The following is a 144,179-nucleotide window of genomic DNA, read 5'->3' on the forward strand; positions in this document are numbered from 1 at the left end:
GTAGACGCCTTACTAGACTCCGGGGCAACAGGCAACTACATCGACCAGACATTTGCTTTCCAGATAGGAGTGGACAGGGAAAAGAAAGATGCACCCGAACATGTGCTGGCGGTCGATGGCACCGCCCTGTCTTCAGGCCCCGTGCAGTACCGCACCATACCTCTCTTGATGACGTGCGGCCAGGATCCTCGTGAGTACATTCAATTCGATATCATCGACGCGCCCCAACTCCGGCTCATTTTAGGCATGCCGTGGTTGACGCTACATGATCCGGTGGTTTGTTGGGCAGCATGCACAGTCGCCTTGAGTTCGTCGTATTGCAGGACGTATTGCACGCAGACGGAGGGTCCGCGAACAAATCAAGAACCAACTGTGGCAGTACTCCTGGCGTCCGCTTGCAGTCAACCTCTGCAAGACAAAGCCACCACCTTACCGGAGATCTATAACGAATATCACGCTTTGTTCAATAAACAAAAGGCAACCCAGTTACCACCTCATAGGGTGTATGATTGCTGCATTGAACTGGTACCAGGAGCCACTGTTCCTTGTAGTAGGGTCTATGCATTGACGGAGCCAGAAACACGTTATCTGAAGAACTACCTCGACGAAAATCTTGCTTCAGGGTTCATTACTCATTCCTCGTCCCCTGCCTCGTCTCCTCTTTTCTTCATTCCGAAGAAAGACTGTGACGATCTCCGCACATGCATCGATTACCGTGCTCTGAACAGAATTACCGTAAAAAATCGGTATCCGTTGCCCCTCATTCCGGTGCTCCTGGACCAATTGAAAGGAGCTCGGTACTTCACCAAACTTGATCTCAGAGGGGCCTACCATCTGGTACGGGTAAAAAAGGGGGACGAGTGGAAGACCGCATTCCGGACGAAGTTCGGTCTTTTTGAGTACAGGGTGATGCCCTTTGGACTATGCAACGCCCCTGCTGCCTTCCAATATTTTATGGATGAGGTGTTGCGGGGCTACCTGGACCGCTTTTGTATCGTCTACATAGACGATATTTTAATTTACTCACCAACGTTCCAGGAACATGTGGAGCATGTAAAGGCCATCCTGGACCGCCTGACACATCATTCGTTGTACGCCAAGCTGGAGAAATGTCTCTTTCATGCTCGAGAAGTGACCTTTTTGGGATATGTCATCAACGCCCAGGGGTTTCAAATGGACACCAGTAAAGTCGAAGCCATTACCAATTGGGAAACCCCGCGGAACGTGAAATCAGTACAGAGTTTCCTTGGTTTCGCCAATTACTATCGGCGGTTCATTCCCTCCTTCTCGAAGATCATTCATCCCATTTCCAGCCTACTCCGAAAAAACACTCCTTTCTTATGGGGTCCAGAGGCAGCTCAGGCCTTCCAGCTTTTGAAAAACAAATTCACTCAGGCGCCGATTCTGCGTCATCCAGACCCACAGCTCCCATATATTCTGGAAGCCGACGCATCATCGTATGCCGTGGGAGGAGTGCTGTCTCAACGTCATCCAGAGACAGGGCAGGTACACCCGATCGCATACTACTCAAAGAAACTTACTCCCTGTGAAGTCAACTACACCATAACCGACAAGGAATTGTTAGCCATCAAGAGAGCCTGCGAAGAGTGGCGACATTACCTATTAGGGGCGCTTCATACAGTGGAAATTTACACTGACCATCGGAATTTGTTGTTTCTAAAGACGGCCAAGGCCTTGACCCCCCGGCAACTACGTTGGACATTGTTCTTCTCCGATTATGATTTCATAATAAAATACAGACCTGGATCACAGAACGGAAAGGCGGATGCCTTGTCACGCAGAGAAGAACCAGAGAACCCACCAACAGAAGAAGAAGCGGAGCCGCCTTTCATCTTGTCGGAAGCAATATTCCGGGAACCAACCATTGCCCTAATCACCTCTCAAGATTTTCTTGAAGACCTGCGCGTAGCAGTAGCCGAGGAAGACGTCCAAGCCTGGCTAACTGAGGAACCAGAACACCGATCACTCGTCGGAGATTTGGCGTACCATTACCATGCACTGTACGTTCCGGACACACAGCTACAACAACGAGTACTAGCCTGGGAACATGACTCCACACTGGGGGGACATGCCGGTATCTATAAGACCATAGCAGGAGTGGAAAGATCTTTTTGGTGGCCTTCACTGAGAAAAGACGTAAAAACCTATGTAGGCTCATGTGCAACATGTGCGCAGGGAAAGGCCAGTCACACCAAACCCCCAGGTTTGCTACAAAACCTCCCTATCCCTCCACGACCCTGGCATACCATTTCAATGGATTTTATAGTGGACATGCCCCCCTGTGAGGGGAACACCGTAGTGCTAGTCATCGTTGATCACCTAACGAAAATGGGGCATTTTATAGCACTGGCTCATCTACCTACCTCAGCTGAATTAGCCAGAGTGTTCCTCCAACATGTCGTGAGGGCTCACGGCATACCCAGCGCATTAATCACAGACAGAGGAACGCAATTTACGTCCCGTTTTTGGAAGGCCCTCTGCAAGACACTGACCATCGAGGCCCGGCTTTCCTCCAGTTACCACCCTCAGACGGACGGGAAGACGGAGCGCCTAAATCAGACCCTGGAGCAATATCTGCGCTGTTTTACCTTACAGAACACCCTGAACTGGTCTACCTTGTTATGGATGGCCGAATTTGCCTACAACAACGCTACGCATACAACACTGGGATGTTCTCCTTTCTTCTGTAGTTATGGCTATCATCCGAACATGCTCCCTTTTGAATGGCCCACCACCTCGCGACTGCCCAGCATCCAGGAACACCATGCCCATCTGCGGGCGGTATTGATTGAAGCCAAAGTACAACTGAAAGCGGCACAAGCCGCTCAAAAACGTAACGCAGACAACAGACGTATGCCTGAACCCCAGTATCAAGTGGGGGATAAAGTGTGGTTGTCCACAAAATACTTGCATCTGAAGGGCATAACCAGGTTAAAACCCAAGTACGTGGGGCCGTATTCGATCGAACAAATCATCAATCCAGTTGCCATGAGACTATCGTTGCCCACGTCATGGCACATTCACCCTGTATTCCATGTGTCCCTGCTTCGCCCATGCCCCTTAACAATGAGACTCCCCGAAAAACCACTCCCTGTAGAGATAGAGGGGCCGGAGGAGTACGAGGTGAGGGAGCTCCTGGACTCCAGATTGGTCAGAGGGAGGGTGCAATACTTGGTGGATTGGAAAGGGTTCGGGGTGGAGGACAGAACATGGGAACCCATCAGCAACCTCCATTGTCCCGAATTGTTGGAACAGTTTCATGCTGCTCATCCGGGCAAACCAGGACGCCCGCCGAGTCGGCGGTCCTTGAGAGGGGGTACTGTAGCGATCACTCGGAGGGCCACAGTTAGACAGGCACGAGTTATATACCCTTCAGGCAGCCGGTGGAGGAAGAGTCCGGGACACTACATGTCCCAGCATGCCCGGGACCGCCTCCAAAGGAAGCAGGGAACACCCTATATAAGCACCTCCTCCTCCAGAGGAAAGTGCTTGACAATCGAGGACCGAGAGGAGTTGGCGGAAGGTGTTCCCCGCCGGATTCCAGCGAGAAGAATTTGCTGCGTCGTTCCTGTCGTCGAAGCCAGCCGAGTCTGAGGAACCGCGGAGCGAAGTCAAGACCGAGGTAATTGAGGGACGGACTGAGAGCGCGCTGCTTGCTCTGTTTCCCGGCTAATCTTCCGATAGCTGTGCCTGCCGTCTCTCTCCAGAACGCTCCGAATAAGCGTCCTCAAGCTGAGTTCCGTTCTTGGAACCCTCCGATACCCTTGCCGATACCGGGACCGAATTCAAGGGCGAAATAGCAGAGAAGCGGTGACTGTAACCGCTTCGTTGATTCCTGACGCCTGGTTCCTTCCTATGCCTAGCGAGCCTTAAAGGGACCATTACCCGTTTAATAGGAAACCTTCCTTGGTGTTTGTTACGAGACTTTCTGCAGGAGTTTCCCGACCCGGAGGGCTACTGCAGACATCGTTCATTTTCCTTTTTGTTACGAGACACTTACAGGTGTTATCAGACCACGGCCTCCTAGGCGCTTGTCTTAGAACCTAGGCCTTGTATCCGGGGTGCAGGGGAATTCCGGTGAGTGGGGTGAACCACTTAGGGTGAGAGCATAAGGGGGCATTAGCGTTCAGAACAGTAGGAGAATTAGTAATCCTTGTTGTTTTGTTCCCACTCCAGAGAACTCCATTCACGGGAAATCAGGTCCTTGCGACAGCTCAGGGGGACGCTTCACCTGTCAGAACTACCCTTGTTGTTTTTCCCTTATTTTCCCCTTCTCCCCTGGGGGTCTCCTCATGCAGTCGAGTGTAATGTCGCTGTGAGTGGGGGCGCCTTTTGGGAGAAGGGGAGCACACGACTGCCTTCGTTCCTGCTGAGTTCCGCAATCAAGGTTAGTGCCTGTAATTCCTTCAGGTCGCTGACCTTGTACCTGACAGTAGGAAGCCCTGGGTCCGTTTGGGATCGCGAGGCTAAGGCTGCCGTCTGGGTAGGAAGTCCTGGGTCCGTTTGGGACCGCGAGGCTAAGGCTGCCGTCTGGGTAGGAAGTCCTGAGTCCGTTTGGGACCGCGAGGCTAAGGCTGCCGTCTGGGTAGGAAGTCCTGGGTCCGTTTGGGGCCGCGAGGCTAAGGCTGCCGTCTGGGTAGGAAGTCCTGGGTCCGTTTGGGACCGCGAGGCTAAGGCTGCCGTCTGGGTAGGAAGTCCTGGGTCCGTTTGGGACCGCGAGGCTAAGGCTGCCGTCTGGGTAGGAAGCCCTGGGTCCGTCTGGGACCGCGAGGCTAAGGCTGCCGTCTGGGTAGGAAGTCCTGGGTCCGTCTGGGATCGCGAGGCCGCCACTTGTATTATAAGAGGTCTAGATATATATATATGTATGTATATATATATATATATGGATATATATATATATATATATATATATAATAGGAATTCCCTGTCCTTAGGTGGTATGTACATGTGGTTACTTGTTGTGAATAGGCCCTAGGGAGGGAGTAACGTTCTGGCTGGGTTAGAGAGGCTCTGGTGAGCGGGTTCCATCTGATCCGAAAACCCAAGCAGAACATTTGGCGTCACGAACCGTTTTCGAAACCTGTGTGCGTCGTGTTGTCTCGTGTTTGCTTTCGGCGTGTGCGTGGTTTTGTTTGTATATTATTTGTGGTATAATTGTGTGTATAGTTTTTCTTCTTCTTTCTTTTCTTCTTTCTTTTTCACGATGTTTTCTAGAAAATCTAAATCTACTTTTAAGTTGCCCGTTGATATTCCCGGATGGGATTCAACGCCTTATGAAGCCTTAGCCCGTGAGTGGGCTGATTCTACTGGTTTGAGTGAGAATTGGAATTCTTCTTTGGAGCTGGCGGAGCCGGCTAATGTGATTACTTGTTTACAGAAGGCACCCGTATCGAAGGGTGAGGAGATTCCCATTTTGGGGCGCAGAGGGTGGATTGTTCTGTCTGCGTACAGGATTCTACATGAGAGATTGCTGAAGTTACAGATATCTCTTAAGGATGTGGAAGCGCACTTTGTTGAGGTTCAGAATTCTCATACTTTGTTGAGGTGTCAAAATAAGTTGCTTGCTGACAAACTTGAGACTTACCAGACTATTGCCGAGAGGGCGGCTGTGCGAATTGCTCGTTATAAATACAAGAATCGGCGTGGTCGGGTTTCGACGCGAAAGGTGCGTCTGGTCGTGGCGAAAGCCGGACTAGATTGGAATCCTGATGAATGGGATGGTAATATCTGGAACTCGAGTGATTCTTGTTCCTCGGGTGAGGACTCTGCCAAGCGCGAGTCCTCTCGCTCCCGCCATGATTGTAAGTCTGCTTCTCGCTCCTCTGATCATGCACCCCGTGTTTGCGCTCGCTCTTCGAGTGGGGTCGATGCCTCGTACACTGATTGTCCCTCTACGAGTACTGATCGAGCTCCTTGTGCTACTCGTCCCGCGGTCTCGGCGCACCCGGTTTTTCGACGGAAGCTGCAGCATGGTCCCAATGCTCCGAATGGTATTTCTTTAGACTCTTTGGAGGATTTTACTCAACAGGAAATTAGTGATATTTTGCAGCGCTTTCGGCAGCGTGCTGGTGAGACCTTGCTCACATGGATGGTGCGCCTTTATGAACTGGGCGCTGCTGGCATTATGTTGGATAATGGCGATTGTTTGAAGTTTTGTTCCTTGAGTTCGGATTCTACTGTACAGGATCATTTTCGTAACTATAATGGTGGTGGTCAGATTTCTTTGCTTCAGTTAGCGACTGAGGGTTGTAATCAAAAGTATCCTACTGAGTCTGACTGGCCTGTGACTGATAAACCATGGTATACTCTGCGCGACGCTGCACAACGTCTCAAAGAGGAGGTGATGAAAACGGCGATTTTTCTGGGTACTGCTGACAGGTTGCTTGATGGTTCGTTGACTTCTTCTGTGCGGAATCGTATTATTCGTTCTTCTCCTGTTGCCTACAAGCAGGTCATGATGACTTTATTGATTAATCAGACTGGTAACGTGTTATCTACGGTTCTGGAGTCGGTGCGCCAACTCGGTGAGTTGGGTGAGTGGTTTAAACCTGAACGTCAGTCCCGGCCTGACACTCGTACCCCTGGTGACAATAAACTTACTAGACGTGATATCTTTTCTGCTCTTCTGGCCGATGGTGTGCGGAGGGAGGACATTGACGGTGAGACTACTGCTCGTTTGTGGGAGTTGTTTCGCAAACGTGGCTTGGATCGGAAGGAGGGTGCCCGCCGTGTTCGGACGACTGAGTGTGATCGTGGTGGTTCTGACGGTAGCGGTGATGACGACCGCCGTGGGCGCTCTCTTCGTCGTGATGATCGACGTTATGTGCGTGAGATGTCCCCCCGTCGTGAGAGAGACAGAGAGAGAGAGGAGGACCGAGACAGGGGGAGAAATGATTATGTTCACAGCAGACGTAGAGATGATAGGGATCAATCCCCTGAGTTGAGGAGGAGAGAGGATCGTCACAGTTTGGCCGATCGAAACCCGCAGTACAATGCTGAAGACTCGAATCCGTTCCGTACTGGGAATGGATATGAACAGGAGGTACCGATACCTAAGAAACGTGAGAGTCTTTATCCTGATTTATCCTGGTACACGGAATGCAGTAAGAATGACTAGGAAATAGGTCAAGCTCCGGTACACAGATGGGCTCACAGAGATAATAGACCCTATGTAGATATTGATATTTATTGGAGACATCGTAATATCCAAAGGGCCCGAGCATTGGTAGATACAGGAGCGGAGGCCACTCTTATTCATGGAAAATCAAAGAAGTTTACAGGTCAGCCTTTTACAATTACCGGATTAGGTGGGAAAGAAACTCCTGCAGTTCAAACTTTGCTTGAAATGAGAATAGGTAGAATCCCTAGAAAAGAATACTCTGTACTAGTGGTGCCACTCTTAGAATTCATAATTGGAATTGATATTTTGAAAGGAATGACTTTGCATTTAGCTGATGGATGTTACCAATTTGGAACTACGCATTATATATCGTCCAGGCCTATACGGGTTGGTCGTTTAAGAATGCCCCCCATAAAAGTTCCCCAGGCGACAAAAGTGGTTTGTCAGAAGCAGTATCGTATTCCAGGTGGTCATGAAGAGATTAGTACCACTATTCAGGAGTTGGTGGATGCAGGTGTTATAACCCCAGTTACTTCTGCTTGGAATAATCCTGTTTGGCCTGTACGTAAGAGTGATAATTCTTGGCGCATGACTGTTGATTATCGAGAATTGAACAAACACACACCCTCTTTGACTGTTGCAGTACCGGATGTTATTACTCTAATTGAAAGAATCCAAAAACATCCAGGTACATGGTATGCATCCATTGATATTGCTAATGCTTTCTTTTCGATTCCGATTGCCCCTGAGTGTCAGGAACAATTCAGTTTTACGTGGAACGGGCGTCAGATGACGTTTAGAAGTCTTCCCCAGGGCTATGTGCATAGTCCTACGATATGTCACCGGCTGGTGGCAGAGCATTTGGCTGAGGTACCGATTCATCCCCAAATTCAGATGTGTCATTATATTGATGATGTTTTGATCCAAGGTGAAACACAAGAGGAAGTTCAGACCCAATTGGACAGGGTCATTGAGTGCCTGCGTGAGAAAGGTTGGGAAGACAACCCGGATAAATTACAAGGTCCGTCCCAGGCTGTAAAATTTTTGGGTATTAATTGGCATGAAGGGCACCGTGAAGTGATCCCTCAGGTTAAACAGAAGATTCTTGATTTTGCAGTTCCGAGGAATAGGAAAGAAGCCCAAAGCTTCATTGGTCTGTTTGGTTTTTGGCGCCAGCATATTCCTCATTTGAGTCAAATATTGGCCCCTTTGTACCGTGTCACGCGTAAAAAGAATGCATTTGAATGGGATAAACCACAGCAAGATGCGTTTAGTCTGGCAAAAGAAGCAATTCAGCATGCTCTGGATTTATGGCCTGTATGTGATGGTGATGTGGATTTGAATGTGTCTGTACAGGGCCTTTATGCGAATTGGAGTTTGTGGCAGAAACAAGGCAAGAGTAGAGTTCCGTTAGGTTTTTGGACCAAAAAGTTACCTGATGCTGGTGAGCGTTATACACCTTTTGAGAAACAGTTACTTGCTTGTTATTGGGCTCTGGTGGATACCGAGCAATTGACTTTGGGACATGATATAGTTTTGCGACCTGAAATTCCTATCATGCAGTGGGTTCTGAGTTCGCCGAAAACTCACCGAATTGGACATGCTCAAGAGGCGAGTGTGATTAAATGGAAATGGTATATACAAGACAGGGCACGTGTGGGACCGAAAGGAGTTGCATCTTTACATGAGCAGGTGGCGCGAGCGCCATCGACTGAGATTGAGAGTGAATGTTCCGTGCCTTTAGTACAGGAGTCTCCTGTCAAGTGGGGTAGACCTTTTGATGATTTGTCCGCAGCGGACAGAAACCATGTCTGGTTTACGGATGGTTCAGCGAGGTTCATAGGGACGAAACGGCACTGGAAGGCGGTGTCCTGTAATCCGATCACACAAAAACTGCTGAGCACAACTGGTGAAGGTAAAAGCAGTCAATTTGCTGAGCTTTATGCTGTTTATCAAGTTTTGAAACAAGAGTTACCTGGTACATGTCATATTTTCACCGATTCTTGGTCTACTGCCAATGGACTGGCAGTTTGGTTGCCGACTTGGCATTCCCATAATTGGAAATTGCATTCCAAAGAATTGTGGGGAAAAGAATTATGGCAAGAGATTTGGGAGATGCTCCCACAGAGTACTGTTACAATCTTCCATGTGGATGCTCACACCCCGATAGATTCTCTTGACAAATTTTTTCATAACATTGCAGATGAAAAATCTAAAATTGCTGAGGCAGTGGTGGACAGGCAAGATTCTGATATTGCGGGATTGGCGAAATGGGCACACCAGAAGGCAGGACATTTTGGAGAGAAGGCCACTAGCAGGTGGGCTGCTGATCGAGGAATTTATATTCCCCTAGATTTAATCAAAAATGTTATTTTACATTGTCCCGTTTGTCAGCATATCAGACAGCGCAAGGTGCCCCAAATTGTTAAAGGTCATTTACATCGCGGGAAACTGCCCGCTCAAATTTGGCAGATTGATTACATTGGTCCACTTCCTATGAGTAGGAATTGTCAATATGTTTGCACTATTGTTGATACATACAGTGGCCTGCTGGTAGCCCTTCCCTGTAAGCAAGCTACCCAATTGAATACCATTAAAACATTGGAATTGATTATGATGTATTATGGTGTGCCATTCCAAATTCAATCTGATAATGCATCCCATTTTCGTGGAAGATTGGTACAGGAATTCTGTGTGGAAAACAATATTGAATGGATATTTCATATTCCTTACTATCCACAGGCCTCGGGTCTTGTGGAGAGGTTAAATGGCCTGCTGAAGGAGCAACTCCGTAAATTGACTGATGACAAGTATAAGAATTGGCGAGATTTTTTGCCCCAAGCGATATTGATTTTGAATAATCGTCCTTTTCTAAATGCTGAATCTCCACTTATGCGTTTGTTTCCTCCGAATGTTAATGCTATGCCCAATGAAATCAGAGAGACTGTGATGTACTGGGAAATTACTCCCGGAGCTTTGGCTCCATGTAGAGCGACCCCAGGGTCGGCAGGTTTAGACTTGCATGCCATGGATGACACCGTTCTAAAAAGTAAGGATCGGGTCATCATTGCTACCGGTGTTGGTGTTCATATACCACCTGGGAATTTCGGATTGATCGCCCCTAGATCGGGGCTGGCTGTAAAAGGCATTCAGGTGCTTGGAGGAATCATTGACAGTGATTATCAGGGAGAGATTAAGGTGCTCCTGCTGAATAGCAGTGAGGTTGACTTATTGATACACCGAACTGACCGAGTGGCTCAATTACTCATAATGCCGGTTTTCAGTGGTGAGATCACAAAAGGCACTGCCCCAACGTTGCTAACTGTACGAGGCCAGAAAGGTTTTGGCTCCACAGACAATCCCGGGGCCAGAGTTTGGGTGCAGTCGCCTAAGAATCCCCCTGAACAAGCAGAGGTCATTGCCACCGGTCATGACAATACCATTTTAGTTATGAGACCAGGGAAAGATAGCTGGGAAGCGGTCCCGGCTGACAAATGTTACTTACGAGAATGATTAATGCCTGTATTTGATTCTCTTTCAGATCATTCTTTGGACTGTTGCTGCAGGATGTGTCGGCGTCGTACTGTATTTGGGATGGTTCGACGAGAGAGGAGGGATCCCGTCAACCCGGGATGAATTGAGAACCCGAGTGTTGCGTTCCTTCGCTGCGTGGGATTCATCATCGAACTTTTGGACCTCACTGGCAAAAAGGGTGACTGATGCCCCTCACTTCTGTTTGACACCGATGAGATCTGTGCACGACATCTTGGCGACCTGCCTGGTTGCTGTCCCTGCTTCACTTGAAACTCTGACTCATATTTTCAACGTTTCAAAGGCTCGCCCCAATGTTCTTCTGGGTGATTTCGCTACCCATGTGTATTGCCCCTTATGTACTGAAATGCCAAACGAGACACCCCCCATCCAGTCCCAAATAGTTACCTATAATATCACACAAGGAGATTTGTGTTTTTTCCTTACGTGTACTCCTAGTGCGATCTCTGAATGTCTGCGTCTAAAATTGAAAGGTGCCACTTCATTCACCGCTCATGAACGGACTTTGTGCTTTCAAAGGACACCGACCACATGTGTTTCGGTTCAGAACAATATGACTTGCAAGAGTTTGGTAGTTACCCCCAGTCATTATCGCACGATGTTACTACCTGCCGGATGGCTTTTCTCATGTGGTAATACTTCTTGGCCATATGTCCCCGCAAATATTTCTGGAGGCCCTTGTGCCATTACGAGACTCAGTTTACTGATGTTCTCGTCACATCCGAATGCCAACTCTCGTGTGATTCGAGATACAGTGATGTTACAGGAGGATTGTGACTCATCTTTACATTTATATTCCAAGTCTGAATACCTTAGCCTAGCTATTTCAATTATTGGTGTTCCTGCTTTGGCAGTTTATAATGCTAAATCTATTGGGAAAATGGCCTGCTGGATGGTGAAATCCATTAATCATACTTCTACAGTCCTGTCCGACATGCTATTAGACGCCCAGGGTGAACGTAGGGCGATTTTGCAAAATCGAGCGGCCATTGATTATCTTTTGCTTAAACATGGACACGATTGTTCTGATTTTGAGGGTCTTTGTTGTTTTAACTTGTCCGATCATACACAATCCATTCGCGCTCATATTGACAAGTTACGTGACTTGACGGAAGAAGTTAGAAAACACATTGACCAGGGCTGGTTTGACTGGCTCTTTAATTGGTTGCCTGATTTACACATGTTACGTCAAATATTAGGAGGTATTCTGATTACTATCGCTGTTTTGATTTCTATCTGTTGCTTTATTCAGTGTATTCCTTCACTACTTCAATTCTGCACACTTGGTACTAGACATAGATCAGTTAGCTTTGTTTCGTATTATTCTTCCACAGATGTTAGTTCTGTTTAATGAATGTATAATAGACTGAAGTCAAGGGTGAAATGTACTGCTCGATTTTCCCGGCCTTTTCGTGTTAAAGGGCAACTGGTGTGACTTCAGTCTCTTTCCATCCAAGTCTAAGGGTTAGAGTAGTGAATGGAGTCTATTTGTTAGGCATTTTGACATGATCCTGTGCTCTTCCCCATAGATCAGGGCTTGCACACATAGCCTAGGGGATAGATTCGTTAGTATTAGGGGTACCATGTCCTGTAGTGAGGGTATTTCAGGGAGCCGTGCTGAATTCAGGCCTGGTAGGCCTCAAACAGGAGAGACTCCATCTTTCTTTCTGCTCCGGCAGCTTGGGAAGCTTCTAGGTCGAGGGTGATGTTTTAGTTATGAGGTGTTATTCGCTTGGAGAGAACCGGTTCAGGCCGGCCCTTATCGAAGGATTGTATTTTTCTTCATGCCGAAGACACTACATCAGGCCGGCCGGCTGGGAACGTGTCCTTGGTACGGGGAGGTACAAGAATTTGGTGGGCGGCAGGTTACGGGCTGGAATTTTCCATGAGGAAATGCACCTCTATATTAGTGAAAGTCTGAGGCAGATACGGGCACTTATTCTTTCAATCCATAGGCGGCACCTAGCCGTTAGCAGTAAAGCTACTACTTATTCCAGGGAAGACAGATGATAAACTTAAGGATGGAGAAAAACCGAGGAGCAGATACTCTCCTAGCAGAATAGCCAGAGAGGAGAGAGTAGCCGATGAGGAAGAGGTCCCAGTGACTCGGAGAAGGGAGAAGGGAACAGACCTGTGATTGCGGAGGTGTTACTTCCAAGCGAGCCGAGGCACAGACGAGGAGGGAACCTAGATGACCATTGAGTGCAGGCTACACACGACTAAGGTGATGTCGACCCCTTTCTTATTAGAGTATACAATCTAATCTTTCACTTTTCTTTGCAGGATATGTGTCATACAGTACTGTTATGTGATTGCGTATGTAATTGGTAATAAAGTACTCAGTTTGTAGTGAATCAACATGTGCTGCGTGTTCTTGTATAAGGGGGTAGCCTATTCTTCTAGTCAGCTGTGACTTGACATGAACAGATGTTAACACTGATCAGGTAAGTGGTAACTGAATAAAGGAGGGAGAAGCCTCTCAAACCAGAGAACAGGTTGTGCTCAAACTGGCAGTTCTTGTGTGATCCGATGAATAGTAAAACTGATTCCCTTGTTGTATGTTATGGTAATTATAGGATGAACTTGTACTGAGTCTGCCGTCTGGGTAGGAAGTCCTGGGTCCTTTTCGGACCCCGAGGCTAAGGCTGCCGTCTGGGTAGGAAGTCCTGGGTCCGTTTGGGACCGCGAGGCTAAGGCTGCCGTCTGGGTAGGAAGCCCTGGGTCCGTTTGGGATCGCGAGGCTAAGGCTGCCGTCTGGGTAGGAAGTCCTGGGTCCGTTTGGGACCGCGAGGCTAAGGCTGCCGTCTGGGTAGGAAGTCCTGGGTCCGTTTGGGACCGCGAGGCTAAGGCTGCCGTCTGGGTAGGAAGTCCTGGGTCCGTTTGGGACCGCGAGGCTAAGGCTGCCGTCTGGGTAGGAAGTCCTGGGTCCGTTTGGGACCGCGAGGCTAAGGCTGCCGTCTGGGTAGGAAGCCCTGGGTCCGTTTGGGACCGCGAGGCTAAGGCTGCCGTCTGGGTAGGAAGTCCTGGGTCCGTCTGGGACCGCGAGGCCGCCACTTGTATTATAAGAGGTCTAGATATATATATATATATATATATATATATATATATATATATATATATATATAATAGGAATTCCCTGTCCTTAGGTGGTATGTACATGTGGTTACTTGTTGTGAATAGGCCCTAGGGAGGGAGTAACGTTCTGGCTGGGTTAGAGAGGCTCTGGTGAGCGGGTTCCATCTGATCCGAAAACCCAAGCAGAACACTGCCTTTCTTGTGTGGATTGCGCTGCTTTTCTCAGCGGGAGTGGAGCGTTCGGCCCTGCTCCTGCTGAGGTAATTGACGTTTGATCAATTTCAGCCTCCGTACGTAGCATACATCGGCCATTTTGTTGAGTTGGGAAGTGAGCATAGTTTTCTCTTGTACACAGGATCCCCATATTTAGGGAATGATTTGACCGGGTGACAGGCTGTTGAGTTCAGTAGGAGGTCAATCAGAGAGTTGGTAGGAGCGTTTTTTACGAGGACGAAAGAAGAGAAAGGTGATAATACGAGAGTATTTACTTAGAAGGAAAATACATTTAAGGTGGTTCTTTTTTGTGAAGAGGTGTAAGGGAAAGCTGTTTATTATGGAGCAGAATGAGGGATCTGGATTTGAGGACAGATTTAAACAGTATATGGATAAAATGTTTGGGGCGTTAACTGCTTCATCAGACAAAACATTTTAGGGTACTGTGGAGAAGAGATTAATTGAGCAAGGTAACAGGAAAAAGCCTGTAGATGAGGAGGTATACTGGTCCACTGAGGAGGTGGAAGTTGTGGCAAGTGGGTCAAAGCAGGGAAGCGTTAAAAGAACGCAAAAGAAAAATAATGTTGAAACAAGAAGAAAGGATAAAGGTTCTGAACGTAAGGTTAAGGAATAAAGGAGGGCTATAAAGGCAAAAGGGGTTGTCATAAAGGTGGAAAAGAGAAGCCACAGTGTGGTGGCATGTGATTCCTCCTCTACAAGTGGGGATGTTGAGTTAACATGTTCCACAAGTTTTGAGGACACTGATGATGAGGAGATTGTGCGGAAGAGGAGGAAATGGATGACAAAAAGATTAAATTGGAGTTAGGGGATTTTTTGGATCCTCTTGGCGAGCAGATGTTTGATCCCTTGGTAATTCAGCATCCTTTATCTCCGCAATGGATGCCATTGGAGCATGTAGCTAAATATATTTCTTACTGGATTCGGAGGGAAATCCCTACGGAGGTGAGGACTCGGCTTAGATAGGAGTGTCCGAGGCCGAGCTTATATAATAAGGTGGCTTATACTCCTGAGCTCGATCCTAAGATGATGAGCTTTCAAAATGAATCCGGCCGCGACCCAATGAGGAGTTTGGATAAGTGCCTAAAAGGGTGTCAAGACAGATTGCTTGACATACTTGGACCTCTCACAAAGGTGTTCAATATGTGTGAAGAGGCACTTACGAGTAACTCAGGAGTGGATGTGGAAGAGATGCCCCAATGGGTGCAGAGCGCTATCTGTCTTTTGGGTAATACCAATGCTGCATTGTGCATTGAAAGGTGGAAAAGCATTTTAATGAAAATTGACCCAAAGTTAGCGGAGTTGGCCAGTAAAGAATTTGGTGAACGGAGCGAGGGAATGCTCTTTGGAGAGGAGTTTGTTAGGGACATATCAAGGTACGTGGGTACCTTTAATTAGTTACAAAAAGCCCAAAAAGATATCAAGAAGGTTTTTGGTTCGGCCGGGAGGCTGTAGGGTCGATACCCTGGCCGAGGACAGGTAATCACTCGAGGTTCTTTTAAGATAAGATTCAGACCCTACAGTTATGGTTATGGATACGGATTCAACTCACGATCTGATCAGGGTGGGTTCTTCCCACAAAGACAGGTCGAGATCCCGTGGGATGCGTTCTGAAAGGAGATGAAGAGGTTCCTCAGGTAAGACAATGCAAAGACCCTATTTCTACCCTTGTAAAATTGAGCGGCAGACTAGCCCAATTTGTTTTAAGGTGGAAGGAAATAACTCAAGACCCGTGGGCTTTGCAGACAGTAGAGGGATATCATGTAGCTTTCAAGGGTGTTCCAGTACAGGAAAGGTGTCCGAGCATGTTGAGGTTTGCAAAGGATCAGGAGGAGTTAGTGTCTCAAGAGGTAAAAGCTTTAGAGGAAAAAGGTGCAATAGAGGTTGCAAAAGATGCTCCAGGGTGTTTTCTGAGCAATATTTTTCTGGTAGAAAAAAGGACAAACAAATGAGACCGGTTATAAATTTGAGGGAGCTCAACGATTGGGTGTGTAACAATCATTTAAAAATGAACGGCATACACATGTTGAGATATATTAAGAAAAGGAGACTGGATGATAAGGTTAGATCTGAAGGATGCATATCTGACGGTTACAATGTGTGTCAAGCACATGGATTATCTCCAATTCAGGTGGAACAGAAAGTGGTGGAGATTCAGGAGTCTCCCATTCGGTCTGACATCGGCTCCGTGGTGTTTTATGAAGGTGAGGAGACCAGTTGTGGGTCGTTTGAGGTCCAGGGGTATTCGGTTGATAGTGTACCTGGACAATATTCTGATTATGGCAGAGGAGATGTGTTTGGCTTTGGAGCAAAGAGAGTTTGCAATGAAGGTTTTGGAGGACTTGGGTTTCGTGGTGAACAGGGAGAAATTGTGTGTGGTACCAGCACAGGGGATTCAATTTTTAGGCTTCCAGATTCAGACCTTGGAATGTGTGTTGAAATTGCCTATGGACAAAGTTAAGAAGATTCGCAGAGAGGTGAAGAGAGTAAAGGAGGCAGAATGGATAACTTTGCATCAGCTAGCAAGGTTGCTTGGTCTGCTATCAGCGTCAACTCAGGTGCTTTTTCCAGCGTCTCTTCATTACAGAGCGTTACAAAGATTGAAGGCGTATCATTTGAGACAGGGAGCAAAGTATTCTCAGAGAGTGAGAATGACTCAGGAGACTCGGGAAGAGTTGGAGTGGTGGTTGATAAGCTTGGAAGCTTGGAATGGGAGAGCAAATTTTGGGTAGAGAGACCAGATATGGTGATAGCGTTGGATGTGAGTCTTCATGGTTGGGGAGCGAGTTGTGGTTCAATAACGACTGGAGGTCTTTGGTCCCTGGAGGAGAAAAAATTGCATATAAATTGTCTGGAGCTTCTAGCAGGGTCCTTTGCAATCAAGAGTTTTCTGAAGGGTCAAGCGAAATGTTGAGCATTGTTGAAGATGGACAACGTTTTGGCAGTTCGTTATGTCAACAAATTGGGAGGTCCATGTTCAAGGGGACTAGTGGAGTTAGAAAAGGAGTTTTGGAGGTTTTGCATGGACAGGGAGATAATGGTTCAGGCTCAGTATATTCCAGGGAAGACCAATGTGGAGGCAGACTGGAATTCAAGGTATCTGATGGATGTGAGCAATTGGAAGTTGAACAGGGATATGTTTCTGAATTTACAGGCGAAGTGGGGTCCTCTGCAGGTGGATTTGTTTGCAGACAGATTGAATACGCAGTTGAAGTTTTACAGCTGGAGACCGGACCCGGAGGCCAAAGGGGTAGATGCCTTCTGGCAGGATTGGGGAACGGGGAGGCTGTATGCTTTTCCTAAATTCTCTATGATTCAGAGAGTGTTGTTGAAGGTGAGGAAGGAGAAGGCGAATTCGGTGTTAATTGTGCCATTTTGGCTGGCACAGGTTTGGTTCCCAGACGTAATGAGCCTGTTGGTGGAAGATCCTGTGTTAATTTCGAGTTTCCCACTGGTATTGTTGGATGCCCTGGGGAACGTTCCCAATCTAGGGATAATGGGGCGATTGAGACTTTTGTGGTGTCTGAGACTTTTGTGGTGTCTGATTTCAGGAGAGTATGGCAGGTGTCTGGACTATCTATGAATGCTTCAGAGCTCATCAATGGTTCCTGTGCTCCAGGAACAACCAAGGTCTATAGGACTGCTTGGTGAAGGTGGTGTAATTGGTGTGTTGAGAGGGACTTGGATCCCGTTTCAGCGGTTGTAGTGGAGGTTGTGAATTCTTTGTCGAGTTTGTTTAGAAGGGTTTTTGCATACAGGTCAGTGAATTTGACCAGGTCAGCAATTTCTGCTGGTCATCTGCTGGTTGAAGGTGTGTCAGTTAGACAGCATGCTTTGGTTAAAAGAGTAGTTAAGAGTATTCGCTTGGAGTTGCCTCCTAAGGCTAAGTATGCTTTCTTTTGGGATGTGTCAGTTGTTTTGAAGGAATTGGATAGTTGGGGTCCCAATTCAGGTTTAAGTTTAAAGATGTTGTCTTGGAAGTGTGCAGTGCTTTTGTGTTTGGTCTCTTTTAGAAGAGTGTCAGACATTAGAGCTTTGGAGGTGTCTTTGCGGAGTTATCAGCTGGAAGGTGTGTGTTCTGAGTTGAGGAGAAGGACTAAGATTATTTCAAGGACAATGTTTTACCCGCATATGGAGGGACATAGTAATTTGCGTGTAGTGCGTTGTTTAAAGGAGTACGAAGGGAGAACGGTAGGTTTGAGAGAGTGTGGCTGTTCACAGCTTCTGATTTCTTTTAGGAAGAGTTTAGGGCTGTTTCGGCACCTACTTTAGCGAGGTGTGTGAGTGTTTTGGTGCTCATTCAGTTAGAGGGGCTATGGCTAGTAAAGTTTTTATGAGGGGATCTAGCTTAAGTGGTATTTTGAAGGCGGCAGATTGGTCTACTGACACAACGTTTAAGAAGTTCTACTTTAAACCTGTGGAAAATGTTTTGCAGAATGTTTTAGATGGGCTTTGAACATGCCTAATATTGGCCTCTGGGCCTGGCCATAAAATTCAGATTTTCCACAGTTTTATGGGAAGAAAATCATGATTTTATTAAAGGCAGGGAGGCTAATATTATCCCTCCCATGTTTTGCCCTACCCTTTTGACCTATTGTTTTTTTCTTATCTAGGTCAGAATTCAGACGGGGAATGAAGATATGGGATTCAGGAGCAATGGAGAATGGATTTATGGATTGGAGTCTCGCAGTTCATGAAAATGGGACTTTGTTTTTACTCACAGAGGTTAAAAGAAGGAAGATGGCTGCAAGAGTTCGGTTTATATGCATGTTCTATGTTCTAGACTTTTGTTAATGTTCTAATTCTAAGTTATTCATGTTGCTGCTGTGTGAGGAGCAATAAAGGATTATTGCATAATATTAGCCTCCGTGCCATTAATAAAATCATGATTTTCTTCCCATTAAAACTGTGGAAAATCTGCATTTTTCAGGCCAATCTTGGCAAAATCAACTTTTCTGTAGCAGGTGAACATTTAGATGCCTCTTTTACTCGGGCAAAGGAATCTTCTAATGTTAATGTTACTACTAGAGTCTATAACACAGGCATGCGTGACATTTCTGATAGGAGAACACCTCTCAGACTGGTTTGCAAAAGATTTCAATAAATATTTTATTCAGAATCCTCCTAAAAAACAACTATTAGCCTCCTAATTAGAGCGGAAATGACATAGGTCCTATTCTGAAGGGAATGTGATCCACTTTAAGGAACAATTGAATATTAATTAGAACAAATAGCACAGTTTGAAATCAAATTCGAGTATCTCCTCCTATTAAGTAGGCTGACAGTTCGGCACAAGTCCTATGCTTGGTTGCGTGGGCCAAGCATTTATGGCAGAGAACGCTGAATTAGGTGTATATGCAGTGGCGTCTCCTCCTTAGGGGCGTTTGGGCACCGCCCCACTTCTTTCTCGCAGTGTGAGAAGGCAGAAACCTAAATGGTAATAACTACCATTTTATGTCTCTGCTTCTCGCACTGCAAGAAGCAGAAGTGCCTGGTTGGGGGTGGGCGGTCCTGCCCGAGGGCAGGGGGGGAGGGGCTTACCCACTGTTGAGCATACTGACTGTTTGGTCAGCCCTGGGGCTGACCAAACAGTCAGTATGCACAACAGTGGGTAAGCCACTCCCCCCGTGCCCTTCAGCAGGACCACCCACTCTCCCTCTTTCTCTATGTAGGCTGCTGCATGCAGCAGCCTACAGAGAAAATGGCCCGGCTGAGGCGCGCTCCGATGTGCCTCACCAATCACAATGCTGCCATTGCAGAGTTGTGATTGGTGGAGGGGAGGGAGGGAGGTTGCCTTTCCTTATGACGAGGAGAGCTGCTGCAGCCGGCCGGAATTCGAAAACGCAGGAGTCAGGACTGGACGGCGGGAGTCGGGACCGATCCAGAAGCTGGTGCGGGACAGTAAGTTTTATTTGATATACTTTATCATTAAACCCCTCCCGCCTCCCTCCACCCCCCCCGCGACGACCCCATTTCCATTCCCCCCACCCGCCCGTCATGCCGGCCTTCAAAAACATCTAAGAGCAGGTAGGAATATGTTGTACCTTAACTCCCTTAAGTGCATTTCCCTCTTAGCTGCTCAGCCAGAATGAATGTGATGGATGCGTGGAATGTTGGAATGCCTGATGAGAGAGAGAGTGGAATGTTGGTGTGCCTGCTTGCGTGGAGAGAGTGACAGTTGGAGAGAGTGGGCTGAGCAGCCACCATGCTGCTCCTGGTGGGGCCATCATCTTGACTAATCTTATCATCTACTGAACTACCTTGTACCATCTGGTAACCAACTAATAAATCTACTTAAAATATACCTCAAGGCTACGTCTGGTATTTACTACCATTTGTCCTTTCTACATTGGCGACGAGAGTGGGATGAAACCCTGCGTGACAAGACTACTGAAGGTGAAGAAATTTACATTTATCCAGGATTTTATTGGTACATGAAACTACGTAAAGCAAAACAACTTTAAAAACAAAGCAAGGAAAAGAACGCCCTCGCAGGTCCCACCAGTGTCCTTCACCATCTGGACAGCCTACCCAGGGCGCTTCACATTCCTCATACTTATGGATTTATACTTCAAAAGAAATTAGATACAGCGTTAATCAATATATGTTTAAGACTGGCTTGCTTTCAGAATCCTGCCTACCGAACCGTGAACTTAAAAGGAAAAAAAAAAGAAAGAAAATGTTCCACGATCTTTAAACTACTGGCTTCAGCAGAGTCTATCAACGTGTTCAAACATTTTGAGATGCTCTCATCTGCAATCTTTTGAAATGAAAATGGCAATCTGTATTATCTATTGGTGTGATGGGACTATCATCCACTCGGAAACTTGATGTCATTTATCTGATGTCAGAAGACACCGTTCATCTTCGTTCTAGCAGGGCTGCGGCTATCACCATGGACATTAGTGTGGCATTGGATAATTAGTTTACGGTGTTTGGAGACACGCGCTCCTTGACTGACACGATGGGCTCCGTCTACTATAGCTGCTTGTGTAATTCAACTGTCTTAACAGCATTTGTCTTCTACCAGATTTACAGCTACTGGACAAGTGTTACGTGTCTTGAGGCATGGGCAAGTATGGCGCTCTACCTGTCTTAGGTGAGTTTTTGTCCGTGTTAGTTTCTAAACTTTGAGCCTTGTTGAGGGGGTGAGCCGTTAGTAATGCGTGTTGCCGTTTGAAAATGTTGCGCGTGGCTTCCTCAGCGCGCTCGAGCTCACCTGCATTTCCTTGTAAAGCGTCTCTGCTTCCATGCCTGTCAGAGCTGCTCCTTGACGCTTGTGTGCACGGACGTACAGTGAGCCATCCGGCACTGCGTCATGCAGCGTGCCGCCATATTGCGTTTCCACCAGTGCTGTTCACCTTAGCCACGCTGTCTCCTGCGGTTCATTCAGCGGTGCTCCGTCTGCCAACCACGTTTGGAGGACAATAACGGTTTTTTTTTCCTGAGAAAACACCAGGACATCGTATCCTGTTAATTCTCCTAATGCCTGTAAGCTCAGATGTTCGGCGGAAATCGAGTAGTGCGGATTAATGAACAGTCGCTTTGGTTAAAAGAAAAAAAATCTTCTGAACTGACCTAATTATTTTTCAATGAGAAAGCAGAGAGCCAACAATTGAAGCACACAATGCCGAATGTTTCCAGTCTGAATGATTTGGTATCATTGCAGTGAAGTATCCTTAAAAGTGGAACTACGGTGACAACTTTATTTGTTTTAGTTTATTGTGTTTCAATGGACAGTGTTTCATGACATGTGTTTTGCACTGTGGTTACTTCATATGTTTTCATGCTTTCTTTTGAATGACAACTTTATTTGTTTTAGTTTATTGTGTTTCAATGGACAGTGTTTCATGACATGTGTTATGCACTGTGGTTACTTCATATGTTTTCATGCTTTTCTTATGTGTTATGCATGCGTTATTAGTTATATTACAATGTTAGTGACATCTCACATTTGGGAGATGTTCATCCTTCATAATATTTACATTATGATTTCTGTTGACACTTCATCGAGAGTTACGCTTCGCCTTATTTGTTTCCGGACTTAGATACTTTCAGGGTATCTGGCATTTTTTTTTTTTTGTAGGGTATTTGTTGTTTAGGAGCTGGTCTCCTTACACTAGTTTCATTCTTCAGTGGGGGTAGTGCGCACACCCTTCACACTGATTTCACCCTACACAGTCTTTGGTGCCTAGCAGCAGTGTTACGCTTGCATTACCCTTTAGATTGTTATCCATCAGTGGTTACTTGCGCAGTGGGCGGTGTACCCATCTTTAGTTAAAATGCGCAGTGGGCAGTGTACCCACATTTTATTAAGTAATATGTAACAGGCGGTGTACTCATCTGTAGTTTAGTTGAAACACACAATGGGCAGTGTACCCATCTTTAATTTAGTTAAAACGCGCAATGGGCAGTGTACCCATCTTTATTTAAAATGCGCAATGGGCGGTGTACCCATCTTTTCTTGTAATAAGCAATGGGCACGTACCCACTCTTGTGATCATTATACTCAGTGGGGCTTTAGTATATTAGTACATGAGGTGTACAAAACAGGATGAGTGTATAGGTATTTACATCTCCCGGGGTTCTTATTTAATATATTAGTATATGAGGTGTGCAAAACATCTCCCGGGGTTCTTCACTATTCCAGTTCTGCACTATTTCCTCCATTGTGCTGTGTGTAGAAATGTAGTTGGGGTGTCAGACCTTTTGGTTTCCTTTTCCCCAGCTGTCAGTTACGCTACTGCTTTGCACCTTTTTACCCACTTTACTTGTTCTGCCTTCTCTAATCTCTGTTATTATCTCCTTACATTCTGTTTTTCTCTTTACTTTAATCACACTTGAATGTTTTACATGCAAGGTTCCAACCTGTTCTATTGTTTTTCCCAAGGGAAGGGGAAGTGCTATTTGTATCTTTTGAACTTGAATTCTTGCTTACTACCACTCTTCTTTCATTCTTGTTGCTTTTTGCTATTTACTCATCCGTTACTTCTATCTCACTGCATTTTCATATTTATTCTTATTTATTGTGTGCGATGTTACATGCATACTTATTCTTATTTTTGCTGCAATGTCGCAATTGTTGTTATTTATTGTTGCCAAGGGAAGGGGATATGTTGTACCTTAATTCCCTTAAGTGCATTTCCCTCTTAGCTGCTCAGCCAGAATGAATGTGATGGATGCGTGGAATGTTGGAATGCCTGATGAGAGAGAGAGTGGAATGTTGGTGTGCCTGCTTGCGTGGAGAGAGTGACAGTTGGAGAGAGTGGTTTTGCTTTGTTCGCCATAAGTTGGCAGGGTATGCTCAGACGTGAGTCCCTTGCTCACTTTGCCACTGGATTCAAGCAAGCCTGGCTGAAGACGGCTGAAATGCCAGAAACCCGTCCTAGGAAGCTTGTTTCCGGTCCAGGGAAGACATGGCTTGGCAGTTCGGGCTGGACTGTTCCCATGAGGCACAGTGTCAGACTGATTTGCATATGGCCCTGTCTGAACTGGGGTGGCAGAGTGGGCTAAAGAACGGTGATGGATTAAACCCAGATCAGTTGACTGGGGGTGAGTGCTTGCAATGTTCAACACTCCGTCCATCATTTCCTTTGGTTTCTGCTTTGTTCGCCATAAGTTGGCAGGGTATGCTCAGACGTGAGTCCTTTGCTCACTTTGCCACTGGATTCAAGCAAGCCTGGCTGAAGACGGCTGAAATGCCAGAAACCGGTCCTAGGAAGCTTGTTTCCGGTCCAGGGAAGACATGGCTTGGCAGTTCGGGCTGTACTGTTCCCATGAGGCACAGGGTCAGACTGATTTGCATATGGCCATGTCTGAACTGGGGTGGCAGAGTGGGCTAAAGAACGGTGATGGATTAAACCCAGATCAGTTGACTGGGGGTGAGTGCTTGCAATGTTCAACACTCCGTCCATCATTTCCTTTGGTTTTGCTTTGTTCGCCATAAGTTGGCAGGGTATGCTCAGACGTGAGTCCCTTGCTCACTTTGTCACTGGATTGAAGCAAGCCTGGCTGAAGACGGCTGAAATGCCAGAAACCGGTCCTAGGAAGCTTGTTTCCGGTCCAGGGAAGACATGGCTTGGCAGTTCGGGCTGGACTGTTCCCATGAGGCACAGGGTCAGACTGATTTGCATATGGCCATGTCTGAACTGGGGTGGCAGAGTGGGCTAAGGAACGGTGATGGATTAAACCCAGATCAGTTGACTGGGGGTGAGTGCTTGCAATGTTCAACACTCCGTCCATCATTTCCTTTGGTTTCTGCAAGGTCCACACACACCACCAGCAAAATGCCAGCCAAAGGTCAGTACATGCAGACAGTCAGCCAAAACTCCAGTTTACACATTCACAAGCTCTCCCTAGTTTCTAGTGGTTTTCTGCCCCCACTTGGGGGCAGATTAGAATAAAAATATCTCTAAAACAGCCAAAATGTGTGCCTAAAAAAATAGAGCAACCCTTGCCTATGGGGCATCTCACTGGCATGCCCATAAACATATCCCTGGTGCCCACTGGGCTTTAAAGGGGCTATTGCCCCGGTCTGCTTTCCTTGAGTGGGCAGAAAGCCTTTTTTGGCAGTGGGGGCATTAGCATGCCCATTCTCGGCAGCCCCCACCCCTATGTATAAAAAAGAAAAACATCCCTGGTGCCTAGGGGGCGCTCTGCCCCTCTGGGGGGGCAGATTAGGGACTATTGTCCCCATCTGCCTCATGGGGGCGGCAGAAAGGTGGTGGCAATCTTTTGGGGGGGTGGGAATGGGGGAATCTGCATGCCCATTTTTGGCAGCCCCCACCTCTAGGTCTAAAAAAAAATTCCTGGTGCCTAGTGGACTTTGACCCCGGGGGGCAGATCAGGGGCTATTGCTCCAATCTGCCTTGGGGGGGCTGAAAGACTGGGATTTATTTTTTGGGTGGGTGCATTGGCATGCCCATTTTGGACAGCACCCCTATATACATAAAAAAATAAAATCCGGTGCCTAATGTGCTTTCTGCCCTCCCCCTCACCCCCCGGGGCCAGATCGGGGGCTATTGCCCCCATCTGCCTCCAGGTGAGGCAGAACGGCTGTGGAATTGTTTTGGGTGGTTTGGGGACATTGCCATGCCCATTTTGGGCAGCCCCCAACCCTATATACATAAAAATAAATCCCTGGTGCCTAGTGTGCTAATGCTCCCATTGCCTTCGGGGCGGGGCCAGAAAAACTGTGGCCAGCCCCCACTGCTAAATCCAACTTTAACAAGCATTGGCACAGGGTCAGACTGATTTGCATATGGCCATGTCTGAACTGGGGTGGCAGAGTGGGCTAAAGAACGGTGATGGATTAAACCCCAGATCAGTTGACTGGGGGTGAGTGCTTGAAATGTTCAACACTCCGTCCATCATTTCCTTTGGTTTTGGTGTGTGTGGACCTGCACTTGGCTAATGGTGTGGGTGGACTCACGCTTGATGACGGTGTGTGTAGATTGGCGCTTGTCTGGCGGTATACGCTGGCTGTGTGCATGGATGGTGCTTGGCTGCAGGTCCGACTGGCTGTAGCGGGCACTGGATGTTTCCCCAGTGGGCTGGAGGGGTGAGGGCAGGTTCTCTGGTCGTTGGGTGGTGGTTTTGTCACTGGGGGTCATTTTTGCAACAGTGGGCCCCAGGTAACAAAAGCGGGAGCAGTGCTTCTTACTAGCACCCCCCCCCCTCTCAGGGCCCGTTGAGCAGCAATCTGCCAGGGCTGGTTGCTGTTCCCAGTCCGGACCGGATTGGTTGGTGATGTGCGGGGAGGGCACTTGGCTGGCAGAGTGCATGGGTGGTGCTTCGCTGGCAGTGTGCGTGGATATTGCTTGGCTGACTGTGTGCATTGATAGCATTTGGCTGGCGGTGTACGTGGATGGCTCTTGGCCAGCGGTGTGCATGGATGGCACTTGGCTGGCGTTGTGTGTGGTTGGCACTTGGCTGGTGGTGTGTGTGGATGGTGGTGTGTGTGTACTGACTCTTGGCTGGCGGTGTGACTTGCATGAATCCCTCAGCGTTTTCTTACCTAGAATCCCATCCAAACTTCAAATTGACTAAGACACAATTTCCTCACATTTATATGTGGGGAAATTGTAAAATCACCGCACAGGCACAAATTTCCTACCACACAGCTTCTCCTTGGTCTCCCGAGAAAAATGATACCTCACTTGTGTGGGTGCCCAAAGAAGCATCAACCTAAAAACATCAGACAGATGTTAGAGGAAAATGTGACTTTTTAGCTAAATTTGAGGTTTGCAGCGAATTCTTGGAAGGAAAATGTTGGGGGATCAATGCAAGCCACACCTCCCTGGAAATGTCTGGGTTTTTTTGGTTCCCCTAGATTTCTGCAAACCCGGAACCAAAAACACAGGTGGCCAACAATCACAAAACAACCTGTTTTTTTCAAAAAGGTCACCATTTTTGGTCCCAGGCTCAGCGACCATCTAGGGAAATCTACCAAACCCAGACATTTCTGAAAACTAGACACTCTGGGGAGTCCAGGGAGATATGGCTTGCGTAGATCCCCCAACGTTTTCCTAGCCAGAATCCCCTGTACACCTCAAATTTTACTGGAAAAAAAATCACTTGTTTCACACATTTTTGTGTTGGATCATCGTGTTGGCACAAATGTCCTACCACCCAGCGTTCCCCTCGGTCTGCCAAGTAAAATGTTACCTCACTTGGGGTAGAAAGTAGGTATTTTCTTGTCTAACCATCCAAACCTGCTGCCTCTGCTAGGTTGTGTATTCCTTGTCTGGAGTTTGAGTGTCAGGGGCTGGGGGATTCCAGGAGACAGGGTGAGTCAGCACAAGGCTGAATAGACAGATCTGCATCTAGATGGGTGGGTCTTCATCTCAGAATAAGTATAATGTGAAGCGGCCTAATATATGATGCACTATGGCCTGGAAATTTTGTGTTACAGTGTAGAATGTAAGATGAGTACTATTTATGCGCCAATGCATAACGATTGGCAGCAATTTGTAAGAACTTGCAACATTCGACACTTGAAGCCTTACACAAGCGGTTATCTGTCTAGAATGTGATCCTGTATGAAACTGAATTATTTCTGCTACTCTAAACAAAACATTTTGACTACGTGGAATATAATAGTTTTTACCTTTCCTGCTTTTACAAACTTGGTGTGCTTTTTTCCTTAAAAATAGACACTTCCTTCCCCCTTCACTCCTACTTGTACCTACTACTGTACACTTTTTAAAAAAAATAATCAGATCGGATATTTGAAATTATTGTGGCCACATTTGTATAATGTTGATGCAACAGTTGAATGACTTACCCGATTTCGTATAAAGCCCAGCTGAGTAGCTCGGTATATTTTACACAGTAGGCACTTAATATAAATTCATAGGGGACCTAGAGGATAAGATTTTATTAATGAAAACTGTTATATCTAGATGTTGCAATGAAAACATGAATACAAATTATTATTTCTCATTCCATCTGTCAGTCTGTTGACATGCCAAATGAATGGAACACTTCGGAAAAAATGCAAGACGTCTTCAATAGAAAATTTATTTTGCTAATATTAATTAATATTGAAACAAGCAGAAGTAAAGAAATGTGATGCAGGCACAGAAGACATTGACAATACCAATACTTTGTTTTCTTCTATTGTGTGGTTGCTCAGCAAGGGCAAGAGTTTTTATTATTGGATTGTTGTGAAAGGGGCAGCTTCCTTTCCTGTCTCTCCATATCCCGATAGAACAAGGACTTCTGTGCCTTCAACTTGCAGGCCAGGCACATGAATATCGACTCAACATTTTGGCTCTCTTTAGGGTCCTTGGCAGAAGTTTCAAACAATAGCATGTTGTGAGCATCAGCAAATTTTAGTGCTAAATTGGATGGAACTTGAATATGTTCTCTTAAGTCACATTTGTTTCCCACAAGAACTTTGGGTACCGATGGAGAAACTGAGTGTCCATTGCATTCCTGTATCCAGGTTTTCAGGTTCTCAAAGGATGCCATCTTCGTGACATCATATACAAAAACTACTGCATGCACGTTCCGGTAGTAGTGCTCCACCATGCTTTTTCTGAAGCGTTCTTGGCCAGCCGTATCCCAGACCTGCACCTGTACAGAAAGACAGAAAAGAAGGATGGTTAGAAGGCATGAAGATGTGGAAAGTCAACTTGAAATGCAAACTGCGCTTTTCATCTGATAGGATATGGATTTTGAAATAAATTTTACGTTGTGACGTTTATCACTTTCACTATTTTGTGGCTAACCAAGTTAACCACCAATTATTTCAGTCCAACCAGTGGAAATCCACAGCATGCCTCCTTGTATTTCTCTGCATTACCTCCGTGTCAGTCCTACTCGTCCATGTCCTTACATTATGAGGTTTGCCTAATTACACAGATACCTACTTTAGCCCTGAAATAAAGTAAAGCTGTACTGCTTCAGACAATGCTTGTTTCAATTATATAACGAATGTATTAATCTTTAGCCTTCAGGTAGTGCATCTTGTGGGTGACGAGCTCTCCTTTCAGAAGCTTTTACTCCTGTGCTATCCAGACTCAACACATGCTCCAAATATTACACTATATAACCCTTTTTAGACACCTGTGCGTCTCTTGCTGTCCAGAGTACCCCTTTGGGTCTGTCTCTACTGGGCTTTTTGGGCAGGTATTCTGTCTTCACTCCAGGTTAGAGTGCTTTTCTTAGAGTTTCTTTCTTCCACTTACTCCACCCTGTGCCAAGATCGATCCTCAAGGGTCTCGTGTGATTTCTTTTTGGTGGAGTTTCACCAGTTGCAGGAGGGGTGGGGGGCTCGTGTACTCTTAGGTGGTTATGGAGCCGCCCTTTTATCTGGCTTGCTTGGTCTTCCCATCCAAACTCTGTTCTCTTCCGTTGGTAGATTCAAGTTGGATTTTGGCTGCGTCCACTTTATTTTAGTGAGTTTGTTCCTAATCTTTCCTTCTGGGTCTGTCTGGGGCAGCATTCGCCTAGGGGTTTTTCCTGATTTATGTGGGAATTATAATCTCCTGGGCATTCCTGTGTCCCCCTCTCCCATTATTCTATTTTAGTGGCCGGTAGAAGCAGAAACTCTCTCCTTTGGTGAGTCCTGGAATCCTGGCCTCTAGCTGCTGCTGTATTTAGGCTTCTGGTAAAAAAAAATATAAACATTTATTGGCTTCAAAACAAATTTTTGTGTCTGGGTTTTTTGTTATTTTTTTTACTCGTTATCCCTGCAGTTTGGTTTCTTTGCCTTGATATCCCCTTCCCTGCCCGGCTAGTTTTGACCACAGGGCCGCAAAGGTGCTTGATGTTTCCAGAAGAGTGCAAGGTGGAGTTCCTCTTTATTACTGCCAGGGAGGGACTGGAGCCTAAGTTAGGGACTGGAAAGAAGTATTGGTTTCGAAGTCTGTTTTTAGGGCTAGTTGGCTAATACTGGCTATGTAATGAGGCAAACCTCACAATGTAAGGAGAGTCAGGAAAGACAAGTACTTGAGCAAAATGAGGTAGCGTGAAAAGGGAGGAAAATATAAAAAGGCAACAAATGCACAAAGGCTTCGGCTAATGACCCGATTACTTATGCGTAATCTTTATTACTCCATTGACTTTCATGCTACTTCTCCTTGCTCACTTACACCGAGTTTAAGTAGTGATGAGCAGAGGTTAGCCTGTTTTCTATGTGCTTTCACACAAGCCAGATTAGGTAACTGAGGCACATGGAGGTGGAACATATCTTTAAATGCATATATAATAAAGCACAGTTAATGCTGGGTTCAAATAATGTAACTAAGATGGCAAAACAGCATTAAACAATTAGCAGAAAGAATAATCAAAAGCCAATCCTATCAATAAAGGAAATACCACCCTGCGTTACGGGGTTTCCTGTGATAAAAACCCACACCACAAGGTATGGGTTCACAAACATCACAGGATGGGAAGAAGTCCGAATTTCACTGTAAAATTCGACAAATGAAAATGTGACAAATCACGGCTGATATGGTTCTAGTTCTGGCCTTTCCACAACCCCTGTCCTACTTACAAGCTGAAGAACTATTTTCAGCTAGAGAAGTTTGGTAACCTAGAATGCAAGAAAATCGTATGCTTAAATTTTATTTACATATGACTCTATATGTAAATTGTGCAAAAAAATGTCAAACAAATAATAAAACTGCCTTAGAGACATGCCATCATGCTTGTACTCGGGCTGAGAAGCAGGGAACTTACATGTGACTTAATGGTCTAAGCCACTTTACCAAACATGTTGATTCTCGTGGTATAATATTCATTTTATAATATTTTCCAATCCAAAGAGAAACGTGATTATGCATGTAAAATAAATCTGACAACTCAGATGTAGGCGTCAAGCAGCAACAATACAGACGAGGTATGGAAATCGTGTAATGATAAAGCCAGGAGAAAGTTATATATATTGTCAATTTATATTGATATATTTTTCCACTATTTATTTTTATTTTGAGTTCTGGAACAGCAGATCACAGAAAATGCTCTAAATTTAGAATGTTGTTCTTCATATCCCTTTATTAGCTCTTCCCAGAAAGCATGTTTTAATGCAAATGCAAAATGAGAACCGGACATTTATTTCTAAAAGTAAGGTTAGGTCTGGAATTAATAATATAAGCTATGCTCAGCGCATCGAAGGGTTGCTGGCTTTTTCTCACAGTGGCACGATTCTTGACGGTCTCTCTCTTATCTAGATGTTCCCCCCTTTTGTGTTTTGCTATGCACTAAAGTGAATCTTTATTTACCGAGCTGGATATTTCCTGGAGTGTCTCTTTCTTCTTTGTTCTCAAACAGCATAAACCCAAACCCCTGTTCTCAATTTCCGGCAGACCGCGGGCTCCAATTCACCTGGTGCTTCCTTCTTTACAGGCTGCGAACCTGACTAAATATAAAATACTCACAAGTGGCTGTAACAAAAAGCAGCCAGGAGGAGTAAAATACATAACTAGTTACGCATTTAAATGTCACCGACCGGTGAGCACCTGGCACTCCAGATGCATCTGGTTGTAGCATCTCATAAAAGGGCTCACCGGTGGGGGCGTGATGCTGCCCTGCCTCGTTCTGCGAGGAGAAGGGAACGCACGTTTGCTTCCGGCACCGGCCATGTGGTGGGAGGTTTACCTTCACTCCACTTGGTCAGTGTCTCCATGGTTGCAGCTGCTCATCAGGGTGTTCCGTGGGTGTTAAGTACAGTTAATTAATAGTGGGGTATAGGATTTTTCAGCCGAGTATGGAAGGTGTCTCTCGGATTCCACCTGGGATTTTTAAATAGAGAACAATACACACACACACACTCGAGTTTTGAAGGTCTTAAAACATGGTTGTTTTGCTAAATACTGTGTTTTAAGTATCCCCTCACAATCATCACTCCTTTCCTTTTCCACTGGCCATTAGGCCCCTCATGCGCTGCTTCTCATATAATGATTGACATGACTTGCCAACGTGAAAATCTGAAGCCCCCAGCCTTAACCAAGCTACGCCCCTGGTAATGCAGTGCTGGAGATCGGAGCCAGTTGGCAGAGTGCATGCAAACATGGCTTCTGCCATTCTGGGGGAAATATTCTCCTGAAAGAGTAAGTAGGACTATGCACCTTTGCCGGTCCAAGATGGTCGGCTTTTCAATGTTTTAAGCCTGAAGTTCCAAATCCAATATGGCGTCAGGTGATCTCATTTCTTGTGTAGATCATATAGAGGAACCTGGCTTGGGCTAAGGAACGAAGCATCACAACTCATTGCTCACTCAATTTCCTTTTTGACACTGGTTTTTCTCTCTATTCGTAGCAGGATTTATTTGGGATTTTTTCTTCTAGAAAACCTTATGCTAGGTTCTTTCTCAAGACCCATTTTGGGGTGGTTTTGATGCTTTGCTTTTCAAATTCTACATCAATCTCCAGCTGTAGTACAGAATTATCAATATTGCCAAGGAGTTTTGTTCAGCCCTTGGTGGCATTTTAATTCCTAACTTGGAGTAGTCATCCTTTCTTTGGGTGATCAAGAGGAAAACTAGAGAGGTCTTCACTCCACCCAGTCTTTGACAATACTGGATGCCCAAAATGTCTTGGCCTGACTACTTGTTAATGCGGCCCTGGTAATTAAATACAGACTTCAAAAAAGACTTAAGGAAAAGAAGTCTACAGAGTCACATTTTCTGGTATGCTAGAATTCAACTTCTTCAACGGCCAGAGATTCACACGGATTCCTGTAGGAAAACAGGAATAGTCAGAGAGCTAATCATAGAGGACAAGGAACATTGGAAAAAGGATTTTGTCTTTACTGCAGTGATTATGGATAGATGATCCCTGCCTTTCCTATATTCCCTGAACAGGGATTGAGTAAATACCAAGTCCCTGAGAAAGCATGAACGAGATAGCTTCCATTGGACCTTCAATAAGTACCCCTGAAAGTCAAATCCTTTCTCTTATTAATTGCTTTGAAAATTGAAGATGGAGGGACGATGAAAGTTAAAGGACTGCTGGATAGAGGAATACGTGGAATGTTTATTGACCACCATTGGTCCCTTAAAGCAATATTTCTAAGAACACAGATTTTATCATGATTTTGAGGACTTGCTTTTCAACTTCTATATTGACTACCAACTGCTATCAAGAATCAACATGAAGCTAAGGAGATCTTTTCCTGCCCGCTTTGACTTTTTCCTCCTAAGTGGCACTCACTTAAGGGGACACTTTTCATGTTTCTCAGGTGATCAAGAAGGTACCTAGAAAGACAGTCACTTAACCTAGTTCATGCACTGGTGAACTTTGCCTGCAGCTAATTTATGGTAATTCAACTTTTTAGCATGTGCCCTCAGATTATGTTGTTGATGTCTGGTATTTTTACATTTTCTGCAGCTGCAGCCAGCTGAATAGACCCATCCTCATATGATCTGTTAGAAGGTTTATGCTTTTTAGGTACAGCCTACCAGACAGCACAGCTTTCTGGCTTTGAAAGACCTACAGAGGCCTTACCAAGAACATAGAGGAGCTTGCAGCCTGCCCAATATTTATCATTGGTTGGCTTTACTGTTACTCTCATATTTGTCTGCTTATTCGATGACGTGCCTTGTCCATCGTGAGTCTGTCCCTCCACTAGACCAAGTTACTTGTGTTCTTCCACTGATCACTTTTAGGGAACTATTTTTTTAAATTTAGCATAAGCATTCCACAAAAGCAGGTGTTTTACAGACGACCCCTTAGTGCGTTTCTCTTTTCCCTCTACTCTCCATATTGCTCTCAACAGTATGCATCTCCTCATGCACTCGCTACGATACTCTTACCCTCATATCATCACCCAAGTTGCCTTCTCCCCGTGTGCTTTTCTCCAGCTCCGCATTGCTCTCCCTCACCCATTTGCTTTTCCACCCCGCCTGTGCCTTGCATGTTGCTTTCCCTGCCCACGCCCCTTGTTCCTTCCCACACCTGTGTCACCATGTTGCTTCTGCCCCCCCCAAGAATTTGTTTTGCTTCCGACCGACGTGATGCTTCCCCATCACCTGCTTTAAAAAAAATGCTTATGTACACATTTTTTTCCTTTTCATTTACCAATTCAAATCAGTAAATATAAAGAAAGTGCTAGTGTCATTTCTTGGCACATGTGGGTGTAGTGTTCATGCATACAAACTGGCACGTGCGTCTGCCTCATAGGCAGATTGTTTTTGTATTCTTTTTAAGCCATGCTGCACAGCATCGAGAATTTTGTAAAGCATTGCTAAAAACCACCAGCACAGGCAATAGGTCCCAAAGGCTACACTTATTGACTTTGCCAATGCTTTCCCATGCTTTTTTCCCCTCTGCCTCCCTTGTAAGTTAAACATCTCCTAATATGTTCCCGGAAAAGCTGCCCTGGGGAAAAATTCTGGAAACTGAAAGTAAAGGATTGATACACCCAAAAGGTTTCTAAAACTTCAACCCTTAGTTTAGACTGGATAGTCTCCTGGTAGCACTTGCTTCAGGAATAGAGCAAGTTGTATGTAAGGCACAATTACACATTCAAAGTGTAACTTTTGATTGGAAGAAGTTATTAAAATCAATTATAAAGCATACAGTAACCTGGGCTAAAAAAATCTAAAGGTGAAGTGAAATGTCAGTACTTTGTAGCAGTTATGTAAGATTGTCCATATTTGCCCTGCGCTCCTCTAGACAGCATTTCAACGAGATACACATTTCTTTCAAGAATCACTCTCATTTCACACTTGGCCATTGCTGCTCTCATGCTGGAACTCACGCACAAAGCACTGGATGGGTGGGAGGGGGCTTCAGAGCCCAGAGAAGCACATACGAGAGTGAATAGGTTCAATAAACCCTTTTCTTTTATAGTGCAAATCCAAAGGGACTTGTTAATGGAATGTCCCCGTAGGAGACCTAGGTCAGGGTTTGACCCCGGAATTGGTTTCCCTTTGTAGTTTAGTGGGACATGGGGAGCTGAGAGGTAGGGAAGGCATCTTCACAACGAAGACAAGGGTTACCATCTTGGGTGTTAGATGCATGGAGCGGTCAAGGTTGTGATGCCACAAGAGGTACTCCTACAACAGGAAGCACATTAGTCAGCTGAAAACATGGGAGAGGAAGGTGGGCCATAGTATTAAGACTGGTTTAGGGACCATCACCATTGATAAACACAATTACTGAATACAAACCATCCCCTCTGAGCCACAGCAGGGAGAGCACCTAACGGAGACTGAACCACACGACTTTAATGCTTGCCTTCCGAGAAGAATTCAGGACTACCTTACACTGTCCTGAACATCTCTCTCCAGCAGCATTAGATTTTGCCTCCAGCACTCTTCACAACCAAGGGTGGCAGCTTCCCACTTAGGAGTCCTCGGGTCATTGGGAATGATCCCCTGGTAAGAGCCCACCAGCTGCAGGAACTTGCTCAGAGAAACCTGGTTGTTGAGGAGCTGTGAATATGGCTGTCTGGTAGAAAGGAATGCCTATCATTATTCACTAAATGTGGCTATCCAAACACAAACAACATTTAAAATGCGACCTAAACAACCACTGAAGTCGGGTAACATTGAAAATGTAATACAATATTACATAGCTAAGGTTATAAAATTACAGAGTTAAAGCATATTTTAAGTAAAAAGATAAAATTGACCAATCGAGTAGAATAAAGGAAGACCATTAATAAAGGAAGACCATTACCGCCTACGCTGTTCCAATTCGCCTTTCTAATGCTTTTATAAATTCACATCTTTGTATGTGAACTGAGGTGCGTACAAATATTGTGCAAGGTAGATCCTGCTCCCCGTTTTTTCAGGAGCACAGTCTGCATCTTAAATCCTGCCCCATCCACATTCTCCAGTCACGCTAATGGAAGGCCTTCTTGTTTTGGATAGTATCACCACAACATTAGCCTCAAAATTAGCCCTGTGATAAAATTGGGGAATATCATTAAACAGCAATCAGGCAGATTAAATGTGAATGTTAAACAATAAATCAGATCGTGAAAGCTGTGCGACACCCACTTTGAGACATTTAATTAAATAACCTTGTAAAATGCAACCTAGAACTTCCTGCCTAGTGACATTTACATCCGTCAAACTAAAAATAACTAGGTGTAGAATCAAAAGTTCCCTTGGATCCACTTCTAACTATGCACAAAAGGTGACATATTAGGCCTACCAGGGCCACAGTAGGAAGTTATATGAATCTTGTGATTTAGGCATATCCTCTATAGTCCAATTCAGACAGGCCGACCTAAAGGCACATGTTTTCTATGGACATCCCCTCAGCAGCGGCCGGCATAGGTAAGCCCGATGGGGCAGGGCGCGTAAGGGGTGAGGGGGAGCCGACAGACACTGGAATATGTATTTTTTTATTTGATAATTATTTATTTAATAATACCCATTTTGTCATCTGTCGACTCCCTCCCCCCTCCCGACTGCATTTACCTGTGCCAGCCGCCGCTGCATCCCAGCCACATAGCTAAAACCCTCTTCCACATCTTACCTTCCAGAGCATTTAAGAATGAGAGGTAGTATGCGTGAATATGTTCAGTGCCATATAAATGTTCTTGCTATCCCTTTAGACATGCAAAACCAGTAGGCCTCCACCTACAGGACTTATCACTTCAATTTGTTACTGCAGTTGAAGAAAGGCTATTGGCAAACAAGAGACACAAATATTTAGAGTAGTTTACCACCTCTAGCTATGATTCATGCAGATACCACCTGTATTTCAGTACCCACCTCTCTATTTTGCTTTTAGCAGCGTTACATTTTAGGTGGTTACTACTGGCACAGTTATGTAGATAGTTGATTTTCAGCCAGAGAAAGTTGGGCGTAAGGTCCACAAGAGTAACACATAAGGAGAGACCATTGACAACCTTCCTGTTAGGGGGGCGGGGTGGGGGGGTAAAGAACAGCACTGCCCCACTACTTTAGGCAGTTCCAACGCCTAGAAGTAAAGCAGTAACATAGCCAGCAGCCTGCGCTGTTTTAAGCAGTTCACCACAATGAATTTGAATACTCATTATGGCATCTGAGCTAAATTTGAACCAAAGTTGGAGTCTGGGATTCTACAGCCAATGCTAACAACTGTCAGGAATGCTTAAATTGGACAACTTTACCAAGGTGCTGCTTTACCTGGGACCCACTTGCTCTGAGGAGACAGAATATTAGAGTAATGAGAATTGCCTGTACGTACAGAGAGAAAAAGACTACAAACGTTGGCTTTGTTCCGCAAGTTCTGACCTTAGACAGCGAATTTTGCATCTTGTGCGTAAAAAGTGTGAATCTGCTACATGTGGAGATCCACTGAATGAACAAGGTGTTCTGCAGGAGCGGCTTGTGTCAGGGAAAAGAAGTGGGGTGGGTGTTTTGGTCAGGCAGGGAAGAGTAGGGAACAACGGAGAAAAATAAAAAATAACTTACTTGCCGCCCTCCAGCATTGCACTCTTCTGCTCCTCCACACTGCAGGCTCCCAGACTGCCCAGCAGCCAATCCTGACGGAGCTCTCATGCATGGGAGCAGCTTCAGGATTGGCCTGAGCGCCATGCATTTGCGCTTCCACAGAGCATGGGAGGCTGTGCCTGCTCTCTCCAACCTGGCAACGCAGCTTGGTTTGGAGAGAGCTTCAGTGAGCATGACGGTTTGGCCATCCTGAGATGGCCGGCCAAACCGTCATGCGCACTGATAACAGTGCCTACCACTCTCCCTCCAGTACTGTCACCTTCTTGGCCCCGCCCCCTAGACTCAGCACACAGTCACATAGAAAAAAAGTAGAAAACAAATACAAAAGAAATCGATAATAAAACTGGTTTTAAACCAGTTTTATTTTTTTAAACATTTTTTATGGTGCTGGCGCCGCTGCTGGTATTCTGGGTAAATCCAACCCACCAAATTCTCATTGAGCCACAATAATTACGTACACTTAGTCGCAGATTTCTATGCAAAATCTTGAAGGGGGCCAAGTTTTAGAACCACCTGTACCCGTGATGAAACCCACCTTGAAAAGCCATCTCATGAGTTTGCCTAGTTGTTCTTAACGGCACTGCTCATATGAGCTTCACCCCTTCGAGACCACCCTGGCTGGAGTTTAGCCGCTGTGACAAGGGCTTCATTCTGTAGCTTACAGCCAAGTGAGTCAAACCTTGGTGCTCTGGGTAGAACAAGTTGAACAGCCAATTTCAATGCCGCAGCCTTCTAGCGGTCTATGAACTCCACATTACTTCTAAGAGTTAAATCTGTGGATTCAAATTCAAACTGTACTTTTAATTGAAATTGAACTCCAACTGTACCTATTTAATACTTTTACAGCATCCCTTTCACTTCGTTTTTACCTCATTACTCCCCTATTTCGTGGCTTGATTTGATTTATTGAATTTTTATCTTTATGTTTATCTTTCCTTCCATATTTTGATTATTTCTATCTTCAATAAACTGCTCGATTTTTTTTGCATGCATACCACATCCATTTCCCCGGAGGAAAGCCTCGCTTCTGGAGACAGGCTACCGAGTAGGCATAACCTTCTCACAGGAGCCACGTTAATCTGCCAGACAGGCCGGTCGGGCCTTGAAGGAGCCGAGTCGCCGTTCGCATGATGGCTCCGACCCCCCTCCGCCTCAGCTCAACAGTCTGAGTCCCTACAGTCACTTTCTATAAATCTCTCGGAATCGACAGGGCCTTGCCGTACACGGTCAACTTTCTGTTTAATTACCTGCCCTGCGGACACAGAACACACTGACAATCCTGGTAACAAGTTGATGTTCTGCAAGTTGACAAGTCCTCTGAAGCAGCCGCAGTGGAGCATGAGGATGCTTTAGGGCACTTCAAATAAAAATAAAAAAAAAACAACACGTGCCGGAAGCGCAAGGTCTAGTTAATCTGTGGGGGATTTCTAAACCACCGTCTTTCTCTTGGTGAACGCGAGATGCCTACCCTCGGTCTCGGTTTTAGATTTTGTGTCCTCTGGAACCATCTGGAGTTCCAAAACTATCTACAATCGCCAAAGACATCTCTTGGTGACTCGATGCCTGTCACGCCCATCGGGGCAGCGCGGATCCAGAGAGGCCAGATGAATGTGGGCTGTGTTAAATACCGTATAGCTTTAAATAATCGGATGAAGGTTTGAACCCTGTAGCCCTGTACCAACATTATCCTCTTCAAACAAATCTTTAGCAATAAAATATCTCAAAGTAGCTAAGCCTAACTTCCAGTGTAACGTCTCACGTTTAAAAGAGTAGAATTAAAGACAAAGTGATGCTGGGACCTTATTTTATACTAAAGCAGGACTTGCTGCGTTTGTCAGTTTACTGCACCAAAGACACTGTGCTCTAAAAGGAGTCTGAGACCTGGGACTTTTTCTTCTACTTCTATGTAAACTGCCTGATGGCCCTTCGCCATTCCCATGTATTGTCCAAATGCATTTCATTAAATTCCAACTCATCACTATCCCAGACTGCATATACAGTTGTAATGAAGCCAACAGAAGTGATCTCTGCATAGATCGATGGAAACTTAATGACAGCATAATCGCTGGACAACCAATTATCATCACCTCTACCCATGTTGTTCCAGACAGCTCTAGCATATTTAATGTGGTGGCATGGTTCTCTTTTTCTTGGAAACTGATTTCAGAATTGTGTAGGACAACACAGAGTTTGGCTCCGATTAGAATAGATGGATGCAAGTAATCCATGGGTTTCTGATAACTTGTATTGGGCCGAGGGTCATTCAGCCGCAGCTGCTGCGGTGGGGGGGGGGGGGGGAGAGGTGGAGTGGGGGAATTCGAATGACACCCACGAGGGGAAATTTAAAAATTAATTTGCCCTCGTCGTTGTCTCTTGAAATCCCCCCCCCCCCCCCCCCTCTGCTGTTACCTGCAGTGGCCGCAGCTGGGGTCATGGAAGGGAAAACACAGGTCTCGATACAACCAGGTGATGTCCTGTCACTCATGGGAAACAAGCCGCCATTGGCATTATGGGTTCATCTCATGAGAGGATCGCCTCCTTTAAGTGGTTTTCAAGGTATTAGTGGATGCTGGTGGACTTAGTAGTTTACTCTGTTGGGGGTCCGAGGAGTTCCAAAGGCAAATGGCTCATATGATGATGTTTCCACATTCCCTACCTCATGATTTCTGCATTTATTTAATCTGGAATGGTCTTGGTGGAACTTGAGCTGAGAGGTGTGGTAATGTCAGGTTAAGTGCCAATTTCAGTATATACATTGCATGGTACCCCCTTAGACATGAGGCACATGATCTCAGATTCTAGGCTTCATTGGGAAACAAGGCAAAGTAATCCTTAAGTCTGCATACAACTAGTTAGCTGGCTTCACTCTCAGCTCGGCCAAGCGCTGATTTGTGATCCTCTAGAAGGTAAATTCCACTAGCTCTTAATTCTATTTAGTATTTACATGAGACCCCTTTGCAATTAACAGGCCTACAGTGTCTGCTTTTTAACATCTGAAAAGGATCCACCGGGACACCTTCAATACTTTTTTGGCTATTAAAGGCTGAAGGATTTCAAACTGCTTGAATCTAAATGTTAGAAGAACCGTTTTGCGAAATTTCACAAAGAATTATATAATCTGTGGTGCAACTCAATCCGAAAATGCTACTATTATTTATCAATTTAGTTTGAAACGTGTTTTCTTAAGTCACAAAGGATTAACAATGCATGTGCGGCCTCAAGAAATGAATGCTTTTAGTTCAGCAAGAATTACATAATTTCAATGAACTGTCACTCAAATTTCAATTATTGCATCTCAAAAAGTATAGAAGCTGAACAAGAAAACGCACTACACCCCTCCTCCCTCCAAATGAAGAACAGATGAGGAACACGTAAGGGGGGGATGCATAGAAAGGGATGGAGGAAACATTAAAGCACGGGGGTCAACCACAAGGACGAGACCGCTCCTCAATAAAACACTTTGGCAACAGGCAGGGTCAAACCTCACCCTGCTAGGGGTTTACCAGACATTTTCCAAAGACACAGCTCCCACCTTCTGCATCGGTCCAATCAAGTCTTATCCCCAAGAAACCTCTCCTGCAACCTAGTCTCCACTGCCGACATTTTACGATGAATGCTACCCGATGACCCACCCCAAAGTAGACAAAGATTAAATATACTAATTAAAACCCACATTCAAATGTATGTCACTATATTGTGACAACCACACCGGGTTCATTCACTACATATGGAGTGCCACTTTATTCCAAAAGTCATCACACCGCAGGTAAGTTTTATATTTTTCAAGTGTATATATGTGTGCTTTGCAACGGGACTGTGATGTAATGATTCTTGCAATGAAATGGAAGTATTTATCCAAGGACCACGATAAAGGTACTCCCAACCAAGTGGCAGACATGCCCCTACAGCAGTGTGAGGCAAAACCCCTATCCTGCACCATTCACCCCAGCAGCGGTCACACACCGAGGCTCCTTAGACAGGTCCCACCTCAGGCCCTTCAGCGCTGGAGGTTGCCATACAGGATAGGTGATGGAGGATAATACCTGTGGCTCCGGAATTGAGGGGGTGGGGGTCCAACTTTTATGCCGTGCCCCTGTGGGAGGGTCGGATAGCTCAGCTACCCCCTTTTCAACTCTAGCGATGCCACGGTCACACGTTCCAAGGCACCAGGCATAATCTTGGATTTTGTCTGGCAGACCAGGGACTCAGCACTACAGAGTATGGTCTGATGGGTTAAAAAGGGAGTGTGGGGGATGGGGTCGGAGGGAAATCTGCCAGTAAAACGGGAGCCATCGGGTGCCCCTCCGAGTCCAATACAAAATCACTGCCTAGCGAAACATTTGCTCATCTCCATGTCCTTCCACAACATCCGCCCTCATGAAATGGAGCCTAGCCATTGCATTACCAAGACATCCTCTTGCCAACCTGGCTCGCTTCGACCTTCCATTCATCCATTTAGAAAACGAAGTTCAAACATTAGGTTTCTGATATCACTTGAAGTTAGTCTCAGAGTGACAAAGGGACATTGGTGAGTAATGTGCCAGCCTCCTCAAAAATGCTCTAAGTGAAAAAAAGTGAGAGCTACAGTAGTGCGTACAATGGTGAAAGTTGGTGGTGGGGGAAGGGGGTGTCAGAGAAATTAGGTTGTTATGTTGAGACGTTCATGAGGCAGGCAATTCTCTACACCAGTTTCGACATGCATTGCGTTTTTTCTCTCCATATTCTACAGTTTACTTTTAAAGTGCACATGGATTTTCCTGCTCACATTTTTAGATCAAGTTACTAGACCCACTTGCATCTTACAATGGGCTTACAGGTCGTCCATTGCTTACCACTGGTTGGCCTTATTGTCGCTCTCATTTGCTTGCTTCTTGCTTAATGGCTTGTCTCGTCCATCTGGCGTTTGTCCCTCCTCTGAAGCATACCATCTTTTATTATGTCCTTCCACTCCACACTTTAGAAAACTACTTTTTTAGGTCGAGTCTAGCACAGCGCACATGCGCTGCGCTATGGGAGGCTTATGGTAAGCACTCCAAACTTCTCCATGTGGGTTTGACTCCTCCCACACATTGGATTGGCCTTTGCGTGTGTCTTTCAATAATGAAAGCACGCAAATGGGCAAAAGGCGGGTGCATGTCACACCTCCTTTCCAATGTGTCACTCCCACGGTGTTTTGCTTTCGGGAGCGAGCAGCGGTGCGCAGGGTGGCAGCTGCATTCCTCGTCGTGCATCAGGTTACTAATTGAACAGTACGCGCCGCCATGCTTTTTTTTTCAAATGCTTGTTTCATTTGCCTTGGTTGTGTTCTCGGATTGTTGTGTTCTTCGGCTGTTTGAACCAAACACGCTTATACGATGGCATTTTTTACTTTTAAACAAAGTTTGCCAAGATATTTTTAAGTTAACGTGTAAATATAGCGCAAAATCGACCCGAAGGCTATCAGAGCGCTGAGTTGCATTCCACATGGACTCGTTCATTTTGTTAGGCAGGCGAGAATAAGTGATTTGCCCATTCACACTCTGATCTGCCTTGGAAGGATGAAAGGTGCAGTCAGGGTGACTGGTTTAGTATTGCACAGATTTCTTGGATGGGCGGAGTTGCCAGAGAGAGGATTCCTGTTTCAAACCAGCGCAGACACAAATTTGTTTTTGAAATTAACATAGGTTACAGAAGTGGCCCGTTTTTGCGGCTGAACCCGCACCTCATACAGGCAGCAGTGCATTTCTTCAAGAGCCCTTCACAAGCTGAAGCTTCCAGGCTCGCTCTTCGGGTTATGTGTGTGTGTGTGCTAAAGTGAACTTTTACTTGGGTTCCTCTAACAGTTTCCGACCAGGGTGCCTGCTGCTGCAGAAGAAAGTACAAGTCATAACTAAAACAGCAAATAATAGAATAGCATAGTGTGTATTTGTAAAGCGCACCTTTGCCCTCACCCCTAGGTGTCTTGGTGCTGATATGACAAACATTTTTTGCCAACTAAGTGGTACTGATTTTATTGACCTCGTAAGGATGAAAGGCTCAGTGGATCCGGCTTCATTGGAACCAGTGACAATGCGGTGCGCAGGGTGGCAGCTGCATTCCTCGTCGTGGATCAGGTTACTAATTGAACAGAACGCGCCGCCGTGCTTTTTTTCAAATGCTTGCTTCATTTGCCTTGGTTGTGTTCTCAGATTGTTGTGTTCTTCGGCTGTTTGAACCAAACACGCATATCTGATAGTACTTTTAACTTTTAAACACAGTTTGCCAAGATATTTTTAAGTTAACGTGTAAATAGAGCACAAATTCAACCGAAGGCTATCAGAGCGCTGAGTTGCGTTTCACACGGACTCCTTCATTTTGTTAGGCCGGGGAGAATAAGTGATTTCCTCAGAATCACATGATTTTGAGGATTTATTTATATTTATGCATTTGTGCGGTTCTGCAGGAACCTGAGAAGTGCATCTAACTCCAGTCACCCAGCTACTTATGTGAAAGGAGTGTGTGCTGCTGTTAATATTTCTTCTTCACTCTCCACTCTCAAACTTTCTGCTGCCTGGACTCGCGACAGAAAGGATCACACTGCAGCAGGTATTTTTATGGGCCCCGAAGGTGGCCTTTGCTTGTCATCTATAAATGTACATTAAAACTACTAGTTTTTTCAGCTCAACTAAATTCATACAAATAAAAATGTTACAGACAAACATCATGCAATAAAATTTGCAAAAGAAAAACGGTGTCAGTTATTCAAGTAAATATATAAGAACACATTGCTCTACAACATACCTTAAAGACATTGCTAATACCTCTTGCTAAACACTTATAACGTCCCAAAGGCAAGACCTATTGCCTATGCCAATTCTTGTTCTTTTTTGCTTATGCACTGTACAAGAATGAAAGTGTTTTCCAACTGTCTCCCTCGTGCGCTTCTCTCCATCCCCGCTGTGTGTAGCACTCTCTTGCACATGTGCTTCTCTTTCCACTGTGCTGCTCGCTCGTAACTGTATGCTTCTCTCTTCCCACCCAGTGCCATGTGTGCTTCCGTGGTGTTCTCTCTCTCTTGTAGTTCTATCGCTCCGCCCTCTCTGTGTTGCCTTTACCCTTTTTCCACCCCACCCACTCCTGTTTCCCCTGAACACCTGAATTTTTCTTGTTTTGTATTTTAAATTGGCGCTTTTGTGGGCAAACATCTTAATTTTTAATTCACTAGATTAGTAAATAATAAATTTAAGCAAAAGGCGCCAGAGTCATTTCACTGCCACATGCATACGTTCTGACAAACGCGGGCATCAGTGGAATAACGTGACAGTCATTGTGTCTTGTTTTTAATTATTTATTTTTGATGATGCTACTGAGTCCCAACGCAGTGGAGCACCACTAAAAGCAGTTTGCAAAGCTGATAGATTCCCAAAGGCCGGATGTATTGGCTTTGCCAGTGCTTGTTTTTATTTCTAGGTTTATCTTTATTTATCCCCTACCTTTACCTCCTTCTCTGGCTCATATCTTCCTCCTGTCCCTTTCTCCGTTCCACACTTGTTTTTTCATCTCTCTCCCTGCTTACTAAAGACCAGAATAGCTTTTCTACCGCCCACCTACTCGATCATACTTCCCTCCTAACCCTTTCAATCCACATGCCCTCCCTTTAAAAAAAAAATGCTGTAACTTCTCTTTTACTTGAAAAGGCAGGCAGCACACGTGATCACAGTTTCATTTCTTTACCTTTTCACCCTGTGAATATACACCTGACAACGCTTTCTTTTATTTCTATTTTAGATATTCCACTGTTGCACTAGTGTGTCCAGCTCTTTTCTATCTGAGCCGCATCTTTGCCTCTGCACAGGGTCCAGCAAGTGGGAAACTTATTAGCTGAACTGACTAAAAAGCACCAAATATTCATCTACTGAAACCTGCATCTGACACAGCTGTTAGACCCACAAAAACGTGCTCAGGTGTTGTTCGTTAATAAGACATATCAAATTGTTGATGCTACATTCCAAACCCAAAAACCTAACAAAAAACAATCTTTTATTAAAAGATTTAAATTATGCACCACCAACAGTCACTTCCACCCCTGGCTCTATATTGATGGATGTAATCGGTTTCACAATTTCAGAAGGACTGTGGAGGTCAATCAAGCGCTTATGCATCTGGAAACTGTCCCAAGTCTTTGAATCTTCACCACAAGGTGTTTTTAGGTCTCGCCTGACCCAGCGCATGCGCTGGTCTGGCGAGACTTATTGAGAGGGCTCCAAAAAGTGCTACCAGGCCATCCTGGAGCGACAGTGCATGTGCGCGGGCGCGCGCCGCACTTTACCGCGATTACTTTCACTTTCGCGGCCGTACTGATGTTTGATCGCGATCACTTTCACTTTCGCGGCCGCATTGCATAGCCAATAGGTCTCGCTTTTGGGACCTTATAAGTATTTAGTTATGCAACTGTTGCATAGCTAAACACTTATAAGGTCCCAAAGGCGAGACCTATTGGCTATGCCAATGCTTGTTTAAATTGGTAATAATACTCATAGTCTTGGTAGACATGTGAACCGGCCCATGTACCTTTAGGTTTTACTCCCTCATCTCTAATGAGATCAGCACACACTTTTTCAAGTGATTTCACATTGCGAACAATCATGGCGATTCTAATGCGGTGGATAGCTACTTCCTGTTCCACCGGTGCTTTGCCAGGGTCTTTAAATGCTATGGCTAATGTGCTTTTTCTGACCGACTTATTCGTCCTAAAATTAAGAAAAGAACGAACAGCGGTGAGTCAGGGAAGAAGATCAGTAGACCTCGCTGTCTGAGTTCGAAAGAAACCTAACAAAATATTGCACTGCTAATCTAAAAGTAAGAGCCCCTTACATTAAACCAACTAAAAAAAACTACTCTTAAAACAAGCAATGACATAGCCAATAGGTCTCGCCTTTGGGACCTTATAAGTATTTAGCCATGCAGCACATTATGCTAGGGGCTACAACATCTACTGTCACTTCACCTGCCACTGGTGAACGGCCGCACATCCAACGATGGGCTGCGGTGCTATTTAATAACAATATGATAAATCTCTTCAAAATTCAAAAAAGTGCATTTCTTTAACAAAGAAGCTTTAACACGAATCAGTACATTATAGCACTGCATTGAGAAGTACTTATTTAAAGCGTTTGTACAACTGGTAGTCTGAATTTATATATCTGGAAGTGCTTTTATACACTATAATGAAGAAAAAAATGTTTGTTGTGAAATAAGGTACAACAGAATCGCGTTACACCAGGACATATTAAATACCCAAAATCCTAATGCATTAAAAACGAAATAAACCTGTGACCTTTGGCAACCCCCTAAAAAATTAAATGGTGATAATCTTGGCTTCGCCACATGTCTCTGATTTGATCTTGGGCATTCACTCCACCTCTCCAAGTCTCATATAAAATATTTAACACTGGACAGGCATGCTTAGAAACCGGGTAAATGCTGATAAAAAGGGCTTTAGAAGTATCTGGACATTTACACAAAATATTTAGGAACCAATTAGAACAGGGGCTGGTAAAAACAGCAAAAAAGGCCAAGTCGGTAAAGACAATACTGGCAGCCCATTTCACCATATTTATACTTTGCCACAGTAGATTGGTGTCACTGGCGGAAACATTGTTGCTACCACTCATTCAGCCAGATTTCATTCCAGCAAAAATACGTAGAATTTTTCAATTGCCAGGTGAAGTGTATACATCCCGGAATTAGGACTACAGCATCTGTTAATACGCGAGAAGTTTTTATAACTGTGCAGAACAAGTTTGTTACCCAACCACCAGCCAATACCTCCATTCTGGACAAGTGTATGATCTGGGCCTAATCATTTTAGGCTAGACAATTTTTAGGAAAGCCTGTTTAATGGACTTCAATTTTTTTCTCTCTGGTGTGTGCCATTTGACCACCAATGGTGGTGGTGCGAGTAGGGGCTTGAAACAGAAAAGAAAGTGCCGAGTGGCACATCTGGAGCCAGGGACCCTAGTCGAAGTCAGGCCAAGGAGATGCATCACTTCCAACAAATCTGAAAGGAATGATAAAATGTTTGACTCAGACCATTAACGTTTGCTTTTCCACAGCTGGACAACATAAATACAATCTTTTAAAGTATTTGACGTCAGGCACTGTAATTGTTAAGTACCTCATATTTAATATACCCCAAAACATGACATATTCCAAGGCATGTGAGGTCATACACACCCATGTATAGGTCTATCACATTAAATATACCAACATGGAATAAAAGAATTTCACAATGAATGGAAGATCCTGAACAATAATTAATGTGCGTCTTATATTATATTTACTTTAAAAACAATGACCCTGAGTGAGGGACCCGATACCACAGTTAATACAAAGAACATTTGAGAGTAGATCGTTGTACTGTGTTTCATCTCATGGTTCATCTGTAGGCAATAGCCGCAAGACTGTAACCCTGCACCCACAGCGCTCTGAAGCAACCTCATTGTGGAATGCAGCGCTGCAACAAGGACCCCAAATATGCATGGGTCAGACAAACCTAACAGTGACGTAGATCTATTTAAAAACATGGGCACGTGCGGGAATCACGATATTGCACTTATTTCACTTCTTGGTGTAAAGAAGGAGCTGCGCGACTCACTGACGCGCCACTGCCGAAATAAATGTGATATTTATTGCACGGTGCACTCGCACATATACTGTCCGGGTTACCAACCCGCCTGCTTGTGGGTGTCTTACAGGCACACTTTACAGCATAGGACTATAAATAAGAAACAGCCCTGGCCTGTGCCCTAATGTGCACACTGCACAGTTCTTTGCTAGAGGTATGTTGGCCACAAGAATGCTATATGCGTTTTGCTGTAAAGAAACACTGCATATATATCGATTACTGTGTTCTTGCTCCCTTTAACAATGAACTGTTTCGGTAAAAAAAAAAAAATGCTAATTGTTGTACAGTGCTCTGCTGCCTTTGAGGCCCCGCGCATGCTGTGGAAAACCATAAAAATGTACATAAAGAAAGGGGGAGCGGGGGAAGGAAGGGAAGCACAGACAGCCCCCCCCCCCCCCAACACACACAAGCAGGGCAATAGTTTACCTGAATGTCAACAGGGCGGTGCCAAGAGCCATCACTCAGTACAGGCGCGGGCATTATAAGCCCGCGGCAGAGCCCAGGGAGGGAGACTCTGCTCGGAGCCTTAAAAGGGACGTTTTGAAGCAATAAATAGAAATTAGCCCTGGAGTGGACACGTTATACCGACACAGCAAGGCGCAGACTCAAGTTACACCGATAACAAGCATTTGCAATGCAATAGGTCTCGCATTAGGAAAGTTTGAGCTTTTGGTATTGGAAATGCCAAATTTTTTATTTATGTGTTGGTTTTGAAAATAGCTAAATTAATAGCTTTGTCATTTCCAATTCCAATAGTTTTAACTTTCGCACCAAGTACATAGCACCGACAAACATTGACCGAAAACAAAAAAAAATGCTTAAAATGCGTTTTGGAAACGTTTTGTTCCTGTAACGTTTGTGACTTTTAAAAAAAAGTGAAAATGCACCTACTGACATCGTACAAAATAAGGGGCAGTGTGTAAGAGGGCAGTGTGTGAGGGGGCATTGTATGAGGGCAAAGTGTGAGTGTGTAAGGGTGCGGGCTGTAAGGGTGCAGTGTGTGTGTGGCCTAAAGTAGTGTAAGTGGGTAATGTGTGAGGGTGCAGAGTGTATAGGGGCAGTGAGGCAGTGTGAGGGGGGTGCAGAGTGAGGGGGGTGCAGAGTGAGGGGGGTGCAGAGTGTGAGGGGGTGCAGAGTGTGAGGGGGGTGCAGAGTGTGGGAGGGTGCAGAGTGTGGGAGGGTGCAGAGTGTGTGGTCTGTGTGAGAGGGGGCAGTGTGTGTGTGGTCTGTGTGAGAAGGGGCCAGTGTGTGTGTGGTCTGTGTGAGAGGGGGGCAGTGTGTGGTCTGCGTGAGAGGGGGGCAGTGTGCCGGCTGTGTGCGAGGGGGGCAGTGTGTGGGCAATGCCAATAGCTCAACTTGCACGCCACCCGCTCCTCCAGGGAGCTGGTCCGACAAATTTGCCCGCCAGCTTTGGGTTCCCAGTGCCTGAAATACTGTGAGATAGCTCCAACTTGAAATGGGGGTACATTTTAAGTGTCCCTATCTGTTCACAGTAAATCATGCCGCAGAACAGTGGAAGTCAACTTTGGGGAGGTGGCGGGGGGAGTGTCACTATAGACGAGGGGACCTCTATTCCGATGAATTCTTGATGTGAGGCCCTTAGCACCCTTTCCTGACAACATCTTGCTAATACCACCGCTCCCCCAACACCTCATTATATTGTCGGATGCAGTGACTGTGTAATTGCCCTTTGGTCTCACTTTTCCATCAGAAGGCAGCCTGGGTTGGGTAATAAAAGGGCCATAATTTGACAGCACGAGCGGGAGTTAAAGCGGAATCCAAAAAGTTGCGTTTTACGGTACCACTCTAAGTGCAATATGAATTGTATCTACCCGCATATGGAAAATGAGAAGGTGGGGCGAAAGAGGAGGAGAGATGGATCGAGCGTTAGAGGAAATGTGAGAGAGAGAAAAGCAGAGGGAGGAGAGACAAATTTAGAGGAAGAAAGAGAAAGGGAGTGACAGAGTATGTATGAGTGAGAGAAAGTGGCAGAGAAAGGAGAAGAGGGAGCGATTAAAAGGGAGGCTGTGAAGTAGTGATAGGGCTCGTGAACAAAGACGCAGCCATATGGTGAGGCCGTTGGATAATTGGGAGACCCAGGGTGGCTCGGCGATGGATTCACAGAGGGGCTGCCAGTCGGGTGAGAGAGAGAGGCCCAAGCCTACGGCCTCTCTAATTATTTTTGAACTGGAGGTCACCGTAGGGTGGACGAGGGTTAGGGCTTAGGCACATGCGGATGGCAGAGGAGCACGCACGGAGGATGCCACTGTGAGGGATGGGCTGTAGCACGGCTCTCGTGCTCGGGGAGGAGGGGGCAGGAGAGGCAGACGGGTCCCAAGGCAGCAAGACTCCGTGGGCAGAAGTCAAGCAGACGAATCGCTCTTTCTGCCTGGCTGCTCGGGCGGAAGAGACGCTCCATGGCCTGGAGTACCAGTGTGTGCTAGTCTTACCTGCCGGGTGCACGCAGAGCGGCTGAGAAGAGGTTGCTGTTGTGGGAGCTATTAGGTTTTGAGCGCTAGGCTGAGAAGATGCATGGGGTCCACAGGTAAGGCGGTGGCGACTATTGACCACCACTGTATGGGGCAAGGTGCATATGTTGCAGCAGTCTGGTCAGACTACTCATTGCAACGCCTGCTTACCTGCTGCAGGGGAAAGTAGAAAGATAATAGATCGGCCCTGCCTCTTCCAGGTGGGCGGAGGCACGGCAGGCTTTGCTCCCTTGTTGCCTGGTAATCGCACTTCGTGCCTGTATTCCCTCAGCTGTGAGAGGTCGGCACATGATAACACAGCATGCAGGTTATGTGCGCGCTGAGTTTATCGATTGTGATATCCTGCGTGATCCCGGTTACAGTGGAACTGGTTTTTAATGCATTTTTTTTGTTGCTGTCCATTAATTTCACTGGGGATTCTTGTTAAATCAGTAAAATATCTCATTTCTTCTACTGGTTATGTGCAGTCCGTTATTCAAAATTCCTTATGCCACAGTTAAATTAACTAGAATCAGTTTAACTGATCAGTGCAGTGTAAATTAGCGAAGGCTGTTCCCCATAGTGCACCTCCGTAGTGGTAGTAGTACAGACATTGGAAGCAGCTAATCTCCACCACAGATCTATCCTCTGCTACTTCCAAGCAGAGCACAATTTATAAGAAAAAAAACAAGCAGGGAGGGGGGTGGCAAATGGTGATCACTTTCGCGGGCGCTTTGATGTTCTCAGTGGCCGCGCGGCTCACTGAGAACATCAAAGCTGCCGCAAAAGTGATCAGCAGGCAGACAAATGGTGCGCGCGCCCGGCGCACATGCACTGTAGTTGGCGGCCTGTTTGCACTTCCAAATCTCGCTTTCTTTAGCTCTCGCCAGAGCAGCGCTAAAGCGCTGGCTCAGGCGAGACCTAAAAAGCAGAGGGTTTGAAATTAAAACATATTAAGACATTGCATGGGGGAACCTTGGATACAGCAGTAATAAAGATAGTGTATTCTGAAAGGAGATGCATTGTTTTAGGAAAAGAGCTGGTGTGTGTCAAATAAAACGCTATCCGGAGTGTTCAGAAAAGAAATACGCTATTAAGAAAAGGGGTTTCAAATGCATGCTGTTTGGTGCGCATGCGCGAAATGCTCTCACATGCCAACTGTAGAGTTGGCGGGCACTAGGCCCACATACTCCTGAAATGATTGCACAGACACAGATAGTGTGGGTGGATAACTGGCCCAGAGCACGTGCGCTCGGCCCCTTTTTATGCCAGGGTCACCTGACTGGTGACGCCCGTGGCGGTGGTTGTTCAGTGTATGTTACAGCAAGGGGAAACACTAGAATGTATCCAGCCGGATACTACATCCCTCCCAAACTTTAATAAAGGTCAAAACAATGAAGTCCGAACCTGTGGTAGAGAATATAATTTGCAAAAAAAACATAACACAATGATAACTACTTCCGCGTAGTCTCTTTCGCTGCTGGTCAACCACCGACGCGGGTATCATTGCAGCCGGGACCACTAGTTCTCCTTGGCACGATGTCCGGGTGCTCTGTGGATGTAGTCATATCTTGGACTCACAGCGTGCTCTACAGTCTCTCTCTTCCTGTTCCACATAGTGAAGGTCCTGGTGGATTATGCCTGTGTTATTTTCCTCCACGCAGTCCTGGTTGGTGTATTTCTCCATCTGGTGATTCACTATCTCCAACGGGATAAGCAGTTGCAGGACATCCCTCTCACGGATGCCCCTCTCTCATGGGTGTCCTCTCTCACCGGACACCCCGGAGGCCCTTTGCTGCCAGGCTTCCACTGGACCGGTGGACTTCCGCCTTGTTGTTACACGCACGTTGGAGGAATCGCTACGGATCCTTTCTCCGTGTCCCAAGCTCCACCTGAAAAGGGGTGTTGTTGGCACTTGATCCTTTGCATGCTACCTTTGTCCTCCGAGGATTTCCAGAGCGAGCTTCAACAGTCCAGCTCTCGTGTCGGGACCCACTGCCACCAGTGTCCCTGAGACCTCTGCCCCTTTGATATCCACGGTCCTGTGTCCGTTCCATCCCAGAGGTGGTGGTTACCACTGGACCGGCCTGCTCGCCTCTGTCGTCACCGGGTGACCTTCAGATTCGCATGTAGATATGCATTCCCAGTGGTGCTGATGTTTTCCCGACACCGTGTTCCGTTGTTCTTGCACCTTCTTCTTCAGGTGTTTTCCTTTCTGGTGTGTGAGTTGACTAGTCCCGCACACCTCTTTGCTCTTCTCTTCTGCTTTCTTCCTTCGTCATGGCGTCTTGCCACTCAAGATCTGTCTTCTCTTTTCTTCCTACGCGATGCGGTCCGGTCGTCTCTCATGCTGGTCTGCCCTAACCAGGACTCTACGTGTAGCGTGCACTCCACATGCGTCTCCCTGGTCTTGTCCTCACCTAGGACACTGCCTTCACATTAATCTGTGACTGGACCGGTCATCGTGACCTTCTTTCATACGACTACTTCTGACTTCAAGTTAATGTTGTTTGACTTCTCGTCCGTCTGTTCCTGGTCCTCTTCACGGACATCTCCTCGGTCGTTCTCTTCACGGACCCCTTCTCCATTCTTTTGTCGGACCTCTTGTCAGATCACTTCACTCTCTGACCTCTTGTAGGTCAGCGTCATCCTTGCGACCATCTGGCGGGTCGGATTCTTCCTGCTTGCGACCATTTGGTAGGTAGGTCGGCTTCTTCCACCTTGCGACCAACTGACAGGTCGGCTTCTTCCACCTTGCGACCAACTGACAGGTCGGCTTCTTCCTCCTTGCGACCATCTGGTAGGCCGGCTTCTTCCTCCTTGCGACCATCTGGTAGGCCGGTTTCTTCCTCCTTGCCACCATCTGGTAGGCCGGCTTCTTCCTCCTTGCCACCATATCTGGTAGGCCGGCTTCTTCCTCCTTGCCACCATATCTGGTAGGCCGGCTTCTTCCTCCTTGCCACCATATCTGGTAGGCCGGCTTCTTCCTCCTTGCCACCATATCTGGTAGGCTGGCTTCTTCCTCCTTGCCACCATCTGGTAGGCCGGCTTCTTCCTCCTTGCCACCATCTCTGGTAGGCTGGCTTCTTCCTCCTTGCCACCATATCTGGTAGGCCGGCTTCTTCCTCCTTGCGACCATATCTGGTAGGCCGGCTTCTTCCTCCTTGCGACCAACTGGCAGGTCGGCTTCTTCCTCCTTGCGACCAACTGGTAGGTCGGCTTCTTCCTCCTTGCGACCAACTGGCAGGTCGGCTTCTTCCTCCTTGCGACCAACTGGCAGGTCGGCTTCTTCCTCCTTGCGACCAACTGGCAGGTCGGCTTCTTCCTCCTTGCGACCAACTGTCAGGTTGACTTCTTCCTCCTTGCGACCATCTGGTAGGACGGCTTCTTCCTCCTGGCAGGTCTTCGTGCTTCTGGCAGTCTGCGTAACCACTTCTTCGTCTTCTCTGCGGTCGCATTGCTTTGACGCGCTTCTGACTGCGCCCTCTGGTTGCTGAATTGGACGCACTTACTGCGCATTCTTTTTAGTCCTTGCATTCCTGGAGCTGTAGCCGCTGTCTCTGTGCTGCTGCGCACTTGCTTGGTGCTGGGTTCCTGAATCACCCTTGTCTTTCTGGTGGTGCTCCTGGCTTTTCCTGCTGCGACAACCTGTGGCCACCAGGTACCGCTGCACCTTCGTTCTCACTATGTTCAGGGCTCCCTTCTCGCCGATACCCTGCTCGTCGTCGGTGGGTTCTGCAGCTCCTGTTCCTGCACTGCTTTTCACCTTAGACGCTCTCAAGGGATTTCTTGGCACCATGGGCTTGCTCCTCGTGCTCTACCTCCTGCGTATATCCGTCTTCCCTTCCTCCCGACTTACTTGACTCGGCATTCAGAGCGTGTGCATTGCCTTACCACTGGTTGTGGGTTACAAACAGCTGTCCCTGTTGTGCGTTCACGTGCTACTGACGCTTTCCTGCGCACTCGCTTCATGGATTTGACAGTCCTCACTGTCCAGTGATGCCTTTCTTCTCTTTCTGCTGCCTTCCCGTATGCCTTACATTTTGGTGTCCTCCTGCACTTGTAGCTGTAATTATGAGGTGGTTTCAGTTGCACCTTACTGACGTTCGTTGGGTGCTGGCCTGTTCCTTCACTGAAGGCTTTTGCACTTCCCTCCACCTCACATGTAGGCTGCAGCAGCTCTCCCTGTGCTCACTTCCTGGCATAACGTTGCCTCCAAACTCCATAGCCCATGTCAGTTCATTGCATGCAACCTAGCTGCCACAGTTTTTTTCCAGTGTGTGCAATAATGCACTTTGACCACTAGATGGCAGTGTCTCCTTATATGAGGTCCTTCATTCCCACAGTGTTTCAGCTATGCGGGGCTCGTGCTCACACTCTCTTGGTGCTCATTCAATGGACACCTCTGCTGCAGACGTTCTCCTGCTGCCAGGCACATGGACCACGGTAGCTGCTTTTGTTCATCTTTTTTTTCCGCTCCGTCGGCCATGCGCTCATTCTTCCGCAGACTGGGCTCAGACACCTCCGGCTGCTTTTCTTTGCACATACAGCCAGAGGCTCGCTCAACGGCCGCACAAACGGCAGGTTCTTGGGGCCCACGCCGGTACTCTGACACCACCGGGGGACTCCGCTTCACCACGGTGAGTGTCTTTACTTTATTTGAGGCCGTGCAGTGGGGCACAATGCACGTTTAGTACTTGGAGAGGGAAACTTCATGCCCCTCCCGCCAGTGCAGCTCACCTCTCGGCCGCACAGTATTTTTGTGCACATGGCCCCTAGCAGCAGACCCTCTTGCTTTCCAGGCTGTGTAGGGGATTCTTGTCGCTGCGGGTGGGCTCCGCTTTATTTATTCATGACTGGCAGCCCATGTCATTGAGGGCTGCCTGGGCCGAACTGCTCTCGGCATTGGTCTGCCAGGCCTCGGCAGCTCTACACACGCTACAGGCCTCCTCTCACGCCTGCCGGCCGGCCTGCCTGCTCAGTCTCTTCTCAGACGGGGCACCATTACTCCCGGCTGCTCTCCTGCACTCACACCGCTGACCCGGCGCTGTCTCCTCTTCCTCCACCCCGCCCCCGCAGCCTTCACACGCTGCGCGGGGGGGGGGGCTGGAGCTGGTGTCGGAGTCTCTTCCACTTCCACAGGGTGCGTGCTAGAGTTACCACCAGAGACTCTCAGGATACTTTGGCACTGCACCCACGCGGGCTCACCTTATGCCCCGTGGGCTTTCACGTTGTTCATACGTGGGGTGGGCTCCCGCTCTGTTTCCTGGACAGGGCCGCGGCAGGTCGATGGCACCGGTCACGCCACGGCTTCGCTGCTGCTACGGTCGCCCACACCTGAGGCAGTCGCCACAGCCTCTTTTCTCACCGGGCTTGCCGCCTGCCTGGCGGGTCGTCGCGGCCGATGCGGGTGGGATCCGATCGGTTCGCACTTTTTCCCCACAGCTCTTCCACGCAGGGGGCGGATTCAACCAGGCACATGAGGTGCGGGGTGGGCTCCCGATCACCTTCTTCGTCATGCAGGCCCGGGGCTCTTGACATGCCCAGCGGGCCTTTAGGCGGACGGCGCGCCTTCTCACGGGGGTGCCTTTCACACGGCAGCTCTCTCCCCCTTTTCCTCCATCCGCTGGGCTGCTGCACGCACGGGCACAGCCCCCTCGTCACCAATGTAGAGTTGGTGGGCACTAGGCCCACATACTCCTGAAATGATTGCACAGACACAGATAGTGTGGGTGGATAACTGGCCCAGAGCACGTGCGCTCGGCCCTTTTTATTGCCAGGGTCACCTGACTGGTGACGCCCGTGGTGGGTGGTTGTTCAGTGTATGTTACAGCAAGGGGAAACACTAGAATGTATCCAGCCGGATACTCCACCAACCAGAACCTGAGGGGCGTAGACATGCGTGAATTTTAAAGAAAATGTACACTGGCACCACGGCATAGCTGCCAAGGTTTCAGATAGCTATGTGTGACATTTAAATAATTTCAGTGCAATTACGAGTGACATTTCAACTACTATGAGTGACATTTTCTTGCGAGCAAAACCAAGCAATGTATACGACGGAAACCTATAAATATCAGAATTTACACCCATTTGAGCATTAAGAAACTCCAAGAAGATTTTAAAACTGCTGCAAAGCACCAGAAATGGTCTCTGTCCACATGGCACCCGGCCCAACAGGAAGGATATGCGAGGGCCCAACATGAACATGTTACACACGGAGGCATCTGAGCTGGCTAAGAGTCACACAGTCTCAGCTGACAAGCAGAAGACAGGCTGTCAAACACCATTTTGCATTATCCTCACAGGCTGAGGCCGGTGCAGTAATTTCTCATACAACATAGCAAACCACTTAGGACTGTCAGAAACATGTTTGAAATTAACCCCAGCGATTTTGAGAAATAAACCGCAAACGTAAAGGAGGGGACAGAAACAAACACTTGGTCACTATGCAGCAAAGCCCTTCCTCATTCACGCAAGCCTCTTAAATCACGTCCAGCTGTGGCCAATGTGTGGAGTGAATCACTGAAAAGCAAAGCCTCTAGAAGTGTCGCCTCCTCCCACTACTCGCACACCTGACCCATACCTAACCGTCACCCATGGCCCCTATATTCCCACACCATACTCTACCTGTCCCCACTCTCTACCTGTACCTGAGCCCAGCCTTTCCAAGATGATAGGAGTTAGTCCCCAGATGTCTTGTTTCAGGGTGGCGGGGCTCCCAAGACTGGTCGCGGGGTCGGTCCTGCCATTAGTCAGCGCAAATGCGGCGAAGAGCCGAGGCCACACATGGAGAAGTGAACTGGGAGCTAGGCCACTTGCTGGGACCAAAAGCTGGTGTACAAGCGATAGCTACTGACCATAACACCATGGCTTAGCAAGGGACCTTGGGATGGCAAGTTGACTGTTAGGCACAAGATTCAAAGCGCGAGATGGGTGGGGGATCAAGAAGGGTGAAGGAGGAAGACAGGGATCAGCAAAACCGCCCGGATCGGTTGAAGGAGGAAGACAGGGTGCGGCAAGCGCTATATAGTGAAAGCATATTTATAAAATCAGAGTAAGAGAGTGTTCACACTCCAGGCTGCACTCACTTTGCCGAGGCCTCAACGACTCCGCCTTCTGATGTTCAGCAGCTGCGTGGAGAGACTGGTGTGTATGTGCTGAACAACTCCAGCGCAAGGCCTGCCCCGGACTGTCCACTCAACCGCCAGCACCCCGGTGCGGTGAGTCGGCTCCCTCAGGTGCTAGAGCAAACATTTGTATTAATTTAAATTAACCGCGGTGCGAGCCTGACGAAACTTTAACTTCGGCCACTGGCGGCAGCAGGTCGCTTGTGCTGGTACAAAACTCGTCCCGACCTCCTGACTCTGAGTCACGGAAATAGAAATGTAGCAAATATGCCCTGCTGCTGCCGGTGGTGAATCCTAGTATAAATGTTACATTGTAACATTTAGCAGCCATAGCTGCAGACTCCGAGACGGCCCCGGGAGCAGAGTGCAGGGCGCACTGCCACTTCTCCCTCCAGCGTTAGTTTCAGTACAGCTCAGTGGTGCATGGTTACTAGCGCTCCTGCTTAACAGCTCAGTAGGCGCTATATATGCGTGACAATGAATTTCAGTGCGGTGATGCGGATCACCACACTGAAATGCGTTAGTGTCACACGTGATGCGTGATACTTGGCAGGACTGCTACGGCAAAGAGTGCGTTTATGAGACCACAACACTAGCTCACTACTCCTGTGGCACCATAAAAATACTGAAATACTGAATGTAAGACGGTACTACGCATTACAATACCATGCGTACCATTACAACGCAGCTATTACTATGCTAGTACACTTACAACAACCTATCAGGCATGCGTGCTAAAGGACTACACTTGGTAAAAGTGTCTAAGGTAAGTTAGACTATCCTGCCCTACCCTACCTTAAACCCTAAATCAGACCCCTGCACGCCCCCAACCTTTGCCCTTGCTTTTTCCTAAATCCCTACGCTTGCACGACCCCCAATCCTTTCCCTACCCTAAATCACTAAACCTGCATGACCCTCCAACCCCCAATCCTCTCCCTACACTAAACCCTAAAACACTACCCTGCACGACTCCCTCCCTCTCCCCCCACACCCTTTTACCCTAAAATAGCAACCCTCATCCTAGGCCCAATCCCCCTTACATCTATCTCTCTTCTTGTGGTTCCTTGTTCCTGTGGCCTGAGGGGCGGTGCATGTCATTGTGATGAAACAAAAGAGCCTCAGTTTCCTCACAACGACGTGGTTCGCCTATTTCTTTTTCACAACGTATGTGCTTTTCCCATACGTACCTCTACAACGAAATTCGGTATGCACGGTGAAAGCACATGCCTTGTAAAAAAATGCGTAGTAAAGACTATACATTCTTACAATGTATGCATGGTAATGCTGAAGTTGTAATGGCATGCGGGGTAACAGCAACGATGTAATGGCTGTTCCCCAAAAATACTTCAAGAAAGAAAAATGTAATCACACATTGCCAACATTCTCTGTCACCTAAGCACACCCTCGGATGCTGAAAGTGAATCCTGCAAGATGACAACGAGGGAGCACTGTTTCAAAGTTTAGCAGTCAGTACGGAGAAAGATCTGCCACCCTGACTGGCTTTGGCAAACCGGGGAATGCACATAAGTCAGAGGTGGTTTGTTCTCAGCGATCTCTCCTGTTGGTACCTACCCAGTCTATTTCTCACAATTGCCATAGGGTATTTGATGCTTTTGGAAGTTGTAATCCTGTTTATCTTTAGTCGTATGCGGATACTTTGTAGACTAGCATTTGTATTAGTCCCCATTTATCTTTTGTGCCTTGTTTTGAGGTGCCTATATATTCAGATGTTTTTGCTGATAATAAAAGGTCAACCTCCCAGATTATGAGTCTTCCTTTCTGAGATGTCCAATTGCGGTAAATACGATTTGATAATTGTGTTTCTTCCCTCTACGCTATTTTGCAAGTAAAAAGATCCTGGTGACCTGAGTGGGTTCTTGAAGATAATCAGATGAGAACAAGAACCGGCGTTCCCAGTAGCGTCCCTCCTCCTCCCATTGACAGGAACAGGAAGCAGTCTGGAAGGACCAAGGCTCCCCTGAGCAAATCACAACGCTGCAATGCAGCATTGGGATTGGTCAGAGTGCCATGGCTCGGCGCTCAGATGGGGAATGGGGGCCTGGGCATGTTCTATCATTTTATTTTTTCCTTATACTGCTGAAAAAAAAAAGTAGTGAGGTGACGTTCCTCCGCCTTAGCGGAGGAGCCGCCACTGCTTGCTGTGTTATCCTATGTGGCAGGGGATTTGCAAGGAGAAAAATGACTTGGGCCATTTTTCCATCCCCAGGGCATATAAAAACAACATTGTAAGGACCCTGCCTATAGCTACAGGACCCTCCACCCCTAAAACACTTAGTGGAGACTGTAGGGGATCTGAAAATTTTGAAATATTGCAGATCCACTCTCCACAGTGCTCCTAGCACAAAAGTCGATTTTGAGAAGCACTTTACAACATTGTGGAGAGTGATATGTACAATTTTACTAAACCCAGGGCATACATTAACTCATTTTATAAGGGTCCTCCATATAAATATCTGACCTCCCACCACTGGATACCCAGGGGAGACCCTGAGGGTACCTAATATATCCAGACATAGTAGTTTATCTCTTTTCAAGTGCCCCAAACACCAAAACTGAGTTATTTGCATTTTAAAAGCGTTTTTTAAACTGACTTCAGGCTTCAACAGTGCACACATGCAAGTGCAGAAAAGCTGCTGGCCTTTAAAGTGCCATGTCCCATTATATGCTAGGGTTTTAAAGGTAGTTTTAAGCCCCCTCCCCTATTATGTACTAGGGGCTTACAGGGGAGGTCATGCCAATCATAGGGTACCCTAACCCATAGTGTATCCTAGTGTATAGAGGGATTTTCATTGTATTCTAAGTGTCTCTTTCAGCATTGCACTGGCCCTTGGCCTGGTTAGGCAGAGCCCAGGGTCAGTCAGAGTCAGTTACCACCAGTACCAGTCAGCAACAAAGTTGGGGGTGCCCTGGGCACAGGATGATTTTGCAACATAGTGTAAATACCCGAATGTGCTCAATGGAACACCAATTATATTATTTTAACTTCTGAACATACCTTAGCCCTTTATGAATGAATTAAACAGACCAACAAAAAGTATTATGTGCCACAGATTGCCACACACACAGGGCACACGAAAAGGGGGTGCCTTCCTGTTGAAAACTAGTGGACTGAATTTTCAGAAAGGTGTGACCGGATTTGTAAAATAAATAAATAAATAAATAAATAACATATATATATATATATATATATATATATAAATAAATCAATGTCTCTCAATGTGGCAGAATTTACAAGTTTGCCAAGAAATATGAATCATTCAGAACAAAAGAGAAGTTGAATATGAGAGGTTTGGGCACAGTGGAGATCAGTGATACTGATGCAATTTCAGAACCGGGCTCCTCGGCTCATGTGGGTAGCATCATGAACACAGATCAACAACTGCCCAATTCATTATTGGTGATATCCCTGAGATCACAGAAATTGATAATTTGGACAGAACAGGAAGCATGAGTGATTCCACTCAGACAGTGACTCACACAGATATTCCAAAATTGGAACAGATGGGGTTTTCAACAAATCAAACTACCGAAAGTGACTTGAGACCAACAAATACATTTATGCTGCAGTTACCAACAGTCAATCTGGTGGATGTATTCCATGAGCTCTTAATAAAGGACATCAATAAAATGAGGGCCACAGCTCGCCGGAAACAAAATAACTTTACTGCAAATGACTGGCGGGAATTGAATGCACGATCAATGAATTAAAACTCAGTATTTTGCAACATATCAGGGCCATTAAACAAGATAGAGTATACTCAATGGCCAAACATTTTTGGGAAACACATCAAGGCAATTTAGCATCCTTGCAACACTAAGGTATTAAACATGGGAGGATCCATCCACGCAGAGGGAATCGAGAACTTGAACTACGGCATTGCAACTCAAGGATGATTGTCCTATTAGGAACGGAGATACCATGGCGCCATAACCTCGATGCGGAAATGTATGTTCATCTTTGACACCCTCATAGGATTTGCAAATTGCCCATGGCCTAGATTTTAAGAACGGATCTGAACTTGTTCTGGCTTTTAAGTACCTTTTAAAACTTGGACTGCACTGTGAATTAAATTGAATATTGTTGTGTACTTAAAGTATGAACATAATGACGATATAATGCACTGAAACGTTTTCCAGGGGGACATTTTATGCATAGGATTATGCACATGGTATTTGCACCAGCACTTTAAATCATTTAAGATCTCATAGCTATATGAAATATGGACCTAGACTAAGTAAATGTCATACCGCATTAGAACATGCTACATTGTGACACCAAGTAAGCACTTTATATTGACATTGGCACTTTACCAAGAAAGGATAGGAAATCTTTGTCCTTCAACTACACTTTATTTATATGGCCTTATCAGGAACAGTAGACACGGAGTGGGTTTCATATGAAAAAAGGGGTCGTATGTAACTACATGAATAAGGAATGCACATAAGCATTTGCACTTTTTATTTACTACAGGTTAAAGACACTATATTTAAATTGAATAATGTTTAGTATTTTGATATGGTGTCATCCAACTTGAATATTTATTGGCAGAATAGATTGCAGGCAAATAATGAGGTAGACGCCAACCCTGGTAGCATGTATATATATTTGGATATGGTGCTACAATAATTCTGTTGACAAAAGGAAAAGCCCTCTATGCAGCAACACTCTTTTTGATGCAAACATGGTCTTTTCAGCGCATGCCTGTTGAGTGTGTTTGTTTACATCTAAGCACCAGCACTTTACAAGGTACCTATGTACACTGAGCAAGCGCCTTTAAATTGGACAATGGCTTACAAATAACATACAACATATATGATTTAGCATTTGCACTTTAAATAGTAAAGTGATCTTTTCAGACACCATTAGATGAATATATAGTAATTGGTTAGACAATAGTGGTGATGGTGTATGCATGAATTCGCATACGGTATGGGTGTAACCCGGTCACACACAATAAAATGCCATCTTATATGCATCAACACTTCATAAGACAACTTTCTGCTAACATTTTTGCCTCAGTATAAATCAATCGAATATAATTTGTCTAAATAAGCATTTGCACTTTCCAAAGTATTTATGGGTATTCTATGGATGTTTATGAAATTGATAAGACTGGAACAATGATTCACACGCAACACACAACATAAAAAATGACTTGGCATGTGCACATAAATTTTATTTAAAGGTTTGAAAAGTTTTGAAAAATCTAAGTAGCAAGATTAGTTTTGTATGGATTGTTTGATACATTTGAAGCAACTGGACACTATTGTATTAAAAAAAGAACTGAAACATTGTCACTATGTAACTCAATATGGAATTTCTTTTTGACAAAGTGAAAATATGAGATGCGGTCTAGATGATGCAAACAGAAAGCGAAAGAGGTTCATATGATGTCCTTCTTTGTTTTTAAATATTCTCTTTGGTTGTGGGAATGGGGTTGCCCAGTTGAAGGCGGAAGCTGAAACGCGTAGGCGCCCTGTGTTGTGGCACATAAATTGAGCATTAAAATAAAATATGAACGATTAAAGAGAACGGACTCACCAGAGTTCTTGGCTGTCCTTCGGAGTGAGTGCGGCTGGACTGTTCGAGAGGAGCGGTCATTGAAGAGGAATACTATAATATCTATCGATCTATGATTGAAGAGGAATACTATAATATCTATTGATCTATCATTGAAGAGGAATACTATAATATCGATCGATAGATCGAGACAGAGAGTACAGTTTTAGATATTATAATGCTTTTTTTATTCTTTAACTTTATTTAACTCTCCATAGTATTGTAGGTGTCAAATAAAAAAAATATAGAAACATACTGTGGCGTATTAGGTTAGTGCATTACCATAATATTAGATGTGGAATGTTAGGGCTGTAATGGAATTTAGAACAGTGAGAGGTGGAGAGGAAGAGTTGGCAGGTGGAGGTGGTGGAGGTATTTGAATAAACAATAGTTGAGGTTAGCTGATTCCCTGTTCATCGTTGTGTTTATGCAGGTGTCGACATCCCAATTTGAAAATGATCGTGATGGAATTTTGCCGAATTTTACCTAAACATGAAAGAGAAGTCTGTCTTTCTTCAGTGCTCTTCCAGTTTGGTGTAAAGCAGGGAGGTGAGCTGCATGTGGATCCTTGGCTGTGGTGACGGATTCACATGAAGTGCACTTGTGTTTGTGCATGGTTTGGGTTACAGACTTTGTTTGGCGAATTTAGCCTGAGCAGTTGACGAGCGCTGGCCATGAGGGTGCATGTGCATGCCCTGCTGAGGTACAAGCCGCTTCTAAGTTGTCTACACTGCTAGCGAATTGGTGAGCTGGCGTCATCACGTGAAAATATGTGGCAGCCATTTTGAAACAGGATGGAGTCTCATTTTATTGCACAAGGTCTAATTTCTGTAAATAAAGTACTAGGCAGTGCCTGCAGCGGAGATTCCTCAAAGAGGCCTATCTTCTTTAGAGAGATGATCAATTGATTCTTTAGCAGACATCTTTACAAACTAGAAGGTTTTTTTTTTATTATTATTTGTTTTTCAACTTTCTACTATATGCAGATATGTTACAATACAGGGAGGTTTTAGCGGTGCTATTTAAGTGCCCTTTCAGCCATTTCTTATGTTTGGGAAGTGGTCAGTAAAGGAGGCCCATATTTCCAAATGTTAAACAGAAAGCATCAAACAGTAAAAACTAATTCCACAGTTTGTGTTCGTGGATTGGACATGGTGTGACTCAAGAAGTGGTATCTGTCATCATCATAAAGTTTAGAGCAATTGACATGTCAGTGTTGGTGCCTAAAACTCACCAAGACAGTACACCAGATAACTTGATCTATTAATTCAAGTGTGGTAAATATTAAAATTACCTGTACTATTTTTATGCGGTAAGTCTAGTAAGAATAACTCAGTCAAAATAAGAGGCAGAATCCGTGGTATTAGAGGTTCTGAAAGGCTTTATTCCTTACAAGGAATTATGGTTCGAACCATAGGCATCTTATTCCATCACCACGAAGGTTCAGGAAGGGAAGGCTTACATTATTGACAAGTAAAGATATTTATAAGAAAAGCATTACATTAAGACAGATGCAGGAGGCGTAACAGCTGATAATACAGATAATAATACACATACGTAATGGAAAAGGCGTAAACATAGGCGTAGACTAGAAACGTCATTTAAACATGATGTCACAAGTGGGTAGATCCATAAGAGAATCCTGCAGTGTCAGCAGAAATACTTGGCAGAGATGCGTGCGCAGCCGCATGACGTGTGATTGACGTGCAACTAGAGGGTGAAGGGGAATTGACATTTAGCTCTACATGTGGAGACAGAAGTCTGGGGGGTCAGGTCAACCTAATCCCAAATCATATCTAATGTCTTATGTTTAAAGAACTGTATTATCCAAAAGGAAAGGTCTCTCGGACGGAATCTATTCTATACTGACTGTTAGTGCGTGTACAAGCGTCTAAGTGTCTACATGAGATGCGAGGGGGCAGGAATCTTCCATGGTAACAGGGGCTATGAATTACTTGCATGAGGACAGTGAGGCCTGGCCCTTTGCTCGGTAGCTGGAAGAATGTTTACCTAAACTACTAGACAGGAATGCATTGGATGAGGAGCGGAGCAGATAATCTTGAAGGTGAAATACAGTTTTTGGCAGGCAACAGGCCGGATCAGGCACCGTTAGCCGCGCAGGGAGTAGGACAAAGTTCATGGATACAGATGCGGGCTCAGACTGGAGCTTTCAGAGGCAGAAGGCAGGAAAAGGCTTGATGGCAGAATTCAGGGCCTACTCGCCTGAACTGTAAAACGTGGAAAGTGAACCACATAAAGTCGGTGGCCTTTCATACTTAGGAATGGAATATCCGACCCATTCATGGCGGATCTGAAAGAGGACATGTTGACGGTGGACGCACATGTATTTGTGTCTTCATAACTGGAGCTGGAGGGAACATACATGTACTTGTAGCATGCACATGGAGCCGTTGGGGTCTAAGATAGGGGACATAACTGATCATAAAAATTCATATTTCCTCACAAGGGTGCTAGTTTACAACATTTGAGTCAACAACTTTTCACATATTTAATCCCCAGGAGATAAGGAATAGAGAATATTAGGTGCCTCATAAAGTAATAGCACCCTTGTCAAACTGTCAAGTGACAAAACACATAGTAGATTTTGAGCAACATGCAAAAAGGTTCCTACTCCAGCTTTTTTCCTGCCATCCCCGGGTGAGTCAAATCTCAAGAGGAAGAATTGGAAGAAGGTTTTTAGCAATTCTGTAAGAGTTTGTGGCACCAACTTAAGTTTGGAAAGGAAACCTTCACTTTTGTTACATTGTCTAGGTGAGGAGTGACAAGAAGTATTAGAGAATCTACCATAGTTATCAACGAATAAGTCTAGAAATCTGAATGACTATGAAATAGCCATCACAAAACTGGATTTACATTACCTTACAAGAGTAAGTACAATCTTGGAAAGATATCATTACGGATTGAGGAGACAGGGGAAAGATAAGTTGGTGGAAGATTTTATTACTGGCCTTAGCAAACTTGCTCAAGCTGCAAGTTCTGCGATTCTAAAAAAGAGATTCAGAGAGCAGTTTGCTTTAAGATGCAATAGTGAAAACATTTGTGAAGAACTGTGTATGAAGGATGAGCCACCTCTGGGAGATGTACTACTGGTGGCAAAATGTGTAGAGCATATGTTGAAGAACTGAGTACAGAGAAGGGTGTGAAATCCACTGTGATAATAAAACAGTACAGGTGAATTGTATGTAGTTAAAACCAAGTTCGTTTAAAAAAAAAAAAAAAGCTGATAGAGTCTAGAGGCACTTGTTTTAGATGTGGTGTGGAAGGACATAGAACCAATGACAAGGCATGTCCAGCATGGTCTCTTAGATTGGTCTCTGGAGATTGGTATTCATTTTTCTTTCTCTGACTGCAAAGTTGAAGGATTTTGCAAAGTGAACTGTCTGATAATCGTGCTGGGCATAAAACAATTAAATAGCTTTTAAATGAACTGTACAAATATTATAAAACATATTCTAGTAGTTAGATAAGAGCTTTTTTGTAATTCTGAAATGAGATGGGGAAAAAAAGATTTAAATAGGATCTAAACAAAGTCAGAGTGCTTTACTTCATAATGTGCAAATAATAAATATTTGCTGAAAGGTAATTTCCACACATTGTTTAAATGCTATACAGTTTTATCTGTAAAACTGCTGCCAGTGCGAAAGTTTGTGAACGTTTCAATGGAAACTGTAAGTCTGTAAATGACAGTGCACTACCACATCATGCTTTAGTAATATGGTTATTAAAAGTGAGAGTTTTTAAGTCTGAATGAGAAACATTTATGCCCCCCAACCCTAATTACAATGCTGTTAGTGAACTAAGGGTCAGATGTACATAGCTTTAGGGGAGTGACTTCAAAATAGAGATTTTTTTCGGAATTATTTGGTAATCACTATTCTAAATGTGTGAAAGTTTTATTTCTCATTTAGTGATTCCAAGTAGGTAGCAAATCGACCTACCTATTTAATATTGATGAGGTAGGTTGCAATTTGCGACCCATTAGGAATGGCAAACATCACAGGGATGGTGTCCTGCTAAGGTCAGCAGACTACCATATCTGGGATTGCTTTTTAAACAAAGCAAATATATATATTTTTTTAACTCAATCCGTTTTCCTTAAAGGAAAACAAGATGCACTTAAAACTGAAAAATGTAACTTTCATTGTTTAAGAGAAAGAAGTATCTTTTCTTACTTTCTAGAAATGGTAAAGGGGTCCCCTTAGGGACCCTTTTCGGTTTGCTAAGTTTTCAATTGGTGGTATTGATGTTTTGCGACCGTAATTCGGTCATATTACATTAATTACATAATACTGGGAATTGGTATCTGGAAGGGTTGCTCTAAACATGCAACTTCCCAATACAAATACCGAATAGCGAATGTAAATTGTTACAAGTTACCAAATCACATTTTGCCTCTGGTACATTTAAATGTTTTTTTGCAGTCGCAAAATTGGCCGATTTTGTGAATCGGGCAGCTTAAGACTTGAAAAAACCTTTGTACATCTGGCCCAAAGAGACAAGTCGGGGGCCACGTGTACCCTATATGTGGGCTAGATTTTTTATTAAACATGGAGCTAACGTTTAGTCTATTAAATAAAAATATCGTTTTTTGTACAACAGACATACTGAACTCACATTTGTGAAAGGTGCTCTCGTATGTGATAAAGAAAAAGGCAACACTGTGAAATAAAATATTTGCCCAGGATCACACAATTTAAGACCAGTTTATGAGTCAAGAGCATTACAGTTAGGTCGAGCAGATTATTTAAGTCACTAGACCTGCAAGTATTTTTATGATCTTTCGAGGCTTGCTTTAATGCCTTACTTTTTCACTTTCTGTTCCACCATGTGATGTGGCTGAAGTAGAGTACAGCGTTGTGCAAAAATTCTAATAAATAAATGGCATCCATGCCAGAAAATCACATCTGTTAACCTACCTGCCCTCATGATGGACACATGCAGGTTGATGACAACCCTCTTTATACCGAGTCTGGAATGGAGGAAACTGGAGCGTAGGATACACTAGTGTGCAGACTTGATGCCTTATTGTTTCACGTCATCTGTGAAACATCCATTAAGTCAACAAACTTTTGCATTTTGGAACTTGCATTTTTTTTTTCTTTTTTAATATCTTTATTAGATTTTTACAGCAGCAAGAATAATTGATCGAGCATTACAAATCATACAAAGAATTAACATAAATTGAATAAGATCAGACCGGATTTCATTTCAAAAACATTAAAATACAAAGGCAATAAAGAGAAAGCAGAAAAAGAGAAATTAACCTTCTAAGATTGAATCCAATTACTAATAGGGGCCCAAATATTTAAACCTAAAGCTTTCTTTTTCCTCCCCTTTAGCCGATACACAGCTTGCTCTAGCTGATAAATGTTCAGCAATTTCGATTGCCATTGAAGGAATGAAGGAGGATCAGAATCTAGCCAATGGGAGGTAATACAGTATCTAAAAATAGACATAGATATAAATAAAAAACCTTCTTCAGCAATTGTCCACAATTTAGCAGGATTTGATTGGACACCACAAATAACAAATTCAGCGGAAAGGATAACAGATGAATTCATAATATTATTCAAAAACATTTGAATTTCAGAGATAAATTGGGTTAGACTTGGACAGAAAAAAAAACATATGAGCAGCATTTGCACCAAGAAATTTACATCGACTACATTTATCACCCCTATTAGCTTTCCATTTCATCAATTTGGCTGGAGTATAATATAAATCAAAAATACTCATAAAGAATTGGCTTTTTAAAGATCCATTTATTAAAACTAAATCGGATAAATATAAAGCATCAGATAAATTAACAAACTCTATGCCCAAATCCTTTTGCCATTTTAAGTTAAATAAATCGAGATTGTCTTCCATCCGGGTTAGCATAGTTTGATAAATTATGCCAATTCTATTTTGTTTCTTACAACATTCAAGTATATCAATTTTCCTAATTTTGTTAGTATATAATAAATTCTTTAATAAAATAATAAATAAAAATATTATTATATGCATTTTGGAACTTGTAACTTAAGTTTTCTATGTAGGTGTGGCCCGTAAGCTTCAGGGTCGAAACGCCAGAACACAGGGTCAATTGTCAGGTATATAGCGAGGATAGAAACCCTATCTATAGTGTTTAAGCAATTTTTTGTTTTTTCTAACAAAAAAAATTAGCATCCCGTTCAGAAATGTATATTGAAGCAATCAATGTGCAGATGTGTACAGCAAGCAAGGAGAAAGTCAGCAAAATCCTATAACAAAACGTGTAGTACCCAAACTCCCACCCAGAAAACCCCTCCAAATTCCTGTTGAAAGCCGCTTTGATCAAGGTACATACAGTGTAATAAGTACAATCGATCTAATAGAGGTAGAGGGTTGAGTCTGGAAAAATAATAATATTCCTATTTTCTCTCTTTGCATAGCCAATAGGTCTCGCTTTTGGGACCTTATAAGTATTTAGTTATGCAACTGTTGCATGGCTAAACACTTATAAGGTCCCAAAGGCGAGACCTATTGGCTATGCCAATGCTTGTTTTAAGATGTGACAGAGTGGTCATCGGAGTCCTTGAAGCAAAAAGGAGGATTGCTCTTTGTTTGAGGAGACCCGGTACGTAAAGACAACCCTTTCTTGGGAGTTGGGACGAGCAAAGTTACAGGAGTTTGTTGGGGATGAAAAGTCAACCAGTACAGTGTTTGAAGAGATAGGTTGGGGTGACCAAGAAAGGTGGTGCAGTAATAAGAATCTGCTTCTACTGACTTTAAGGAGATAGAACCTGCAGATAGGGTTCTGCATTTAGCATGGATAAAATTACTCTAAGATCAGAAACATCATTACACGCTCACACTTTTTTCTGAAGTCAAAGACAGTTTATGATGAGCACAACATGGGGGTAACCTTCGATTCACTTGAACGAGGCAGGCACCCACTTGGTTACAAGTTACAAAGCATAGAGTCAAGGAAAGAAGGAAAATGTTGAAGAATTAGCCAGGTGCCCAAATAAGTTGTGATGAAACAGATTCCCGTTTCTTGGGGCCTTTATAGTGATTGGTACATGGCTTCACTTCTGTGGTAATGTCAACCCTAGAATGTGTTGTGGCGAGCGCTTGTGTTGAAATCATCCCACATATATGCATCGGTTGTTTGTCCATCATGGAATTGTGAAGGCAGATGGTAGCCCAAGCCACTGACTTAATAGCTGGTGTGCAAATAAGATAAGGCCCCCATTCTGCCAATGCATGAAAACTTGAAGACAGATTTTGCATCCCTTTTTCAAATAAATGACATCTGAATGCCCACTATGTAACCAAGACTGAACCAGGCAAACAGAGATATCTGACCAGAAGGTGAAGCGATACAATATACACTGTAATTGTTCTTCTCTGCTCTGACTTCAAGTCTCACATGTTGAAGACTGTTAAATGAATACAATTCTTGTGGGAAAAAGGTTTACAAAAAGCTTCAAAACAGAACAGATTGAAAGAGTTTCTGACTAGTAAATCTGACAGAAGTTAAAATTAAAAACAAAAGACAACACATGCATTTCGAAAATGGTCTTTAAAAAACATTGTAGCTGTTCCACCATCTGTCAAAACACGTCGGAGCCCATATTTCAGTCTAAACAGTAGAAGGAAAACAACTTTCTTCTACTTTATAGTTTGGAAACTAGAAGTTCCCACAGCATGTTCATACTTTCCTCCAGCCAAGAACTAAGAAAATAGTGAGATACCAGTTTAGCATCTGGCGCCGACGCCAATCTCTCCATTTCCAGGCCTGGGCAGTGTGGCTGCTGCAGATGTTGAACACTACATGTCCGAGACCTGACAACACCTGCATCCGAGAACAAAGACAGAGAGCAGTTCCTCACTCTGAAGAGCGCCAACGCAGGGGTCTTCTGATTGGCCACCTTTCCCACAGCATCATTTTGATTGCAACTCCTTCTTTAAGACACCAAGTTACCTGCACCAAATTGGTGTAATACCTGGGGTTTTACCTTAACTGTGACCACAATACATCTAAATCTGGGTTCGTACCTACCAGTGCCATCCTCCAGCACAAGAGCTTTGGTGGAGTCATGGTAATTCATGACCTCAAAGCAACATCATAAAGCTGTCCTATTTCAAGATTTCATTTATTGTATAGATTAAAGTACAGATTGCCTTTGACAGACTCATTGCAGGGTTGTGAAAACAGAAACACCACTGCACCCTGGGTCAAACTGGGACAGAAAATAGGCCCAGGCACGAAAATGTGCACCCCCCCCCCCCCTTTAGAAAAATCATACAGCTAAAAAGGTGTCCCATGGTTTCAAGTAAGGGCAGTTTAAACATATAAAGACAAGCTGTTTAAGTGTTTTGCAAGGTATGGGAGACTGCATGCATTTATGCTTCCTACAGGCAATGTTTAGGTTTTATCGGGGAAATCAACAGTAAAAACGGACCCACTACAACATACAACAGGTCCACAAACAACAACAAAAACAGCTTATTCACTGATCTGTGAGAAACGTCCCCTGGGCAATGCCAGGTAGCCCTCTGGCCAATCCTACCTCAATTAACTTCAAGGCATCCTAATGGAGTTATCAGATTGTGCCTGACACTTGTGTGACACAATCTCTCGGCACATCCCTCATCGGCTACCTCAAACCTCCTCTCTTCTTCCTTTCATGGTTAAGAGTGGCAATGGGTGCATCACGGCTGAGGTTTAAGAACTCTGGAACCACTTAATACCCCTTCACACTAGAGCTCCATCTTCACTCATGCCTATCAATAGGGTCCTAAACCCTTCATCTATATAAGCCTCACTCCACAAATACGAAAACCACTCCTCCTACGACAGATGAACTATGTTTACAGGCAATACAGTGTATAAAAGGGAAACTCAGATAGCACCCAACCATACCTCAAACACAACTCCAGAGAGGGAAAGAGCCATTCCAGACTCCTTCCAACCCTCCCATTTATCAAGTATATCCGAATGAGAAGCAAATCTACCCCTAGCAGGAACTCCAGTGTTCGCACACAGTGTTGCAAAGTTTGAAACACGAAATTCCTCTGTAATCCTCCAAACACTTAAGCGATGTAACCTTTTGGTTGGTGACCTGCGAGAGCAAAGGTTTACTGACTGGCTGTTAACTGCTCCAGCCATGACCCAGGACGTGTGGCACTGCTTCTTCAAATCCTTTAAGTTCACCAACAAAGAACTTTCAGCTGCGCCTCCCAAGACACAGCCTTACAATGGGTCTCCCGCACCCCAGCACTATGGAGTGCCCCTGTAGGCGCTCTACCAGTACGTCAGGATTGTGTACTGCCTACTAGTTTTATACATGGCCTCCCAACGCTCTACATGAAGTACTACTTACTGTCTGTTACAAGCCATTTGAAGCACCCTAGAATGCAGAGCTAGTTGTCCATCTCCACCAGACAGATGTGTGTTTTTTCCCTCTGTCCCGTACCACAGTTAAGTAACCTCTAATGGCTTTGTATGCCTCTTGCTTAATATCCCAGTATTAAATAGTGCCTAGAGAAGTCTCATGACATGCCTAGTACACAAGAACCTAGTCTGTCCTGATGATGTATTAGGTGTACTCTGCATAATCCAGCCTCAGGTCCTGCCTAGTGCAGTGTCTCTTCTAGCTTTCTAGAAATAGGTGTTGCTGAACCGGTTATGTGCCCCTTCGGGCACCTCAGGGCTGTTTAATTGAGGTTTTTAAATACTGGCAGTGGCTTGAGGTGCATTGTGTGCACTGTTCAACACTTGGAATTAAAGGTTGTCAAGAGATGTGCTATGATCCTCGGTGTGCCCGAGAGTTCAATAATATCTTCTGTCCGGCTTCCCCAGAATTAAGCTCTGGTTTAGTGGCACACAATAGAGAGCAAAAACACATTGGCACTTGCTCCATCATAATTTTAATACTCCACTGTCCACCAATACCTCTGTGATATATATCACATCCAATGTCACAACCCATTTCAGAGTTCTCATGCCACATATACGTCTCGGTCAAGCCCATGATTATAGGAAAACAATTTATTTAAAGCATTTAATTCCATTACTTTCTTTGCAGGCCACCCTCATCACTATACCTATTCATGTCACCTAGGCATGTCACATTTTGTGTCTTAACATTTGAAATATAAGCACAGACCTATTGACTTTACCAAAATCTGTTTTGTCTGGGTGGTCCTCAAAGAAATGAACGAGGCAGTGCAGCAAATAAGGGTGCTTGAATGCACTTCATTGCCACACCTATGGGCCCCAAATGGACTTGTTGCAGATTTCTCTAGAGCTGCTGTTGGGGTCCCAAATATTGACGGTTGCCTGGAGGCAGCACTAACCCTGCTTAAAATCAAATCTGCATTCATGTGTGCTTTATTGATACACAGATCTCTGCACCATGGCAGCATCTGCACTTATTTCTCTGAGCATCTCTCCTTGCAGACCAGTGTCCTCAATTGGGTGCCGTGGAGCTAGGAGATTTTGTAATCATAGTTGTGCCTTATAGTAGGTGGCCAAGGGAGAAGCACAAAAATAATTTGGACAAGTTCGAACATAGGCGATATCAGGGACCAACTTCTGAAGATGTTCCATGTCCAGTGCGAGTAGCGACTCCACTCATGTTTCTCTCTTTCATTCTGATACTTGGGATATTGGTATTATGAAAAGCGAAGGTAGTAAAATACAAAGAATTTCAGGGAAGTACATGGCTTACTAAGACCAGACAGTGACATCAGCAGGCTGACTTCACCATCTGAATTAATTTAGAAGTAACAAAAATAACACTGAATTACTCTCAGGAAGTAGAAGAGATGACTACTTTACCCCCTCAATCTGGTTTCTCACTCTATGAAATCCCATACCTAGAATATATTTATAGAATGCACTCCCACCACTAAGGTTCGCTGGCACTCACAGGCCACTTTAGTAAATGTCCATTATAATAAAGATCGAGGGCTAAAGTAGAAAAAGATAGATCCACAGTAAAGCCCTGTAGTAGGTCAAACCATTTGGCAGGAGGAGAAGTATACTGCCACTGGAAAGTTGCCATTTGGCAAGCAGAGTCCACAAAGGCAGTAGGTGCCAGAGAAATTCTAAATATTTAATTATGAAAGTATGGCAAAGATTCATAGGTCGAGACATGCCTCTCTATGAAGAGACCGCTGGATAAAGATTATCTCCAATATATGTATGAGAACGATAAATGTGAAACAATATTTAGGGAAATTGGAGTGAGCGTCACCAACTGATCCACAAGACAAGTAGTAAGGCATTCAAATATTTTACATTTAGTCAGAAATGGGATTCCATCCCTAGGTATCTAGCAGAGAACAATACAAATAGCTTTTGATCTGTTTGCGCATTCTTGTGTAACAAATAATGGAAAACAACTGATGAGGTTCACAGTACCCTTCTAGGGCTTGATGTCCAAGCCAATATGGAGGTAGCTCTCCAAAAGCAGAAAGAAAGACAGGGAAAGGATATCAGAGCTAAGGCCACCACAGGGAGAAGGAGGGTAGGATAAATAAAATTAATGTAGTGCTTTAGAAGGCAGTAGGTGCTGGATATATATATATTTTTTTTAACAGTTATAACAATAATTTTGTTTCTAGGTAAGATAGAAATTTTGAGCCACGATGAATAGGGATGGTTCAATAAAATGATGAACTTAAAGGTTTAACCATGGCTTCTTTTCCGGTCTTCAATATCAATGTTTGGCACTTCAGATTTGATAGCCATAGCAATTTGGCTTCAAAAATTGATATTCAAATGTTAACCTGGTTAAATGTCAGCACTTTCTCTACAAATGTGCACATTGTTTAGGGCCTTCAGGTTTCCAGGTTTGGCATTTTGGGTCAGATTTGCTTATTGCAGCCCTAGTGATTTTGCATCAAAAACCAATGTCCAAATGTTACCCTGAGTAAAGGTCAGCACTTTTCCTGCAAATTTGCACATGGTTAGGTCCTCCGGATTTTAGATATAATATTTGGCACTTTAGGTCAGATTTGCTTATTGCAATCCTAGCACTTTTGCACTGAAAAACTGACTATACTGGTTAAATGTCAACACTTTCTCTTGAAATCTGCACTTTGCCTAAGCTTTCCTAGTTTTAGACAGTCTATGAGTTTCTGCACTTTAGGCTAGACTAGCTTAATTGTTAGCCTAGCAAATCCTGTCTCAACGATACCCGTCTATGTGGGAAAGAGTGCTTTATCATGATTGACAACCTTACTTCAAGATTTTATTGATGTATATTATCTGCGTTGTATGTTTTTAATCAAAGTTTACGATTTTAATTAACTAATAAACTATTTTACCTACATACCATTACTACAATAGGTTCCTAAGGAATAAGGTGACAAGGGAGAATTCTTTATTCTATTTGAACACATTTAAAATACAATATATAATTGGTCCGTGCTGGAAAGTGTCTCTTTTGACATGGTTAGCACCCACTTTTTGCCTGGAACACGATGAGATTTCAACTGAAAGTGAACTGGGTTCCTGCTAACCAGGTTCCTAGTGCCAGAGCTCTTTCCCAAAACTGTTCCACAATTGCCACAATTCCAGCACCTCTGTAAGTCCCTAGTAAGTGGTACTCCTGGTGCCTAGGGCATTGGGACTTAAGAGAATCCTCTAGGGCTGCAGCATGAATTGTGCCACCCTAGGGGCTCCTCACCAAGACCATGCAAACTGACATTGCAGGCTACGTGTCTTGGTGTAGACAAAAGGGAAGAGTCGACATGGCACACATCCCTGTGTGCATTCCCACAGACACTGCATGAGATATAGGTAAGTCATCCCTACTGCAGGCCTTCCAGCCCTAAGGCAGCGTGCACTATATCACGTGTGGTCATATCAGCCTGTGCAGATATGACCATACAATATCCAAGTCCATTCTTGGATATTGTAAGCGTGCAGGGAAGCCATAGACGGTACATGGGCTGGACAACCGTCATTACGAGCTCCCCAGCACCATGATCACTTTACCTAGAGAAGTTTGGTACCAAACATTTTATCTTACTAAACCCACACTGATACCATTGTTGGATGTATTTATTTTAATTATTTTTATTGATTACAGATGAAACATGTGAAAATACAGTTACAGACTTTCAGATTAGTATACATTTAGCTTCCTAGTACATGTTGACATTATAATTATACAGTGATTGCCATAATATTGCGGTAGTTTGATTGGCATGGTCTCATCCCCTGTTAAATCAACTAGTGTCCATTATAGACTCCTCTGGAGGTGGAGCACACATGTACCCTCTATATTTGTTCCAGAGTCCCCATACTCGTTCCCCTCTTTTTTGGACACCCTCGTTGTATATATGTCATCCTCTCTGCTGCCATAGCTACGTCCATATCATCACTTCACTCTCAGTACGTCGGAGAGGTCTGTGTTCCCCAGTGTTTGGCGATGTTGCGCTTAGCGAACATCATACCCAACGTCGCCCAATCCTGAGCTGCATGGTTGAGGTCTGTTAGTTCCCAGATGTTCAAAAGACAATCTCTTGGGTTCTGGTGTGATGGTGACTCCGCTAACTTGCGCGATTGTATGCATAATTTTCACCCAGTATGTTGCTACCACCGGGCAGTCCCATAGTATGTGATAGAAGATACTAACCATCCTGCACTTTAAGCAGAGTTGGCTATCTGTCCTCCCCATCTTGTGCAGGGTCACTCTCGTATAGTAGATAAGATGGAGGATCTTCAACTGTATCAATCTTAACTTTGAGGATATCGCCACTTCCCATGGGGATGCAAGTGCCTCCTGCCAGTCTGCCTCATCTAGGTCTCCCACCTCAGCCTGCCATTTTTCACGGAGAAGTGTCGTGGGATCTGGTTGGTTGTTAACAATCTTACGGTAGTTCAGGGGAATGGCCTTCCTGTCCATATATTCAGTTAGGAGCCTATCTTCTAGTGTGGAGGCCTCAGGAAGTTGAGTGCCCACCGGAATTGCTTTCGTGAGTGCATGCCTTATCTGGGTATATCTAAATATTTCTGTGGGCGCCATCTCATATTGATCTTGTAATTGAGTAAAGGCAATGACCTCCCCCTTTTTCCAAAGATCTCCTACTTTTGAGATTCCAATGGAGTCTCATTGCTTAAAGCCTTTGCTGACACCAAGTCTGCCCAGCTTCCGAGTTTCCCAAAGCGGTGCGAGTCATTGTTGGATTTATTAGTAAATGCACACAGACAGCACCTTAGAGGTGACCCCTGAAAACCTACCAACTACTGGTGTAGTCTCGGACTAGTCTCAGCCAGCCTGCCAACACCAGACATGTTTCCAACCTCATGTGGTGACAGCTTTTTCTCTGAGTCCACGAACAATGCCTGCTCTGGGCAGAGGCACTTCACACCTCCTCCAGGCCGGAATGGCATTCCTAGGCAGGAAGCTTCAAAAGGAGATGCCGCCTTTGAAATGCAACCCCTGAGTTCCAGCTAGTGATAGATACCAATCCCCCTGTCCTGCTCCACTTCTGGCGGGAGGACAAGTGGGAAAATTAGTTAGATTAGGAGTCATGCCTACATTCAGCCAGCACCACTCTTAAGATGGGGCAGGTGATGTGGACCCCACTTTTCAAATTCTTCCATCTTGTGTTGGAGAGAATAAGCCAGACAGGGTTAAGCTCACTTGCCAATGAAAGTGGTCATAGGAGGGTGAAGTCACCCTAAAGTAGGTTGCCCATTGGCCACTACATGGTACTCCCTTTAACACCCCTAAATGTGGTATTTAGGTGGCACCCCTCGGCCCTGGAGGTCAGATCCTGTTGACCTAAGTAGAAGGGCACCAAAGAGCCGCAAGGAGAAGAGGATGTGCGACTGACCCGGCACAAACTCTGCCGGTTGTCTCAGACTCCTACGTCAAAATCGTCTCGTCCTGCAGCTGTACTCCAGAAACCTGGGAGGCCTGCCTGCCTTTGACAACGAACCGGGAGCTCCCTTGGATTGGTTGAACCAGTCCCCAGCACGTCGCAGACTAAGTACGAAGCAGCAACATAGGGCTAGCCGCTGCATCCGTCGAGTTGTTGACTCACAACGAATTGACGACTCACAGCCAAGTGGCAACAATAATTTCAAGAGTGGTCGCGGGCTATCACGGACGTCCGAGCCCCTACCTCCAGCCTTTAAGGTTCCGGTCTACTTAATTTGCAGCAACCAAGGTTTGTTGGTAGCCAGTCCAGCGACAGACCCCTTCAGTCTCCCCGCACTCCACAGCCCCTGCGACAGATATTGGAAATGATCCCGCTCCTGTGATTTTGCATCTCCTGTTTGGTGACATCAACTGTAGATGGGCTCTAGTTCAATCATTGATAGATGGGGAAAATGTTAATTTGGCTGTGGCTTTGGCTCAAAATGTAATTGACCCAGAACCTTTAATTAATTTAACGGAACCAATGATGGCCCTTATTTACTCTAATATCACCACAAAGGATTTAACGTTTCCTTAAATCCAAAGCTAGATAACCTAAAAAATGGTCTCCATAGGCAGGCTCCCAAAACTGAAGGGGAAAATTAGAGAACCAAGAAGTGAATTCCAGTTTGTCGATATATGGGGGCCAAAACATAAAAGGAGCTAGAGGATTCACATTCTTTTCTGGTAAATGCAAGCTGAACAATAGTCTTGGTTTCAATTATTTTATTTCACAGGGGCTGAATAATGTGCTCTCTTTTAAGGAGTTCTTAACATGAAATTTATCAGACCATTCTTTGGGCATGTTAGAACTAGGCAATACCATTGTTTACAAATTAAATGATAATTGGCTTTGTGGGACACACTGAAAGCATGTTTCAGGGGTTAGTGTTGCTCTAACAGTATATGCTCTAAGAGCAGTGTACGGGAAAAATAAGTAATTTGGAAAAATAGTTGGCAAAATTAGAAAGCAATACTGGGTAGATGGTCCTGGAGGAGAATGATTGTAATTTATGCCTCAAGATGATGCCTCAGACGAATGACCAGATTTTTTGAATGAGCGAATAAGTCTGTCAAAAATACATATCAATCAACAAAGATAAGAATATTCGGGAATGGATAAAGTTGTTGCAAGTTAGCATGTCAAATTTATAATAAACAGGCTAGCACAAGGATCTAGGAGATCAGGGACACAGATTTGCTGGTTTTGGGTGTACGTAATTATTTGGGAGCTTTTTATTTTTATTTTAGAAAACTGCATTTTTAAAGGGGATATTTTGGTACACTATACAATGGGATACTACCTCAGCTGGGTGTCCTCAAGTTAGATAAAGATAGGATTCGACTTCTAACATCCCCAGTTAGCTAAGAAAAGTGTTATGAAACAATTCACTAACAGGCAAATGGGAAGGCCCAGATAGAATTCCCTCAGAAATACATAAATTATTCATAAGGTGTTTATTTTTCTTCCTTTGTTTACCACTCTTTTTAATAGAATATTTTCTTCAGGAGGATCCTCAATTCTTGGTAATTCACTATGATCTCATTATTGAAGAAATCTTGGAAAAATCCTTACCATTGTCTATCCTATTTACACAAATATTTTGGCATACAGACTCAGCAAGGCAGTAGAGTTCAATAATATCAGGATCAACAGAAATGTATTCCCAAACACCATTTTATTTTTACATTGAATAACACTGTAATCCACACAGTTGATATGGCAATATTCAGAAAAAAAATCCTTTTGACAGCTCATTAGTAGATGCTGAGAAGGCCTTCCACTATGTAGTCAGGAGGCATCCGAGGCAGATCCTGTTTCACTTTGGGCTCCTGAAGCATTTCTATGAGGGGGTTAAGGGATTTATATAAAACTCAAGATGCTAAGATAGTGATAGAGGGCTATGTATCTGCATTTTTTTTTTCATCTATAGGAGAACCAAGCAAGAATGTCCACTATCCCTGCTACTTTGTGCTCTAGCCACTGAACCACTAGCTCAAATGAGGTCTAGAGGAGGGGTTTTACCCTCCTCCTATAGGAATTTCAACTTGAAGTCTAAATTAAATGCAGATAAGTGTGCCACCCAGCACTTTACTTTTCTTCTTGAAAGTACTTTAATGCACATTAGAACTAAAGGCTAAACACATAATACTAGAAAGATTCAATGTATTCTTCTGGGCGCTGGGGCTGACTGTGCCAATAATAGCTGCTTTCCTCCAGTTCCCTCCATTCTAGTCCATGTGGTTTCCCCAGGGGCAAAGTTATAGCGTGATTGTGCTCAGGCGTAAAGTGCTCTCAGTTTCTCACAGTTCAAGGTTTGTTATCACCAACTGAGGCAGATCTGCTCAGTTGATGGTCGTACAGATGTCCAACTTAAGACCTGATTAGGAGTTAAGGCGTTCTTTAACACCCCTCATAAATAACGATACCACGGGTATGTTATTTATCGGGTGCAATAAATAACACCTATTACAATTCATGGGAAATAACATGCAGATTTTGGTGTTTAACACACTAAAATAAGCATTAACCCCTTCAGCGCGGCGCGGATTACCGCGCTGTGCTGAAGGTTCCGTGCGCGGGCGGGGCCATGACGGAGCGGTTCCTTCATGCGCACAGCGTGACCGACGCGCATGACGGAACCGCTTTGTCATACGCATCGAAGGGGTTAAACTACATGGTTTCCTCTTTTACATTTTGGCCGATTTGACCTGCCGAAAGTTAACAAATGTTGAGTTATTTACGCATCCGATAATATTTGGCTGTGTTAAATACCTTCAAACTCGTAATTCCGGCCTATGCGTAAACAGGCATTTAGGCATAGGTAGGAATCTTATGAGCAGCTCGTAATCAGCCCCAAAGTCTCCATGGCGTCTCTACAAACACACCTGGGAGGGCCTGGGAACCAGTGACACTGGTGAAAACTTTGAACGGTGGATGTTAGACCTGTCAGCCCTTTGGCAGTTCCCTCCTCATTTTATTATTTTTGTCCCTTTCCCCCTTCTCATTTTTTCTGTCTACCAAACTTTTTGGGTGCTGATGTAGAGGTTCTGGGCGCTTCACCCTCACTACCTGAGGGGGAGGCGCAAGGTGCTCCACTGAGGAAAACTAGAGAAGGGAGGTGAGATTCTAAAATGGTGGCACCAACTGTCACCTCAGCACCTGGACCATGACTGCCATGGGAGGTTCCGGAACCTTCTGGGCCCCTCTGGCAGGTCAGGCCCAAGGTGATAAATAGAGGTGACAGGAGGGTGGCCATTTTAGGGTAGAGCTGAGCAGCCGGTTCGCCAGGAGTAAGGCACCTGAGTGGGGAGGTGGCTGCGCTAGTCAGGGAGTGACAGGTCTCTGGGCCTGCGGTGTTTCCCTTGCCAGTGATAACACCCCTAACCTGTTGACCGGTCCCTGGGTGCTGCCAGTGATTTCAGTTATCCCAGCATCTGTGGAGGACTTGAGGAGGAGCGAATCCCTGTTCTCTTCGTTCTGAGAGAGGGCCATTGCAGGGGGCTAGCGTCGGACAACTCCGCTGTCGCCTGGGATTGTCACCGTTACTGATGCTGGGAAAGATGTGGGTGCCCCTGCCCTGAGGGTCCTATCAGTTTCAGCCCTGGTGCGTGAGAGGATCGGCACCGTGTCACTTCCATCTCCCCTCCTTCCCGAGTGCTGCCTCAACCCCCGGTTGCCCCCCTCCCCCCTATTGCCCGGACAAGGGATTACCTGCTGGACTTCGGCCGTATCTGCCGACAACGTGTGGCCCGAAGTGAGGGATCGGCCCCGGGTGTGCGGCGGCAGAGGTGCATCGCGTCAGGAGAGCGGTGGTGGGCCTCTGGCGGGAAGTGCATGCGGGGCAGCTGTGAAGCCGCTGCCTAAGTCACCTGTGTGGGGGCCGGAGCGCCGGCCGCTGATTGAGTAGGAGCGGAGGCCGCGCCTCCACCAGACGCGCTGTTCCCGGCCTGGAGCGCAGGAGTGGTGGGCGGGCCAACTGCGTAACCTCCCCGTCAGGTGACCGGAGGCGAGGAGGAGGTTCCGGCTCAGGAGAGGGGGTGTGCTCATCGACAACGAACGACGGAGGTTTCCGTCAATTGAAGGAAGAGCCTGAAAAGGGGAAACCCGGGTGGGAGGTGGCCCCGTGGGGACAAGTTTCGCATACCAAGGGCCAAGAGTGGATCTCCCCTGTAGATCTCCCCTGTGATTATTTCCCCCCTGCGACCCCCTCGAGGGAGAACATCGCGCGATCTCACGAGCTGCCAGGACATCGGATGGACAGTAAGGAGAGTAACTGTGCGCTGAGGGGAGAGTAACTGTGCGCTGAGGGGGAACTTTGCCAAAGCTTTAAGGAGGGCAAGACCAGCAACGCCGGTGTTAGTTATTGGCAGTATAGAGCCCCCATGTGCCTGACTAGAGTGAGGGGAAAGGTAGAGCAAGCTCCAGTCACAGAAAGCGCTGGGAATTTGAGTGTCCCAGAGGTGATGTAGAATCAGTGTACAAACTCCCGTATAGCTACCTGAAGTAATCCCTGGGTTGTCAACGGTACGACTCATGCCCCGATAAGTGGTACTGGGCCAGGACAGTCCAATAACACTCCTGATTAGTTACGGATTACCCTGGGTTCTAAAGAGGGGTTAGGCGTCCTTCCAGAGTCCAGGGGTTATGCGTAACCCACATAGAGAGTGTTAATGATAAGCCAAGTTCGAAGTAATTTTTCATGTAAAATGTGGTCAAGAATTACTTGGAAATGCTAAACTGAAATGTAACTGTGTGTTAAATTTTAAAAACATTGGATGAAAAGTTAATGTTGATCTGTAAGGTCCAGTTGTGCCTTAAGAGATAGAGGAACGTTCAAAGGAAAACGAAATGGAATGTTTCATGTTGTAATGTCAAAGTGAACATCCGATTTTGATGAGAAAGAGATGAGATAAAGTCTTGGAGTAATCTTTAAAATTTGATCGGTGTAGTGTCCTTTCTTTTGGGTGGTGCTGCGCAAGATTGCGAGCTGGGTAGGATGCAAGCATGAGAGGCCAAGTGGAGATGTAAGCCTGTTGACCTGAGCCAAGCTACCCCTAGGACATAGGTCCAACAAATTGGTGCTCAGTGGTGGGATCCTTATTCAGTGCTTGCATCCGCTTAGTAGCAGTTTTGCGCGCGTCACCACCTACACCTGATTGTTTTCCTAATTGGAGGTTTTCAAAATTGTCCTGTGTTATACTTCCTTTCTAGGGAAGGTCTTTCAGTGTGAAGTTCTTTTTGACTGTGTTGGGGTCCCATCTGGTAGGATGGAGTTCGAGTTGGGTAGGCTGGAGGAATATACGGTGACCCAATTGAAGGAATTCTGCCAGGAGAGGGAGGTATTCTTTAAGCAGGGGGCGAAGAAAAAAGAGCTCCAAGCTAGCTTAAGAGCCTGGGTTATGGCCCACCCTAGCGGGAAACGGGAGGAGGAACCAGGACTAGACCTCCCGGAAGAAACTGAAGTCCTTTTTCCCCCTGGGAGCGGCAATATGGACGTCGGATCGAGGGCCCCCTCAAGAGTGGGTAGTAGTGCTTCAGGGGGGAGCCTGTCCTCTGCTGATCTAGTTGACCGAAGGGAGGAGAGGCAGATCAGAATGGATCTGGCACGGTTGGAAAAAGAGAGGGAGGAGAGGAGGTTTCTCCATGAGCTCCATTTAAAGGAATTAGAGCTCAAAGCCCTACAGCTTGGAACCCCCAGCAGTCCTGTTGGTAGCAGCATACCGAGAGAAATCCCCAGAGAGTCCAGGCCTTACCTGCCCAAAGATGTAGTCGCCAGCTATGGTGTCGGGGATGACATCGTAAATTGGCTGGCTGCCTATGAGGTCTCCGAAGCTCAGTGGGGGGGTGGCCTATATAGGTATATGCCTCCGGTGGGGAGGGATGCCTTGTTAGCATTAGAACAGCAAGATCAGACCACTTACCCCATCATGAAGGTCGCCCTAGTGAGGACATTTGGGTTGACCCCTCAAAAATTCAGGCAGAGGTTTTGGGGCAGTCAAAAGTTGGCCACCCAGAATTGGGTAGACTTCTTGGACTATGCCAAGAAGGCCTTAGAGGGCTGGGTGCAGGGCAGTGAAGTCAAGGACTATGAGGGACTGTACAATTTAATTTTAAAGGAGCACCTCCTCGAGAAAAGTTTTCCGGAGCTGCATCAGCACCTGGTGGACAGCAAGCTAACTAATCCTAGGAAGCTTGCAGAGGAGGCGGATATCTGGGCGAGTACCCGGGTATCCTCAAAAGGGACTGGAGGGAATTTCCAAGGGACTGGACAGGGCGCCCCCCAGAAGAAAGAGGGGGGGAGACAAAAAGAAGGAGTTCTCCAAAGGCCCCCAAAAGAGTTCACAAGGGAAGGGAGTAGGATTCCCTCCTAAGGTTGGCCCCCACAAACCCCCTTATCCTGACCGTGGTCAGCAGCCTAGGGTTGTCTGATGTTATGAGTGTGGTGAGGTTGGGCACTATAAGGGAGATGCCAAGTGTCCCAAGAGACCACACCCTCCCATTGGAGGAAAGAGCCCTGGGGTGGCAAGTGTAGTGCTCGGGGAGGAGTTGCCCCTAGATGAGGGAGGTGAGTGGGCAGGGCTAACCTTAGTGTCCTTAGGGGATTGTGAGATGGTTCCTAAGACCCAGGTGCCCTCGAATACTACCAAGTACAGGCAATGGGTCACCATCAATGCCCAGAGGGTGGAAGCTCTGAGGGACACAGGAGCCAGCATGACTATGGTAAGGAGTCAGCTGGTGTCCCCAGAGCAGGTGGTTCCCAATGTAGTCCACCCGGTTGTGATGGCTGACAACCGAGAGGGTCACTATCCGATGGCCCAGATTCCCTTTGAGTGGGGAGGGGTTGCGGGTCCTCTACGAGTTGCGATAAGCCCCGCCATGCCGGGCGACTGCCTGTTGGGAAATGACCTTGAACACTCGGCGTGGAAGGAGGTCGAGTTCAGGGCCCACATGGAAATGTTGGGGACCCCTGAGTGGACATGTGCCAATACCCGGTCCGTGACTGCCCGTAGAGGGGATTCACAGAGGTTGGAGCCTGGGACAAAGGCCCACCTAGCTGCCGGAAAGGGTAAACGGGGACGGGGGAAGCCTGCCCCGGCATCTGACCCTCTAAAGGTGGATGGGGCAACTGAAATGGTCCCGGAGTCTACGGAGGGGGATGTAACTTCCCTGGAGGGCTTACCGACCCCTGCAGACTGGCAGGTGGAGGGAGGACCTACTAGGGAAGAGTTTTGTCGGGCCCAGAAGGAGTGCCCTACCCTTGAGGGTTTACGGCGGCAGGCCGAAGCCCAGGCAGTGGGTAACGATTTGGGGAACTTCCACATATATTGGGAAGATGGACTCCTGTATAGCGAACCCAAGGCTCCGGTGCATGGTTCATCCCGGGCCTTGGTGGTTCCCCAGCGTTACCGAGCCTTCCTATTGGGATTGGCTCACGAAATACCCTTGGCAGGACACTTGGGACAAGACAAGACCTTTGCTCGACTTGTCCCTCATTTCTACTGGCCTCAGATGAGGATTACGTCCGATACTTTTTGTAGGACATGTTTAACCTGCCAAGCTAGTGGGAAGACAGGGGTGAAGCTGAAGGCTCCCCTGGAACCACTGCCTGTCGTTGGTACCCCCTTTGAAAGGGTGGGCATCGACATTGTCGGGCCATTGGATCCACCAACGTCTGCCGGTCACAGGTTTATCCTGGTTCTGGTGGATCATGCCACACGGTATCCAGAGGCCATCCCTCTGAGGACTATTACTGCACCTGCAGTGGCACGGGCCCTTATGGGAATTTTTACCCGGATGGGATTCCCCAAGGAAGTGGTGTCGGACAGAGGTACCAACTTCATGTCGGCCTATATGCGGGCTATGTGGAAAGAGTGTGGAGTCACTTACCGGTTCTCCACCCCTTATCACCCCCAGACCAATGGTCTGGTGGAGAGGTTTAACAAAACCTTAAAGGGCATGTTCCGGAGTCTGCCCGAGAGCCTGCGGAGGAAATGGGACGTCCTCCTTCCTTGTTTGCTGTTTTCTTACAGGGAGGTACCACAGAAGGGAGTGGGCTTCAGCCCCTTCGTGCTGTTGTACGGGCACCCTGTGCGTGGACCCCTCAGCCTGGTGAAGGATGGATGGGAAAAGACTCCCAGAAAACTTCCCCCGGATGTGGTGAGCTACATGCTGGCCTTTCGTAGCCAAATGGCTAGGTTGTGGAAGCAAGCTTATGAAAACCTAGAAGCCAGCCAAACGGTCATGAAGGAATGGTATGACCGAAACGCTCACCCGGTTGAGGTGGAGCCTGGCCAGAAGGTGTGGGTGATGGAACCTGGAGAGCTTAGCGCCCTCCAGGATCGCTGGTCAGGCCCCTTTGAGGTGGTTGAGAAGAAGGGCAAAGTCACCTACGTGGTAGATCTTAAGACCCCCAGGCAGCCCCATCGGGTGCTCCATGTCAACCGCCTCAAGCCTCACCAAGAGAGACCCGAGGTCACTTTAATGATGATAACTGATGGGTCAGAGGAAGAGGAGAGTGAGCCCCTTCCTGATCTTTTTGCGTCCCAAGAGAAGGATGGGTCGGTGGAGGGAGTGATCCTATCACCATCCCTAACTCCTGAACAGCGGAGAGACTGCCACTGCGTGTTGGAACAGTTTGCTTCCTTGTTCTCCCTTATCCCGGGAAGGACTCATCTGTGTACCCATGACGTGGACACAGGGGACAGCCCACCTGTGAAGTCCAAGTCCTACCGACTGTCGGATAAGGTGAAGGCTAGCATCCATGGAGAAGTTACCAAGATGCTAGAGCTAGGAGTGATTGAGCCTTCGAGTAGTCCCTGGTCCAGTCCGGTGGTACTGGTACCCAAAGCTGCCCCACCGGCCACTACCCTAGAACTCCGGTTCTGTGTGGATTACAGGGGACTGAATTCGGTGACAAAAACAGATGCTCATCCTATCCCGAGGGCGGATGAGCTCATTGACCGGTTGGGAGCTGCCCAATATCTCAGTACCTTTGACCTTACATCCGGGTACTGGCAGATTTCCCTGACAGATGGAGCCAAGGAAAGGTCAGCCTTCTCCACACCTGAGGGTCACTACCAGTCCTTTGTGATGCCCTTTGGGCTCAAGAACGCCCCTGCTACGTTCCAGTGGTTGGTGAACCAGGTCCTCTCTGGAATGAAAGCCTTCTCGGTTGCGTACCTGGATGACATCGCTGTCTTCAGCCGCAACTGGGAGGACCATTTGTGTCACCTTCAGGCTGTTCTTCAGGCTTTACAGCAGGCAGGTCTGACGATCAAAGCCAGTAAGTGCCAGATCGGGCAGGGGTCGGTAGTGTACCTCGGTCACTTGGTGGGTCGGGGCAAGGTGCAACCCCTCCAGGCCAAGATCGAAACCATCATGGCCTGGGAACCCCCAAGACTCAGACAGAGGTCCGGGCCTTCTTGGGCCTCACTGGTTACTACCGACGCTTTGTCAAGGGATACGGTACTATCGTGGCCCCCTTGACTGAGCTTACTTCCAAAAAGCATCCTCGACGGGTAATCTGGACCGAGGGATGTCAACAAGCCTTTGACACCTTGAAAAAGGCCATGTGTGAGGCACCTGTTCTCAGGGCCCCTGACTTCGCCAAGGAGTTCATCGTCCAGACAGATGCGTCGGAGCACGGTATAGGGGCAGTGCTGTCGCAACTCAATGACGAGGGTCTAGACCAACCGGTGGTTTTCCTGTCTAGGAGACTACTCCCCCAGGAACAGAGGTGGAGTGCAATTGAGAGGGAGGCTTTTGCGGTGGTGTGGGCTCTGAAGAAGCTGCGGCCATACTTGTTTGGCTCGCACTTCCTGGTTCAGACCGACCATCGGCCCCTCAGGTGGCTGATGCAAATGAGGGGCGAGAATCCCAAGCTATTGAGGTGGTCCATTTCCCTACAGGGAATGGACTTTAGGGTGGAACATCGCCCCGGAGTGGACCACACCAATGCTGACGGTCTATCCAGGTATTTCCGCCTTAGTGAAGAGGACTCCCAAGGGGTTGGGTAGATCTCCCCACTTTCAGCTGGGGGGGGACGCGTGTTAGACCTGTCAGCCCTTTGGCAGTTCCCTCCTCATTTTATTATTTTTGTCCCTTTCCCCCTTCTCATTTTTTCTGTCTACCAAACCTTTTGGGTGCTGATGTAGAGGTTCTGGGCGCTTCAACCTCACTACCTGAGGGGGAGGCGCAAGGTGCTCCACTGAGGAAAACTAGAGAAGGGAGGTGAGATTCTAAAATGGTGGCACCAACTGTCACCTCAGCACCTGGACCATGACTGCCATGGGAGGTTCCGGAACCTTCTGGGCCCCTCTGGCAGGTCAGGCCCAAGGTGATAAATAGAGGTGACAGGAGGGCAGCCATTTTAGGGTAGAGCTGAGCAGCCGGTTCGCCAGGAGTAAGGCACCTGAGAGGGGAGGTGGCTGCGCGAGTCAGGGAGTGACAGGTCTCTGGGCCTGCGGTGTTTCCCTTGCCAGTGATAACACCCCCAACCTGTTGACCGGTCCCTGGGTGCTGCCAGTGATTTCAGTTATCCCAGCATCTGTGGAGGACTTGAGGAGGAGCGAATCCCTGTTCTCTTCGTTCTGAGAGAGGGCCATTGCAGGGGGCTAGCGTCGGACAACTCCGCTGTCGCCTGGGATTGTCACCGTTACTGATGCTGGGAAAGATGTGGGTGCCCCTGCCCTGAGGGTCCTATCAGTTTCAGCCCTGGTGCGTGAGAGGATCGGCACCGTGTCACTTCCATCTCCCCTCCTTCCCGAGTGCTGCCTCAACCCCCGGTTGCCCCCCTCCCCCCTATTGCCCGTACAAGGGATTACCTGCTGGACTTCAGCCGTATCTGCCGACAACGTGTGGCCCGAAGTGAGGGATCGGCCCCGGGTGTGCGGCGGCGGAGGTGCATCGCGTCAGGAGAGCGGTGGAGAGCCTCTGGCGGGAAGTGCATGCGGGGCAGCTGTGAAGCCGCTGCCCAAGTCACCTGTGTGGGGGCCGGAGCACCGGCCGCTGATTGAGTAGGAGCGGAGGCCGCGCATCCACCAGACGCGCTGTTCCCGGCCTGGAGCGCAGGAGTGGTGGGCGGGCCAACTGCGTAACCTCCCAGTCAGGTGACCGGAGGCGAGGAGGAGGTTCCGGCTCAGGAGAGGGGGTGTGCTCATAGACAACGAACGACGGAGGTTTCCGTCAATTGAAGGAAGAGCCTGAAAAGGGGAAACCCGGGTGGGAGGTGGCCCCGTGGGGACAAGTTTCGCATACCAAGGGCCAAGAGTGGATCTCCCCTGTGATTCTTTCCCCCCTGCGACCCCCTCGAGGGAGAACATCGCGCGATCTCGCGAGCTGCCAGGACATCGGATGGACAGTAAGGAGAGTAACTGTGCGCTGAGGGGAGAGTAACTGTGCGCTGAGGGGAGAGTAACTGTGCGGTGAGGGGAGAGTAACTGTGTGCTGAGGGGAGAGTAACTGTGCGCTGAGGGGGAACTTTGCCAAAGCTTTAAGGAGGGCAAGACCAGCAACGCCGGTGTTAGTTATTGGCAGTATAGAGCCCCCATGTGCCTGACTAGAGTGAGGGGAAAGGTAGAGCAAGCTCCAGTCACAGAAAGCGCTGGGAATTTGAGTGTCCCAGAGGTGATGTAGAATCAGTGTACAAACTCCCGTATAGCTACCTGAAGTAATCCCTGGGTTGTCAACGGTACAACTCATGCCCCGATAAGTGGTACTGGGCCAGGACAGTCCAATAACACTCCTGATTAGTTACGGATTACCCTGGGTTCTAAAGAGGGGTTAGGCGTCCTTCCAGAGTCCAGGGGTTATGCGTAACCCACATAGAGAGTGTTAATGATAAGCCAAGTTCGAAGTAATTTTTCATGTAAAATGTTGTCAAGAATTACTTGGAAATGCTAAACTGAAATGTAACTGTGTGTTAAATTTTAAAAACATTGGATGAAAAGTTAATGTTGATCTGTAAGGTCCAGTTGTGACTTAAGAGATAGAGGAACGTTCAAAGGAAAACGAAATGGAATGTTTCATGTTGTAATGTCAAAGTGAACATCCGATTTTGATGAGAAAGAGATGAGATAAAGTCTTGGAGTAATCTTTAAAATTTGATCGGTGTAGTGTCCTTTCTTTTGGGTGGTGCTGCGCAAGATTGCGAGCTGGGTAGGATGCAAGCATGAGAGGCCAAGTGGAGATGTAAGCCTGTTGACCTGAGCCAAGCTACCCCTAGGACATAGGTCCAACAGTGGACTTTAAAGATGTTGGATTACACTCTGAACAGGGGGCTGGAGTTCTGTGTTCATGGCTGCCTTGTATTGTTAGACTTGACATACCCACACACAGGTCCATCTTCAGGGGCATGAAGGCAATCCACAAGTCCGACTCACCTCAGCAAAGCAGTTTAGGCTGGGCCATGCATTTCTCCTGGGCACATAGGCACAGTCCAAGCTGCAATATTCTTTCTGGTCAAGAATGCACAGGTCAAAACGTGTTTTTACACAGTTGTCACCTGGAACCATGAACAGAGAAACCCGTACCTGCCGACACCTAGAATAGACAGACCGCTCATCTGCCCACCTTAGCTGGCAGACCTCACCAACACCAGGGTAAGACTGCACCTCGCTGATCTTGTTCCTTCTGGACAGTCACTCCTTCTGTAGGGTTGGCAAACTCATTTGTTCTCAGTAGGAAGGTTGGCTTACAGGCACTTCAGGTCAAGTGAACGACTTCTTCCAGAAAGGGGTAGACTCTACTCTGGGAAGCTGGACACCAACCAAAGCCAGCCCTGGTTGCACAGCAGTCTGCAAAGTACTCTGCAGAGCATCCTTTCCTTGGTCAAAGAAAACTTGGATCCCACTTTTACATAGTCAGAGCAGACAGGAGATGTGGATCCACTGCCTGTACTTTGGGAATCAGTTTAAGGTGGTTCTCATTTCAAGTGTCATTGCAAAGGCTGCTCTCTAGACACAGCCTGCTCCTCACTCAATGGTAGTCTCCAACCTGAAGCACCCACAATAGAGGCACAAAGAAGTGTGATCTTTTTACACTTGGACTTCATCAGCTACAATGAACCTTGATCAGGGGAAAGAGAGAAAGCTGGCCTCATTCAAAGCTTCCTATTCACCTTGAGCAGTAGAGACTGCAGCCCCAACCTTCACTCTCGCCATCTACCAACAGACTAATCAGCAGACCCGCTCAGTAAAAGGCCCAATTGAATTTCTAAAGGAGCCTAGTTTCCTCTCTCCTCACTTGTGTCAGGTTTCCTCCACCAACCTCACCTCCATCTTGTGTACAAGGCCAGGCCGGCATCCCAAAACAGTTCCCATAGGTCTCCATTACTCTGGTTCACTCGTACACACAATGCATGTGCCACGTAGGCCACAAATGCAAACATGTTAGCAGTAAGATTTGGGTTGGCACACATAAGCAGAACTTTACACAAGTTGGCCAGTAGGCCTCCACTCCTGTGACACACATAAAAAAAGGTCTGGTCACTATCATAGATTCACAAAATACATATGCTGCCACCACTGTTCCCTGTGATAAAATTGTGAGAAGAACAGTAACCCACTGTCAGTGTCATGGTGCACACTCGCTCCAGATCACAGAACAGATCCAGGACCTCACAGATGTCAAAGGACAGGCCTAGGCCTCTGTGCTCACGCTAGACTAGTGTGAGGCTTTGGCCAAAATCAAACACCAGGATACCAGATGCATGTAGTTGGGTACTTCGGTCAGGGGAAAAAGACTGAACACCATGCATGGGATATTCCCGTCCCAATATTCCTCTCCAGGAAATTTCAAGATGAAAAGGTCTGCACTATTAATAGCATAACCAAAGCTCCCTTTCAATCTTTGGGCTTCGTATATAGATTTTAAGATACACAATTATACAGAAAAATTTAACTTCAAAATTATGAAAGGCTGTACGTCTATCTGGTGAGAAATAAGATAATTTAAAAACCCAGGGATGCTTTAAACTGCACCGAAAATCAAGAGCTAAGTGTGAGAAAGAATTGGCCTCCCCTTAAAAGATTATAATTGGTTAAAATCCTTTTTATATTTACATAAAGCGGTGAAGCCCACAAATTATACAAAACATTATTATTTTGTGGTGTTCTGACTTTAATTCGTTCCTGCTCACTAAGAAGAGGACAAGTGAAAATCTTTGCTAATTGTGTTTTATCCAAAACACCACTCAACCATATGCTGCCATCGTTTGACAACTGTCATTCTCGGGTAAGGTGACTGGGGGTTTAAATGTGTTGCTTGGCTGGAATGCGGAGGGGAGTTTTTCTCTTAATGTAACGTTTGCAGCAGAACGTCATCTCTAAGTCTCATTATCAGCTACTTTGTATGCATCTTTGATTGCTAGGAACAAATCATTATCAATTTGGTGAGCAATATCAGACCCTCATTTGGTTTATGGGAAAATTATATTTTAAGAACCAGGTCACTTAATATCGACGATAGTATGGCTGTTTCTCTTCACTTTGAAGACCATATGCCAGAATTTTGCATCTGTTGAAATCCAAGCAATTAATTTTTGAGTGTATACCATTGGTCAGTCAAATATATATATATATATATATATATTCACTTAAAAAAACCATAGGTTTCACACATGTTATAGTTAGCTGGACATTTCCCTCGTAAAAAACCAATGAAATTCCCCCGTTATAGTTAGTGCAGGCAACTATAACTCACGCGACCGCAATCCTCTGCTGATGACGTCAGATATTACATCACTGTATTTAGACACTTATTTACCCATGTCTTCTTCCATTAATCTTTAGCTATACATATATTACAAATATTTATTTTTCAGAAAGACACATATGTAATCAGTGATGTAATATCTGACGTCATCAGCAGAGGATTGCGGTCGCGTGAGTTATAGTTGCCTGCACTAACTATAATGGGGGAATTTCATTGGTTTTTTACGAGGGAAATGTCCAGCTAACTATAACGTGTGAAACCTATGGTTTTTTAAGTGAATTTGCAAGGTTTTTTAAATGCTAATTCCTAACTATAACGTGTGTGAAACCTATGGTTTTTTAAGTGAATTTGTATGGTTTTTTAAATGCTAAGTTATGTATTTATTAATATATATATTTTTCTCAGGTTTTTCACCGTGCGCGCACCGTGCGCGCGCTGTGGGCACTCGGTGCGTGTGCGTGCCGTGCACGCACCCCGCGCTTTTTCTTAAAAAAAAAAAAAATGTTTTTATCACCCTTGGGGGTCCTTCAGTGACCCCCTGACAAAGGCTAGGGGGTCAGGAACTGTCCACCCTGCCCCCTTTTCACGTTCTCCACCTTTGTTTTTCACTGCCTCAGACTGCGAGAGACAAAATGGCGGACGACACTTCCTGATTTCGACCGATTCGAATGTTTACTGACATCTAACAACCAATCAGAATTGCGCTCGCGTTATAGATATATATGTACTTTTAACTGAAATTCTCTCAGGAACTACTGAACAGATTGACTCCAGATATTCAAAAGGCACATCCCTGACCTGAGGACTACCTCTCTGCCAAATTTCATGTAATTCTGTTCAGCCGTTCGGGCTGTACCTTGGACTAAAGGTCCCTATGGAAAAATGCATGGGGAAAACGCGTTTTGGGACCCCCCTTTTTTCTCGGCCCCCGCTTGACTAATCACCCCGAGACTTTCAGGGTAGGAGCGGAGCGGAGCGCCCCACCTATTTCGAAAAATTCGCGAGGATTCGTCAACCGGCGCCAAAGTTATTCAAAATAGAATTTTCAGATTTCCTATGGAAACACGGCCCTAACTATAACTATCTACTAGTAGATAATATATATATATATATATATATATATATATATATATATATATATATATATATATATATACACATATACATACACACACATTTTCTGAAGGTTGATTCTCCAGTATTTTAATTTAATTCCAAAAAAATAGATTAGGTAACAGGAAGTCATTCAAGCTCCATGCCCAAATCTGGTTCTAATTATGATGTTAGGAGCCCTACTGAACCGAAAAACTGAAAACTAGCACCTTTGCCACTACTAGTAGGGAAAAATTATCAATGAGTTTTTTTTAACCAAGTCTTAGGATTATGAAAATTACTCAGTCTAGGCTTATTTTGCAGCAATTGTGTTTATCCATTACGTTTTTTGATTTCAAGACAGATGCTTCACCGATCCAACACCATCTGGAGCTTCCGCAGTTCTTAATTTTTAAGTTTAAGATCTGCATTTTACTGCTTGTTTATGGTCTATTTAGGGTTCTCAGGGTGCTACTGTGTGGGGACCCACTGGCCAGTGGCTTTCTTAAGGGGACAGCCTACCTAAGGAGGGTGTTTGGCACTTCTGATTTTATATGAGAAGACAAATATCTGCTCTTTCATGTGTTTAATGTGTGTGAAAACCCTTCCAGTCTCGGTGATCCTATTATTATTAAATTGAATTTGTAGGGCGCACAGCTTCCCCACAGGGTTTCCCGGTGCCAGACTGGTAGGGAAGGAAAAGTAGTGAGTGATAAAGGGAAAAGTATTAAAGGGTAAAATAACCAAGTCTTTAAATCCTTTCGGAAGGCACCAAACACAGTTTCCTCTCGAAGGGAAGCAGGTAGAGAATTCCATAGGATCGGTCCTAAATAGAAGGACCGACCTCGCATATGAATACGTCTGACTTTTGGGGCAACGAACCTAGTCTGCTGGGCGGAGCGCAGAGGAAGCGAGGGCTGATAACGCTGAACCAGATCTTGAAGATATTGCGGGGCCACTCCTGTTTTAATTTTAAACATATAGCGCAAAGCTTTAAATTTGACCCATTTCTCCACCGTCAGCCAGTATAGGTCACGAAGAAAACCCGAGACAGAGGACAACTTAGGCACACGATAAAGGATTCTAGCAGCTGCATTTTGCACTAATTGAAGTCTCTGGATCGTTGCTTTGTTGGAACCTGGATAAAGAACATTGCCGTAGTCCAGTCTAGAAGTAACTACGGCATAGGGGCATAGACTACTGTTCTCTATGCTGAGAGAGGAATCATCCTAAAAAGGCTAAAGAAGATTTTATGAACAGTAAAACAGGTAGAGGACAACTTGGCGACTTGTTTCATCGACAGATGTTCGTCTACAATGAAACCCAAATTACGAACATGATGCACTCGCATGGGTAAAGCTCCCATTTCAGAGGGCCAATGTTGTGGTCCCCAAAGGTCCCGTTTTTTACCCAAGATTATAACTTCAGTCTTATCCCAGTTTAATTTGAGCAAATGGGCGGACATACACATTAAACAGTAGTGGCCTCAGCACCGATCCCTATGGAACTCCATATGGGGACAGATGGGAGTTAGAGCTTGTCGACGCAGAGAAGACCTGGGAAGCTTGGTTCTTTAAGAAAGAACAGAGCCACTCCATGGCCGTTCCTGCCAAGCCCAATGACTGCAAGGCTCTCACCAAAATGTAGTGAGACACCGTGTCGAAAGCAGCGCTGAGATCCAGCAGAATGAGTGCCGCTGTTTCACCCTTATCTAATTCAATATCTGGTATGTAACTTTAATATAATTTGAAACCATGTAATCCATTATATTAACTTAGTTGTGCACTGTAAGAAACGTTATCAGTCCAAGGTGTTGGCCTGGGTTTTCTTTTTGACCTCTGGATTGTTGAAATCTGATGGGCAGGTCTGCTTTACTGGCCTCAGTCCAATGGGCTCCCATTATATGGCACTGGGATCTGCTTCTAGGCGCTTCCCCTGTTATAATGAGGCTGCCCTACCACTTGCACCTTCCAGTGAAAGTCTATTGACCTGTGCAAGTGTTAAAATCTAGTGCATTATAATCTAGCTTTATTAGCACAATTCACCTTGTGCAGATACTTATGTGGCAAGTTATACGGTTCTGAGGTAAGATTAAGCAGCGGAAGTTTTTGGGATGGCAACAAATCAAGTTAACTCCTGGAGTCATTAATGGTTGATCATATGCCCCTGCTCAGACTTCAAAGTATATGCAGAGAAAAGAAAGAATGGGAGTGTAAGAAGCTGACTGAACTTCCCTACTAGGTAAGTGCAAATGATCACCTGTAGGCCTATTTTAGACTCATCCTTTTTTTCCCTCTGTGGGATGACTAGTTGCGATCAATACTCGAAGGCACTGGAATTCCTCTGTACTTGGGAGAGGGCAAGCTTGTGAAGAGCTCAATCTTGATAAGGAGGTCTTCTGCCACCTTGGGCTTTGCTTACAATGACATCTGGGAGATTTCCTCTGATGTAAGGTTGGCACTCAGTCAGAACAGGAGAGATCCCAAATCCATGTCTGTGCTACTTGGAATAATTCCTGTACCAACAGCAGGGAGCAATTTACAACTCTTCTCAGGAATCTACTGGAAAAACATACTGGAAACCTGCAATATTACCAAAGAGAAACAGCTTGCATCACACAAGGTAACTAGCTTCACTGGTCTCTATGAGGATGGATGTGCCACAAATAATTTTCCTGGTGCACTCCTGCCCCCTTGGGCACTTTTGAGAACAGGTTATTTTCCTTGTTGTGTAGGTAGGTATATTTTAGCATTATCCCCATGATTTTTTTCACTTACCATTCCTTACCCTTTTTATTAAAATCAATGTATACCTGTTAGAAATGGGGTTCTCTAGTTAGCAATGGTTGGAACCTTTGTCCAAGTAGGGACCCTTCTTCCTAGTCAGGGTAAGGGGGATACACTTCTAAAAAAAAACCTGCTCACCACCTTGGTAGGTTGGCACGAGCAGCCAGGCTTATCTCAGAGGCTGTGTGTAAAGCATTTGTGCACACATACAGTAACACTACAAATGGATACCAAACCAGTTTAGAAAAATAAGTAATCTTTATCTAAACCAAACAAGGCCAAAACGATAAAAATCTACAATACAATAATAAAAATATGACTTTTAAAAAGGTAGAAACAGTTCTGTCCATAGCAAACTATATATGCAACACTTTCAACACAAAGTACTTTGGATGCATCAAAATCAAGAACTGCAGGGAAGGTAATGCGTAGGTTCATTACGTTCAGGGAAGAAGGGCATCGGTTCCTTACTCCAGGGGAGGTGATGCATCTGTTCCTTACTGCCATGCAGGTGAGGTGATGCGTCTGTTTCTTACTGCGGCCCCATTGTTCTTGTAGACTTGTCGCCCCGGTGTGATGATCGGGGATGCGTCGGTTCAAGATGCGGTGGCGGCAACGCCGCTGTGTTGGCTTCTTCAGCTGCGGTCCCACGATGCTTTGGTTTTGCAGCCACACAGCAGGGCCTGCATCAGAATCGGAGCAGTGATCTCGGGCTTCGGAGATCGGTGCACTCGATTCAGTGATTTCTCCACCGCAGGCAGGCGCTGTGTCGTTTTCTTCAGCAATGCGTCGGAAACAGGTGCGGATGCGTCACGCTTTTCGTCGTTGCGTTACTTTTCCAGCTCCTAATAGTAGGAAAAACCTCCAGAGGCCCAGAACAGCAGCAGGCACCTCGTGGCGGGTCAGAATTCCCAGCAAGGAAGTTTAGGGGAGCTGGGGGGGGAAGTCTTAGTATCCCTGAGAATTCAAAACAGGAGGCAAGCTCTACTTCAAGCCCTTGGAGATATTCCTCAAGCAGGGGTCACAGCACACAGCAAAGTCCTTGTCCTTTCCTTGGCAGAAACAGCCACTGCAAGCCAACCCTACACAGCACACAGCACACGGGCGGTACTACTCCTCAGTTTCTCCAGCTCTTCTCCATGGCAAAGGTTCCTCTTGAATACCAGAAGTAATCTTTAAAGTATTTTCTATCCCTGAGACTTCCAACAGGAGGCAAGCTCTACTTCAAGCCCTTGGAGAAAACTCTAACAGCAGGATGATGAAAGCACAGTCCAGTCCTTTCCCTGCCCAAGACAGAAACAACCACTGCAGGCCAACCGCAACAGCACAGGGGCATACTCCTCCTCCAGCTTTCCCGGTTCTTCTTCTTGGCAGGTTCCTTAGTGCAGCAGTAGTCTAAAATAATGGGGCAAGGGCCCCACTATTTATACAGCAAATGCATTTATACTAGCGTTGCTGAAAAGCTCTGTGCTCAGCCAAAACCAGTTCTGTCCTCTTTAGTCCAGCTTCCTGGCAGGAGGTGGAAACAGCATTGTCCAAGGCAGACAGGACCTATTCAGGTGCAAGGGAAATCTCCTCCCACTACTCTGAATGCAGCCCAGGTCTTTCAGCCCAGCCCCGACTCATTCAGGAGAGGCAGGACACATATCACCCCTCCACTCCCCCAACGTGGCTGTGAGAATGCACATCCCCAGCCCGTCACTCCAAAGCCAGACAGTCAATCCACAAACCAGCAGAGGCACACAGGATGGCTAAGCAAGAAAATACATACTTTCTAAAAGTGGTATTTTCAAACACACAATATAAAAATCATGTTTACTAAAAGATGCCTTTTTATATTCTGAGTTCAGGCATACTAAACTCCATCTTTCTATATTGTCCCTGTTAGACCTGGCACCTTGGCATGAGTCTCCCTTCCACTTTTTGTCGCTGTGCCTCATGTGTTTTTATGGTGTTGGCCGCTCAGAGCACTGTGCCACTGCCAACCAGTGCCACAGTGCAAGTACTCCCTAGGTAAAATGTATATGTTGGTTGGATTCCATGATTGGCTTATTTGGTTTACTGTCAGACCCCAGTAAAGTGCACCAGGAGTGCCCAGGGCTTGTAAATACAAATGCCACTGGTGGGCTTGCAGCACTGGTTGTGCCACCCACAGAAGCGGCCTGGTAAAATGTGTCTAGGTCTGCCATTGCAGAACCTGCGTGCAGTCTGGTACTGACATGCTGACTGGCAAGTGCACCCACTTGCCAGTCCCTAAACCTTCCCTTAACTTCATGTTAGTCACCCCTATGGTAGGCCCAAGGGCAGGGTGCATTGTAGCATAATGTAGGACAAGCCCTGATGTGTGTGGCATGTCCTAATAGTGAATTACAGCCATTTTCGTTTTTCACTATTGTATGGCTACCCTGTTCTCATAGGCCAGAATGGGCTGTTAAGATTGTTACATCCTATGATCCTAACAGACCCAGGGAACGTGGTAGAAACTCGAGTTTAGTATGCCTGAACTCAGAATAATAAGGTACATATTTTAGCAAGGTTTATTTTAATATTCTGCGTTTGCAAATGCCACTTTTAGAAAGTTGCCATTTGCTTGCCTAACCATTTCAGCCCGCCTCTGCGTGATGTGTATCTCCTGTCTGGCTTGTGTGAGTGACAGGGCTGGTGAAACCCAGATGGGCAGGGCTAGGGAGCCTGGTGGTGAATAGAAAGATTGACCTATAGATGGGTGGGAGTACAACACCTGGACTCTGAATAGGGATGTGCTCTGCCACCACAATGTTGGCTCTGCCCCCTGTGGAGAGTCTGATGGCTCTGCCCTGCACCCTGAAAGAAGAAGCCTGCATCGCATCAACAAAGTGCTCCAGAACTGGACTGAACTAGGCAAGGGCCCCCGTGGCCTGGGAGAACAAAGTATTTGTGGTATAAATGTAGGAGCCCTGCTCCTAAGAAACTAGATCCTGTCCTGCCAAGAAGAAACCTCTGTCCGACAAGGAGGAACCGGGAAAGCTGCATGGAGGAGTACTGTCCCTGACCTCGGGGATTGGCCTGCAGTGGTTGCCTTGCTGCTGAAGAAGAGGAAAAGACCAAAGGAACTTTTATTTGACTTGTGCTAAAGATCTCCAAGGGCTTGTGAGTGAGCTTGCCCCTGAACGAAGTCCCAGGTCCAGTGGACTTCACCGCCGTGAGAGAGCGCTGGAAAACGGACCGTTTTCCCTGTAATCTTGAAGAGAACTGCTGTGTGCGCTTCCCGATCGAAGCGTACCCCCCTGAATCTTGTACCCGATGTCCGGCCCGAACAAAGTGACTGAGGCCCCTCTACGAGCCGTAGCTCGCACCGCAAAGGAAGGTATTGTCCGGCCTGAGCAACGCGACTATCTGGCCCCTACGAGCCGTAGCTCGCACCGTAATGGAAGGACTGTGACCCGTACTTTCTTTTATCCCCCTGCGAGCCGTATTGCCAGCGTACGCTCCTTCCCCCTGCTTTTGGGAAGGCTGTGGCGCGTGTGGTGGTCGCGTACGTCTCCCCTGTGTGGAGCGTACGAGTGTTCGTAACCAGCAGCTCGATCTCAAGGTTATCAATCGCACGGTACGGCACGAACGCCGCAACAAGCTGGAAAGTGCCGTACGTACGCACCGCCCCCTGAGCCTGCACACCCAAGGTCTAAACGTACCGTAGTACGCAACGTCAGGAAGACACCGCATCGTACATCGCGCTGGATGCCCGCGCAGCCTTCGTGTCGACTTCAACAAAGATAAAAGGTACTGTGCCCGATCGTACCATAGGGTGTACGCTCCCTCTTGGAGCACCTACAGTGCGTAAGAGACCCGTTCCCCCGCAGAGTCTACCGTGTACTGAGAGTACGGCCCGGAACGAAGCGTACAGACTTTGTAGAACTACGCTAAGCCAAGAACTCTTTTGCTAAACAGTATTGTGGGCCCGTGTAAACGTTATTGGGTCCTGTGATAAATCTGATTCTATAAAAGAAGTATATTTTTGATACACCCAGTGTGGAGTCCATTTGTGGGGGTGTCATTAAGTTATTGTATGTGGTCACCAATGCTTAACCATTACGCCTGAGATAATGCCTTGTCTGCTCGCGCCAAGCTACCTAGAGGGTGAGCAGGGGTTATTGTTAGAGTGTACCCCCTTACCCTGACTAGAGGAAAGGTCTCCTGCCTGACACAAGTGCCTACCTGTGTCAACCAGCGAACCCGGATTCCAACAGTCCCATTGCAAAGTAATATTTATAAGATGTTATAAATTAACTCCTATTCTATCCTATGGGACAGATAGCCTTTCAGTAGTGAAAAACTGAAATTGGCAGTATGTCACTATCAGGACATGCCACACACATCAGGGCATATCCTACCTCTTACATTCACTGCACCCTACCCACAGGGGTACCTTAGGCGTACCTTAGGGGTGACTTACATGTAAAGAAAGAAAGGTTTAGGGCCTGGCAAGTGGGTGCACTTGCCAGGTCGACGTGGAAGTACCAAACTGCGCACAGACACTGCAGTGGCATGTCCGAGTTCCATTTACAGACTGCTTATGTGGGTGGCACAATGAGTGCTGCAGGCCCACTAGCAGCATTTGATTTACAGTCCCTGGGCACACACAGTGCACTGTACTGTACTAGGGACTTAGTAGTAAATCAAATAACCAATCATGGAAACACCAATCCATCATAACAATTTGCAGAGAAAGCATATGCACTTTAGCAATGATCAGCAGTGGTAAAGTGCTCAGAGTCATAAAACCAACCAAAATCAGGGTCCAAAACAGGAGGCCAAAAAACAAAAAGTCTTGGGATAAACCCACTGGACAAGCCAGGTCTAACAATTCCTTTCATTTTTAACAGCATTGTAGTTTGGATGCTTTGTTACAAACACCCTACACACATCACAAGGTGGAGTTTTTACTGCTCTGTCCAAACTACCAATAAACATGGGCAAAGCCAAAAGGTATGGCTTGTTTAGGTTTGTGTGTCGAATGTTAATCACAAACATGGTTAAATGACTGCATGAACAATAAATACACATCCAAGCTCCCCATATGCCCTAAACAATACCAAGATGCACATAAATACTCAGAAATGCCCAGACACATGTATTTAGATATGCTTTCAGTCAAACAACACGTATAAGGGCCCATATAGTTACATTCGCATGACAGCAGGATGAATAGGTGGATTGATGGCTGTGCAAAGACAGGTGAGTATGCAGTTCAAAGCTGTGGGGGTCCACAGTGTTGAGGGCAGATTGATTCAAGTGTATTATTGGACTGATACATAAAGGCTTGGTTGTGGGTCCGTTGATAGGGGAATACATGGATGTTGGTGGTCGATATGCACTGGAGAGACAGCAAATGGGGGGGCCCATGGCCGGGATAGGTAGATGCATGCACCATGTGGGCAAAAAGGTGGATGAATGTGTGGACAGACTGGGAAGCAGACCCCTGGGCCCGAGCAGCATTGAACACTGTAAGTCTGGACTGGAGTTACACGTTGCACATTACAAGTCTAAGCCAGGGCCGGACTGGCCATAGCGGGCACCGGTCGATTACCCGGTGGGCCGCCAGGGTGGGGGCCGGTTTCTGTTACTGTGGGCCTGCAATATCTGCCCCCGGTGACAAAATCGCCCAAAACCGTCCCTTGCAAGCAGCTCAACCACACACCCTCAGCGTCCCCCCCTGGGGGGCGGCCAAGCATTTTGCCAGGGCCGGTTTCAGTTCCCAGTCCGGCCCTGGTCTAAGCCTTCAAGTCCCTGCCTGCTTAGGGCTTGTGACTGCATTTCCAGGACTGGGGGTGACTCGGGGGACATGATGCCAGCTGGCAGTTGTGTGTCACCTGCAGAAAAGAGTCGAAGGTGAACTGCCACGTAGTATCAGGGGGGGAACCATTAGCATAAGTAATTACTAAAGATCTCAATTCAGTAACTTCCACGTGTGCTAAATCTACACCCTATATTTACCAAAGCACTTTGAAATTAGTATCTCTGAGGAGGGGCTACAAAGCAGAAAACTCAGGCAGAACATTACTTTTCAGCCTCACTTATGTGCACAACTCTCCAGTTGTCCCAGGGAGCTCATGCAATCCGCAATTTTCAATCCAATCTAGTGTGCGCATTCCCAGATTTATGGCGAAGGTAAAATGACAGACACAAGAATGGAAAGGTAAAAAAAAAAAACACAGGTCTAGGTGAAGTACTGAGAGCTACAATGGAGCAACTTTATAACAATACGATGTGATAGGTCGACCCCTCCCGTGTTTGTATACAAACATGCTACTTCCTGGCCCTCACCTAAACTGTAGGCCGACAGCCGGAGGAGCTGCGGCGGCATCCACGGCGGCCTACCATATATTTTTTCAAAACAGGTCACGGTCATCACAAATACAATGCGCGCAGATTTTCCTCTCCGGGCAGAAGCGCCGACCTAGTAGTATTTTTATGTAAGCAGAATCCACATAAAACAACGCATTCTTATTTAGTCAAGCTAATAGCTTAACCAAAAAGTAACATTTGGAAGTCTAAAATGGAAGGCATTTTTATATAATACAGCCAGAAATAAAAAATATAATTAGGGAGGCGAGATGTACATCCCGCGGACATTGAAGGGGGGGGGGGGGGGGGGGGTAAGAGCTGTGCGGAAAACAGAAAAAAAACAAATGGGCGTTTGTAAGTCTCGACATTGGATGGCAGTGTACCCCGAAAGACCCAGGACAGCTGAGAAAGAACCATGGCCATTATTTTCGGTCATAGCGGGCGCGCACCGCCATTCCCCGAGACACCCCATCTGACAGCTCCCAGACCCCTTACCTTTATTTTCTCTCCTTCAATCTCCACAGCCTTCTCCCTGAAATCCACCCCGATGGTGGCTTCGGTTTTGTCCGGGAAGGTGCCGCCGCAGAACCTGAAGGTCAGGCAGGTCTTGCCCACGTTGGAGTCTCCGATGACGATGATCTTGAAGATGCGCAGCTGCACGCACTGGTCCAGCGAGGCCTCCATGTCCGCAGAGGGCTTCGGCAGGCTCCCGTTCACCACCACCGAGCTGGACATCCTCGACGCGCGGCCTGAAACCCCAGCTCCGGACGCAGACCAGCAGCGCCCTTCTCCCCTCCTGCGTCAGCTGCGCATCAGCCGAGGCTCGCGCCGCCCTGCCGCTCAGCCGGGAGACCCTGGTGGTTTTCGGGGATGCGGAGCAGGACGCAGCACCATTACACAAAGCAGTGTGTGGGCAATCAGCTGGCGCCGAGGTGCGTGCGGAGCAGCGGCGCGAGCCCGGCCTCTCCCAGGCGCTCGGAGCGCGGCCGCCGGACAATGGGGCGCAGCTGGGGACGTGCGGAGAAGGGAACGCGCAGACCCACCCACGTCTCACCAGAAGCACCGCGGGCGCCGACAGAAGATATTATAGGCAAAGGCAGCGCTATCTGCTCTTGGGATGTAGATTTTTTGTACCAATCATAAACCTGTTCGCTTGTCTGCTACGTAGAAAATGTCAGTGAGGGGAAAAGTGTCCCCCTGGGCTCGGTTCAGTTACTCTAAAAATAAATACACCCTCGAGAAATTGTTTTCAGCCCTCTATCGTGCCCGTTTGCGAGGACTGGGACCACATTCCCTTTCAAGAACCTTCTCACGTCAAATCTCATCTTGCGATACAATTAACCCTTTAGACCCCCGAGAAGCAGGCAAGAGAAGCCCATTAACCCTCGATGGCGCCGTGTCTTTAGGGGCCACCAGTAGAAAGACTTAACCTCTTAGGTGCCGCTGTGTAGTGCGCGAGAAAATGAAGAGAGGGGCGAGGCTCGCCACTACCTCCCCCCCCCCCCCCCCCCCCGAGGAACTCTATGACGCAGCTCAGCATGAAACACCCCAGAATGAAGCCAGTAGGAACGGCTGTCTTTAATTAATAAGTGAAAACAGTTGTAAGGGGGGGGGGGGGGTTTCACGACCTATGGCTGGACTAACACGTGCGTGGATTGAGGCTGGTCAAATGAAAGAGACAAATTGGGAGAGAGGAATGGGATTGAGCGCGGTTGGGTAAATGAATATGTGTGAGGAGGGTGAGTGAAAGAAGAAATAACGGGCCGATTGATACATTCATTTGAGGATGGACAGGCAGACGGACAAATGCGGGTGACGATGGACGGATGGATACACGAGAGTGTAGATGGAAGAAGTGATGAGTCTGAGGAAGTCAATATGAATGAAGTCAGAATGGATAAGTGTGAGGATGGGTGAATGAGTGTGAAGATGGATGAATGGATAAAGTAGCGTGAACACAAACAGACAGATCGATGGATTCCTGGTTTCTTGCTAAAACATGAATTAGTGGTAGAACTAGCCAAATTCAGTCGGACGCTTGCAAGATGGGTGTAGAGTAGACCCTGGCAGCTAACAAGGAGGAAACAGGAACAGCAGGATACCTGAAGCCTTGAAACGTATTTATTCATGGTTTAGGTAATTAAAAACATACACGAAAAGTAAAACTGAGAAAATAAAGGTAGGAACAGTAAAGAATTTATTTTCCAAACAACAATTGCAATGAATAAAATGATGCAAGTAAGGTACACTACAATGCACGTACAATCTGGGCACTTCAAAAGACAGCGAGCTAATGAGCTAAAGAAATAAATGCATATTATACCGATTAATATGCTTCGAGCACAACACAATATATTGTTATTAATTCACCTAAAATAGCAAACTGATAAGGAGTAAAATGCACAATGCAATAATTAACAAGCAGCCAGTTTGCACAATTCCCTTAAAGTGCAGAAGTGCTGTTCTTAGTGTACAATGTTCATGCACTCTGAATAGTTAATGGAACTACACACTAAAAAGAGTAAAGTGCATAGTACACTGTTAGAGGCGCTTCGAAAGCAGCGTAATATGTAGCACGCGCAATTAGAGTAATTAGAGGTGATATACGCTAGCAAAAGAGTAAAGTGTATAATGCAGTATTTGACAAGCGTGCAGTTTGCATGATTCACTTAATGTGCCACAGGGCTGTTCTTAATGTCCAAGGGCCGATGACATAAGCAACTGAGGGTTCCCCCGTGCCAGAACACGATTTAGCAGTTATTTTTTAAAGAGTTGCAGCCCTTATGTCCTTTTAGCAATGCACATAAGCTTTACGAAGCGCGCTGCGAGTTGAGGATGTATCACTTGCAGGCAAGCCACCAATGCTGGAGCTGCATGAACGGATGCCCAACAAATTAAAATAAGGTTTTTGCCTGGAGCGCCACTCTTTCAGCAAAGCGGTACAAAAGGGGGTGGTGATAGACGGAGCAGCAGAACCAATCAAACACTCACACCCAGTCAAGAGATCTGGGTTTGATCCATCACCATTCTTTAGCCCACTCTGCCACCCCAGTTCAGACATGGCCATATGCAAATCAGTCTGACCCTGTGCCTCATGGGAACAGTCCAGCCCGAACTGCCAAGCCATGCCTTCCCTGGACCGGAAACAAGCTTCCTAGGACCGGTTTCTGGCATTTCAGCCGTCTTCAGCCAGACTTGCTTGAATCCAGTGGCAAAGTGAGCAAGGGACTCACGTCTGAGCATTCCCTGCCAACTTATGGCGAAGAAAGCGGTACAAAAGGGGGTGGTGATAGACGGAGCAGCAGAACCAATCAAACACTCACACCCAGTCAAGAGATCTGGGTTTGATCCATCACCATTCTTTAGCCCATGAGGCACAGGGTCAAGACTGATTTGCATATGGCCATGTCTAAACTGGGGTGGTGTAGTGGGCAAAAGAACGATGGATTTAACCCAGATCTCTTGACTGGGGGAGAATGTCTGCATTGTCAGCATTCCGTCCATCATTTGTTTGTTGTAACGCTTTTCGACCTAAGTGGGATGGGTATTCCCAGACGTGGGACCCGTGCTCACTACGCCACTGGAGTCAAGCTATCCTGGCTGATGACGGCTGATAGCCAGAAACCGGTCCTAGGATGCTTGATTCCGGTCCAGGGAAGACATGGCTTTGGCAGTTCGGGCTGGACTGTTCCCATGAGGCACAGGGTCAAGACTGATTTGCAGATGGCCATGTCTAAACTGGGGTGGTGTAGTGGGCAAAAGAACGATGGATTTAACCCAGATCTCTTGACTGGGGGATAATGTCTGCATTGTCAGCATTCCGTCCATCATTTGTTTGTTGTAACGCTTTTCGCCCTAAGTGGGATGGGTATTCCCAGACGTGGGACCCGTGCTCACTACGCCACTGGAGTCAAGCTATCCTGGCTGATGACGGCTGATAGCCAGAAACCGGTCCTAGGATGCTTGATTCCGGTCCAGGGAAGACATGGCTTGGCTGTTCGGGCTGGACTGTTCCCATGAGGCACAGGGTCAAGACTGATTTGCATATGGCCATGTCTAAACTGGGGTGGTGTAGTGGGCAAAAGAACGATGGATTTAACCCAGATCTCTTGACTGGGGGAGAATGTCTGCATTGTCAGCATTCCGTCCATCATTTGTTTGTTGTAACGCTTTTCGCCCTAAGTGGGATGGGTATTGCCAGACGTGGGACCCATGCTCACTACGCCACTGGAGTCAAGCTATCCTGGCTGATGACGGCTGATAGCCAGAAACCGGTCCTAGGATGCTTGATTCCGGTCCAGGGAAGACATGGCTTGGCAGTTCGGGCTGGACTGTTCCCATGAGGCACAGGGTCAAGACTGATTTGCATATGGCCATGTCTAAACTGGGGTGGTGTAGTGGGCAAAAGAACGATGGATTTAACCCAGATCTCTTGACTGGGGGAGAATGTCTGCATTGTCAGCATTCCGTCCATCATTTGTTTGTTGTAACGCTTTTCGCCCTTAGTGGGATGGGTATTCCCAGACGTGGGACCCGTGCTCACTACGCCACTGGAGTCAAGCTATCCTGGCTGATGACGGCTGATAGCCAGAAACCAGTCCTAGGATGCTTGTTTCCGGTCCAGGGAAGACATGGCTTGGCAGTTCGGGCTGGACTGTTCCCATGAGGCACAGGGTCAAGACTGATTTGCATATGGCCATGTCTAAACTGGGGTGGTGTAGTGGGCAAAAGAACGATGGATTTAACCCAGATCTCTTGACTGGGGGAGAATGTCTGCATTGTCAGCATTCCGTCCATCATTTGTTTGTTGTAACGCTTTTCGCCCTAAGTGGGATGGGTATTCCCAGACGTGGGACCTGTGCTCACTACGCCACTGGAGTCAAGCTATCCTGGCTGATGACGGCTGATAGCCAGAAACCGGTCCTAGGATGCTTGATTCCGGTCCAGGGAAGACATGGCTTGGCAGTTCGGGCTGGACTGTTCCCATGAGGCACAGGGTCAAGACTGATTTGCATATGGCCATGTCTAAACTGGGGTGGTGTAGTGGGCAAAAGAACGATGGATTTAACCCAGATCTCTTGACTGGGGGAGAATGTCTGCATTGTCAGCATTCCGTCCATCATTTGTTTGTTGTAACGCTTTTCGCCCTTAGTGGGATGGGTATTCCCAGACGTGGGACCCGTGCTCACTACGCCACTGGAGTCAAGCTATCCTGGCTGATGACGGCTGATAGCCAGAAACCAGTCCTAGGATGCTTGTTTCCGGTCCAGGGAAGACATGGCTTGGCAGTTCGGGCTGGACTGTTCCCATGAGGCACAGGGTCAAGACTGATTTGCATATGGCCATGTCTAAACTGGGGTGGTGTAGTGGGCAAAAGAACGATGGATTTAACCCAGATCTCTTGACTGGGGGAGAATGTCTGCATTGTCAGCATTCCGTCCATCATTTGTTTGTTGTAACGCTTTTCGCCCTAAGTGGGATGGGAATTCCCAGACGTGGGACCCGTGCTCACTACGCCACTGGAGTCAAGCTATCCTGGCTGATGACGGCTGATAGCCAGAAACCGGTCCTAGGATGCTTGATTCCGGTCAAGGGAAGACATGGCTTGGCAGTTCGGGCTGGACTGTTCCCATGAGGCACAGGGTCAAGACTGATTTGCATATGGCCATGTCTAAACTGGGGTGGTGTAGTGGGCAAAAGAACGATGGATTTAAAACCCAGATCTCTTGACTGGGGGAGAATGTCTGCATTGTCAGCATTCCGTCCATCATTTGTTTGTTGTAACGCTTTTCGCCCTAAGTGGGATGGGTATTCCCAGACGTGGGACCCGTGCTCACTACGCCACTGGAGTCAAGCTATCCTGGCTGATGACGGCTGATAGCCAGAAACCGGTCCTAGGATGCTTGATTCCGGTCCAGGGAAGACATGGCTTGGCAGTTCGGGCTGGACTGTTCCCATGAGGCACAGGGTCAAGACTGATTTGCATATGGCCATGTCTAAACTGGGGTGGTGTAGTGGGCAAAAGAACGATGGATTTAACCCAGATCTCTTGACTGGGGGAGAATGTCTGCATTGTCAGCATTCCGTCCATCATTTGTTTGTTGTAACGCTTTTCGCCCTAAGTGGGATGGGTATTCCCAGACGTGGGACCCGTGCTCACTACGCCACTGGAGTCAAGCTATCCTGGCTGATGACGGCTGATAGCCAGAAACCGGTCCTAGGATGCTTGATTCCGGTCCAGGGAAGACATGGCTTGGCAGTTCGGGCTGGACTGTTCCCATGAGGCACAGGGTCAAGACTGATTTGCATATGGCTATGTCTAAACTGGGGTGGTGTAGTGGGCAAAAGAACGATGGATTTAACCCAGATCTCTTGACTGGGGTAGAATGTCTGCATTGTCAGCATTCCGTCCATCATTTGTTTGTTGTAACTCTTTCAGCAAGGCCGGACGAATGCAGACTATGGGTATGATAGATTCCTTTGGAGAATTACATAGACTACAATAAGGGGCCGATTCCGATCCTGTGTTTTTTTTTTCCCGTACGACTCGTATCCGTATGTTTTCCGTACGAATCGTACAAGTCACGTCCGACCCGTGAAGTACGATCCGTACGGGAAAAAGTACATACAGATCTGCCCGATCCGTACGAATCGTAGCTGGAAAATTAGTACGAGACGGACCAGGACACTTCTCCGTACAAATCGTAAAAATGAAGTCCGACCGTACTAGTATGATCCAGACCGGCGGTACAATTTACGATTCGTACGGAAAACGTCCCGTACACGGAGAATGACTTTGCCCGCTATGAAGCGAAGTTTGTACGCACCGTACCCCCAGCGCAAATGTATGGTGCGTACCCCCAGCGCGTAGGTACGCACCGTACCCCCAGCGCGTAGGTATGCACTGTACCCCCAGCATGTAGGTACGCATCGTACCCCCAGTGCGAATGTACGGTGCGTACCCCCAGCGCGTAGGTACGCACCGTACCCCCAGCGCATAGGTACGCACCATACCCCCCCACGCGTAGGTACGCACCGTACCCCCAGCGCATAGGTACACACCGTCCCCCCAGCGCGAATGTACGGTGCGTACCCCAGCCCGTATATTTGGTGCGTACCCCCCAGCGCGTATGTACACACCGTACCCCAATTGCGAATGTACGGTGCGTACCCCCAACATCGCGTATGTACGGCGGATGTTGCAGGTACGCGCTGTTGCGGGTACGCACCGTACATTCGCGATGGCGCTTTACGCACCCGCACCGTACAGAAGCAATGGGCGTACGCACCGTACATAGCAATGTCCGTGTACGCACCTCACATCCACTACGCATGGGGGTGTGTGGCTGGACGACTCGTACCCCTGTACCGTACTGAACCACGGACACTGTAAAACAGCACAAGGAGGGCCTATTCGACTCGCAGAACACCACAAAACACGTCTACACTGCACAAAAAATGGAAAGGACTGACCTGGACACATCCAAATAGGCAAACAGAGGGGCAACCTCTCAACCACCCCTTATAACACACCCACCAAAAATTCAAACTGAGCCCCACCCACAAATGGACCAATAAAAAGGGACCACACACACAAACCATGAGCCTTTGCAGCAGACTCACTACTGCTACAGAGCACACACAAACCACTGCACCCATCCACCTTAACATATACACCTTCACACACACCCCTTCACACATACCCCCTCTCCACATTCACACACACACCGTCACATTCAGACCCACACACCCACAACCATCTACACCCTCACCCCACACCATGCCCACTCACAAGAATCCAACGTTCACAAGGGAGGAGCTGGAAATCTTTGTCAATGAAGTAATCAGAGTCGAGCCACAGCTGTTTGGAACATTGGTCAGACAGACCAGCATAGCTGAAAAATCACGCCTGTGGCAGACGATCGTAGATAGAGTGAATGCTGTTGAACCCATCAGAAGGACCAGGAATGAATGCCAAGCCAGGTGGTACGATCTGCAGAGGGCGGTCAAGAGAAAAATGAATGAAGAGCACGCCCAGACCAACATCACTGGAGGTGGTGTGCCCCGCAGACCAGTACATTACCATCCCTGGGAGGAGAAGGTGATGGCCATGCTTCCGCCGGTGGGAGTACATGGACTCCAAGGACCTCCAGAGCCTGGTGAGTACACAAACAACTTACGTAACATGGGGGTAATGGCATCCACACCCCAACTACACCAAATGCACGCAACTACCCCCAAGCCCTTACCCGCCAGAACCACAGTCACAAACAACGCGAATGCCAATAACATGTGTATGCCCCATTGAGAAAGCAAGGCCATGCTATGTCCCATGCTACACGAAGCACCAACCCAAGAATGGATGTCCGATATGCTGGGAGGGTGGATGCACCAAAACACATGTTTGAATTCCAAATCAGACACAATTGCCCTCATCCCATATGGCCCAGCTACATACCCATGCACCATGCGCAGTGCCCAGGGATTGGGAAAGTACTGACAAGATAGCTCACACTTGGCCCTGGTGTAGGCAGCACAAGGCCCTCCTGTGACCAGTGCAAACACAAACACCAACACAACAAGGTCAGATATCTAGGACAGGAACTCACACTCACTGTCATGGCAGCATGCTCCATGGCGGGAGAGCTACATCACCTGGGAGCCCCAGTGCCAAATCACACTACACCCACTAGCAGGCCCTGTCACACACACCCCTTACACAAGGGACAGGCAATGGATTTACCCACTGCCACAATGGACATGTAACACAACAAGACCAATACATAGCCGAAGAAGCACCCAAGCCACAAATGGACATGTCAAAGACTCAGGCGAACATATCAATCTGTTCCCCACAACATACCCATACACAAGTGAACATTGAGGAGAATGATAGGCACATACAACTACCTGGAGGAACAGTGACAACTTGAATGTTTATGAAACATGCATGTTGCATGAAGCAGCATTAACATTGTCTGTCTCTCACACACAGGGCAACGTGATGAACATCCCCCCAACAATGGGGGTGAAGAATCACACTCACAGGCTCGGGAGGAACCGGATCCCACCAGCAGCGACGCCTCTCAACACTCCGTGGATGACCCCGACCGACCTGGACCCTCTGGTGTCCAAGCCCCTACAGAACCTGGTTCATTAACATCTGTGCCAACCACCACCCCCATTCCTGCCACATCACAGGAGACACCCAGGAGCCCTGCCCGCAGTGAACAGAGCCAGTCTGACCAGGAGGGACAAGGTGCGGCGGGCACCCAGGAGGAGGCAGACAACACCGCCACTGCCATCCCTCAGGGGTCCCGTCGACTCGATGTGCCCACAACGGTAGGCCAGGCTCGTGTGGGCAGGGGTGGCGGGAGTGGAGGCAGGCGGAGGCGAGAACCTGACCAGCCAACTGAAGGGACCGGTATGTCACACATCCGCAACATCATGGAGGCATACCGGCGTGACACCAGGGAGATCGGCCAGGTAGTGGTGACCCTCACAGAGATCAAAAACCAGCAGGCCGAGCAACACGCCAGTCAACAACAACACCAAGGACGGATGGAGGCAAGACTGGCTGAGCTCCTGGCGGTGCAAATGGACATAAGCCATTCACTCCGTCGGATTGCCGACAACATGGGCAACCCTCCCTGTGACACCAGGCGCAGACCAGCACCAGCCACAGGGAGGGAGGAGGAGGAGGATTCGTCTGACGGAGCGTCCCAAACATCGTCAAGGCCTGCATCTGAGGGTCCCTGGAGGAAGGTTGGTCGTCCACGGAAAAGACCGTGAGAGGCAGCGGGCCATCCACATCTCCCAGGTCACCTGGCCTTCATGTGCGACAGCATCACCTCATTGATTGACATCATCTGCCACATGGACTTGCTGGTCACAGTCTGACCAATGATGCCAAACACTGTGGGCTGGACTCCGATGACTTCAAATGGCAAGGATCCCATTTCCCCCTGTGAACTTTGGATTCTATGGTCCCTGCATTTCCCAATTTTCTGTGCACAAATCACGCCCGAGAGCTAGAAATTAAAAAATTAATAATTGAAATTTCATGTTGCAGTCATTTAGCATGAGTCCACAACATACGTGTGGGGATATGTCAAAGTATGCCTGAGTGTGGAACTAACTTCAGCCATCCATACACTTGGATCTGAGTCCGGTCGAGGACACACATGGCTCACAATGTATCACAAAATACAGACATGGAGCCCAACACTCACCCGTGATGGCCTCAAGCTGCTGAGGGGGGGCTTGCTATATTGCTCTGACAGACCAATTTGGAAGAGTTACATGAAGGTGTAGAGGTCATGGGTCATGCTGATGTGCCCGGGGAGGGAGTACCAGGTCTGTTTTGCGAGGTGGGAGAACTATCTCCTGCATGCAGATTTTATGTGGATGTGATGAATGGTGGCCAGGGCAAGGTGGGCTGCATGGAGTAGGGCCAACGGGGTGTTGGATGACACACGTCGAAGGTCGGTTTGGGTCTGGGGTTGTGGACTGCCTCCTGAGTGTGGTTGAGGAGTCTGAAGGTGATCCTGCAGCACACAGCGAGCCATTGTACCTCTCTCAGGTGGACGGTGATGTGGCTGGGGCGGGGGATGTTGCAGATGAGGTGTGCGGATGCACCCTGGATGTGGATAAGTTCTCCTGCATGTTTGCTGTTGTCCTCTGTAGAGGCCGGTGCTGTATTTGAGCCGGCTGGTGTCCTGGACCAGGGGGACGGTCTGTCTTGCCTTGGAGTGGATCTATCTGGGGGTCATCAGCAGCATGTTGAGGGTGTTGCAGCATGAGGTACAGATGTTGGTGAGTTGCATGTTAATTGTGAGCGTTGGGTCCATGATGAACACCAGCTTGCCTGCGTGGCCACTGGGTGCTGGTGCGGTGCACAGACCAGTGGGAAGCAAGGAGTTGACCCAGCCGTAAGGGGACAATCCTCAGATGATGACCTCTGTCCTGTCCAAGTCCTGCCTCAGATGGCTGATGTTCAGCCATTCATCAACAGATCTCATGCCTTCTTGATGTTTGGATCTGGCAATGGCTGGCTCTTTGGTGAGTTTGAGGAGCAGCTGGGTGTCAATGGCATACCAGATGATGATGAGGTTGTGTGCGCATGTGATGGTGGAGAGTGGGGTCATGGAGACATTGAAGATCGTCACGCTGAGAGAAGAGCCCTGTGGCATGGGCCAGATGACCCCAGTGTACTACATGTTGCAGGGTGGAGGCAGACTCCCTGGGCCTTGCTGGTGAGCTACTTCCTGATTGAATCCTAGGCCCTCCTCTGGATACCAGTGTTGGAGATGTGTGAGCTGACAGTGTGGTAGCACATGGTGTAGAATGTCGTTGAGAGGTCAAGGGTGGTGGCCTCACCATTGTTGAGCAGGGCAAAGTAGTCGTTGGTGGTGGCAATGATGACGGTTGCAGTGGTGTGATTACTGTGTAAAACGGTCTGGTGCCGGTTGGCTGGAGCTGGTTGCATGTAGGAAATTGGTCTGTTGCTTGTTGAGTGTCTTCCTGGTGACATTTGCTGGGTAGGGAAGTAGGGTGATGTACCAGGAGATCCTGCGGTACTGACTTCCGTTGTTTAAGAAGGGCCTGGGGCTCTGCATGCCTCCTGCAGCCAGGGAATGTGGCTAACTCAAAGGAGACATTCATGACGCGCTGGACGTGGGCTTCAAGGATGGCGAATGATGTGGTTGAGATGTTGTGTGGGAAGGGGCCTGATGGAGAGCCAGAGTGGATGGTGCACATGATACCGGTTGTGTACTTGCTGCTGACGGAAGTCCATGACCTGAGGGGGGTTTGTCCAGCGGATAATAGTGCTGTCTGCCTCTGTGTGCCAAGGCTGTTGTGTATGGCCATGAGCCTTGCAGTGGTACAAAGTTGCAAGGGATGGGATCTGCCTTGCAAGGGTGGGATGTCTTGGATGGAGATCTGCTGTCAGTTCACTCACAATGCTGATGAGCTCCTTGATGTCATGTGTTTGGGTGTCTCGGCACTATCTGAAATATCTCCACTTGTCCTTGCTGATGATATGGTGATGGCTGTGTATGGTGTTTTCCAGGGCTGTAGGAAAATGATGTCTCTTTGTGTTGCAAGGTTTGCACAAGAGTCCGGCTAGGTCTGTTGGAGTCCAGTAGGTCTGCCTTGTCCCAGGTGCCTTAACTGTTGTTGTGCTTCACAGGAAAGTCCGTCAATGTGGCAAGATTGTTGGATCAGTAGCTGATCCAGTGTGTGAGTTTGCAGGGTGTGGCGGTGATGTTGTTTTGAGTGTCCCCCACTGCTTGTCTGTGGAGACTTACATCAAGCATCTTTGGGGGATCGGTAGCGGGGTGTGTGGCACTGTGTTGCTTGTTGGAGACGTGGATTCAAATGTTGATGGACCAATGATGGATGGTGGTGTGTGTCCCCTCCAGCAAGAAGTGACGGGCCCCCAGCCACATGTAGCCTATGGAGGTGAGGGCCTGCGTGCAGATGTACGTGTTGATGGCTTAGCGGAATTGTGGATGTAGGCCTGCAGATCTGTAGATGAGTGTTACTCCGAGGGTTGCTAGGGAGTTGCTGCGAACCCGGACTTGTGACTCTGAGGGTGTACTTGTGAATAATTAGCAATTCAGCCCCCGGGATTGGTGTTGGCGTCCCTGCGGGTGATCTTGGATCCGTCTGAGATGGCAATGAAGACGTCATGTGCTGAGGATGCTTTTGTCCAGGTTACTGTCATGAAGGTGATGTGTGGGGCCGTAGTGTTGAGGAGGTAACAGAGTCCAATGGCGTGCTGGTGGATGGAGCGGGTGTGGAGTAGGAGGCACATAACCTGGTTGTACTGACAGGGTCTGGTAGGCTGGGCAGCACTGTGTAGGCAGTTGGAGTAGCACACTCAGCATGCGAAGGTGTCGTGTGTTTGCTTAGGGGTTGCCTGATGGCAGGAGGATGATTGTCACGAGGACATTGCTTGGAGAGTGGCTGCAGCATGAGCCTGTTGTGTGATGTGGGTCATGCAAAGACTAGAGGGTCGTGCACTGTGCATGTTGCAGGCGCAGACGGTCCTGCCTGTGGCACGGTGCTGGGGCTACAGTGGCACAGAAAAGCTGCTGGCTGCATTTCAAATGGGTGGAGGGGGAAGGGCTGAGCATTTTTGAGGCGTGGGGGTTGCAGAATCAGGGCACTCGGAGTGGTGGGGCCGCAGGTGAGGCAGCAGCAGGCGGAAGGGGTTAGAAATCATGCAAAAATCAACACACGAAGACAAGGAGGTCTGCAAGGCACAGTGCAACAGGTGTATGTCAAGGAAGGAGTCTCAGCTCACTCATGGGTCACTCCCAGAAAATGTATGATCAATCACCATAAATTACAGCCACTGTATCAAGCAACAAAATGCAGAGATGCGCAAAGGAGACACACCATCAGCAGGCATTCACGTCCCGTTGTGGGCAGCAACCTGCACAAATACATACACAACCAGGTACTTCATGCACAATAGAGATCATTAGCCATGAAGCACTGCATGCATGTTGCCAAAGTAAACATACACTCATATGCTCAATCTTTGTCAATTATGCCATAGATGACGCGTGCAAACTGGTAAGAGATCTGCAGTGACCGAGATGAGGCACTTTGGATTGTGCCGAACACCTTTATTCCACATACACACACAAAGGGATATGCCTCCATATTAACAGACTCACAGGTCAGTTGACAGAACATGTGGGACATACGCTGGACCCCCCCTTCACAACACGGATGATGTCAATCCCAAGGAACTGGCACACAAGGTAAGGGGATGAGCAAAACACATCCTGCTGCACACGGAGAGGCTGCAATTCCCCATAGAGCATGTTGTTGTGATGTCCCCCACTATGTCCACCCGTAGCATCTGCAATGTTTCAGAGCCAAGGTTCACACACATTGATGCCTTCATCAGGCGCCATATTCCACTACAGATGACTGTCAAGAAGGCTGACTATCATGTCATGGGAGTGATGCTACATGTTATATGCGCCATGGTGAGAAGACATGTATGCATGGTACCACAACATGCACAGAAGCAGTCACCACACATTCCCAACCTGTACCACCACCAAATAGCCTTGCTGCAATACTTACCCAAACTGACATTTTCACATGTCCGTGCATAGAACGCTGATTATGCACACGTTGAATAGCAGGAGGACAACGATGACACGACCAGACAACAGGTGCAAAATACCTGGGAATGACAGACACACGAGAAGTCACCTAAAAAAATTCTCAACGCACACATGGAAGTGTACAAAACATGAACAATGTTGGACACATGTAAATTGCCAATCAAGTCTCTCCGCAAAACTGTGTTGCATGACATCATCACTCGAGTGACACATCAGAACACACATCCAAGTCACTTTGCATTCAGTCAGTGTGATCGTGGGGATGTGGCGGGCTGGAATAACAGACGAGGAGGCCAGATATAGTGGGCTATAGTGCGTTTCTTTAATATACACAAGTTCCAGTATAGGGTTGAGAGTCACGGGTAACGGGGTGATGGTTCTCGTCTCGGTCGTCGTTGTCGGGGTTTCTGGTACGCTTCCCGCTCTTGGCACTCTTCGGCGGTGGTAGACCGGGGTAGGTGTTCCTCGGAGGACCGAAAGAAAAACAAACAGAGGAGCCGTCAGTCCTGCAGGGATTCTGCGGAAGATACCGTCCCCGAGACCCACAATGTGATGAAGAGGAAACGGACCGTGAGGGGGGGGGGGAAAGAAATGGGTCGAGGAGGAAAAAGGACAAGACTGAGGGTGCTCGGAAAGGGTTTGTGAGAAATAGGACTTGTAGTGTAAACAGTGCTGTATAGTATTTACAAGGGGGTTGGACGTGACTGTAGAAGTGAGGGAGTCTATATACAAGGAGGCTTCTATGGTTTTACACAGCGTACCTAGCGAGCTAGAATATGGGGGAAGGTACTCACACGCTCCGCCGTAACTCTCCTTTGAGTTACGGCCGCTCTTCAGCTACCTCCGGAGGACTCCACCAGTCTTCCGACCATTCCTCGAGGTCCCCACTTCCGTCTTCTCCTTCCTCCGTATCGCCAGTCGAGAGTTCCTGCCACGATCTTCCGACTCCTTCGTTCTTCTCAATTCCGTCTTTTCTGTGGTCGTCCACCGGGGAGGGGGAGGGACTTCCGGGGTACCGGTCGAATCCTTCCGGTCTGTCGTCACATCGGATTGGACCCTGTAAGAGAGAGAGGGGCGGGGTCGTCGTTGTCACGGACTCTTTGGAGATCATATCGTTTGGCGTGTCCGGGAAGGGAGAACTCCGTAAAGGAGGTAATCCGGGTGGTACACGGGAGGGTTTAGGGTTCGGGGAAAAGGGTCCCTCACATCCCCTTTCCCTAGGTGTCTTTCGTGTACGGGGGAAGGACATAGGATACCGTGATAGGTAATCTGCGTTTCCTTGTTCCACCCCCTTTCGGTGGATTGTGGTGAACCTGTAGGGTTGTAGTGCAAGGAACCAGCGAAGGACCCGGTCGTTATGACCTTTGTTCCGAGCCATCCACTCCAGGGGGGCGTGGTCGGTGTAAATGGTGAATTCCCGACCTTCTAAATAGTAACGGAGACTTTCCACCGCCCACTTTATAGCCAGAGCTTCTTTTTCTACCACAGCATAATTTCTCTCCCTGGGAAATAACTTCCTGCTGAGGTAGAGAATGGGTTTTTCGTTTCCATACGGGTCTTTTTGTGACAACACCGCCCCCAACCCCTGTTCCGAGGCGTCAGTCTGCAAAAGGAAGGCACGTGTATAATCAGGACTCACTAGCACGGGATCTGAGGTCAATGCATGCTTAAGATCGGAAAAAGCCTGTAGTAACAAGGGGGTGGGATGTCGGAGTAGGGTCTCAGTGTCTGTGGTTTTTTTCAGTAAGTCGGTGAGCGGTGCTGCCCTTTGAGAAAAATTGGGCACGAACCTCCGATAATACCCTAAGAGGCCTAGGAAGGCACGGAGGTCCTTTTTCGTTGCAGGAAAGGGGAGGGAACGGATGGCTTCGGTTTTGGTATGTTGGGGTCGTATGAGGCCCTCACCCAGAAGGTACCCCAAGTAGTGGACTGTTTGAGCAGCTAGGGTGGTTTTAGCGGGATTGATCGTGAATCCGTATGACCCAAGAGAGGAGATGACTTTGTGCAGGTGGTCCAAGTGTTGTTTCCAGTTATCGCTATAGATGACTATGTCGTCTAGATATGCCCCAGCATACTGGGTATGGGGTCGTAGGATGTGGTTCATGGCACGTTGGAAGGTGGCGGGAGCACCGTGTAGGCCAAAAGGGAGGACCAGGAACTGGTATAACCCCTCAGGAGTGGAAAACGCTGTTTTCTTCCTATCCTCTTTTCTGAGGGGTATCTGCCAATAGCCTTTACAGAGGTCCAGAGTGGAGATGAACTGGGCCTTCCCTATGCGTTCGATCATTTCGTCGACCCGCGGAAGGGGGTATGTGTCGAATGAGGATATCTTGTTGACTTCCCTGAAATCAATGCAAAACCTGACGGACCCGTCAGGTTTGGGAACCAGGACGATCGGTGAGTTCCAATCGCTCGATGAGGGTTCTATTATGCCCATTTTCAGCATCTGTTCTATCTCTTGTTTTATGACAGTCCGACGGGCTTCAGGGACTCGATATGGCCTTTGTCTGACCACCTTTCCAGGTTCTGTGTGAATAGCGTGTTCGGTGATGGTCGTATGACCGGGTACCGAGGAAAACACCTGACGTAAGGGGTATAGATATGTCATAAGGTCGTGACTTTGGTGGGAGGGGAGCCCCGAATCTATACAGGCAGCAAAGGAGAGGGGTACCTGCTCCAAGGTGTTAGTGAGGACAGGACGTGGGCCTTCCCACTTTTTCAGCAGATTCACATGGAAGATCTGCTTGGTGGCTCGTGTTGGGTCCAGTTCCAACTCATAAGTGACAGGGGTTACCTGTCGAATCACGGAATATGGGCCTTGCCACTGCCCCAGGAGTTTATGGTCAGATGACGGCATCATTAACAGAACCAAGTCCCCCACGGAGAAGTTTCGGGTTTTTGTTCCCTTGTCGTATTGAACTTTTTGTTTGTTTTGGGCGTTCTCCAGGTTCTGATGTACAATGTCTCTCATTAGAGCCAAATGGGTTTTCAGGTTGGATATGTATTCCGGGAGGGGGCGAGTACGGTTGGGTTCCGCTTCCCAGGCTTCTTGAGCCATATCCAACAGGGTACGTGGGGGTCGTCCGTATAGTAGCTCATAAGGTGAATAGCCGGTACTGCTCTGGGTTTTGCACCGAATAGCAAACAACGCTAGGGGTAGCATATCCTCCCACCTTTTTGCTTCCAACCCCAACAGTTTCTTAAGCGTTTGTTTCAGCGTTGCGTTATAACGCTCCACCAGCCCATCGGTTTGAGGGTGGTATGCTGAGGTCCGGATCTGTTTGATCCCCAGTTGTGAGCAGACCTGTTTCATCAGGGCGGACACAAAAGGCGTACCCTGATCGGTTAGAATCTCCCGGGGAAATCCTACCCGAGAGAACACTGAGATGAGGGCTTTAGCTATGTTCTGGGTAGTCGGTTGTCGCAGAGGTATCGCCTCCGGGAAGCGAGTGGCATAGTCCACGAGGACTAGGGCATAGCGACAACCGCTACGAGAGGGTAACAAGGGGCCTATAATGTCCATCCCTACTCTGCTAAACGGGACATCTATGATAGGGAGAGGCAACAAGGGCACCCTAGGGGGTCGATATCTACTGTTTTTTTGGCATACCGGGCATTCCCTGCAGTATGTTTTCACTTGTTGGTGGACCCCGGGCCAGTAGAATCTTTCCAGAATGGTTTGGCTGGTTTTTTCGTCGCCAAAATGTCCGCCCAAGAGGTGGCTATGGGCGAGAAACAGGACCTTGTCCCGGAAAGGGCCGGGAATCAGGAGTTGAGGCTTTTGTTGCGCCCCTCCCTTACGGTACAACAACCCTTTTTGTTTGAAAAAGTAGGGACCTACGGTAAGTGGATCTTCTTGCTCTAACGCCGTAGCCCATGCTTCCTGTAGAACGGGATCCTCTTGTTGAGCGGCTCGGAATTCCTGGTCTATCTGCCAGGGATGTTCGTCCGGGATAGCTGGGAAGACGTCTACATAGTCTCTTTTCTCCTTTTTCTTCTGTGCTTTGGTTTTCGGGAGTTTGGGTTGGTTTATGGGCGAGGAGAGCCCCTGAGGAAAGGGGGCTTCTTCCCACCAAGTGTTTAGGGCATCAGTTGTGTCCTGGAGTAGACCGGGCAGACCGTGATAATCGCTCCCCAAGATGGCTTCTTCTGGAAGGGAGGGAACGAGACCTACTGTGAGGGAGGTTCCCGGATCCTTGGAATGTTGGACCTGGACTTGGGTGGTCGGATATCTCTTCGTGTCGCCGTGAACACATTGAATGGCGACCATCCCTGAGGGGGGGGTCGACAGGGCTCTGCATGACCTGGGGCCTAATAACACTCTGTCTACACCCTGAGTCAGCCAGAGCGGTGAGGGTTTGTCCGTTTATTGTCACTGGACGATGGAACGAGGGCGGTCCGGTACCGGGAACGGAACAAACATAGTTTCGGGCCATACCAATCTCCATGGGTTCTTCCTTGTGGGGGCACATTCGAGCGATATGTCCAAAACCCCCACAGCCGTAACATTGAGGTCCTGGATTGGTAGGGCGTAGGGGTATTGGGGAAGGCATCAGAGGGGTTAGTATGGGTCTTTTGGGTGGAAGAGGGCGGATAGGTCTGATCCCTGTAGCGGGAGGGTGTCTCTGGGGATGGTCCTCCTTGACTCGTAGGTTCTCTTGGGCTCGACTGTATGCACTTGCTATTTCTACCGCTGTTTCCAGAGAGAGACGGGCATGCTGACGTACCCACCGTTGGGTGCTGGGATGGAGAGAGGACAGGAATTGTTCTAAATGTATTTTCTCCAAAATCTCCTCTTTAGTGGCTGTCTCCGGTTTCAGCCACCGCGCGGTCAGGTCCTTGATCCGAAACGATAAGGCTCGGGGAGTCTCCTGTGGTCGTTCCTTGACTTGTCGTAGCTTCACCCGGTAGGTCTCGGCATCAATGCCCAATCGTTCCAATATACAGGTTTTGATGTCCGCATACGGAGTGGTGCCTTGTACGTTCGCTTGCTGATATGCTGCCTGTAATTCGCCAGTGAGTAAGGGCCCTAGGTAATGTCCCCAACGGTCTATAGGCCATGAGGCGGCCTGGGCTAACCGTTCAAAGTTTGTGAAGAAGAAATCCGGGTCTTCTCCCGGTACGAACTTTTGGAGGACCACCGAAGGTAGGGAGGCTGTTGGTCTCTGTTGCTCCAAAACCGTGGTCAGCTTACCCAGCGCCTGTTCGTGGGTGTTTCCCTGGCCTTTCAGGACGTCATGGAGATGCCCTCGGTCGTCTTCGGCTGTTTTTAGGAAGCGTTCCATCAGGTTCCCGAGTTGTTCTTGGGAGGCAGCCATCCTCTGCATTACGGCCTCCATGTCTCCAGCGGATCCCACTTCTGACACCACCTGTGATCGTGGGGATGTGGCGGGCTGGAATAACAGACGAGGAGGCCAGATATAGTGGGCTATAGTGCGTTTCTTTAATATACACAAGTTCCAGTATAGGGTTGAGAGTCACGGGTAACGGGGTGATGGTTCTCGTCTCGGTCGTCGTTGTCGGGGTTTCTGGTACGCTTCCCGCTCTTGGCACTCTTCGGCGGTGGTAGACCGGGGTAGGTGTTCCTCGGAGGACCGAAAGAAAAACAAACAGAGGAGCCGTCAGTCCTGCAGGGATTCTGCGGAAGATACCGTCCCCGAGACCCACAATGTGATGAAGAGGAAACGGACCGTGAGGGGGGGGGGAAAGAAATGGGTCGAGGAGGAAAAAGGACAAGACTGAGGGTGCTCGGAAAGGGTTTGTGAGAAATAGGACTTATAGTGTAAACAGTGCTGTATAGTATTTACAAGGGGGTTGGACGTGACTGTAGAAGTGAGGGAGTCTATATACAAGGAGGCTTCTATGGTTTTACACAGCGTACCTAGCGAGCTAGAATATGGGGGAAGGTACTCACACGCTCCGCCGTAACTCTCCTTTGAGTTACGGCCGCTCTTCAGCTACCTCCGGAGGACTCCACCAGTCTTCCGACCATTCCTCGAGGTCCCCACTTCCGTCTTCTCCTTCCTCCGTATCGCCAGTCGAGAGTTCCTGCCACGATCTTCCGACTCCTTCGTTCTTCTCAATTCCGTCTTTTCTGTGGTCGTCCACCGGGGAGGGGGAGGGACTTCCGGGGTACCGGTCGAATCCTTCCGGTCTGTCGTCACATCGGATTGGACCCTGTAAGAGAGAGAGGGGCGGGGTCGTCGTTGTCACGGACTCTTTGGAGATCATATCGTTTGGCGTGTCCGGGAAGGGAGAACTCCGTAAAGGAGGTAATCCGGGTGGTACACGGGAGGGTTTAGGGTTCGGGGAAAAGGGTCCCTCACAGTCAGCTGGACACACACATTGCAATACATGACAATCAATGCCACAAGCTTGCACACTCATAGCCAGTGACTCACCATTATGAGAAGAAGTTGCGTATGATCTGACTCCGGATATCATCCCCCTCCTCCTTCTCATCACTAGCCTCGTGACCAAGCCCTTGATCCTCCATGGGTGGATGCTCCTGCTCATCTGGATCCAGGATGAGTGGCACTGCCTTCTCAACTGCCATGTTGTGCAGCATGCAGCACACAATGAAGATTTTGCAGACCTTCTCCAGGGCATAAGGGAGGGACCTACCTGTCTTGTCCAGGCACCGGAATCGGCTCTTCAGGAGTCCAAACGTCCTCTCAATCACTCGCCTGGTCCGCCCGTGTGCATCATTGTACCGGTGATCTGCAGCTGTTCTTGGGTTGCGGAGAGGTGTCATCAGCCATGGCATGTTGGGATAGCCAGAGTCCCCTACATGGAAACATCATGTAAATAAGTGGGTCACGAGATGCCGTAAGAGACAAAGATACCGCAACACATAGGACAAAAAGACTATACCCACCAACAAGACATGCTCGTTCGTTGTGCAGCCGCAGCATCATTTGTGGCACCCTGCTGCACCTCATGATGTAGACATCGTGTGCTGATCCTGGAAAACGTGCACAGACATGGGAAATCAGCATGTTAGCAAGACACACCACAAGGGCATTTATCGAGTGGTAATGTTTGCGGTTGCGATAGGCTTGTTCCTATGCCTGTGGTGGTACAAAAGCCACATGTGTACCATCAATGGACGCAATTACATGGGGCATCCCACCCAGGGCATAGAAATCCCCCTTGACATCCCTCAACCCCTTTGGAGTCGGAAATTTGATTAATTCATCAAGGTGCTCCAACATGGCTGCTAAAACATCACGCAGGACACGGCTGAATATAGTCTGGGACATCCCACCCACATCAGCTATGGTCAATTGAAACGTACCTGTGGCCAAAAAATGTAAGGCTGCCATCACCTTCATCTTGGGGGTCAGCGCAGTAGGATACCTGTGTCGCGGTTGGAGGTGTGGTGCCAGCTTGTTTGTCAGGTCCTCAATCAACTGTTGAGTGAATCTGTAACGGCGGATGCAGGCACGTTCCCTCATGGCAGCCAAGTCTGGCATTAGTCTTGGGACAGGTGGTGCCCTGCAAAATATAGTTTTGAAGAATGAAGATTGAGAGTCGGCAAACATCAATGTCAATGAACATAGTACATGCTACACTGCTAATATACATCAGGTAACTATGGAGTCGGGTGTGTGCAATACATCCAGGACACAGATGCCAGCTTGCTGGCACTCCTACAAAAAGCCTGATACACCTGTTGATTGTCAAGTCTACATGACATGCCCTGAAATGATTTGGGGGCCAGTCTGAGTGAAGAGCCACAGATATGACCGGAGTGACACACAACCCCATAGCTGCATTTGAAGGATGTCATCTCATCCAGGCAGCTGACTGCAAGGCACACACACAGGTCACATGGAATGTCAAATGTACATATCAAACACAGTGCGATGAAGGGGTACACGTGACAACACAAAGACACAGCCATTGAGACAACAAACACATGTATGACTGAAAATATATGATATCCCCTGCACACAGGCCCTACAGCCTTGGAAATCCACATGTGGCATGGTGTGCGTAGATGTGTTACATGCCCATCTCCACACAGACCCCTGATGCACCAACAGCAGATGCAGTTGACGGGACACTGACATGAAGCTCATGGGAACACATGACACACACCTGACATAGTCCCAAAGGGGCACGCTGATCGTGACAGGTCAGTTGATAAAGTGTCCCTGGCATCAGGAGACAGGTGCGGTTGTTGATGACTGTGCCACCCACTGCTGCTATGCATGACACAGTTGGACTACAGACACACATGTGGCAAGTGTCAAGGTGATGTGCGCCACATCGTGCCCCATCACACATGACATGTGTCCATAGGTCAGAACACATCAATTGTGCAACTAGATGAGAGGACCTGTGCAATATCACTGGCTAACACACCTAGGGCCTGCACATGAAAGTATGCAATGACAAGTACTTGATGGACATCCATGTGCGACTCGTAGCCCTCCATTCCTGGCATGTGTCCGGCTGTATTACCATTGTAAGCATGTGAAATGCGTACCTGTACGTGTACGCACTGGTAGTACACGTACGTGTACTAAGGTAGTACACGCACGTGTACAACTAGTGCGTACACGTACTTGTACACGTACGTGTACGCACTAGTTGTACACGTATGTGTACTACCAGTGCCTACACATACGTGTACAAGTCTGTGTACACACTAGTTGTACACGTACATGTACGCACTGGTAGTACACGTACGTGTACTACCAGTGCCTACATGTACGTGTACAAGTATGTGTACGCACTAGTTGTACACGTACGTGTACTACCAGTGCCTACACATACATGTACAAGTACGTGCCTACACGTACGTGTACAAGTACGTGTACGCACTAGTTGTTCACGTACGTGTACGCACTGGTAGTACACGTACGTGTACTACCAGTGCCTACACGTACGTGTACAAGTCCGTGTATGCACTAGTTGTACACGTACGTGTACTACCAGTGCCTAAACATATGTGTACAATTCCGTTTATGCACTAGTTGTACACGTACGTGTACTACCAGTGCCTACACGTACGTGTACAAGTACGTGCATGCACTAGTTGTACACGTACGTGTACTACCAGTGCCTACACGTATGTGTACAAGTCCGTTTACGCACTAGTTGTACACGTACGTCTACCAGTGCCTACACATAGGTGTACAAGTACGTGTACGCACTAGTTGTACACGTACGTGTACTACCAGTGCCTACACGTACGTGTACAAGTACGTGTCAAGCGCACTGTGCAACTGGTGCCGTAGTGGTACGTGTGAAACGCACCGTACCTGTGTGTGGCTTTCAAAATTACATAGGGGACACATAAGGGACAAGTATTAGGCACTAAATGCATGCTGGTTGTCATGGATACTGAGTTTTCTCTTCAAATGTTTCCATCAGGTGTCCTGGAAAAGTCAGTTGGCCACAAAATACAATGTTGCAAAGTGGTTGTTGACTTGACATGATGCTCTAAATTTGAACGATGCAAATGCTGTCACTGGTGTATGTTTAAAGGGATTGGAGTAAACGTAAGATGCAAATGATTCTGACCAATCACTAGGTACTCCTCAAAATGAATGCCCCTCAGCAAGACAGATATAAGGCAGCCAGAAGCCATGAGAGGGCACTTGCCTGCACAACTTTCCTGTCGACAACATTGCTGCTGTCTCTGCTTCCCTGGACCGTGTCTCGTGCTGTGGAGAGGGCCCAGCCATTCACCCAGGAGGAGAATCAGGCCTTGCTGGACGTCCTCCTCCCACAGTACACCAGCCTGTATGGGAGACCAGGGGAGCAGGTGAGTGCTGAGTCCACTACCTTTGCCTATGCACCTGTTGTGTGACTGTCAATATTGTGTCCAGGTGGGACTGACATGCAATGTTGTTCAGAGTGTGTCCCGGGGGGGGGGGGGAGGCATGCTTATGTCTCTCATGCAGAGCATCATGTAGTTCCTGTGTGCACTCCTCACTTGCATGGTGCTTACAGTGACTTTCACTGCATAGTGCATGAGATATTCAGCCTGGCTAATCCTTGGGGGCTTTTATTCCTGTTGTCCTGAGGTGATTCAGTGGTCCCCCCGGTGTGACAGGTGACTGTACCCACAGATGTGTATGAGTTGAGTGGACCTGTGGTGAGAGTGTCCAAATGATGTGTACGACCTCATGGACATTGATATATGTGAATGTTCCTTGTCATGTGGGTGAGTGTCTATGTGAAGTGTTGCACCACGGCTGCATGTTGGAGGCTACTGATCGAACCATCTGATTTGACAAGTGAGCCGTGCTTTGTGTCTGACTTGCAGAGCTAGCACGACACCTGTGACTCCCCCCTGGCAAATGGCACATGTGCAGAGTGAGGGTTGTATCCGCTGTTGTCAATGACCGGCCAGTGATCTGTGGCTGGGTGTGTCTGTCTAGTCTGCTGAGGGTGCGTCAGTGGAGTGGGACTTGTGACTGCATGGCACGTGCTGCCCATCAGCCTGCTGTTGCATGTGCTGCACAGTGTGTGGCATGTTCATTGAGTGTTTAGCACCCCTCATGCCACCTGTAGACTTTCAATGCCATGTACTGCATTGGCGCTTGCACACAGGCCAATTTCATGTTGTGAATGAGGCTATTCATGTCAGCATCCTATGCCCTGTTCAACATTTCAAAGATGTTCTAATGTGTGTCTCTGGGAAATGGAGCAGGTGTATTGATGTTGTGTCACTTTGTCATCCTGACATGTAACTGCCTACGAGAAGGGGGTGATCTGGACCAACGTCGTCAGGGCCGTGAGGACTGCGGGGGGCGTGATCGGCAGCTGGCCCAGGCCCGCAAGAGGTGGCAGGACATCCGGTGCTGGACCCGGCGGATCGCCCGGGTCCAGCTCAAGCTCTCTCCTCCTCGCCCCCATGGTGGCCGCCGACACCTGACCCACCACATGAAACGTGTCCTGGCGGTGGTCTTCCCTGACCTCGATAGGCAGTTACAGGAGAGACTGCCGCAAGGAGGGGGTAGGTACATGGCTTTTTGTCGTGTCATGTGTCGCCGGCTTTAGGAAGTGCTATTTTGCATGAATACACTCCCAGAGTTCATATGTGCAGTGCATTTTTTGTTCCCAAATGTCACCTGGGGATCTTTTTCATCCCTTTCTCTCCTTGACATGTGTCCCCTGGTGTGTGTGTAATCACATTTGCACATGGTCATCTAGGGTGCCAGTACATCTAAGTGCACATTGCTTTCTGCATCATGTGGGAGGGTGGTCTGTGACTTGTGTCGGTACCTTGCCTGTGCCATGACCTGTTCACAATGTTGGGGGTCCATAGTTGTTGTCACTGATGCTGATTCTCAACATAGGAGTGTGAGCTTTCAACTGGACACCCTTGCAGCATGCATGAGCAATGTTGTGGCCTCAGACATGATGTGCATGAGTGTGAGATATGCATAGTGCCATGACGGTTGAACATGGTAGAGTCAGCTCATTCCAGGACCATGGAGCAGTGTGCCCACTACAGTCCCCTGAGACACCCTGGCCTCCTAATCATGTGTGTCATCCAACACTGTGCATATTCTCTGTGTGTGCTGCATAGGTCTGCCTCTGTGGCATTGTTCCCTGGCCTACTTTGGATTTTGTTAATGTGTGCTACATGTGTCCACTGGACAGGGATACACCATTTTGCTTGTGCATACTCACACTGGGCAGTGCCTGTGTGGCTATTCACAACAATCTGTTGATGGTTGTTTGTCACAATTATGTGTTGTCAGCCCCACGAGGTGATGTGGTGTCAATGAAGCAATTTTTCTAGCACAGTTGTAACCCTGAATAAGAGGTGTCACTTCTTGATCTGTATAAATCAGATTGACTCAGGTATTGGGGGGGGTGCGAGAGAGGCATACATGTGCAACCCTGATTTTTCATTGCCAGGTCTGACTTGTGTGTGAGAATTGTCTGGACTAAAATACACTGGGCATTGCCCCTGTGATGCTGGCCACTGCTTAATTTATGTGCCTTGCAGCCTGTGTCATTTTTTTACCAACAAGAATCCTGCTCATACATTTTTGGCACGTGTGTGGTTCAAATGCAACGCAGTTTGGACTTTGTGTGCTGACATCTGTGTGTACATTCTGGCTTGCCATGAGGGTGTCCCCACAGTACAGATGGTCTTTTTTACCAACCAATTTCAGGCCCATTAGCTTATGCATTGTCCTGGGTGTGGACATGTGTGCCACTCCAGATGACAGGCAGTAGGTCATATGTGTAGCCAACTGTGTAATCAGGTGACGGATGGCCTGGTGACAACTGACATGATTCAAGTTGTTACTCTTCATGAATTGTACCTCGGCACTCACAGCACTTGTCAACAGTTGTTCATGTTTAACATGTGGAAATTTGACGATTTGTGTTAAGCACACTGATGTGCCTGCATGCAACATGTCGCACAAGGCAGTGCACACAAAAGTACATTGACACTGTCATGGAATAAGCTGGCACCTTTTCAAAGAAGCCACTGTTATAAATAAATGGTGTTGCAGATTCTCCATATACATGTTCCCACGGTGGTCTTGATTTTGTGAGACTCATTAGTTGTCGGTGATACAAACTAACGAGTGTCAAGACGTCAAGTCCTCCGTGGGCCCATGTATAAGTACTTTCTGCAACACCATCTATTTCTAACAGTGGCTCCTCCGAAAAGGTGCCAGCTTCTTCAATGACAGTGTCAATGTACTTTTGTATGCACTGCCTTGTGCAACATCTTGCATGCAGGCACATCAGTGTTCTTTTCACGAAATGGCCAATTGGCACATCTCAAACATGTAGATTGGTTAAAGTATTGTGAGATCCCAAGGTACCAACATTTGTTCGTTTTGTGTTCCAAGGGACTTACAGGTCTCTGAGTGTGGTGACACCTTGAGTATTGAGGTGTGTTAGTTTACCTTGAGTGCAGCACTCCTGTTTCTTTAAGGGGAAACAAGAGGTGTCATGACTTCATTGTATTGCTGTGCTCACAGGTTCACAGACACTAGCTTCTCAGTGTATTGCTCATTAAAGTTGTGGCCTTTTGTGTATTGAGTTTCCTGGTGTCAAAGTGGCATGGTGGGTCTACCAACTGGGCAGTACAGGGCTTACATATGTGCGGAGTAATCCAGCTGTTACTCATGATGCATTGCCTGATATGCACTGTGACCAATTGTTCTTGTGCTCATGTGTTAGATGTATACAGGTGACTGATGCTTTCTGGTTTCTTCTCCTTGCCCACAGCATCATCATCCACAAGCGAGGGAGACACCTGCATGGACCTTGAGGAGGGACCCAGCAACAGTGCCACCAGTGTTGTGGAGTCAACAGGAGACAGTGGCACGGAGGGCGAGGGGAGTCAGTCGGAGGACCTGTCCGGAGGCGAGAGCATGTATGACACCGACGGGTCCCAGGCTGACATCCTTGAGGAGGCGGAGGATGCAACAACATCTGGCAGCCTCCCACCATCTGTACCCGCCTCCTCCATTGGCTAGTCTGTCCCTCAGCCCCACTGTGACACCACCCCGCAAGTGGTTGAGGAAGTCTCCGGCCAGGGGAGTTGAGTCCCCCCCCATGTCCACCACCTCCCCCAAGAGCGCTGCACCCCATCCCTCGGACCCCCCCCCCCCTCCGTTGGCCCTGGTGTTTCTTCCGGTGCAGGGGTTCCTCTGGACGCCCTGGCAGCAGTGTGCAGCGAGCTGCTCACCACCACCTTTGGCGCTGCCCCATCCCCTGTGGTGGATACGTCCAGCCCTGCACCCACCACACCTACCCAACTCCCACTGATGATGCCCACCCCCCCGGTCGACAAACCTTGAGGTGACTTTGAGAAGGCAAGGTAGGGGTGGACACAGTCGCATACGTCCACCCTTGGACTCGAACTATGGACTGGCCATTGGCCTTTGTAAATAGTGACTTCTTACAATTTGTTTTTTGGTGTGCTGAATAAAGCCTATTGCATTTCAGGTACTTGATGTTGGTGATGAGGCCCATGAAGTTGGTGTTCTGGTAATGTGTTAGGGTTATGAGAAATGTTTTAGTATGATGGTCATGAGGTGGACCATGGTATCTGTGTGCCATCACAATGTCTGTGAAAATATTAATTGGTAGTGTGTGTTCCTTTGGATTGTGAGACATTGTCCCAAGGAGTGTTCCTTCCTCTGTGGCACCTGACATGTTCCCTACAAACAGTTGCACAATTGTTGTGCTGACCTGTGTCAACATATCCTTTGTTGGTGACGGATCCCTTCAACAATGGCCATGCATGCTCACCGATGTCTCCTGCTGAATCGTCTGTGCCATCCTTGCCAGTCACTGTACTTGTGTTTTGTGTATGTAGGAATGGCATCAGGGACCAATTGCCCCTTTTCAGCACTATGCATGTGTGTAATCACGTCCTAACACACAAATGGCACGTGTAATGCAGGGTATTTGGGCACCTGACTCACAATTGTGGGCATTGTATCTAGGCGCAGTGAACCCTATTCCTTACATGAGAGACAACATCTGGGTGGCTGGACCAGCACCTGGACATTCCTATCACTCCTGTGATGTGCGTGACAGTGTGTGTTCCCCTTGGCTAACTTATTTTAGTATGCATTTCCATGACTATACAGTCTGTTGGCATGAAATCAGGGTGTGTATTGGTGGGCATCCGCCATGGGTGGGTATGCATGTGTTGTATGTCCTCACACCCACATGTGGTGTGTCATGCAGTGTGTGAATGACATCCATCCTCCTGGGAGTGGGGCACTGCTGGGAGTCCTCTGCACCCATCCCTCATATGTCTGGGCACTGCTGGGAGTCCTCTGCACCCACCCCCATATCTCTGTCCACTGCTGGTAGTGATATGCACCCACCCCTCATATGTCTGTCCACTGCTGGGAGTCCTCTGCACCCACCCCTCATATCTCTGTCCACTGCGGAGAGTCCTCTGCACCCACCCCTCATATGTCTGGACACTGCTGGTAGTGATATGCACCCACCCCTCATATGTCTTTCCACTGCTGGGAGTCCTCTGCATCCACCCCTCATATCTCTGTCCACTGCTGGGAGTCCTCTGCACCCACCCCTCATATGTCTGTCCAATGCTGGGAGTGATATGCACCCACCCCTCATATGTCAGTCCACTGCCGGGAGTCCTCTGCACCCACCCCTCATATGTCTGTCCACTGCTGGGAGTCCTCTGCACCCACCCCTCATATGTCTGGGCACTGCTGGGAGTCCTCTGCACCCACCCCTCATATGTATGTCCACTGCTGGTAGTGATATGCACCCACCCCTCATATGTCTGTCCACTGCTGGGAGTTCTCTGCACCCACCCCCATATGTCTGTCCACTGCTGGGAGTGATATGCACCCACCCCTCATATGTCTGGGAACTGCTGGGAGTCCTCTGCACCCACCCCCATATCTCTGTCCACTGCTGGTAGTGATATGCACCCACCCCTCATATGTCTGTCCACTGCTGGGAGTCCTCTGCACCCACCCCTCATATGTCTGTCCACTGCTGGGAGTCCTCTGCACTCACCCCTCATATGTCTGGGCACTGCTGGGAGTCCTCTGCACCCACCCTCATATCTCTGTCCACTGCTGGTAGTGATATGCACCCACCCCTCATATGTCTGAACACTGCTGGGAGTCCTCTGCACCCACCCCTCATATGTCTGTCCACTGCTGGTAGTGATATACACCCACCCCTCATATGTCTGTCCAATGCTGGGAGTCCTCTGCACTCACCCCTCATATGTCTGTCCACTGCTGGTAGTGATATGCACCCACCCCTCATATGTCTGCCCACTGCTGGGAGTCCTCTGCACCCACCCCTCATATCTCTGTCCACTGCTGGGAGTCCTCTGCACCCACCCCTCATATGTCTGTCCACTGCTGGTAGTGATATTCACCCACCCCTCATATGTCTGGGCACTGCTGGGAGTCCTCTGCACCCACCCCTCATATGTCTGTCCACTGCTGGTAGTGATATGCACCCACCCCTCATATGTCTGTCCACTGCTGGGAGGCCTCTGCACCCACCCCGATATGTCTGTCCACTGCTGGGAGTCCTCTGCACCCACCCCTCATATGTCTGTCCACTGCTGGCAGTGATATGCACCCACCCCTCATATGTCTGTCCACTGCTGGGAGGCCTCTGCACCCACCCACGTACCCCCTTGGAGCTGTACACTGCTGGCCAGGACCTACACACACAACAATTTGAAGGTAACATGCTGGGCCAGTCCTCTATGCCCACATTCCTGGCGTGTGTACGCCTCGTATCCAAATTTTCCTGCTGCCGTAACGGGGTACGTGTGGTACGGACCGTACCCACACATGTATGCATGGGTACTGTCCATACCTGAGTACTCATGGGGCCGTAGGGGTACGCACCGTACCCACGTATTCATGCGTGGGTACGGTCCGTACCACTGTTGTCATGGTGCCGTAGGGGTACGTGTGGTACGCACCGTACCCACGCATTCATGCGTGGGTACGGTCCATACCACTGTTGTCATGGCGCCGTAGGGGTACGTGTGGTACGTCCGTACCACTGTTGTCATGGCGCCGTAGGGGTACGTGTGGTACGCACCGTACCCACCCATTCATGCGCGGGTACGGTCCGTACCACAGTTGTCATTGCGCCTAGGGGTATGTGTGGTACGCACCGTACCCACGCATTCATGCGTGGGTACGGTCCGTACCACTGTTGTCATGGCGCCGTAGGGGTACGTGTGGTACGCACCGTACACGTCCACTTCCTTGTTGCGGTACACAGGGGTTGCTGACCACGCCCCCCCAAGTGACCAGACCCTGGTGGTAATGTATGGCCTCCATATTATAGGTTTGTGTTTGCGTATGGGGTATGTTTCCTGGCCCTCACCCCCCCCTGGCCGCTGGGTGTTGTTCTCACCTTCTGTAGCGCGTGCGTCGGGTGCAGTGCACCAGGTCGTAGGCCAAGAGGACCGGGATGACACGTACGATGGGGTTCATGGCTGTAAGTCGCGTACCGGGGCTCCGTGGTGTAGGGTTCTGCTTTTCCGGCAGTTTTACGCTCCCGTAGTCACAGCGAGGTATGTAGTGACGTCGGTACGAATCATACTTGCTGGGCCGGAAAACGCTGCTGAAATACGTACGGACGTCGCGTGCAAGCAGTTCTGGATCGGAATCGTGGGTATTTTTTTGCTGTACGGTCTTTTGTACGATTCGTACAGAAAAAGGCTTTCTGTACGAATCGTACTTCCTAGGTTGTAGAATGAGTTTACCTGGTACGAGTCGTACGGAGAAAACGCTCCGTACGACTATTCGTACTGCCTTTTTCCATGATTGGAATCGGCCCCTAAGTGTCAATTTTTTTCTTAAACCTTTCGGGATAAAATCTAATGTAGGCAGGCCTCCAGCTGGTACTTCAGTGGTTTCTGTTTAATATTTTTTTAAATACAGAGACTCAAGAGTGGATGCGAGGATATCCTCTCATAGTTATTTAAGATCAACCAGGCGTGTGCACGCTAAATTAACTTGTGCTTAACCTTCTTGTAGCTTGCCACAAAAGTAGCCAGAGTTAACCAAGAGGCAATGTGTAAAGTATTTATGCGCCACACAAACAGTAATAAAGTGAAAACACAACACAAGAAAAACCCAAACCTATTAAGAAAAAGAAAGACATTTTTAATAAATGAAATGACACCAAAACAAATTAAATCCAATCAGTAAAACTGGACTTATGAATTTTTAAAGTTGTTAGTGAAATCTAGTGCCTAAAACTTCAAAGTGCGAACAGCGGGTATATGGTCAATTGAGACAAGGTCAAAGTCAAAAGTTAAGGCTGACTGCAATGGAGCACGTGTCGGATACATGGGGTGGATCGTGGCTTACCTTCGGAGTTAGAAACTTTTCTGAAGAAAAGTGCCTCAGAAAGTAGAGATCAGCAAGTAAAGACAGCATACTTTGTCAGAAGAGCCATTGTCGATGCTGGTGAGCTGCTGGACGAAGCCTCAGTGACACCATCGATGATGGCAGAAAAAGCTGGATTGCCAGGTTGAGGAGGTTGTCGTCGTCAATGGGGAGCCGGTTGTCGTTAAGCCCTGTAAAGATTTTATCCTTCAGATTTAGACAACTTTTTGGAAGTTGGAAAATCTGCAGGCTGGAGCCGAAGAGGGTTCCACAAGCACAGATACCATTGCAGGAAGGTCCCACTGAATAGGATTTGCTATTGCAGAGAAGAACATAGTGGGAGCTACTGCAAAGTCAGGCTGAACAGCGATGCACTGTGGGTGGATCAGCTGGCAGGTAGATCCGGGTCTCCTTTTGGTTCTCCAGGAAGATTTTGTGGAAATATTTTTAAGTCCCAGACAGTGGCGTAACGAAAGTTGAGCCCCCCCGCAAACTACATGGAGGGACCCAGCCATGCTTTCGAGTTTTTTTTACAAGTCTTTAAAAGGTTGCAAAAGTGACTGGTGCTGTCCATAAGTTCTCGACCTGAAGACTCTGGTGCATGTGCCCAAGTAGGTATGAGCAGCTCACTTCATATTTGAGGTGGAAACTTCCTTCCACAATTGGTGCTCTAGTGAGTCGGCTTTGATGTGCTTAGCTTTAAACATATTTTTACAAAACCACCTTGTCTTTCCCAGGCCTGCTTAGTTAAGCCAAATTCCAGTCAGATCTGTGCAGAAGCAGAAGAACTATACTTCTGTACCTGTTTATAGCTGTTAACGATAAGTTGATCCAATAAACAATATTTACTGCCGAACATGCCTTGTTACACATAAACAAGAATTGAAACAAGCTTAGCATGAATGACTTTCAACACTGGGTCAAGGGTAGGGCTCCGAAGATTTTGGAATACTTCAAATAAGGAAAAACGAGGAACAAAATAACAAAGGTGGAAGAACACAAGGCTGGTGAACTGACCAGAGCGAGTAGCAGGAGCCCCAACAAACCAAACACAAAGTGGTAAAAGCTTCCAATCACTATATACTGCTACAGCCTAGCCTGACTCGGAGCTTTTGTGTGTTCTTAACTTCTTAGAGGGCTAGGTGATTAGATTGTTCTCCAAAGTTGCCAAGCACTAGGACTAGTCGCTTCTTAACTGTTCCACTTGTGTTATGGAACTTTCAAATTGAGTAACATTTTGTCTTGTCCTGAGCAATTTTATACCCTCCTGAATGTCAGGTGTGTATAAATGCCTCTCACGCTGTATGTGGGCAATGCCTTTTTCGCTGATTTCCGATGCTTCTAAGGCACAGTGGGGCGTGTAATGCTACCCTCTTTCTGACAACATTCTCCCTTTTCATCTGCAACCCTCCACACCCCTTCCTGTACCGGCCTGCTCAAATTTAGCACCTACTTAGCGAAGGTTGTGAGGGTGGGGCAAATGCTTTCCCTACTGTTGCTTAGGTTGGAGTAGGAATAGTAAATATGATCACCCTAAAGTCCAATATGTACATCAATGATGTTTAAGTTGGAGTGGGAGTAGTACATCTGACCCATACAAAGTCCAACGCTTTTCCTACTGTTGCATAAGATGGAGTCGGAGTAGTAAATCTGACCCCTCAAAAGTCCAACACATTCTCAAAATTTCTTTAGGTTAGAGTCCGTATGGCAAAAATAGGCCCTCCAAACTCCAACATTTTCCCTACTGTTTCTTAGATTGAAGTGGGAATAATAAATCTGACCCCTCGAAAGGACAACGCTTTCCCTACTATTGATTAGGATGGAGTGCGAATACTAAATCTGACCCTTTCAAAGTTTAGCAGTGTCTCCACTGTTGCTTAGGGTGGAGTGAGAATAGTAAATCACGCCCCTCCAAAGTCCATCGCTTTCCCAATTGTTGCTGAAACTGAAGCTTGAATAGTAAAATTGACCACTCTTAAGTCCAGCGCTTTCCCTACTTTTGCTTAGGTGTGAGTGCGAATAGTAAATATCACCCCTCTATCATCCAACGCTTTCCCTACTGTTGCTTATATTGGAGTGGTAATATTAAATCTCACCCCTCCAAAGTCCAATACTTTCATCAGTGTTGCTTAGGTTGTAGCGGGCTATTAGGCCTGACACCCCACCTTCCCAAACTCTTTCCCTACTGTTGGTAAGGTTGGTAATGGGATAATACATCTGACCCTTCCAATGTCTATCACTTTTCCTTCTGTAGTTTAGGTTGGAACGGGAATGATACATTTTAGGCTTCTAATGTTATGTTAAAATTGGTCTTTTATAGCGCTCGGCTACTCCAAGGAGTGTCCCGGCGCTTTTAATAACAACCTAATCCAAGAGACACAGCACAGGAGACAGAAGACGGGGCCGACAGAAGAAGGACAAAACAGACTAAAGAGCAAAAAGCCAGGTTTTAAGGCCCTTCCTAAAAGTCAACAAATTGGCGGTGCTGCGCAGGGCCAGAGGCAGAGTATTCCAACGCTGCGATGCCAGCAACTTAAAAGAACGACCTCCAATACGAGCCTTTTTAACTCATGGAACCACAGCCAAGAACAAAGATTCAGACCTCAAGGATCGGGTCGTATGGTAAAAAGCCAGTCTCCTTTGGAGATATTTCACACCCGAAGCATAGAGGGCCTTATGAACTAAGGTCAAGGCCTTAAAAACTATCCGTTTCCGGATCGGAAGCCAGTGAAGTGACTGTAAAAGACCGGAAGCTCTGGCTCGCCTATGCAGGCCAAAAATGGCTTGCGCGGCCGAATTCTGGACCACCTGCAATCGTTGCAGGAGATATTCCGGTAGGCCGAGATATAAAACGTTAGAATAGTCCAATCTTGAACCAATCAAGGCCTGCACCGTCGTCTTCCTATGATCCTCCGAAAACAAAGGAAGAAACTTTCGGAGCATCCTAAGGAGGCCGAAACATGTTCCAGTAAGACCAAGGATCTGAGATCTTAACGACAAACCATTATCAATCTTGATCCCCAGATTCTTTGCCAGCTGAGATGAACCCGCTGGAGAGAACATGTTAGCAGGCCACCATTCCTGCCAGTCAGGATCAGATGGGCATCCAAAAAAGAGTACCTCCGATTTGTCTGAGTTGCACTTGAGGCTGTTAAGCTGGAACCATTTCAAAACAGCCCCAAGGCACTCACGAATACTCTCTCCATCAAAATCTTCTCCTTTCCTACACGAAAAGAGGAGCTGGGTATCGTCGGCATAAGATACGATCTGGGCCCCCCAAGACTCTGCCAATGCCGTCAAAGGAGTCATAAAGATGTTAAAAAGAGTCGGGCTCAACACAGAGCCCTGTGGAACTCCGACTCCCAGAGGCGGCATCGTGGCAGAGCTGGGCTGGACCCAGACCGTTTGCTGACGGCCTTCCAAGAATGATCTGAACCATCTAAACACCGTCCCCCTCAGACCGATATCATAAAGTCTGGCGAGGAGACCCTCATGGGGGACGGTGTCAAAGGCCGCCGACAAGTCCAACATAACAAGCATAGCTTTGCCCCCGGAATCCAGTACCTCTCTAATGGCCTCAGACACCTCCAAGAGCGCCGTCTCGGTGCTTAGGTTAGGGCGGAAGCCAGATTGAGTAGAGTGCAGCAAATTATGAGATTCCAGGAAATTGGAGAGCACGCTATGAACATGTTTCTCCATGATCTTAGCCAACGCAGGGAGAAGAGAAATAGGCCTATAGTTGGCCAAAGCCTCAGGGTCTAGACCAAGCTTTTTGAGAAGAGGAATAACCATTGCCTGCTTCCAGGACTGCGGGACCACCCCCCCGACTCAGGGAGAGATTCAGAAGTGGATTCGCCAGCGGATTTACAACTTCAGCCATTTTCGCCAAGAATTTGTCTGGACAAGGGTCAAGAGGCGACCCAGATTTAAGATTGGCCATAAGTACTGAAGACGAAGAAGCTGAAATTGGCGGAAAAACTGCCAGAACTGGACCCGTAGGGGCCGACAAATCTAGGCCGTCCTCATAATTGGGACGTACCTCAGCCACCCTCGGGGGAAAGGAGTCCTGGATCAGTTGAATCTTAGTAGTAAAGAAATTAGCGAGGGCGGAAACCCACGGCTCAGACGGAGCGACAATGGTCCCGTTATACCGTGGGGACATAAATTCCCTGACAATCGTAAAGATCTCCTTACAGGAGTTAGAGGCAGCCTCTATCCTCCTCGCCAGATAGCCTTTTTTTTCAAGGAGGATGTCTCGATGGTATGCTTTAACCGCGGTCCTATATAGAAGCCTGGCCTCCGGATCATACTGCGACCGCCAGGCCCTTTCAGCCACCCTGCACTGCCGTCGAGCGACCGATAGTGCTTCAGTAAACCAAGGGGCCAAGACCCGCTTTGATGTTAGTCGAGGAGCCTTCTCAGGGGCCAGATCATTAAGCCTATCCGTTAGCCATGCCTGCAAGGACACTAAATCACTCTCCAAATCACCCGTAAAGAGACAGGGATTATCAAGAGATGCTTGGGCCAGCATTTCAGGAGTCACCCGATGATACGCCCTAAGTGTACGTCCCTGATGCCTAGGAGCGGTACTTGATGGTTTCTTTCGGCCAGCCTATGATCTGACCAAAGTACCGGCAAAAGCGCAAGCACTTCTATAGGGGACGTAGAAAAAACCTGATCCAGGGTATGACCCTAGTCATGTGTAGGCCCAAAAAGGTAAGGAACAAGACCTAAGGAGGCCGTGACATCCGTCAATTTGATCGTATCCGGATCCAATCCCTCCTCCATATGAAAATTAAAATCCCCGGCCACTACACAATGCTCAGCTCTAAGAGCGAGCACCGCAATTACAGACTGGAGCTCATCAAAGAAGGAACCAGCCGGTCCCGGGGGCCTATAGACTAACAGCCCTGTGACAGATTGATGAGGCGCCAATACTATAGAAAAAGCGAGGGATTCAGATCCTGTGATGGCATCCGTGGGAATAATGGAGCATGTGACCAATTTATTCACTACAAGTGCCACACCCCCACCCCTCCCCACCGATCTATCTTGACGATAAATATCGTATTCTGGAGGAATTGCTGTAGCGATATCAGGATTGGAAGAATCCCCCAGCCAAGTCTCTGTCAACAACAGACATAGCGGTTTTTCAGTGGACAGGAGATCAAAAATGTCCTGAGCATGCCTGCTCATGGACCTGGTGTTTAGAAGCAAAAAAAGATGCTTTACACAATCCACCTCCCTATTTGGTATAGAGACTGAAGCCGTACTTGGGAACCACCCACACCCCGGGCATCGTCTCTTACCCCTATACCGTCCGGGAAAGACTCTGCGACAGGCGCAAAACAACTTCTGCAGCGACCGTAGCTCACGAGACGTATAGCATAGCATGATTACAGCAACAGATGGTAATACTTATACGTAAACTAATGTCGGAGACGCCGTCCCACGCCTCCGAGACGCTGACAAGCGCAGACGGGCAGGACTCTGGCACGACTCAGGCACAGAGAAGGCGCCCACCACTGCGCGTCACCGCTGCGCGTTAAAGTGGCTGGCTTAAATAGACCGTCCGCGTATAGGCTGCACGCCTACACCACCAATATGGCGCCCGACAATGCCACCAGCGATACCCCAAACCAAAATGGCGACCAAAGATCCCCCAGCTGCCCCAACCCGAGGACAGGACCCGCCAAACAGCGGTGCGCTATGATGCAAGTGAGAGGGCGAGTGAGAGGGCGAGTAAAACCAGGGGTAAGAAATGAAAAAAAACACAAATACTCAAACGGGAGATTTTAAAATATCAAGATAGCGCTGCACTATGCGCGTATGTCTATTAGCAGGTAGTAAAAGCTCTGATACCTTATGCAGCTGACCCGTTCAACTGCCCGCCTTAAATAGACCGTCCGCGTATAGGCTACACGCCTACACCACCAATATGGCGCCCGACAATGCCACCAGCGATACCCCAAACCAAAATGGCGACCAAAGATCCCCCAGTGGAACACTTTCCCTGCTGTTTTTTAGGTTGAAGTGGGAGTGATACATTTTATTCTTTCATCATGCTGAATTTGGAATGGTAATTTGTATTTATTTTCTTGGTTTACCTTTTATTTGAATGTAGTTTGTTTGACATTTATTTTGATATTTTTAATGTTTACTTCTTTACATTTAGAATGTAAAATGTTTTTCCTAATTGTAGTTTTGTTATTTTAGTTGTAAGAAATGGGGTTATTGTCTGAGGAGGGTGAAAGCCTCACTCAGGCAACAACCACGATCCTTGTCAGGGTGAACCACAAAAGTCAATAAAATACCCTGTGCTTAACCTTCTAGTAACTTGCCACAAAAGCAGCCAGATTTAACTTAGAGGCAATATGTTAAGTATTTATACAGCACATAAACAGTAATAACGTGAAAATACAACACAAAAAAATCCCACACCTAATCAGAAAACTAGAGACATTTTTAATAAATGAAATGACACCAAAATAAATTAAATCCAATCAGTAAAACTGGACTTAAGACATTTTACATTTTTAGTGAAATCTAGCGTCTAAAACATCAAAGTGCCAACTGCTGCTATATGGTCAATTGAGACCAGGTCAAAGTAAAAAGTTAAGGCTGACTGCAATGGAGCGCATGTCAGATACATGGGGTGGATCGCCACTTACATTCGGACTTAGAAATATTTCTGAAGAAAAGTGCCTCAGAAAGTAGAGATCAGCAAGTGAGACATGTCAGGGATCAATTGCTTAGGTTGGCACAACATTTTAATACATTTTTGTTTTAAATGTGCGTGCCATTAAAGATATCAAAAAGAGAACTAAAGGAGAGATGTGCTTTGCAATCCAGGAGTAGAGATCTGAAATATCTTTGTATAAATAAGCCAACCACCTTACTCAGAGAGTCTTGGGTAAATGCAAAGATATTCCCCTATCTATCCAACATACCTAATCGAGCAATGCGCTTGCCAATTTTAAAATATTGAGTAGGCCTAAATTCCGGCCTATGCATGAAGAAAGGGAGCGATAATGACATGGAATGGGTATGGGAATTGTAGCTGCAGTTTAGGAATGTTCAGTTCTTCTGATCATGTACTAATTGATTGTTTATACTTTTTATCCTTTAGAAGTTAAATCTTAAAACCTGTATTTAAGAAATATAGCATTACGTCAAGGGTGGAAGCAAAAAGATTTGTATTCGATATGCACTTTTTGGATGTAATTTGCCTAGCAGGTAGGTTTTCTTTGGTTTTAAATAGCCGTGGTAGATTTTGTAGCAATTTTTAAAGATCATTGTACTTCAACGGTATTGTATAATTTAACAAAGCATTGAATTAAATGAACATAATCTTACTACTACTGTTTCTTGTTTTTAATGCATTTTTGTGATTTAAGTTGATTGTATCTTTTTATTTACTATTTTTATTTAATTTATTCACTTTTTTCAGTAATATGAGTTTATGTGTTTTTATGATGTAATTTAACTTTAATGATCTACTAATGTTATTGTATTTTTACATTCTTATAATAAATGTAAATGCTATATATATTGTGCTTTTATTTTCTAGTTATTATTAGAGTTTTGTTTTAATTAAAAAAACACTTAAATCTATATTGTTTAATATATATATATTTCTTTATTTAAATTAATTGTAAAGTATTATTTTACCTTTGCTTCGACATTTATTTATAAATATGTATATATATATATTGAGAATACGCCGAACCGCCGCAATTCACATTGTAACGCGAGGCCAGAGGACTGGGCGATTATTGTATCGCGGCGCCCTTGCTTACTTAGGCGATGGCACACCTGCACGATGTGACTACTGTTGGCGGGGTGAAGGTCAGCGGAACGAGCATCCAGAAAACTACTAGGACCACAATTCCAAGAGAGCTGCAGTCACCGCCCACTGGGGTAAGGACTTCCATATGTGTAGCTGCAGCTTCCTGAGGTGGACAATTCATTTTAAGCAAGCAATGGCATCCGAGGAAGGCACGGAGTGCCGAAATGCATAATGCCGTTTGTTTTTCGAAATTAAAGGAGGCAGTTCTGAACTTACCTGTGTGGGCTCACGTCTTTCCTACCGGAGAGGTTCGTTTGGTTGGATATATATATATAGATATATATATATATATATATATATATTACCTACTGGCGGTCGCCAGTAGGTAGTTATAGTTAGGACCCCTTTTCCATAGGAAATCCGCAACATTCTATTTTGAATAACTTTGGCGCCGGTCGATGAATCCTCGCGAATTTCTCAAAATAGGTGGGGCGCTACGCTCCGCTCCTACCCTGAAAGTCTCGGGGGGATTCGTCAAGCGGGGGCTGAGATAAAAGGGGGGTCCCAAAACGCGTTTTTCCCATGCATTTTTCCATAGGACCTTTAGACAGGGCTACAGCCCGAACGGCTGAACAGAATTACTAGAAATTTGGTAGAGAGGTAGTCCCTAGGTCAAGGAAGTGCCTTTTGTAGGTTTGGTGTAAATCTGTTCAGTAGATTCTGAGAAAATAGCCTTTAAATCAATATATATATCTGAGCCAGCTTACGGTACGCGTACCGTAAGCTTACCGTACGCGTACGGTGGCGTGCGCGAGCGCGATTCTGATTGGCTGTTAGATCTTAGTAAACATTCGAATCGGCCGAAACCAGGAAGCGGCGGCCGCCATTTTGTGTGTTTCGCTCAGAAAAAAAAAGAGTGAAAACAAGAAAAGGGCGCAAGGAGGAGAGTTACAGACCCCCTTACATTTGTGAGGGGGTCAAAGAAGGACTGTAAAGTTCAAAGAAAACATTTATTGATTTTTTAAAAAATCACGGGGTACGCGTACGGTAAGCTTACGGTAAGCGTACGGAAGAAAAAATAAATTAAAAAAGAAATGAAATGCAGATTTAAGAGTTTAGATATTAGGGAGCTCTAAAAAGAGCCGTTGTGTTTATGAAGTCATTTTTTTAGTGGTACCTACAAGTAAGTACCGATGCAGAGTCTAAGGTTCAAGAGGAAGACTCTGTTCCCTTCATCATTGAAGTGCACACCATCTCCTCTATAAATGTCTTGCATGTCATAACGCAAGTTGTTGTGGTAAATGGCACCCATACCATAGTCACGGAGGAAAGCAGAAACAGATTTGTTGACGTGCTTTCTTGCTTTGTCAATCTGCGGACAGAAATGATTGGACCAGTTCCATTTTTGCCTTTGGCATATGTTGGAAAACACAAAGGCAGTTTTAGGGAAAAGTGAAAACAGTTGTGCAAAGGTGTCCTTCATAAGCATTTCCAGACCTACCCCAGTCAAAGTGCCTAGGTCATTGCCACCACAGTGCACTATTATGAGGTCAGGGTGTTGGATTTGCATGAAGGATTTCACCAATGGCATCAATTGGTGCCACTTTAACCCTCTCTGACCAATCCATTTAATGTCTACATTTGGCAAAGCAAGGTCTCTCACCATACCTGTTTTCTCTGCAAACTTTTCACTCCAGAAGACATAGCTGTGCCCTACAATCCACACTGTGAACATCTTCAAAGGAGAACTGGATGCACTCAGGAGGTGTCTTTCAGTAGAATGGCAATATGAAAAGAAAGAC

General features: G+C 47.0%; 1 protein-coding gene across 1 annotated transcript; it reads right to left on the reverse strand.

The window, feature by feature from the left end:
• Positions 1-27,495: 27,495 nt before the first annotated feature.
• RAB33A (RAB33A, member RAS oncogene family) lies at positions 27,496-104,035 on the reverse strand. The gene is made up of 2 exons (XM_085607641.1): positions 103,067-104,035; positions 27,496-28,078 (listed from the first exon to the last, which is right to left on the reverse strand). Exons 1-2 carry the CDS (start codon positions 103,304-103,306, stop codon positions 27,632-27,634), a joined length of 687 nt encoding a protein of 228 aa, XP_085463767.1. The 5' UTR covers positions 103,307-104,035; the 3' UTR covers positions 27,496-27,631.
• Between the last annotated feature and the right edge of the window lie 40,144 nt (positions 104,036-144,179).

This window comes from Triturus cristatus, chromosome 5_2 (genome assembly GCF_964204655.1).
Source record: "Triturus cristatus chromosome 5_2, aTriCri1.1, whole genome shotgun sequence".
Taxonomy (NCBI): domain Eukaryota; kingdom Metazoa; phylum Chordata; class Amphibia; order Caudata; family Salamandridae; genus Triturus; species Triturus cristatus.

Coding starts and splice junctions, on each gene's coding strand:
- RAB33A (XM_085607641.1), bottom strand. CDS start 103,306: ATGTCCAGCTCGGTGGTGGTGAACGGGAGCCTGCCGAAGCCCTCTGCG. Junction 28,079..103,066: donor TTGAAGGAGAGAAAATAAAG/GTAAGGGGTCTG, acceptor CTTTCTGTACAG/GTGCAGGTCTGGGATACGGC.